Source organism: Tetrao urogallus (assembly GCF_951394365.1).
Source record: "Tetrao urogallus genome assembly, chromosome: 4".
NCBI classification, from domain to species: Eukaryota; Metazoa; Chordata; class Aves; order Galliformes; family Phasianidae; genus Tetrao; species Tetrao urogallus.
The window spans coordinates 40,059,111-40,184,014 of NC_136817.1; the positions used below are offsets into that span (position 1 = coordinate 40,059,111).

General features: G+C 43.4%; 7 protein-coding genes and 1 pseudogene across 8 annotated transcripts; 2 read left to right on the forward strand and 6 right to left on the reverse strand.

The window, feature by feature from the left end:
- Positions 1–260: 260 nt before the first annotated feature.
- Positions 261–21,979, forward strand: METAP1 (methionyl aminopeptidase 1; the record flags this gene model as incomplete). Its single annotated transcript, XM_079535049.1, has 11 exons — positions 261–374; positions 10,564–10,615; positions 12,748–12,860; positions 13,753–13,813; positions 14,983–15,074; positions 15,936–16,019; positions 16,917–17,055; positions 17,959–18,090; positions 18,700–18,843; positions 21,544–21,609; positions 21,819–21,979. 11 exons carry the CDS (start codon positions 261–263, stop codon positions 21,977–21,979), a joined length of 1,158 nt encoding a protein of 385 aa, XP_079391175.1.
- A 4,872-nt stretch (positions 21,980–26,851) lies between these two features.
- Positions 26,852–34,899, reverse strand: LOC306945390 (alcohol dehydrogenase class-3; the record flags this gene model as incomplete). Its single annotated transcript, XM_079534116.1, has 11 exons — positions 26,852–26,994; positions 27,896–28,034; positions 28,744–28,879; positions 29,578–29,838; positions 30,388–30,607; positions 31,768–31,855; positions 32,444–32,585; positions 33,179–33,280; positions 34,286–34,542; positions 34,633–34,807; positions 34,888–34,899. 11 exons carry the CDS (start codon positions 34,897–34,899, stop codon positions 26,970–26,972), a joined length of 1,557 nt encoding a protein of 518 aa, XP_079390242.1. The 3' UTR covers positions 26,852–26,969.
- Positions 34,900–41,946: 7,047 nt separating this feature from the next.
- On the reverse strand, positions 41,947–48,778 carry LOC306945391 (alcohol dehydrogenase 1-like; annotated as a pseudogene). The gene is made up of 9 exons: positions 48,761–48,778; positions 48,072–48,173; positions 46,214–46,355; positions 45,846–45,933; positions 45,514–45,732; positions 45,140–45,400; positions 44,763–44,898; positions 44,241–44,379; positions 41,947–42,076 (listed from the first exon to the last, which is right to left on the reverse strand). The product of its transcript is annotated as an alcohol dehydrogenase 1-like (transcript).
- Positions 48,779–52,409: 3,631 nt separating this feature from the next.
- Positions 52,410–57,098, reverse strand: LOC306945671 (alcohol dehydrogenase 1-like; the record flags this gene model as incomplete). The annotated part of the gene is made up of 9 exons (XM_079534440.1): positions 52,410–52,434; positions 52,560–52,698; positions 53,084–53,219; positions 53,461–53,721; positions 53,836–54,055; positions 54,169–54,256; positions 54,530–54,671; positions 56,393–56,494; positions 57,081–57,098. 9 exons carry the CDS (start codon positions 57,096–57,098, stop codon positions 52,410–52,412), a joined length of 1,131 nt encoding a protein of 376 aa, XP_079390566.1.
- Positions 57,099–60,732: 3,634 nt separating this feature from the next.
- Positions 60,733–65,737, reverse strand: LOC306945670 (alcohol dehydrogenase 1-like; the record flags this gene model as incomplete). Its single annotated transcript, XM_079534439.1, has 9 exons — positions 60,733–60,757; positions 60,883–61,021; positions 61,531–61,666; positions 61,922–62,182; positions 62,297–62,516; positions 62,630–62,717; positions 62,991–63,132; positions 65,032–65,133; positions 65,720–65,737. The coding sequence occupies 9 exons, from the start codon at positions 65,735–65,737 to the stop codon at positions 60,733–60,735; spliced, it is 1,131 nt and encodes a 376-aa protein (XP_079390565.1).
- A 3,634-nt stretch (positions 65,738–69,371) lies between these two features.
- On the reverse strand, positions 69,372–89,716 carry LOC306945392 (uncharacterized protein; the record flags this gene model as incomplete). The annotated part of the gene is made up of 18 exons (XM_079534117.1): positions 69,372–69,396; positions 69,522–69,660; positions 70,170–70,305; positions 70,561–70,821; positions 70,936–71,155; positions 71,271–71,358; positions 71,632–71,773; positions 73,674–73,775; positions 74,362–74,529; positions 79,789–79,804; positions 81,660–81,798; positions 83,494–83,629; positions 84,095–84,355; positions 85,043–85,268; positions 85,376–85,463; positions 86,661–86,799; positions 87,854–87,955; positions 89,699–89,716. 18 exons carry the CDS (start codon positions 89,714–89,716, stop codon positions 69,372–69,374), a joined length of 2,406 nt encoding a protein of 801 aa, XP_079390243.1.
- Positions 89,717–97,745: 8,029 nt separating this feature from the next.
- LOC306945951 (uncharacterized protein C4orf17 homolog) lies at positions 97,746–104,919 on the forward strand (the record flags this gene model as incomplete). Its single annotated transcript, XM_079534849.1, has 8 exons — positions 97,746–97,842; positions 100,191–100,397; positions 100,961–101,025; positions 102,509–102,670; positions 102,917–102,998; positions 103,371–103,536; positions 103,877–103,920; positions 104,735–104,919. The coding sequence occupies 8 exons, from the start codon at positions 97,746–97,748 to the stop codon at positions 104,917–104,919; spliced, it is 1,008 nt and encodes a 335-aa protein (XP_079390975.1).
- A 6,920-nt stretch (positions 104,920–111,839) lies between these two features.
- Positions 111,840–121,281, reverse strand: TRMT10A (tRNA methyltransferase 10A; the record flags this gene model as incomplete). The annotated part of the gene is made up of 7 exons (XM_079534118.1): positions 111,840–112,006; positions 115,325–115,430; positions 117,440–117,589; positions 118,397–118,471; positions 118,937–119,008; positions 120,200–120,362; positions 121,112–121,281. 7 exons carry the CDS (start codon positions 121,279–121,281, stop codon positions 111,840–111,842), a joined length of 903 nt encoding a protein of 300 aa, XP_079390244.1.
- Positions 121,282–124,904: the final 3,623 nt, after the last annotated feature.

Here is a 124,904-nt window from a genome sequence, read left to right on the forward strand (position 1 = left end):
GCGTGTTTCAGGAACTCCCAGCCAGCCGTGCCGCCGCACCGTCCCGTGCCGCCGCCCGCCGCCGCCGTTACCTCACGCGCCCCTCGCCGGTCCCGCTGCCAGTAGCCGCCACTCAGCGTCTAGCGTGGAAGGCGAGAGGGGAGGGAAGGGAAGAGCCGGGCAAAGAAGGGAAGGGAGGCACGGCGGCTCCGCCCAGCCCAGCCGGTGGCTCCTCCCCCGCCGCTCGCCGCGCCGCGCCGCGCCTGTGGCAGCCCGGCAGCATGGCGGCCGTGGAGACCCGCGTCTGCGAGACGGCGGGCTGCAGCAGCGAGGCCAAGCTGCAGTGCCCCACCTGCCTCAAGCTGGGCATCCAGGGCTCCTACTTCTGCTCTCAGGTGAGGCCCCGGCGCCGCCACCCTCGCCTCCTCGCCCCGCTTCCTCCCCGCTTCCCGCTCTCCCCGCCGGCTCCGAGGGGCGCCCACCCGGTGCCCGCTGCGGGCCGGCACTCCCTCATGGCCCCGGAGAGCTGCGAGGCGGTGGGCCGGGCTGGCGGCGGCAGCGGGTGTCGGCCGGAGCCCCTCGCCGGGCCCGCGGCCGCTTGGCTTGCGGGAGCACCTCCTGCTCCTCGGCTCCGGGCGCGGCGCGGGGGCTCGGGTAGCGCTGCCCCGCGCCGGAGGGCGCTTTGCCTCCCGCGGGGAGGAAACGTGTTGGCGGGGGGGGTGGAGGGGGGTGGGAACGCTGTGGTGAGATTTCCAGTCGGCGAATGAGACCGGTGCGCCGGTGCCGGCGGCGGGCTGCTCCCCGCCTCGCGTGCCTCACGCCGGCCTGGGCTCGGCTCCCGGCGGGCGCGGATCTGCCGCTCGGCCCCGCGGGAAGTTCCCCGGCCGGGGGAGGCGGGGCGCTTCGGCTCGGCGTGCTGCGGGGTCCGCGGCGCAGGGAAAGGCTCGTGAGGGGGTGCGCGGTTCCCCGTGAGCGGCGCCTCCCTTCCCGAGCGCGGGCTTAGTCTCCGTGCATGGGCTTAGTGAGCACAATGAGGCGTGCTTGTCAGGTTCCGGCGTGTGTGCCTCTGGATCTGCATCAGCTCCGGGAATGGAGTTGCGTGGCGTTACCAAACACAGAGGACTTGTTGCTCCGCAGGCGGTGCTGCTTCCTTTAACTAGACAAGAGCTTTGCGGAGAACGATTTGGTGCGCTGCTTCCTTTTTTTTCTTCGAAATGTCTGTGGATATTTTACTTCCAGGCTACAGAGCGACGAGGTTCAGGTTGGGCCAGTTCCAATGCAGCCACACAGTTCAGACCTCGGCTCTCCTCACATCTCACCATGGTCCTAGTGTGCTTAGGTACTTCCATTAAAAAGAAAGGACTGCCTGATGGCTGCATGGTGGGTTTGATTTGTTGTGTTTTTTAACAACTTGGAAATGCATGGCAAAACACAAGGCTGAAGACTTTGAGCCTTTAGTATGTGCCATTCCTGCTAACGTCCAGTGAGGAAATATGATTCACAGGTCAATGGTGGAGTTCACGCAAGAAAGTCATTGGAAATCTGTTGATAAACTTCATGAAAGCTTTTAACCACCTCAGCTAGATTAATGTACTAATTGAGCAACATGGTTACTTCTGAGTCAGAATATGAGCTGATAGTTATCATTTGCATAGGGCTTGAGAACTCCACATTTGAATGTAACGTGCTCACTGTACTGTGTCTGGTGCTTCCCCAGAGCCTCTGGGCCATGTGCTAGGAGTCAGTGCTGTTACGTGGACTGCGACTCAGAGTTGTGATGATTCTGTGCATTTAGCTCCAGCATGGTTCTTGAAGGTGGCTTGTAGGGTTTGTTCTGCGTTTTAGTACCCGTTTTGACATGTCTGATGTTCATCATAAATGCATCTTCAGCAAGTGCGAGTATTAGCTGATGTTGACAATACCATTTTTTAACAGACCAGGGAAGCTTGTAAGCAAAATAATATCTTTGCTTCTCTCTGTCCTGTCCCCAACTCTGTTTAGATAGGTTGCATTGATTCTTGTCTATGCATTAAGTGTAATTATTTTGAAATATCTGTTAGTGCCATAAGGCAAAATTACCGGAAATATTTATTGGCATATTAAAGTAGGCTTGTAAAACTGCCTTGTCTAGGAGATAAAGTACTGGACTGTTAATTCTGAGTGACCATGAGTGTGTTCTTTCTCCTTATTGCCTTAGTCAGTCAAGTGGGTAAGCATAGTTGTTTCCCATATGAAAGGTGCTTTGAAAGTCTGGGGTGAGTGAAGCGTGTCATAGAAAAGACAAGGGAATTAACAGCAGCCTGCTTTCGAGATATGCAAAAAACGTCATGTACTGGGAGACCTCATGTTCCTCCCTGCAGGCTGAACATCAGTCCCCCATAGTCCTCTGTGTTGTCTGAGGTGTGCCTTGGAGGAGATGGAGGTTCACGAGCATCCTGTGAGCTCCAGGTGCTGTCGAGAAGGTAGGTTAGGTGCTGCTGACAATCTGGCTGTCTGTTTGTACGGGCACTGTGAGGCTTATTGTCCCTGCTCAAAGGGATCTTCAAAGCCAGGATGTTTTCTCTGAGCTCCCAGTAAGTTTCAGCCAATAGTGCTGGAGCGGTCAGCATCTGTGTAACTTTTCCTAAGGTTTCTCCTGAGTGGTTTCCTTTCCACAGTGGCATTACATGCATAAATAACTTCTTAATAAGCTAGTAAGTGAAAGTAGGGTATTATTCCACCTTAGAGTATAGCCTGCTTTGTAGCTGTCTATTACCTAAAGGCACAGTCTGTTCCCTCCCTCTGAGGTTGCAGGTTTCAAACCCTTCCATTGAGCTGGACCCGATCCTTTGGTGAGCTGCTTCTGAGGTTTTTAGGACTTTATTTTAATGGAGGAACAGCATTTGCATCAAGTTTGCTGCTAATCAGCTTCCTGAAGCTTTGCTAGATCAGAAAGCATTCTATCTGAGAGCAGATTTATGCCCACTCTGGCCCAGCTGTGAAGTTTCTCTGTTCTTACTGAGCACTGTACCTGAGTACAGTGGTAATCGCACTCATGCAGCCTCTTGCTCTAGGCACAGTTCAGGACTGGAGTGGCAAGCCACCTAGTGTCTCTGTACAGGCACACATGCTAGATTAATCAATCTGCTTGAAGCCTGCAGAAGAGGAAAAAAAAAAACAACCCAACAAACCATCAGGATCATAATGTAGATATGACAACATACAATATTGTGTACACACACACAGCAGCCTATTGGTATTTCCTTTATATCCCTATATTACAAGCCACTGCACAGTATGAGCACTTGTTCATACTGCTGAAGCTCCAGTAAGAGCTGAAATTACATTTGCAGGAATGCATTTTTTCTGGCGCTGAGATTAAACAATAGGAAACTGAACTGCTCTGAAAGGTAACAGATCTGGAAGGATGTGTTTGGATTATAAATTGTGATGTGTGCTTTGTTACGACAAATGAACATGCATAGCATAGGGCTGAGAATCTCAGCGTGGTGAGGAAGTCATCCCGCGACTTACCGAACATCATTTTTCCATCACTGTACATAGAGAATTGAAGTGAACTTTTCAGGTAAGCTGTATTAAGACAATGATTTCCCCAGTGAATTTATGGGTTGTGTTTCTCCTTCCTTTGACAAAGGGCATTATTCTAGTGCCTGTCCCCCTTCTGCATCAAAAAAAGGACATCTCAACAACATGCCCTGAAAATGCTTACTCTGAAGTAATTTGACATCCTCGAAATTGCCTTTGAGAGAACACAGTTTCTCCTCTGGATATATGCACCTCATAAGCTGGATATGCAGCTGAAGGGTGTGCTGGTGGTGGGTCGCGAGTGGAAAGAGGCTGAGGCAGCTGTGCACCAGCTTCACCTGTGATTTTACGCAGGTAATGGAGGCAGGGCATAGGCGGCTTGAAAGTATACCAGTTGAACCCTGGCAGTACTTTTTTTTTTTTTCTTTCAGTGCAATGTATAATGAGAGGGCATATTCTGCTGAGGGATTCTGTCTGCTGTTAACCTTTTGTGTCTCATTTAGCCTAGTCAGTCAGGGTCCTGTTGCTGCTAGCTGTCTTCCACTGCCTTGCTTTCTCTTTTGTAAGACTTTCTGCAGTGTTCTGTGGATTTATTAGCATAGACTCCGTTACTCTATGTCCCCAATGTGGAAATAACAGACGCCCAGCATTGCATCTCCAGTGTGTTGTTTCTCTTAGTAAGATAAATTTGCAATTTTAAGATCTGTCTTTATAGACATGTGTCATTTCTGCGTAAATTATATGTATTGTACCTATTCAGTTGGTGTTTAAATGCACAATTTGTATTTTTATCTGCCTTCTAAAAGCTGCTGAATGATACACAGAAGCAGTAACTGCTCTTGAGATTATCAGTTACCTCTTTTATATGACCTTTCTAATTATACGTTGGTCTCTTACTAATAATTTTGCATTGCTTTGCTGAACTCTTCCTCTCTCATGTTATTCCTATCTATGTAAGTGTCCCAGGCTAGACAGAGCTGTCTGAGATGTTCTGTGGTGTGGACTGTGTACTGGTGTGGGGTCATTTCCCTGCCAAATTCGGAAGGATCTATTTCTAGGCTCATCATGGAAGCCTTCTCTTATTATCAATTCAGTGGCCTGCACTGCCTATTTATTTCTTTCTGATATTTGGAGGCCACAGATGGCTTTTCTGAACTGTATGCTGTGCAGCTCTTCTCTCACAGCGGTGGATGGGTGGGTAGTGAGTGGAAAGAGGCTGAGGCAGCTGGGCTCCAGCCTCACCTGGGGTTTCGCACAGATAACGGAGGCAAAAAACCCTCATTTGGAGGGTTTTTTTAAATCCACTGAGGAAGAGGTGCTGCTGTTTTCTTGGTGACTGTGTACTGATGCACCTTCTTTCTGGGAGGTACGTTTTCCCTGATATTTACATCTAATTTACTCCCAGATCTGGGCCCTTGATAACTTTGGGTACTCAAGGTCACAGTAATTTATTAAAAATTGGGATCTTGAAGAGAGCAGTGGTATCCCCCCGACCCTGTCACCAGCACCACACACCTTTGCTGTTTCCTTTCACCTTCAGTGTGTTGGGTGTAGGGAATGGAGACCAGAAGAAACTGTTTTTTGTCCTCTGTCATGTCACAGCATAGGACAAGTGCTGTATTTCATTCTTGGTGTGCTGTTCTTTGCTGTGCTTAAAATAGGCTACAGCCTGCTGCTTGTATCCAGATGCAACAGTTACAGTTTTCTTTTGATATAAATGGTACGCTGTGGATAACTCTCTGCTAGGTATTTCAACAGATTCCCTAGGTGAAGAAGTTGGCATTTTTAATTGCTTATAAATCCCCTGTGGTAAGTGCCTGGTTATTGTTGAGACACTGATGCAAAGTATGCGTAACTTTTTGAAAGCAAAACTTTGGGCTGCCAGGCAGGCGTCCTGAGCTGGTATTCAGTGTACTGAGGAGCTGGTCCAGGTTGCAGTTCTCATAGAAACACAGAATACTTAGAGTTGTGAGGAGCCATTAAATGTCGTCTAGTCAAACTCCCCTGCAATAAACAGGGACAGCTAGAGCTAACTAGATCAGGTTGCTCAGAGCCCCATCCTGCCCGGCCTGCAGCGTCTCCAGGGATGGGGCAACAGCCACATCTGTGGACAACCTGTTCGTTGTTGGTTGTTCTTGTATATCTCTGTAAATCTGATAGAGAGCTGCAAATCTGATAGAGTCCTTTCCTCAAAAAATGGCTCCTTCCAAGAGTCTTGGGGTGAGATGAGGCTTTAAATGAAAAAACGCAAGCTTTGTTAGCATCAAGATGTTACGTGGAGGTGCTTCCCTTGAATCTGCAAGCATGCATTCACTTCATCTGAGAAGCTGGGGGTCAGCTATGCCACACAGGTTGTTCTGTGCATTTTGCCGTGAGTTTTTTAGGCCAGCAGCTGTGTCTTCTGGGCATTTTCAGCACCTCAAAGAATATCAAGTTTGATATGGTAAAAGGAACTGTTTCATTGTAATATCAAATGTGTTAACAGACCGTATTCCTAAGTCACTTATGTTTATGGATAAAATGTAAGGTTGGTCTGTGTTGTATTAAATATACATTGCTAGTAACATAATATTTTTTTGAAGCTAAATGTCATACTTTTTTTTTGTTAGTTTTGTTTTGTTTGCATACCTTAAAGGTGGTTTGGTTAAACTCCAGTTCTCATTACATAAAATAGCACGTGATCTCAGATTAAGCCTGAGACGGTTTTACACTCCAAAGGACACTTTAAAAATCTATCTTAAAAAAGTTGCTCAGAATATTTTTAAATACAGCGTACTTCTTGGCACTGTTTCTTAGATGTTTGCCTGACTATTACATCTCAGGGCATAATTACATGCAGAGCGCCAGCCAGTCTGTCCCCGCAGTCTCAATTCCAGCTGTCTCATTTTTTGCTGTAGAACGTGTATTTTTTGGAAATTCAGTTCCATGGTTCTAAACGATGAGTGCCATGGATGGAGAGAGGTGCTTCTGTGGAAGCCAGATGCGAGCTGGAGCTCCCACCAGCTGCCCACGCCAGGCTTTGGGCAGTGTCTGCACACCTGCCAATGCATGCAGTGTTCAGGGCCAGGTTGTATGGAGCAGCTGTGCCCAAAAGGGAATGAGAGCCGCAGAAGGCTGTGACAGCCCCAGGGCTGATGGTGGAGCACACTTCAGCTGAGCTGCTGTCTTGCATGAGTTCAGAGAAGCCTGCAAATAAGTATGTCTTGAATTCTGCAGTGCCTACACAGCTTCCTGTACTTGACTAATTTATTGGAAGCTAGTTTGGGTATGTCTGTGCTATACAGAGGCTTGCAGTGTAAATATAGCCCAGTTTTGGTTCATTTAGTCCTTTTTTTTCTCTGGCATTTGGCATTTGTTGTACTTTGCTACCACTTAATCCCACTGTATTGACAGTGAGCTGCTTTCCTTCTATTACTGTAAAAATGACAGTTAAAACAGGAGAAAAATCCTTGCTATGTTGATAAGTTATTTTAAAGGAAGAACAATATTTCTTATTGTTCTTCCAATGGCTGATTTGGAAGGAAAAAGAAAAAACAAAACAAACATATTTGTTAGTGAACTCTGTGTGCATACAGAAGTGCCCTCTACTGTGAAACAGATTCTGCCAAGCTGCACGAGTCTGCAAATATTTTAACCAGCAGATGCAGGACTAAGTCCTTCAGGTGGAAGTAATTTAGAGAAATAACTTGGCTTCCGTCAGCTGTTCCAAGAGGAATCTTTCCAGCTTGTGATGGTGAGAGTGTCTTTAGTTACCTTTTGGTAAATGTACAGGTCCTGGTGAACGCTGTGTTGAACTTGTCTCTATACACAGAGTCAGCGAGATTGGTTTCAGGATTGCTCAAGACCAGAATTGTTGTTACAGGTTTATGTATATTAACGGTCTCTAGCAAAAGCAGTTGTGTTTTTTGTCCTAATAGAATAATTGTATGCAAGATTGGTCTAAACAAATTCAGGATGGCTCCTCTGCACGTTCCCTTTCATCTCTGCTTTTATTTTGTTTATGTGACAGGAGTGGGGCTCGTAATATCAGGAATACTGGTGGATTTTGTAATGTTTGAAAGAAAATTCAGGAAGTCTTCCAAGAAGCTTGAAACCAAAATTATGTTATCCCTGTGTGCTTTTCCTCTGAAGGTCGTTAATTTTGTCACACAGCTGTGCAAAGCTATGTGTTCCTTTCCATTTAATAAAATAAAAAAAAAAAATTAGGAAAGTATCTTGTTCACTTTTTCATTTTATTATTGAAATTCACCCTGGATATTGGATATTTTTTCGTGGGTTTCACTTATTTAATCATTGAAAGCTTTCTGTGCTGATCTGTATGTGACATAGGAACATAAAAGAATTGTTAGAGGCAGGAATGGCAACAGGAAGGTTGAAGTAAATGTCTCAGCAGAAGGCTGAGAGGAGGTTCAGCAGAGAAGCCTTATCAAAAAGCAGGATTTTCTCCAGCAAATTCTCTGCAAAGTGGCCCAGATGGAGAGAGAGGGAGCGGCTTTCTTCCATGGCTTCTCAGGAAGACTGCTGTACAGACGGTGAGGGTGTGTGAAGCATTCAGAGGTCTGACGGTAGTGCTTCATAGCCACAGGGATGATTCTCCAGCCTGTGAGGTAACAGCGGCTGGATTTTATCTGAAATTGCCAAAGCAGAGCTATGCAGATATGCCCAACATAGTGCTTGTGCAGTAAGTTGTTGGATGCAAATGGTTTGTACTCGATAAAGTCCAGTGCTTATGGGATGCATGTGACTGAGCCTACACCAACTAGGTGGGTTGGTGGTGGATGCACTGTGTACCCTCTGAAGCCTTCCAGAAGTGTCGGACCAGCACAGAGGTATTCTCTGATGATGCACCATTTGTGGAATGGCCTGTGCAGCACAAATGTTTTTGGACTCGCTGCGTATACTTGCTGCTGTTGATTGATGTGCACGTGCACAATATATAGGGCACGTGTCTGGGGCGCTTGGCTGTACAGCGGCAGTTGACAGAGCTGCTGTTCTTTTGGAAATAGAGGACAAGTGAAATCTGGGAAACATATTGGAGAGAACTCAGACATAGCAGCCTTATGCAGGATCCTTTTACTTTGGTTACAGCTGCAGGAAACAAAAAGCCAACATAGAGACTGTCAGGTTATGGTGCTGGCAGCATTGTGGTGCTCGTGTGGTGTTTGCTGGTTAGGAGCCAGCAAGAAGAAGAGGCCTCAGAGAAGGGAATGGGATTTGAGAATGCTTCTCAAAATTTCATGGGGAAAGAAAAATTCAGTTACAGCCAGTAATTACCACAGTGGATGGATGCGTTCGTTCCCCAGTACTCCCTTATCTCCCAAGAAGTGGATTCTAGATTTGCAGACCTGGTTCCTCATAGTCGCTGCTGTAAGTTGTGTAATCCTCCTTCCATCTTTGGCACATCAGTCTCTGTTCTGAAGTATAAGCAGATTAAAAGCATATTGGTCCTTCTAGTGTTCTTGAAATAGGGCTTTTAGCCTTTTTCTGTGCGTGTGTGTGTCTTAAAATAGACCTCAGTTAAAGCCTACTCCTGTTCCCACAGCTTTCCAGCAGAAAACAGATAATAATGCAGCACAAAGGTCTGTGTGTACAGCAGGTTATACAAGCATGACAATAAAACCTACTGCTGCTCGTTCAACAAGGTGTTCTCCCTTTCATCTACACTGGTGCTTTCAAAGCGACCTGTTATCTGGTCCACTGCATGATACTGTGGCGTGCTGAGTGCCATCTGGAGATAGTGGGAACTTCAGGTGTGGTGCAAAGCAAGACAACAAGGAACAGGCTGTGGCGATGAGGGCAGCAGGGTCTCTTTGAACACAGGCACAGTTGTACACCACTTTATCATGGGCTTTTGGATACAACTTGATAAGCACCATTTGCAGAGACAACGAGAAGAAGATGGTGCTGCAGGAGCAGACGGTTCTGATGGTGCAGTAGCAGCTGTAAAGCAGGAGCAGAATCTCACCCACAAGGCTTAGCTTGCAGCTTTGTTGTCTTGCATTTCTTTAGGGTTGTGTATGTTAGGTTGAATCTGCTGTTGGCTCCAGACGGTAGTTTTATGATGATGATTCAGCATTAGTCTTTCCTTATAAAGTAAAGCAGTTTGCTTCATGCCTTTTTCCTCAGAAATCCAGCAGCTATTGTAAATAATTGGATTTAGCTGTTTCCTACCAGTTGGTTTCATAGCTATATATTACTCAAAACAAGTTATTTTCTAATTAGCACCATAGAGGATTGCCTTTAAATGCTTTCTTGAGCACCTTTTTTTACTTCCACCTCTCCTTTTTTTTCCATGTCTTTCCCTCACCTTAATCTTTCTGTACTCTACTCCAGCAGCCAGGCATTTCCTCTGCTCCTTTGCTGATTCATTGCTCTTAGCATGAAGCTCTCCATTTGTGCTTGGGAGGAAGGGAAAAATTACAGTCTCCTTCACACACACTCTTTCCTTGCTTTCCATCTCAATTTCATCTATCGCTATGATTTGCATTTCTTATTTACATTCAGTAGCTCAGTCTTTTTCTCCACATTAATCACTTTAATTTGTTCCCTTGTGATTATGCTGGTTGACCTCTGTTGCTTCCTTACGCTGGGGAAGGAGGCTGAAGGGCTGCAGTTAGCAGGAGCCAGGGGAGGATCACCCTGCCTGCTGCAATGTCCCAGCATTAAGTATGGAGATGGTCCACTTGAACGCTTACCTCTGTGCTTCTTGGAGCAGAGCAACATTTCAGTCAGCTTAGAGTAACCATGGTGTTTAATTATTCTTGAAATGATGAGGGGATGATATTTAGTGCTAGGATTAGATCATTGTTCTTCATTTCAATGGGTGCATCCGTTTGGCTGTTTTTTGTGACTATTCTTACTCATGAGCAGTTGAAGGTTGTATTTCTAGTGCCAAGACTGGCAGTTACAGCAGCATTTACTGCAAGTGGCTACATGGGTTAACGCCTTCCACCTTTTATATTTTAAAGCACAGTTACTTCTTAGTTTTTGTGGAAATGATGCATCTGTTCAGGATGAAGCTACTTAAAAGTGTAATTTTTGTTTTCTTTGCAATTCTAGGAATGCTTTAAGGGAAGCTGGGCTACTCACAAGTTATTACACAAGAAAGCAAGTAAGTTTTTTACCCATATTAAAATTCTGTTATGAATGTGCATATGGAAATCCTTTTGGTGCATTTGCTCCCCCTTTCCCCCAGTAGTGTATCACTGTTTTGGTTAATATAGTTTAAAAGTAAAGTGTGGGAGATGGGGAATATATTGGTGATTAAGTTGTATAGTGCAGTTTGCTTTGTGTCATTCCACACGTAAGTGTGCAGCTGCACCTGGAGTATCTGACCCAGTTTTGGGCTTCCCAGTACTTGAGAGACTTGGCTACACTGGTGAGAGTCTGGCTAATGGCCGCTATGGTGATGAAGGAACTGGAGCCTCTTACTTATGACGAGAGGCTGACGGAGCCTGGAGCATACAGAAGGCTCAAATGTCATCAATGTGTATGAATACCTAGGGAGAGAGTGCAAACAGGACAGAGCCACACTCTTTTCAGTGGTGCCCAGTGCTGGGACAAGAGGCTGTGGGCACAAACCAGAACACAAGAGGTTCCATCTAAACACCACGCAGCACTTCTGTGCTTTGCAGGTGATGGAGCACTGGCACAAGTTGCCCAGAGGCTGTGGAGTTTCCTCCTTGGAGATGTGTAAAAGCCACCTCAATGTGGTCCTGGGCACCCTGCTCTGGGTGGCCCTTCTGGAGGAGGGGCTGGAGCAGGTGGACCCAGAAATGTCAACCTCAACCATTCTGTGATCCTTTGTCAAAGAATGGTATGGGTTTTTCAAAAATATCCAGCACTAGATTCCAGATAGCTGAAATGCCATTGTTCCTAGTAATGTACACGTTAGACAAATTTCAGTAAAAGTGTAAAATTTCAGACTGTGGTACACAAATCTCTTTCTGTTCCTTTCTTTTTTTTTTTTTTTTTTTCCTGAAATAATCCTTTAGCTGAGCTGCTAGGTATATGAAGTGAGAAAGAGATCTGAAATAGAGGGCGAGGAGAATAATAAATCATTGCCAGGATTGTACCATCAATGGCATTTTGATTCTTGATGTAGAAAAAAGGCAGTAAGGTGAGAACCGTTTTGGGAAGCTTTTGTGATTCAGCACTTGCTGAAATGCAAGTCAGTCAGAGTGCAGCTGTTCTGTACATTTCCCACTTTGGGGGGGGAAAAAAAAAACTGGCAAAAATGTCATTGTGCACTAATGCAGCTATTGACAGGGGGATACATTATAGATAGGATTTTGCCCAGCTTAGCTGAAGGTGATAGAGATATCTGTATGTCTTAGTTATGGCTCACAGATCTGGTACAGAAGCACTGGTAGATTCCCCTTATCTGGGGAACTAAAATATCTTAACTAGCCCCTAAAGAGAGAAAGCAGACCACAGTTCTGCACCTGCCTTCCTCAACCCAGCCATCAAGCCTAACTTAAAAGGGAGTTGAGATTATAAAATGGTATGGCAGAAAGCCAAAACCTCATTTCACTTACCTCCTCTTCTCCTAAAGTCCCAAAAAACTTTTTTTTTTTTTAATCCATGATAAGTTATAATAGCTGGAAATAGAACAGACAGTTACAAATGATTTCTCTCTTTCTGCGTTCTCAGAGTTCTCATAGTTCACACATGCATTCTATATCCTATTTGTACCTGCAGGAATAGAAAATTGCCCTTGTGGTTAGTGTAATTAATATAGATATAGAAATCCTCTGGTGTGTTCCCCTAATGCTGTTCATCTGACAGTAACTTTTTGATCATATCACTAAATCCATGATCTTGCTGGCTTCCTGGATAACTGAGTCCAGTATGAGTGGGCTTGGTTCTGGTAGCCCTCAAATCCTTGATGCCGGAAACTGCTGAAGCATCTCAAAGGAATCTGGAATATGGCTTAATTATAACTTTTTTTTTTAAGTTATTATTTCTCAGTGGTTCGTCTAAACTAATGTTACGTGGGCAGATGGCTCAGATGGCAACCATAGGGACTGAGAAACTCGTTTTAAGGTGTGCTTTAGAACTCTTGCCATTTCTTCATTCTTGTGAGATGTGAAAAGGGAAAACAAACTTAACCTACCAGGTTATGAGTTAACAACGAATGCTGCCAGATCTTTGTACGTCTGGGTTGCACTTGGGACCCCAGAGCTTTTATTCTCGTAGAAATTATCTTGCTGCTAAAATTTATTATTTATTTTGTCTTTTCAGAAGATGAAAAAGCTAAACGTGAAGTATCCTCTTGGACCCTGGAAGGTGACATCAACACAAATCCTTGGTCTGGTTATCGATATACTGGCAAACTCAGGCCGCATTATCCTCTGGTAAGTAATAAGTTCCACTGTACTCCAACACTGGTGGAAAAAGTACATATTATATTCTGTAGTAACTAATGGACCAGATGTCCTGTCCCTATCGCTTTCCATGTTTTGGCTGAAGGAGGAAAGTTTCTTTTACAATCCTAACTTTATGGCGAAGATGTGTGGCACTGTGCCATTATTGTGCGGTTTATTTTGTTTTAACTTGATGTCTTGGTATATTTAAAAGGAAGGAAAAGCCTATGAGAGAGCATGCATCAGACATAGATTTCAGTTCATGCTTTTTCTCCATATATTCTGAGATTTATTCTCAAAATGCTGCTGCTAATTAAGAATTAAGAATTAAGATGTCATCTTCTAGCTGTTTGCTGCTCTTAACAGTAATGGAGTAGTCCGCTTCAGAAAAAGTCAAGATTGATTTAGAATTTAAATAAGTAGCTTGATATAATTGTATGTAAATAGTTTGAAAAAAATTAGTGAATATACTGGTGAACAGCTCTGCTGAAGGAACAAAGGATATAGCACTAGAATGTTATATTATCCTGCAGTGGAGTAATGAATAACTGGAGTCTGTAACATCTTCAGCTGTCAAAAGTAGGCTGAGAAAACGACCTCAGTATAGCTGTGTTTTTAAGCTGGTAGAAATTTGTATGTGGAATAAGCCAAAATTTACAGAATTAATGACATTTCCTTTACAGGTGTCTTTTCTAATTGTCATGTACTAGAAATCTTTCCTCTGTGGCATCCTCTCCATAGTATCTATTACAAGAACAGATTGACAGTGCCTGAGCATGTGTGTGTTAGTCACTGGAGAAAGGATTTTGCGGTGTAGTTTCTCCTTTTGTGACTGTTAGATGTATTCTTGCAATTTAACCATCTTTGTCTATGATTTATTCAGACACCAACAAGACCTGTGCCAAGTTATATTCAGAGACCAGATTATGCTGATCACCCACTAGGTAACTCGAAACAATTCACAGTTATGGAGCACTGTATTTGCTTTTTCCTTTCTTTGATTGAGGAAACATTTAAGGCATGAATTTAAAGCATGGATGTGCTGGAAATAGGAATCTTTGTATATATTATTTTCACTTTACTTTGTCTGCCCCCCCCCCGTTTAACTTAACAATATAAAAGCATGAAACTAAAAGTAGTTACAATGTTGTATTTTATTTCGTTGTGCTTTTCAGGATCAAAGTTTGTAATGAGTTATATTTCAGAGGTGTTCAGGGAAGAAAAGGCAAAAACATGCAAATTATATTGCTCTGGTTAACTTCATAACAAGTAGCAAACATAGCAGAAGTGGCTTGACTCAGATGAACTTTAAGCCATTCTCAATGATGTGTTGGAAATGAGTTAAAACACCAACATAGAAAACTCTAGTAAGCAGCACCTGTAAGAAAACTATTAAATGACTTCTTTCTATCTTTAGATGCAGAAAGGATAGATGCAAAATTACTTGTTTATTTTCCACTTTTTTCTGTGGCTTTGGACTTCTGTTTCCCTAAAAGCTGCTTAGAAGTCTGTTGGAATTATTTCTATATTTTCAATGAGTCTTTAATTATTCTTTACAGAATGTTAAGTACTTAAACAGCACGAAATGCTGTTTGTTGGAGGTCATTCATCTATTAAAACTGAGCTTGCACATAGTCTGTTAGGAAAAACTTTGATGTATTTGTCGGTTGGTTTTTGCAGTAGTTTAATTAGAGACAGTTGCAAGTTTATATAATCCTTTAATGGCTATTTTAGATTATTATTTATTTCCAAAGTAGCTTAAAAATACTTTTATATGAATAAAATACTTCCCTTAAAATTATGATCTTAAAGCTGTGTTTTGAGAACATTTTGACTGGCTGGACAAATTGTATGCAGGAAGTAAACGGGCATTCTGAGCACGTTTGAGCGTTACAATGTTGAGGAAGGCTTACAAGTTCAAATTAATCTGGCTAATGATAATAATGCTACGACTGGTGTGTTTGTTACTTTAGCCTGTGGTGAGAAAGTGCATATTTTTATTGCTGTTGGTGAGCTAATTAACTTTCTTGATTGGTCACGTGTAGCAATAATTCCTCCATATAATGTTTTTTGTTTGTTTACCTCCTCTTTTTTTCTTTTTCATTTCCCCCAGGAATGTCTGAATCAGAGCAAGCTTTAAAAGGAACCTCTCAAATAAAAATACTGTCACCTGAGGATATAGAAGGGATGCGAGTAGTGTGTAGGGTAAGGAGGTCTTGATTTTTATTACAGAATGCTTTTATTCTTTAAAAACATACAGTAAAATAAACAGTTAGTGACAACACATTTGAGAATACAGATTTCAAACTATGTTTGAGTTCCGAAAAATAGTTTGAGAAATCTTGTGTTTTATGTCTCTTCTCATAACTCCAACTTGCAGTGAATTATTTTGTAAACAGAAAGATTACTTTTATCCATTTTCTGGCTTTGTCATTACTTGTGAGAAATACTTTGTGGCTGAAATGTTGTTACTGTTAAGAACATATTTTATAGCACAAATGTGATCGGTGTATTTTCTTCTCTTCCAGTTAGTGCCAAGTTAAAACTAAAAAGCAAAATCAAAACAACACCCCATCACTAACAGTTTATTAAAAAGAGCTGTTCATAGAATCGTTTGAGTTGGATGGGACCTGACCAATTGTGATCAATTCCTTGTGCATACAGTCAAACTTTGAAATATATGTAGGTGGTCTGGTTTCTGTTTGTGGTATTTGAGGAAATTGTGATCCAGTGCTGTCTTGACATGGCCCTGGACCACCTGCTCTCAATGGCCCTCCTCATACAGAGAGGGCCAGATGATCTCCAGAGGTCCCTTCCCACTCCAGTAGTTCTGTGAAATCTAAATTGGGTTATTTTCAAATGGAGCATTTGCAATTGGAGTGTCTTCAAAATATTCTGAGTCCCTGAGGTGACTTAGTAATACAAGCTGCAGAAACTCTGGAGTCCCAGTCTACCCGGCTTTCTTATCAGTCTCAGTGTAGCTGTCTGTAGAAAATGGGTTGGTAACTTTCCAAGGAGTAGCTCTGATCTCATTTTTAAGTCATTTTTTTGTTTACTCATTTGCAGCTTGCTAGAGAAGTTTTGGATGTTGCTGCCATGATGGTGAAAGCAGGTGTAACTACTGAAGAAATTGATCATGCTGTCCATTTAGTAAGGTTATTTTATTGTTTTTCTGGTGTTTTCAATTGCTTTGTTCTCTGTCTTTATTTTGGAATTAGTGTTGCAGAGTTTTCATTGTTGTTGCATGAATTCTTCCTATATTTTGAACTATTTCCCACTCTGAAGATAGTAAGTAGTGCAGATGTTGCAGAGTAGTGCAGAGGTATGTTATATAGCACAATGGTAGATTCAAAATAAGCCCCAGAGTAGGAAATCCTGTGACTCTAAATCAGCATCTTAGGTATTTCCAGCTTCAGACTCCCTCTGAGTTTCTTCACGTGTTTTCCTTGTTAACATCACACAGTTTTATTTCTTTTAAATCCTTTGAGCTCCACAGATACCACTATATAAAAAGTATCATATGATGATACGTATTTAGACCGTGGACTTTTGTGCTCAGTGTTGTTAGTTAAGATGTACAGAGGAGAAAGTTTATTTATTTATGTTTGAGAGTCGGAACTGGGGAGCCTGAGATAGAATTGAAAAGAAGCAGCTTAGGGTTTTAAAGGTAGGGGGGTAAAGAAGTGGTGCTAAGTCTTGTTTGGCTTTTTGAAAACTGTGAAAAATTTTAGACCTGGTACTTAAAAATAGTCATTGAAAATGGCTGTTTTTCATTCAATTAAATATTTCCATGCTTTGTTCTACACCTGAAAGTTTCAGCATTCATAGTTGAACATAAAAAAATGAATGGAAGCAAAATGAAGACGGCTTTGCTGTCTTTCTGTTTAAAAGATGCAAAGCATAGCAGAATACCACAGTGCAACAAAAAGCTTGTAGAAGCTTATTTTTAGGAGTCACGTTATTTCAAAATATTCTTACTGGAAGGCAGTTGTTTATAATTTTATTTTCTACAAAATGTGCTAATGCAAAGTGTATTTTCTCAATTAGGCTTGTATTGCAAGGAATTGCTATCCTTCTCCTCTGAATTATTATAATTTCCCTAAGTCATGTTGTACATCAGTGAATGAAGTGATCTGTCACGGAATTCCTGACAGGAGGCCATTACAGGAGGGAGATATCGTTAATGGTAAGGGCTATGAGAATTAACTTTCTATTTCTGATCTTCAACACTTTCTACTTTCCAGTTAAGCCATTCAGTGAGGTGAAGTTTATCTTGCAGACAGCACAATTGGAATAGCTTCTAAATAGAAGCTTTTGTTCTCATTTACTAGTTAACATCTCCGCATATTTAAATTAACGATGCTAGAACAATTTCAAAAGCACTTGAAGAGGTTTATAATTCTTCTGAGACTGATCTATTTGTAGCATTATTATAGTGCCTGAGTATTCCTGATACCGAATGTTTAAATTATTTTGTTCAAAAGAAAAAAGTTTTAAGCCATCTGGTATATTTTTTTCTTAGGAATGCTACTGGAAGGTTCTCATGTATTTAATGATCGCGATGAAACTTTACTTTTTTGGCTGGAAGTGATGGGTTTTGGCATTTCAATTTTTGCAAAAATGTGACTCGTTTTAAACTTGCATAGAAATAGCTGAAGTTAAAATACGACTTGGAACACGATAACGTACCTACTTAAATTTAATTTTGTCCTGTTAGTGCTGGAGTTGATTTTCAGGAAATATTTTAACCAGGTAAATCACCATGGAATTATGAGATTATCATTCGTGTTCTTATATTTTACGTAGAAAACCAATAATAAACTTTTCATGGCTGTGTTGCATAGATATTGGGTTTTATTTTTTCTTATATTGTTGACCAGAGAAATGCTATCTTATTGATTTAGTTCTGCAATAGCAAAGAATAAGTGTGAGAATTTATTCTGCTGGAATAGTTTACATCAGGAATTCTTGCCAAGTGTTCTTGTATCTTCACAATTACAATACTATATTGTATGTCGTTTTGTCCTTTTGATAATCAAGAGACAGAAATTCAGACATAACATTATTATGTGCTTGGTATTCTTTGCAGTGGATATTACTGTCTATCGTAATGGCTACCATGGAGATCTGAATGAGACATTTTATGTTGGAGAAGTTGATGAGGGTGCGAAGAGGCTTGTCCAAACGACATATGAGTGCCTAATGCAAGCCATTGATGCAGGTAAACCATCATGCTGCAGCCTGAAGTTTTACAGTTTTGGCTCTCAAACACAAGTGCTCGTATTTGACAGTACCTGGGAATGATTTCTGTTGCAGAACACAGAGGTGCTAGTGTGCATCTCTAGCAGATGACATCTATTATATAATACATTGATTATTTTTAATGATACACTTCCATATGTGGTTGTTGCAACATTTTACTTTAAATGTGGGTTTACGAGTGAAATGTAAGTGATGCTGAGGGGATCCACATATGTTGATATTTACATAGAGACAACAGTATTGGACAATTACATGAATAAAACATCCTTAATCCGAGTTGTTCTACTTCTCTAATTTATATGGCACTGTAACATGAACCAGTAATGCAAAACATTGTTTGAAGACAAGCACCACATCTCGTTGCCCCAGCAAACTTAACTGTTCGGTGTTATACCCACTTACATACTTGGTGAATTAAGTGATCATAGTGGAGGGACGAAGCTGCTTACTAGAACAGGTGAGCACATGAAACCTGAATGTTACAGAGGTGATGTTAGCCTGAATGGTGTTAGGTGATTAGTTTCAGTGAAAGAAAGCTCTGTAAAATTGTATCTTTTAAATTTTGCAGTAAAACCTGGTGTTCGGTATAGAGAACTGGGAAACATTATTCAGAAACATGCTCAAGCAAATGGATTCTCGGTTGTTCGGAGCTACTGTGGGCACGGAATCCATAAACTTTTCCATACAGCCCCTAATGTGCCACACTATGCCAGTGAGTATTCCTTTTGCACTGTGCTAAAGACAGGACATGCTTTGCAATGAATGCACTCAATTGAGTTCTTGCTCTATTTTAATAAAGCAGCGTGTTGTCTAACAGTCATTACGTTAGCATTTGTACACTTGTGAAATCATTTGTTTTTTGAACTTGGGATCATAAAACGTTTCATGAACTTAAGTGGATGTGTTACGTACTCATTCTACGCAATGACTAGGTAAGTTGTCAGCTTTTCTGTATCGTTTTCCGACAAATCCCTCAGATCAGTCCCTATCTGGCATGAGTAGGTAAGCATTTTCAGTCAGAGATCAAAGTGAAAACTTTATGCCATTTACTGATGTATATAAAAGTAGAGTGGTTTTTGTTTTGTTTTTGTTTGTTTCTTGCGTGATGTAGACAGGTGATGTGCCTAAATCTGGATCCTGTTTCAATTCCCTTTTCTCCATTTGAATGTTATGGTGTTGCTGGAAATCATGCAGGGTGCAGAGGAAGAGAGATCTACCCCCCTTCTCCCTTCCACCTCCTTGGTGTTCTCAGCTTTAGTTTTTGGAAATGGCCATGTCCCTATAACTTTGGCAGCAGGACTGAAGGGCAGCGTCCACAGAGGCAATAGAGAGAAGCTTGAAGATGAGTGGGCAACTAAGGACTGGAAAAATACCACAAAGCAGCGATAAACAATTCACACCCACTTCAGCTGCATAACTCTCCTGATGGGGTCTTCATTTCCTCGGGTCTGATGGATGCTTCTATCTCCGCTTATTCCAAAAAGCTCTAGCAGAGGATGTACTTGTATCACGGCAGTCCAATATATTGTGGCTTTCCTGGGCCACACTGAGTGAAAAGGAATTGTCTTGGGCAACGTATAAAATATATAGCCAGTGTATACAGATAACAGAACTTCTTTTTTAATAAATATATATTTTTTTAATTAAAATATTTTTAAAAGGCAACAAAAGTGTAAATCTACTGGGTTGGACACATGTTGTAGATTATAATCACTTCTGTAAAATGATTTTTCAGGGAATAGAAAAAGACAGTTAATCATCACGTAGAAGGGTATTAATTCCTAGTATTCAAATTTGGTGATGTATGATTAAGAGAATAGGCTGCCTGGAGGAGTTGTCAAGACCAAGATAGATGGGCCTTTGAGCAGCCTGGTCTGGTGGAAGGTGTTCCCTGCTTATGGAGGGTTGGATATGGGGATCTTTAAGGTCTCTTCCAACCCAAACTGTTCTCAGATTTCAAGAGAATCTGAATTCTGGACATGGAGGGACATTTTATATAAAATAAAACATAATTTGAGAAAAAGAATATTTGTCTTTCCAGGTTGATAGGGACTTTGAGCTTTTTATTTTTTTTATTTTTTTTTTACTGAGCCAGAATGTCTATTACCAAGAAATGATACTGTTTTCTTTTTTTTTTTTTTTTTTTTTTTTTTTTTTTTTTTTTTTTTTTTTTTTTCCTGTTTCCTTTTTTCTGTTTTCTTTCATTTGGTTTTGTGTTTGTTTGTTTTGTTTCTTTAAACACAGATTGGCAACAAATGCAAAGTGGAAAAGCTTGAACCCTTTGGACAAGAAAAAATGAAAGCTGCTGCTTATATCTGGCTTAATATGAACAGATTTTTTAAAAGCAAAAAGCTCATTTTATAACCTTTTGAATTATTTAACAAAAATTATGAAAATTTATAGGGGCAGAAAAAAGGATAAAACTTGTGCAGATGCAAAAGAACTAGAAACTGAAATGTAAGTGTTGAGCACAAGAAATACCAGCAGATGATAGAGGCAAGACCCTTTAAGTAAATGAAGTATTCTGTATTCTGTTATGCCTACCCAGCATCTGAAGTTTTTAAGACATCCAGGTGATGTAGACATTTGAATAGATTTTGTACAGCTAGAGAATTCTAGGGATGGTGAATCTGTATGTAGGAGCCTATGCAAATTTTGTACCACAGCAGAGTGGTTGAAATACTGGCATTTGTTCAAGCTCTCACATTCTAGGCATAATTGCATCTAAGCTGTACTGATGTTCACTTGCCCTGTTTCAACAGGGCAAAGGAGCTGAAGCCTTTCTCCAGAGTGCACTCCTACATGTATGCTATGCATCACCTCATAAACCTCCACAGAAAGACTTAGGCTTATCTAACATCAGAAAGTTCCAATGCTAGAAATTCTCTGTTTATTATTTTCTTTTAATGCTACCTAAAGAAATACCTCATTATCATCGTGATACTGCCGTGTCTCCTTTAGTATTCCAGAAGAATGAGGGGGACACTGTCTTTCAGAAATGGAATCATGGGATTACTAGACTGTTAGCTTATTTCAAAATTCATTGGAGGTTTCAGTGGAACTGAATTAAGAAGTCTTCAAGCCTTCTCTGAATATCTTAAATGCTTATTTTTACTAAAAAATTTAATTGATGTCTTTCATCATAAAAGTTTGTAGACCTTGTTTGTTTTTATAGAATTGGAGTTAGACAACAATTAATTTCAAACTCCTTGAGTAAATATTGCATGGAAGAAGGAAAGAAAGAGAGCACTAATGGAAATTTTAATGTAAGATTAAAAATGAATGGACGAGTGAATGTGCCATCTCTCAAGAACTTTTCTGACTTCCCCTTGCTATCTTCTTCTAGGACGAGGATTCATCTATTACCTAAGGTGTGATCAATTTTCTAACTTGGACGTTTATTTTATTGCAGAAAACAAGGCGGTTGGAGTCATGAAGCCAGGTCATGTATTTACAATTGAACCAATGATCTGTGAAGGTGAGTAGTTTGGCAAAAGCCAAAAATCACTACACTAAACTGATTCTGCATAATACCTGAATAGAGTTTACTCCATGTTTATTATTAAGAAGTGATGAAATAGGAAGCTGGTCCTGTTCTGTACAGTTGATAGATTTCTTTCAGTTCTTTTGGGGGAACTAATATCTGGTATTTAAATTGTGAATTTTTGGCTGGTTTTACATTTTCAGGTGGTTGGCAAGATGAAACGTGGCCTGATGGTTGGACTGCGGTAACAAGAGATGGAAAGCGATCTGCTCAGTTTGAACACACTCTTCTGGTTACTGATACAGGCTGTGAGATCCTAACCCGGCGAATGGATAGTACTCGTCCCCATTTCATGACCCAGTGATAGTCTAGACTGAGCAGGTGGATCTGAACGATACTTATTTGTCTCTGTACTATGCATTTTTTTAAAGAGTACAGAATAGAGAGGAGTTTCATCATTTGCTTTGTTCTTGCTGATTGTAGATAAGAGAGGAATTCATTGAAGAACTTGTCTGGTAAAGCAGAGAAGAATTTAAAGAATTTTCTGCTTTCCTCTTACCTACAACACTCGTGCTATATATTTTTTTTTCTTCCATTATCTCTTTTGCACCTTTCTTCCAGTTAGACCTGCGGATGCTTCTGTTGCTGCCATATTAGCTAGAAAAGTGTGGGTAACCTTTCCCACCTGGATTTGTTATTCTGGGATCCAGTTTTCTTTTCACTTCAGTGTGCCCTGTTTCTCTTGGTGTGTGAGCAGCACCTGAGATTTTATGTGTTTCTAGTTCCAAAGACCCATTCCTGCTTCTGCAGATGCTGTTCTAATGGGCTGGGCCTCATTTGTTTATCAGTTGAGAAACAGTTGAAGGGAGAAGGACGTGCATGTTGCAAGAATAGATGATCCTTACCTTTAATTCCGTTCCCATCTTTCTGCTGGTGATCTCTGTGGTAATTGTGACTGTAGGTGACACACGATATTAATGCAGGACTGACTTCTTTTGCTACAGATTTCTAGAATGGCCTTCCTACAGGGAAAACTGCTAAATTCTGTCGTAACTGCAGCTCTCTGCAACAAGCCTCCTCTCTGTGGAGCAGTGTTTGCAGGCAGTCTCCTGCTCCAATAGCTTGGTGAAAATGATGCATCAGACGTAGCTAGAGAAAAGAATAAAACAAGAACCAAAAAGATCCCACAATTCATAGGATCCCTGTGTGGGTCAGCTGTGGGACATTTGTTACAGGTACGTCCACAGTAGCTGTGGGGGACTGGATATGTGAGACTTACACAGTGAGATGAGAACATATCTCAAAAGTCCAAGTATGAGAAGATGAAACATCAATGCTGTATTACTTCTTTTTTTTAGTTCTAAAACAGCTGATTCTCCCTCATCAAACAGTTGTGTGAGTTTCATGGCTGTGTAAAGTCTTAGAGGGGCATAGGAAAACTGATCTTTTCCCTCAGACTGTACAGTGGGCTATCTTAATTTTAGTACATATGCACTTTTTTCTTGTCTGTCTGTGGATCGTGATCAGCTGGTAACCGTCACCTTAAGGAGTCCACATTGAGCCTCTGTCTTCTCTGTATCCTTTCTTTTCCCCTGCTTACTTCCTTTCCACTATCTTTGGTGTCTTTGCTGAGGGAATTTATTTTTTCTTTTCTGAATTGTAATGAAATTTTTTCCCCACTGCAGACTTAAAATCTTACATCGCTGTAATGCAAGAAACAGTTAAACCAATGCAGACATTAAATCATACAACTGTGGGCATGAAGTAGACCTTTTACAAGGTATCTAGTGAATTTGTTGTCACATTAGATCCAAGCATGAGGTACTGCATGCCCTTGGCAATGCAGAATTTAGATGGGGGAAAACGTTTGTGCTTCACAGAACTGGACTGACACAGATTCTACCAAATACCAAATTTACCAGAAACGTATTCTCTGCTCTGAGTGCCTCAGACCTCCATTGCTGTAAGAGTATCACTGCAATGTTTTCATTACCTTTATTATTATTTTTTTTTAATTATGCAGTAAAGTGACCTGAAATTATGCATTGTGTGTGTGTGTGTGTGTGTGCGTGTGCGTGTGTACAGATTTTAACAAAACAGACTGTAGTACTCTGAGTGGAATTACCTGTGTTGAATGAAATGTAACATATTGAGAGGACTATCCTGGAGGTTTGCCCACCATCTCACTCACGTGAATGGTTACAGTGGTCTTGCCTTTTCTATGTGTGTGTGCGTGTGTGATGGGGGGCCTCATTTTTGTTCTATAAAATAAAAATTGCAGCTGCTTTTAACAGAAATCACATTTTTCGTGATCCAAAACTAGAGATAGCGTTTCTAGGTTTCTCCAGGTTTGCTTGCACTAGTGCAAGCCTACTAGTAGATGCATGCAGCCAGTTAAAAATCACACTCAAACCTGTGCATGTGTAACGTGGATACCTCTTTGTTGTTGCACAAATACAACCAAATTTAGCACCGCAAGTTTACACCACAGGTAATCTATGATGCTATGCATTTCTGTCTATAAATTGAAATTGCAGCAAGAAAACTGTTTCTACTGAGTTCATACTGTTGCAGTATTTTTAAACAAGTGAAAAGTTTGGACAGCATCTACACCTGTTCTTTGAACATGGGATAGGTAACACATCAGCCTGGAGAACAGAATTATTTAATAAAAATGTTGTGAAAGACCTTTTTCACCTATCTAGCCATAGCTTTGCTTGAATGTTACATGTTGTGCTTATTGGATTTGGGAAATGATCTATTTTTTTTTCTTACAGAAGTTGCTATCCATTACAAAATACAACACAACAAAAAACCTTACATCGATTTTCTAATTGTTTTTTCTTTCCCAGAAATTCTTGCAAAAAATACAATTGTACAATCTTCTCTTAAACAATCTTATTTTCCCTTTACTATCACTTCCAATTCAAGAATCATACAAGACAGTACTGAACGTGTTCATATTGTTTTTGAAAACCCATATGGATATTTGAGAAGATGTGATAGGTAATATTCAATAAAAATAAGAGCATGAGAACATGAAACAAGTGACATTTTAGTGCTGGTGCAGCATTTTTGTACGCTGCTGTCACATATACACACTTAACGTATGGTCATTTGGTGGAAAAGTTTTATTCATTGAAGTCCTTACAGTTGGCAAGACAGTTATAGCTCTATAGTACAGTACCTCAGTCACCCAGAATGGGGTATGACAAAGAGACTGTGTGTTAATGAGCCCCTCTCACATGAGGAACTTCAAAGACAATCCCTTTACTTAATAGCTTTGCAGGACAAAGTAGTCTGTAAACTCCACGTAGGACATCAATTCTTCAGCCTGGGAGGAAGCTGGAAGTCTTAAACTCGATTCTTGTGTTGCTGAATGTCTTTCTTTGTCTTACACTGGTGTCATAAGACTGGCTTTCCATAAACACAGTAAGCTACCGATTCTTGAGAGTGATAATATAATCCAAACAACATGCTTGTGTGGTCTTAGAAACCTAGAGGAACAACTGTTATAAATGCTTTAATTTTGTTGCATCAGTTAGGAAGATGAGGCTTGCTAAGATGCTAAGTGAATGCCATATTGATATAATCCTGTTGTTTCAGAGTGCCCCATTGGAAACTATTTATTAACAGTAAGGTTTTTTGGTTTGTTTGTTTTTTTTTTTTACTAAATTATCTAATTTTCAGCTAGTATTGAAGGAGTTATCTAATTTTCAGCCAGTATTGAAGGAGCTTATAAGGTACTGGGAATCATCTTACTGCTACGTGGAAAGGCATGCTTTTCTGGTAGAAATTAAATTGTTTTTTTCCTAGTTGCTTAAAATTCAATTCTTATGACATTTAACAGGAGTTAATTTATTTGTTGTTTAGTCAGTCTTTAATAAAGTTAGAAATGCAGCTACCTCAACTGTTTTCAGAATGCTTTCAGGATCTCTTTCCAATAACAAATGGAAAAGATGTAATTGTCCCAGTTGTACAGCAGTGTATGAGGGCAAGGCAATTACTAGAAGAAAAATGCCTCTTAACCCTAAGATGATTAATATTTACAGTCTGGTTTCTGAACAGTTGTTCTGACCAGCATCCCTTGGAGAGAAGAAGAAAAAAAAAAAAAGGAACTTTTTTCTTAACAAGCATCCTTGGCTTTTAATGTACATAACCTTTTAAACTAGGTAGATTTTCTGCCTCTGCTTTGCAGTTAGTTTCACTTGTTTTTCCAGATCTGCTGCACTGCTTCCAGGTTTCAATTCTACTAAGTTGTATCCAGTCAGATTACATCAGCTATAGTTTAAGAAACCCTACAATTTCAAATTAAAGCTCTTAAAACACAGCAACTCCAACAAAATAAAGGGAAAGAACCCTGATGCCTTCATTGGACCCAGCCCTTTACTGCTCTCCTGTGATTCCCTACTTCGATAGCATGATCCCACTTCTGACTGCTTAGAAATAACAAACACAAGCTGTATCTACCACTGTTGTTGGGTTTTGGTGGGGTTTTTTTTGTTTGTTTTTGTTTTTTTTTTGTAGTACTGGCTGCAAATCTGCAAATGCTTCTTCAGTTGCTAGTAAGTTTAAGGAAATAGCAGAATTTTCTCTGTGCTACTGAAGTCTTGGAGGTAACACCATTAGGGCAAGTCAACAAAGTAGTTTTATGCTATCAACTTCACAAAAATCCTGCCTTCAGCCGCTGTAATGAGCCAGATTGAAAATAAGGCAGAATATAGACTTGACTTTCCAAGGAAATGTGAGTACACAGACATTTTTTAGGTCATTCATCCAACCAGTCTGCTGTCCTACTTGGCTTCACAGTAGAGCTTGGTAGTAGGTCCTTTGTAGTCCTTGAGCAGCCTCAAAAGCTTGCCAGTTGCTACAGTTTTTATTCATCTCTGTGCACTTGCAGCACATTGATGCTGCTTCTCACCCTGTTATTCTTAGCAAACCAATGAATTCCCCCATCATTTTCTATTTAGTTTGAAAAATGCTCATCCATATACTGTAAAACCACCTAAGGAAAACAATAAGATACAGCCATCAATGTCTTAATGATCAACAATTTCAACACTGTTTAGAAATATGCTTTTATTAGGTAAATTGAGTTAGGCACGATTACATTTGAGGAACGGATACAGAAGTTCCAAAACCAGTATTTGTTATTTATATAACACTACCCTGTGGTTACTGATTATTTTTATTTTCCCAGAAGAACAGGTCATTTAATATTTAGAACACTCCTCCTAAAATCTTCCTAAAATCCCACTGAGTTTTCAGTTGCAGGGTCCTACTCCTTGTCAGCCATCCCATTATAAAAGGACAGTTACCACATGGCTGGCCAACTGGAAGGTTCATGGCTGCTTCTAAAGCTTTAGAACTGTTCGAATGCTTAAAATGGAAAAGAAAAAAATAAGAGTTACAAATATGTCGGATTTCAAGCATGCTATGACATACTCTCATTTAACTTCTATTTTTTCTAAGAATGAAATTATACCTCTAACAAATATTTATTAAAAAAACCTGCCTAAAAGTGTTGATAATGCTCATTATCCTTGATCTTTAGTCTGTTCCCAAACAAGATACACTCGGCAGGAAAGCTTTTCAAATGATGTGTGTCAGTTTTCAGTAACTTGCCAAATTACCTATGAGGAAAACTAATGTTTACAGGCATTCCCTCTTTTGGCAACTTGGAGTATTTTAAGTAACTTACACTGCTTTTTTTTTCCCCCACCATCTGCAGCCAATTGCAGAACTCTGCAGTGTGAACAGTCCAAATTGCTGTTTATCTTACTAAAGGAAGAAGCCATTGCTTACAAGCTGTCTGACCCTATTAAGAAATACAAACTCACATTAGCATTCAACCCCAGTTTAAACCACAGAGAAAATACCTGAAGAAGTAGCCTATTAAAAGCTGACTCTTAAGTGAGTCTTTCTGCTGGTAATCTATCTTAAGTAATTGATGAAAATAACTAAATAGTAGATTTCAGCATAACTGCTAAATTAGACTCATGGTTTAATAATCGTAAAAATGTATTTGGAAAAACTGTCTTTTGATCTCTGTTTTTCTAAGAAGGAATGTTTTGGCAGTAGATTTGGAAATACAAAGCTAAGAATAGCTTATCCTCTTTACCTGTGTATTTTCCTTATACGTTGCTTGCTTTTTTCTCTGCCTCTGATTTGGCATGTGCTTAGAAACCCAGATAAAACATATTTGTCTCAGAATGAATGTGCACAGTATATGCCTGACCCCTAAAGAAACATCTACACCTTTCAGTGTTATGAACATTACCTTTTTCCTCCATGCAGCAGATCAAAAGCCTCATTAATTTTGTCAAAAGGCAGGGTGTGAGTCACAAACTCATCTACTTTGATCTTTTTGGACATGTAGTCAGTCACCAGCTTTGGTACATTGTCAACGCTCTTCCAGCCTGAAAGACAGCAAATACACATTTGTTTTTGCCCTTTCCACCCACCTCTGAACAAAGAGGGAGGAAAACATAACAATCTTTGGGTGTTAACCAATAACCAATCTGTGGGTGTTTATCTGATAAATCTGAAAAGGAACAGAGACTGCTGCTGTCTGTCCCTCCTGCTCTAGTCAGGTAGTGAATACGGAATGAAAGGAGAGTACAAACCTTTCATTAGTATTTCAAAACTCAACAGCCCTCACCTAGAAAATCTTGTACTAGGCTTCTCCATCAGCCTCTGAACAGATCTTTATAACCCAACTAAGTTTTGTATTACTTGGAAAAAGAGGTCCATAAAGAAATTCATCAAGTTTACTGGTAACTAAAATTTTGAACAGGTTTCTGTTGGTGGCGGTTATAAAAGAGCTATAAAATAAGAAGTTCCCACTTTAGCCCAAAGATCTGCCTACTGACTAAGTGACACAAACACATTTACGTGAATTCCCATCTCCACAAAGGTCATTTTACTACATCCCAACCTCTAGCTGATAAGAAAGCAGTTACACTACATCATTTCCCTTAGAACTTTATGGTTGTATGGCTATATTCTCTCTTTGAAATATGTGATATGCCATACCAATGTGTGTGCAGCCTGTTCGTAGGAGTATCAGATAAAGTATCCTCACATTTTGTAAATTAGTTTTATCCCCAAAGCAAAAGAGTTATTCACCTCCAAACGCAGTCCCTTTCCATGTGCGACCGGTTACCAGCTGGAACGGCCGCGTTGAGATCTCCTGACCAGCAGCAGCTACTCCAACTATCACGCTGACCCCCCAGCCTTTGTGGCAGGCTTCCAAGGCAGCCCTCTTCACACATGGACAGGACAAAACAGAGCATGTATAGCTAACATTTACACTGCCTAGACTGGCACAGGTTTCAATTCCTCTCCCTCAGTTAATGAACTGCCACATTAATAATTTAAGGAACAGTAAAAATACAATGAAAGTTACATTAAGTCTCCCATTTGTTCAGATTCCTTATTCTGCTCATGAGTCACTTTGCTCTTTTTTTTTTTCTTGTCTGGCTTCCAGAGAAGTCATTGTGAACTCCATCTGGGAGCTGGGATAAATAAGCAGAGACCAGGTAGACCATGCAGCTTAGCAATCTTGCTGTCATTCCTGAAAACCTAGCTTTACACTCACTGTTTCTAAAGGTTAAATTAACTAGCTGAGAAAGAAGAGAGACACTTAGCAGTCCTTGAGATTTTACTATTCGTGGTATAGTATATTTCATATTGTATTTGTTAATTAAAATGATTTCAAAGAGAAAATGTTTGCGTAGTGTAAAACACTATCTTAACCTAAGAAGTAGCATTTTCATTAGGGTTGGATATAAATTGTTCTTTTTAGTCATGGTAGTTACCATTACTGTTTAAAAATAAACTAATGAATTACCGTGGCATGTTTTCTGTAACAAGAAAGCAGCTCATTTTCCTGTTCAGCTGAACAACTAAGTGGCACCTAGCTAACCACCCCCCAAGTACTGCATTTATGCAAACACTCACCATGACTCCAACGTTACCAACACACTCAAATGAGTAGTCTACACCACCATCAGTCATTTCAACCAGCACCTCCTGTATGGGCTTCTCAAAGTCTTGAGGGCTAATGCACTCAGCAGCTCCAAACTCCTTGGCTTTGGCATAGGTATTCTTGTTTATGTCAATGCCAATGATCCGGGATGCTCCTGCTGCTTTACAGCCCATAATAGCAGCCAGCCCAACTCCTCCTAAACCAAAGACTGCGCATGTGGACCCAGGTTCCACCTAGGTGAAAAATAAAGAGCCATGAGCAACAGAGAAAATTCATCACTCTATGAGTGGCTGAAAGATCTATTACGAAGAAAAAGGAGGGATAAATACAGTAGCTACAAGATCTTAAAACTTAGATAAGGCAAACTCCACAGAAAGCTCACAAGAACTCTTCAAGTGCCAGGCTTTCTTCTTTGCCCAGACTCCACTTCCAAAACTTGCCCAAGCCTCATGCGCACTCACCTACCAGCTCTCTTTCTCACCCTGACCTTTGAAACCATCAGACAGATTTGCACTGAGATTAAGGTGACTTCGTAATTTCTGGAAAGGTTGATATAAAAAAAACGATGCAGAATCTTTTACGTGCATTTCCTCTAATTTTCTTCTAATCTGATCTGGCCTTTATTGAGATGTTAGAAATTGTTAGTTAAACCTCATCAATTAAAGAACATTAAAACCCAGAAAACTTGTACATCATGGTTCCGGTGTAGTCCCTAAAGTGTTAGTGTACTTTGGCTCAGATACAGTTGCAGAGAAAGGCCAGAAGCAACCAGAAGCCTTTACCTTAGCAGTGTTAACAGCAGCCCCATAGCCTGTAGAGACGCCACAACCCAGAAGGCACACTTTATCGAGAGGTGCTGCAGGATCTATCTTAGCTACTGAGATATCGGCCACCACCGTGTACTCTGAGAAGGTGCTAGTCCCCATGAAATGGTAAATCTGCTTTCCTTTGCAGGTGAATCTGCTGGTACCATCAGGCATGAGTCCTTTCCCTTGAGTAATTCTTAAGGCAAAGACAGGAAAGTAGTCAGAGTCTTTAGCAGTAATCAATCTCACTAGAAGGTATCCTTTCAGTCTACTTAAAGGTACAGTCACATAATTGCACCACAGATTTTTGAAACATTGCAATATACCATAAATTGACAGAAATCAGACACTAGATTCCTAACACTTTGTGCTGTTAATTCCTCCAAAGAAGCACAGAAAGAACTGCGGAGTTTTTCAGCATGCTACCAATCCTAGCTGCTTGTGCCATAAGATGGGAGTACCATACTCCCATCTTCACCACCTTCAGTCCACTTCCCTGGTATAGCACCTGTAGTTATGTCTCTCTAGCCTTTAGTTTTGCAAGACTGTTTTATTCGGAATGGAATCTACGCTGTAATCTCACTTATTTTTAAACAGGAATTTAAATAGAGTGCCCAAATAGCAGTCATGTTATTCCTGTGGCCTGCTGCTACCAGAGTGGCAGCATGCTTGGGTGAAACAAAGAATTTCCAGCTGAAATTGCAGCAGAGTAACTTTAAAGCATGAAAGGTACAGAGAGCAGCTCTTAATTTACAAAATGAGATACCATATTTCTGTGGCTGAAGATAGTGACCAAAGACAGATATTCTCCCTGATCACCAGAACTCATTGTAGTACCAATTGCTTCCACCCACTGCATCCAAGCTAGACCACCTATCAAACAATATTAATGGTGCGTCTGTCCCAGAGACAGAGAGTCCTTCCCTTCTTTGATTTACCACCTCTACTGCTTACCAGCTGGAAATTCAGCAGGAAAGCAGGTGTTCAGGAAAAACAACTTTCTCTGTAATTCTGTACCCCTCAAAACCTCTGGTGTTTGCACTAAGAGCTAAATTCTCTGAAGTATTTCCCGTAAGTATGGATTAAATATGGAATTAGAGCATTTATGTTTTCAAAGCTGTGGAAAGAAGCTAACAGCTCTCACTTTCACAAATGTGAAAACAAAAAGATTTATTCAAGATATATTAAGGAAGAACATAAAGGAATTTATAACTGACTCCCTAAAGCATATACTTCCCATGTCATAAAATGATTCACCTACAGTTCTACTTCTCAAAGAATCCCTCAATTATTTTTGAAAATTACAACAGGTATATGTTCAACAGCAACTAGGGTCAAGACAGAAAGCATACAGACCTGATCTTTTGGCACAGATTAGTTTTAGGATTCTTGCAGAACTTGCACTCACCACACTGGGGGATGTACAGAGGGATAACAGTATCCCCTAGTGAAAAGAAAAAAAAAAAAAAGGCTATTACTGAGTCAATGAAGGCTTTGGGAGAAAAGTGAAGTTACTCCATTTTTACAGCTTTTAAATAAGCAGCTGCTCATTTAAAACTGTTAGAGACTGCTTGGAGTATAGAGTAGCACTGTTTACGGAGTGCTAGCTAGAACACTTTCTCATACCTGAACAGACAGCTAATCAGAAGTTTATCTTTCCAGAACAAATAGGAACACGACTGTAAAACAAAACAACCTCAAGCTAACAGAAACATGATTCACCATTTTTAAGCTCTTTAATTAAAACAACAGGTGATAACTATCACTTGAAAAAAAAAAAAAATCTTCTCATTATGTTGATCCAACCTCAAGTAAGAAATCCAGAGTCTTCCAATCATTAAACCAAGAGCACATTGAATAATTGGCATTATCCCTCACAGACAAAAGGAATGCATGCACATACACCCTAAAATAAAACATTATATTAACTCCTGCAATATATCATGTGAGTAGCCAGATTTGACAGTTGATCTACTAAAGTGACACTTTACTACGTGGTAGTAAACATGGAAGATGCCAGGTATTTTCTTACCTGGCTTTACTTTTGTTACTCCTTCCCCAACACTTTCTACAATTCCTGCTCCTTCATGACCCAAAATCACAGGGAAACATCCCTCGGGATCAGCACCACTCAGAGTATAGGCATCAGTGTGACAGAGAGCAGTGGCAACTATCTGTAAAGAAATATATAGGCTCAGGCATCTTGAAAAATACTAACACAGGTTTCAATATTTCCCTTTGGTTAGTAATTCACAAAAACTGCCAACAGAAGCTTTCTGATCCAAGCAATGTGTGTGATACAACAAGCTAACTTTCACTCCTGGCAAGGCAGGTGGTACATCATACTCTGAAAAAAGGAAATTTATGATGATACATCTTCTCATTTCCATCAACCACATCCTGATGTTAAAACAGGCAAAACACATCATCTAGTTTCCTCAAGCTAGGAATTAGTAGTCCAAGTCTTCTCAATGCAAGTTGGGCTCCCAGATTTGAAATTACTGATCCACAAGTCTAGCTATAATTTTTAGACCAGACTGAATTAAGACCAATAGAAATTAAAAATGTTTTCCATAAACAGAAGTCTGTACTTCTACAAGAAGTATCTACAAGATCTACACCCCATAGTTTTCTTCGTTACTTCATTCTCAACTCAGCCAGCTTTACACTTTTCATTCTGTTGGTAAACATTTCCTCTGTTGGTAAACAAACAGCTTTAATACTCAACGTCCCAAAATATAATGCATACTGTTACCAATTTAATTACCTTGATGCGGACTTCATGAGCTTTTGGCGGAGCGACCTCCACCTCCTCAATAGAGAGAGGTTTACCTGTCTCCCAGGCAACAGCAGCCTTGCATTTAATAACCTAAAAGACAACAAAACAAAAAGAGGACAGAACATTGATTGTTCCATTTAAGTTTAATTTTTGTTCAGCCAAGCAAAGAAGCAAGAGAAAGGCAAGTAGGTTTTGGGAAGAATGCCAGATCTGAAATATGCGATTTCAGCACAAAGACTTAATTGCCCTACATTTCACAAAGTTAATGAGTGAACTAACATGTGGAATTTGAATGTTAGTCTCTTACTGAGCAAAAATATAATAAGGAGAAAACAGGCAGGGTATCAAATAGTCTATGTTTTGCCTTCTGTTAGATCCATCTTTCTGACAACGCAACGTACAGTAATTTCCTGCAGGATACCTGTGAGAGAGTTGTAGAATCAAACTCAGGGCCTTATCTACAAGCATACAATCTGACAAGGAATGCCATCACTGACTTGCTTGCCTTGGAAGAGGACCCTCTACAATCTAGTCCAGAACAGAAACCATATATTCTGGAATAACTTGGTTATGCCAGAACTGATCTTGCACCCATTTTCTTTCATGCCAACAAGGACTCAGCCATCGCTATAATGGCTGAAAAGATGAAGTACTGTATAGTGTGCACTACCAGTTGATATAAAAAAAATGACATTCTGGTGCATTCTATCCATGGTGCTCCTGTGGGCTTCTCCCAAGATCATCCACACAGACACCCAGCCTTACTGATGTCTCGCTGCCTAGAAGAAAACAGCAGCTCCAAGACATTCTGAGTTTGCTGCACCTGATTCATCAACTATATACAACAAAATGACGGGCACTTTATGGCTTTTTGCAGCACTTTTTGTCCTATGCTGCCAAGTAGGAGAAACAGCACAGCTGCAGGCACTTCCTTTGGCTCAAAGCATGCAGAAGTGACTGCTGCCAACCCAAAGGGGCCGAAGTTTTACAGCTCTACAAAACGGGCACCATTCCCACAACCCACGGCACCGTGACTGGACACAGCTGCCCCCCGCTCTGCTTTTTATACCCTGGGTAAATACTACAAAAGCACACCACGACCAGATGCGAGTTGCTGACTCCTAACTGCCGAACGTGCCAGATTTCAGCAGGAACTCTGAATTCGACAAACGAAGCGCAAAAGGCATCGATACTCTGCAACAGCACTGCCCGATTTCCCGTAGAAACGGGGAAGCGCTCCGTGAAAATCCCTCGGCAGCCCTCCCGCTCCTCGCGGGAAGCGGCTCTTTCTGGGGGCAGCCCCGAATACCGCACTTCGGTGAGCTCCGGCAGGCAGACAGGCGGGCGGGCGGCTGGGGGGAGAGGGCAGAAAAGTCACCCCGGAGGCTCTGCTCGGAAGTCCCTGAAGCTCACAGCGCGCATCCAGAATGGCGCTTCGAAACTCGAGGCGCGCGATGCCGGCTGCGGTAACACTGCCACCCGGCACAGCCGCGCCAGCCGCAGCGCCCCGGCCCGCCCGGCAGCCCCGCGCATGGCCCTCCGCCACTTCCGGCCTCCCGGAGCGAGGGACCCCAGAGGTGCCGAGCATACCCCCGCTCCGCCTCCCGAAAGTGCGTTCTTAGGGGACAAAAAGGGGAAAAAGCGATAAGACCGCTACGTTCATAAGAAAAAGGACTCGGATCCGCACGCCATCTCACCCCGCTGGCCATGGCGCACCGCTCCCGAACGGAGAAGAAACGCAGCGCCGCCCACTTCGCGCGCGATGCGCACGCGCGATGTGAGTGGCCGCTAGGGGGCAGCCATCGCTGTGAGGGGGGCGGTGTTTGAGCGGGAGTTGGGGTGGCGCTCCTAAGGGGCTGAGGGCGGTAAGGCGGGCTGTGGCCTGGCCTGCGGTGTGCGGGTGCTCGCTGCTAAGGTCAGGTGAAGCTTCGGCCCTTTTGTGTTAGTAGCCGAGGCTGAAACCCAAACATGGTTTGTCCCTCGTTAAATTCAGCTTTGCCGGCCCCTTCTGTGAGCTCGTTGGTCCTGGTCACCTCTGGTTTGTCAGCGCTCCCAGAAAACTAGATGGTTCTGTGTTCAGATAGCTCCATTGGTGCTTAGCTTTTACCAGCAGCCCTGTAACCATGTGCTGGAAGCTGCAGTGGCTCATTCTGGTAGACAAAAATGTAAGTACGTATATCATAAATACTTTGTAAATCGTTATGCTCATTGTCCATTTTCAGAGATAGATTAGTTTTGTTTTGTTTTATTCTTTCTTGGCTTAGAAATACAAGAAAATCTAAGGAATGAAGTCTTTTGCAAGCTTGGCAGATGCATTTTTTCTCAGCACCTGCTAAGGGATTTGTCAGGGTGCTCCTCTCTGAGCAGTCTGACAGCAGAAGGGAGAAAGTAGCTTATGCCAGTATCAGAATGGAAAGGTGACGGCACTGTGACTGCTGGCTGCTTCCTTACACGCTGGAGAATGGAGTGCCAGGTGTAGGTAGGCAGAAGGGACTGACACACAAAACTGAAATGCATTCACACGAGCATTATCTGGTTCATTTCTCCAAAAAGATTGTACCAGAAGTATTTTTTTTTTCTGCTACTAACACTGCTTGCTATACAAGACCAATATGATTTGTTTTGATACAGATATTTCGTTAGAGCAATTCCATTGATCCTGTAATAACTTGTTTCCTTATTCCACAAGTTCCTGTGTGCAAGTGGAGCACTGAAGCTTGATACATTTCAGTGTTGGTTGCTCTACTGCATCAGTATTCTTGTGGGACTTTGCTCTCAAAATTGGCCTTCTGAATTCTGACTAAGCTCTCTTAAATTCTCCCTATGAAGCATTGGAGAATACTTGTGTAGAATTCAAAAAAATTATAAACTCTTGTTGCTCTTCAAATCAACATTTTGTTTTATAAAATGTATCTGTAGCCAGTTGGAAAACAGGACTGTTTAAAGGTTGGTTGTTTTTTGTTTGGTTTTTTTTTTCTTTAATTTAAAGTGTTCAAAGCTGGCTGATAGTACTTAAGATGTGCTTTGTGAATTATAATGTTCTGGCTTTGTTAAAATTAAAATTTTCAAGAAACGGTTGAAAAGGAAAACATTGTAGAAGGGTAATTTTACTATTCAGTATAATGCTGAAGTATATCAAAGTAAAATAACTCATCAAATTAAAGGCCCACGCTAGCATAATATTTATAAAATGAATATGTGTAATGTGTGTAAAATGTTGATGACATTTTTACAATAGAGATGAGAGAAGTTGGGATAGTGAATGACTTTTCATGTTTTATTTAGGGAAATAAGTTATTTGGGGAAGTCCACAATTATTATCCTCAGGAAGTTGCTTTCACTAACAGGCCTGATTAAAGGCCTGATCTTCCATGTGTTGATTCTAGTGTGTGAATATTAAACTAATTACAAAAGAGAAATTTTAAAGACAAAAACAAGGGAAGGGTGATGGTAATACCTTATTTGTTCTTGGTAGCATCTTCTGATACATACTAATGTCTTGCAAGTCCTTTGAAGGTAATTAGTTGTTCACCTGTGAAACCGGTGAGGAATTAAGCAGGATTTGAGGAGCTTTTCAATTAGCTGCTGAAATCCAAAGTCCTGGAAAGCTTGTAGCCCTTATCAAAGGTGCAGGAGAATCTCCAGGTTGTTGGAAAGTTAATAGTAATACGTTTGCTGCCTGGGCGGCTGAAGCACTTCTTGCTAGTGAACCTCAGCAACGACAGTTACAGGGTGTTCAGTGAAGGTGGCAATTGCACACTCATCTGCTCACACACATCGCTGTGCACCTGGCAAGCCTAAGCCACCGATGTGCGCTGCAGGCAAAAGGCGGACCTGTGCAGGAATCCGAATTTTCCAGCACGGTCGGGAAAGTCCATCGAGAGCGTGCAGAGAAACCCGCCAGGTGGCACTGCGAGGGTAACAGAGCTCGGCGCACCCGGCAGCGCCTCTCACGGTTTCCGCAGGAGTTCCAATTAGCTGGTGAAGTGCAAATTGTCACTGACTGAACGCAGAATAATTTTCTTGCTGTCAAATTTTGTCTTTACAAAGTTGTTTGTTTTGTTTTGTTTTCCCCGTAAGTGGAAAATAAAGGTTTCTGTCAAATTAGCAAAACTAGGAATAATGCATGATGATGCAGGTGGAGGAACTGTTCAGTTTCTAGCATGTCTGGTGTCTTGTTTTGTTTTTTTGTTTGTTTGTTTTTAGTCTCTGTACACTTGTTTAAGTTCATTGTAGAGTTACTAGGCTAACTGATGGCTTTTTTGAGACTTCCTCCTTGTATAAAATTAAAACTGCACGTGCAAAAAAGCAGTATTACAGACATTTTGCTTATTGAAAGGAGCTTGCAGGGTTTTCTTATGTAGAGAAGTGCTAGAACTCAAAACACTTAGTGAGTTCTTTTGGTGTCCCCTCATTACCTATAACCATATTGTTTTGCACCTTAAAAAGTAATCAAGAGAAGTAAAGGTATTTTGAAAGCAGGGAAACTGGATTCTATTTGCAAACATCACTATGAACTGGCAGCAAGGTGAAATTCATTAAACTCTGGTAACTCATTTATGTATTTATGATGTGCTACATAATTGTTGGCTGTTCTGAGAAATTTATAGAAGTTCAAAGGACTGCCTGCTAAGATAAGAGTTTCTCAAAAGAGGCCAAAGGCATTAATCTTACAGCTCGAAGCAAGAGTTGGTGTTTGCTAGAATGACCTGCTCACAGTGGCAGCCCTGTTCTTTGGGGAAGATTTTGCTTACTAACTACATTCCTGTATGCATGTGTAGCTGTCGCATGATGATGAAAAATGTATGTACTGTCTTATACAGAGTGCTTTAAATTAAATGACTGGCACAATAAGCTTTTTAGGATCTTCCTTGAAACTGTCCTCGCACTGGAGAGAAACTTGGAAGTTTTCTTCCCTTGGATGGGCTCTCTTGTTCTTTGCTAAATTGTCCTTGATGCAGATGAAGTCACACTAAAAGCGAGATATCGCAGAAACATTTGTGAAGACTAAATATTTTCAGACATTTTCCAGCAAAGAGGCCTCTGTGATCTGCTGAATGATTCTCTGCACCCCATGTTTCCTGCGCTTCCTTTCATCTTATGTATTTTGTGTAAAATAAGATGAATATTTTATTGCTCCATCGTTTCCCTTTATAGTGGTTATATAGTTTGGCAATGAAACTTTTGCAGCGAGGTAGAGTTTGCTCAAAGTTGCCCCAGTCAGCTGGGGTCTAGATTTATGAAGCTGCCACTTAGGGTAGGTCCTTGAAACCTGAAGCTGTGTTGACTGTATGTCAGTTTTCCTCTTTAGGTATGAAATACTGTACCAAATAAGGTGTTCTTGGAGCATTTGAAGAAGTTTTTGTTTGGTTGCTTTTTTAATACATCCAAGCTGGTGTGCTCATAAGACTAGATAACAAAATATCCAGCTTCTAAAATATGTTTCATTTGCAATATAATGTAGATTTAATTTCTTGGTACCTTGTCCCTCTCTTGCAGTCATAAAGTCAAAAGCATCACTGGTCTATGACAACAAGGCAACCAGATCAACTTTCTTTGCCATATGATCAGACACCAGCTTTTGTACATTCTCCACACTCTTCCAACCCGCAACAAAACCCATAAAACCAAGTTTCATTAACAGTGAGCAAACTGAATTTAGTCAATAAATCATGTTTCTGAGATTACTGAAGGAGAATCAGTTTTGGAATGAAATATGTTAGGATTTTAAAATAATTTGAAGTGAATGCCAGTTATGCTGCATCCCTATACACACTGCTGACAAAATATTTAGATGAATATCAAAAGTTTTGCAGTTCATGAACTGCAAGAGCAAGCTTATCCAATTAATGAATGTATGTGTTTAGAGTTAATAAATCTAACGTAAATAATACAGTGATGTGTATTTGGACAACTTCTAGGATACTGGCAGTCAGTGAAGGAGATGTGTCTGTAATTGGTGTGATTACCGGAAATGACAAAGCTGTTCCTCAGTGCTTGACTGACTGGTGAAAGAGCGTAGCTATTCCAAGTCATTAAGAGAGACTCTGCCTCCGCCTGTACTGCATTCACAGCGCAAAAACTGACCTCCATTGAAGGTGACTTTTATATTCTGCTCCATTATCAGCTACATTGGACAAACGGGGCTCAGTTGCCCCACAGCAGCCATTCCAGCAGTCCTTTTTAGTAATAATTTGATCCGAGAAAATAAAAATCAGATAGAGTAGTTGCTGTCTTACTACAGCCCTTTCTGCAGTGTATCCTAGATTATCCGGTGGATCTATTGTGAGGTAGCAGGGAGCTTGAGTCCATGAGAAAGTTCATAGGCATGGCTGCTGCCACATCCAAGGATTCTAAAAGAGAAGTGACAGGAAAATATTCGAGGCAAGCAGTAGTCGAGGATGGCAGTAGGAGGGGTCTTAAAGGAAGCACCAGCGTTAATCTCTGGCCTTCTGACAGTGATGTGTCCAATACATCTGAAAGTGCCGCAACATTATCACAGGGAAAGTCCAGCACCAACCATGGTGGGATGTGGAGACCATAACAGTGGTGCCATGGATCAGAGAAAAATCAAATCACTGAGAAACACAGGAGGGATTGTGTGATTTATCTCTCTATCTATTTATTTATTTATATAAATTTTTTTTGGCTGTTCCCTTTTGTTTGGTTGTTTGTTTGTTTGTTTTTTTCCAAGACAGGCCACAGTGACTTCCTATGAAATTTCCACTGTGGACTCTGGGAGCAATCCAGGCTGCTCAGGTGCATGGGTCTACCTTTGAAGTGATGGTCTGCTGCGAGGTGGATGCTCTCTAACATTCATCTCTAATAGTGTGTAAACATCAGTTGAGTACAATGTTTAAAACACCAATCCTTTGTAATACGTTAGAGAGCAAATCCCTTTGTTTCCTGTTGATTTTTGCAATTTAATATCTCAAGTCTTCGGCCACATAAATGTTTAGGTATGGCAGAGAAGAAAGTAGTTTTCTGGGCTAAGGTACATTTTGCATAAATCTACTGCTGTTTTATTGGTACTTGTTTTAGAATGCTGTCTTTGCATTTGTATTCTGGAACAGATGTTGTTTTCATTATTTCAAAGAAACTGCAGAATATAGGCTGAATAATTTATTAAAATAGAATTGCAGCTGAAACAGACAATGGAAATAACTCCAAAGGCCAATGTGCCCTTCCTGTTCATATACTGGAAAAAAATGCCACCTATTACAATATTAAGTGTATATGACTGTTCTGTGTAATTTGGCAACCAGCTGGAATCACTAACCTTATTGTATCCTGAAACCTCCTGCTAAGAAGAGAGTGACAAAAGGAACAGGAAGATGGACAAAGAGGTTGATAAACTAAGACAAAGGAATATTAGCATTAGATGTGACCTGACAGACTATGCATAGAACAGATGTAATGAAAATATTGCTGAGGTTCTGTTAAACATTCATGACAGTTGATTCTGTTCACTTAGTGAAGGAGAATGGCTAAGTGGAAAAGAGCTATTATAGAATGGGAGTCTTATAACAATTGCTAATTTTGAGTCCTTTCAAATCCTTGCATTTCTTTTTGTGCAGAGAATGAATTCTATTGCTAGGAAAACAAATATGATGCTGCTAGCTAGCATAGAATTGTACTGCTGCAGTGTCAGGAGGATATTCACTGCTTAAGGGCTCCAACTACAGTACTTTAAGCATTTATGCATTACAGGATATAAATGCTCTATTTAATTTCTCTTTGCTATTCCATTCTGTAAACTTCTCTGAGGCTGGTATCAAAAAGTTGGAATTATATAAGCAGAAAAACCAACAGATGTCTTTTCAGGGGGCCAGAGTATCTATAGAAGATATTTGCTGGTAAAGCAACGCTACCAGGCACACACGTTCTGGGAGGTTCATGCAGTGCATGGAAGATAACTTTCTGATGAAAGTGATGGAGGACTCAAGGAGGAGAGACGTGCTGCTGGACCTTGTTCTTACAAACAAGGAAGGACTGGTTGGGAGTGGGAAGGCTTGGGAAGCCTTGGATGCAGCAACAATGTGAAAGTGGAGTTCAAGATGTTATGTGGAAGAAACAAAGAAATAAATAGGATTGTAGCTTCGTACATCAGGAGAGCAAACTCTGACCTCTTCAAGAACCTGCTTGGAGGTATCCTATGAGTTAGGACATTGGAATGTAAAGGGCCCTAAGAGTTGGTTGACATTCAAGCACCACTTCTTCCAATCTCAAGATTGATGTGTCCCCAGGAGTAAGAAACAAGGCAAACTTGGCAGGAGACCTGCACGGGTGAGCTCATGGAAAGACTCAAGTGGAAGAAGAATGTCTTTGGAACGTCAAAGAGGGGTCTGGTCATGTGGGAGGAATATGGAAACATTGCCAGTGCATGTAGGGGTGCAATAAGAAAGGCTATGGCCTGCTTGAAATTAAATCTGTTGATGGAGGTCAAGGAAGGACAACAAGAAAAACTTCTTTAAGTGTGTCAATAGCAAAAGCAAAGTTAGGGAAAACGTAGGCCCACTGCTGAATGAGGTGGATGAAAAGAAAGGTGCTGGGATTGCTCAGCATGGATTCAGCAAGAGGAAATAATGATTGATCAATCTGGTAGCCTTATATGATGACATGATCAGCTGGGTAAATGACAGGAAAGCAGTGGATGCTGTATACCTTGACTTCAGCAAGGCTTTGGACACTGTCTCCCAAAGCACCCTTGTAGGTAACCTTAGGAAGTATGAGATAGATGAGTGGACAGTTGAGAACTAGCTGACTGGCAGAGCTCGGAGAGCTGTGATCAGCACCACAGCATCTAATTGGAGGCCTTGGAAGGCTATCGGAATTTCCCAGGGCATGGTAATAGGGTCGGTTACGTTCAACGCCTTCATCAGTGACCTAGATGGATAGATACAATGGACCCTCAGCAGGTTTGCTGATATATGAAGCTGGGAGGAATGGTTGCCACACCAGAAGGCTACACTGCCATTCAGTGAGACCTGGACAGGCTGGAGAATTGGTTGGAGATGAATACGATGAGGTTCAGAAAGGACTAGTGTGTAGAGTCCTATATGCGGAGTGGGAAAACTGCATGCATCAGTAGAGGTTAGGGACTGACATGCTAGAAAGGAGTTTTGTCTGTCCCCTTATTTCAGTCTCCTTTACTTAGCTATTGAGCAAGCACTGTATGTCTTCCTTTGTGTACTTAGGACGACTGGAAGTGGCTATCATCTCTTTAGAAAGATAAGTGGGCATAGGCCATGTTTTCCAAGATAGAAGTGCCTCTGTCCACGCTTCCAGGTTGCAGAAAGCAGCATGATTCTGTATTTCTTTTGGCAGCTGATGGGATGCACTGGAATGGTGCAGAGGTGCACTGTGTCCAGTTTTGGGCCCCTCACTGCAAGAAAGACATTGAGGCCCTGGAGTGCATTCAAAGAAAGGCGACAACACTGATGAAGGGTTTGGAGCACAGGTCTTATGAGGAGCGGATGAAGGAGCTGGGATTGTTCGGTCTGGAGAAGAGGAGGCTCAGGAGAGACCTTATTGCTCTCTATAACTACCTGAAGGGAGGTTGTATTGAGCTGGGGGTCGGCCTCTTCTCCCATGTAACTTGTGATAAGACTAGAGGGAACACTTCAAGCTGCACCAGGGGGCATTCAGGCTGGACATTAAGAAATACTACTTCTCTGAAAGAGTGATCAGGCACGGAAATAGGCTGCCAGGGAGGTGGTTCAAGGAATGTTTGGATGTTGTGTAGAGGGACATGGTTTAGTTAGAACTATTGGTGATCAGTGGACAGTTAGACTGGGTGATCCTGTGATTCTTTTCAAACCTTGGTGATTCTATGATCCTCCCTCAATACTTAGCTCTGCTGATGCCACCTATGGAGTACCATCCTCAGTTCAAGAAAAGCAGGGAATTTCTTGAGAGACTCCATTGGAGGGCTGCAAAGAGGATGAGCGGCCTGGAGCACCTCCTTTAAGAGGAAAGCCTGAGAGACTGGGAACCATTCAGCCTGGAGAGGAGAAGACTGAGGGGACCTTATCAGTGCTTATAAATATGTGGCGGGCAGGAGCCATGTGGATGGAGCCAGGCTCTTTTCAGTGGAGCTCAGCAAGTGGCCAAGCATGAATGGCACAGAGTGAAATGCAGAAAGATGCGCAGAAGCATGAGGAAAATCTTCCTTCCTTAGAGGGTTTACTGAGCACTGGAACAAACTGCGCAGTGAGGATGTGGAGCGTCCTGCTCTGGAGATACTCAGAAGCCATCTGGACGCTTTCCTGTATAGTCTAGTCAAGGGGACCTGCTCTAGCAGGCGGGTAGGACTAGATGGTCTGCAAGGGTTCCTTCCAACCCCCAAGCCTCTGTGATTCTGTGAAGGAGAGAAAATTGAGAGAGTAAGACGCTGTGGTGCAATGAGAAGAAGCTGGTGCTGAAATGAAAGTTTGGAATGACGGGCTGTGTCAGCGAATGACGTCGTGGAATGAATGAAACACACAACATGTGATCCTGAGAGATGAAAGACTGGCAGCAGTGCGGGTGCTCTGTCCCTTGGTCTGAGTCACAGCATTCAGCCAGCTGAGATGGTGGCCGAGGTGGAAGTGCATGTGCAAAAGTGCACAAGGTGTTTGGTGTGCAAGTGTGCAAAGAATGGCAAAGTGTGCGGGTCAGAAACATCAGCACCTTTTGTTTCACAGCACTCCACGGGAAGAGTTTGTAAGAGAGCCTTTATTTATATAACTGCTTTCTCAGGAGAGGATGGGCTCAGGAGCGCTGGCAGAGCAGCACAGCTGACAGGTTCCTTGTGCTTCTGTCTTTACAGTCCATGAAGGGCGATGTGGGAGGGAAGGGCCCGCACAGGAGGGCATCTGCTGGGCTGTGTGCTGCACTCGTGCTGTCCTGATCGCATCCTTCAGAAGAGCAGCACGCTGCGAATGCTGGAGAGGGAGGAAAGGAAGGGAGGAGTTACAAGTGTTGCTACTGGCAGAGCCTGCGAGCTGACAAAAGTGCCGCTTCAGGAGCTGCTGTGCATCACTCCTGTTGGTCCGAAGCAGAATCTCACCTTTTGCCTGCACGTAGCAATTCAAATCCCTTGTTGATTTCAGCAAATGGCAGCGTGTGTGTGATCAGCAAGTCGGAGTTAAATTTCTTCTCCAAATAGCTGGCAACTAATCTGGGGATAGAGTCTCTCATTTTCCAGCCTGGAAATGGGAGAAATGGCATGCAGTGAATAACTGGAGAAATGGTGATTTGGTATAGAACCCTTGGTGGAGTTGCTTGGTGCCGGATCTTTCTAGAGGGGTCAGAAATTTGATAAAATATCTGCTGATTTATTGTTATGTTGAATGCATATATATAAGGTGAAATTTCAGTGTTCATTTTCACTTGTTGCTTTAACATTAGCAGCCTCTCAAGAGAATTTCTGGGATGTTGCCCTGGAGCTGTGTACATTGCTGAATAGTTTAACGGCATGCTCAATGGAGGGGCTAATGCATGTACTGGAGCATATTTGTTCCAGAGACATTTGGTAATTCCCGTGAAGGAGAAGGCTGAAATGTCTAAAATGTCTTTCTTGACTTCCTACCTCCAAGCATAGTCCCTTTACAGGTGCGCCCACTTAGTAGAAGGAATGGATCTATGGGAACTGTTGAACCAGCAGGTGGTACTCCAATCAAGACACAGACTCCAGTGTTCATATTGCAAGAGGCCAGGGCGGCAATCTGGTGGGACAGGAAGCACTTTAGCTGAGTTTGTCATAAATGCATTCTTTCCTTGCAGGTTTGTGCCTCCCTGGTACCTAATAATGGAGGCTGTTTTCTGCACCAGCCTTGGGAAGCTCCATTCCTCCTGTTACACTCCTAATCATTTCTCCCCAAGCAGAATGGCCTGAAGTTCAGGCATATGAGATGGAAGATGTCTGATGGGATTCTGGGAAGGAGGACGTGCTAAAATGTCACATACCAGGGTATCTGTGGTCCCAACAGCCTCAAAGGAGCAGTCCACGCCGTGACCGGTCATCTCGGTGAGCACCTGCTGGATAGGCTTCTTGAAGTCTTTAGGGTTGATGCACTCAGTGGCTCCCATCTCTTTGGCCCTGGCAAACTTGTCCTCGTTGATATCGATGGCAATGATGCGGGACGCTCCAGCTGCCTTGCAGCCCATGACAACAGAGAGGCCGACTCCTCCGAGGCCAAAGACAGCACAGGTGGAGCCTGGTTTTACCTGCATGTCATGGGGCTGGATTAGTCTCCTGGGTGAGGAGGAAGTTTCTATTGCTTTTTGAGGATGTGAAAATGGCTGTGGGATGCTTAATTTTGACACGTCTGAATACCTACCTTGGCAACGTTGATGGCAGCCCCATAGCCAGTGGAAAACCACAGGCAAGCAAGCAGACTTTGTCCAGAGGTGCAGCAGCATCTATCTTGGCCAGGGTGTAGTCGGGCACAACAGTATATTCTGCAAAGGTGCTGTTCCAGACAAAGTGATGGATCTGTTTCCCTTTGCAAGTGAATCTGCTGGTCTTGTCAGGCAGCAGGTTTTGTGGTTCAGTGAAGCTGTTGGAAGTGTGTGTGTGAGTTGCTCATCACATAAGGTACATGTGTGTGCATGTCAGAATTGCTGATGGTTTAGCCTGTTTGGGTAGAGGGGTAGGTGAAAACAAACTCACTGTGTTTTCAGGCAGTAGTTGGAGTCAGGACTCAAGCAGAAATCGCATTTTCCACACTGAGGAAGTGGAAGGAGGATGACTTTGTCTCCTGGAAGAAAGCAGATCCAGCGTCAGCTGCCTCTCACTCGGTGGCCTGTTGGCATGCCTCTGCTGAGCTTTGTGATGACGGCACCCCGGCATGAACGCTCTCCTTTCCCTGTCCGAAGAACACGTTCAGAGCCCACCTCATGCACTTTTGGTATGGATGAGGAAAGTGCGTGTGACAGCGCAGCACAACTGGTGTGCGGCCAGAGGGAGTTTCTGATCTCTGGGCAGCCTTACAGACTTTGAGAGCTGAGAGCTGGGTCCTGGCTGCATGCGTTGGTTACCTGGTTTCACAGAGGTCACTCCTTCTCCAATGCTCTCCACAATCCCAGCTCCTTCATGGCCGAGGATGACTGGAATTCTACACCAAGAAAGTTACCTTGTAGAAGCATGTTCATCTGTGTGACAGATCCCTGTGGCCGCGATCTGTTGGGGTGGAGAGAGTGCGAGAGCTGTTGAAACAACTGGCTTTCAAAAGACCAAGCTGGTGGCTGCAGTTTTTGTGGATGCCACCACAGTTGGTGCTACCACCTCGTGCTGGTGCCTCTGTGCTCAGGCCAGGCACAAGTCCTCTGTTCCTGCTGAATGCTTTGTATGGCTTTCCTCTGTGCACTGCTGCAGGGCTTTGGGATTTACTGTTGGCATGTCTCTGGCTTTCTGGCTTTTGGGAATGGGTGTTCCTGAGTGATTGTCAGTGCAGTGAAACTTAGCAGTGAGCAAAGTGCCTCGCTTTGCAGTCATTATTTGATGTTTCAGTGGAGACTGTTCTTTTCTGTTTACCTGAATATCATGGTGCCCAAAGCTGGGAAGAGGTCTGTGACATGTAGGGCACTCAATGTCTACTGGCTTGTTACAGCAGTCCACCCTCTCAGGCATAGCTGCACATAGCTGTGTGCTTCTGTCTACAAGCTGGCATGTTCTAAAAACGTTTGCATTTAATCAGAACACTAATCTGTTTCTTAACAAAACAAACCAAAAAAAGCAGCTCTCATTAGTGCTGTGCAATCTATAGTGAGGATCAAGGGACAACGTGCATTATACCATACCACTCATTGGATGTTGATGATTTTTATCATGGTGCTCCTGAGTGTCATAGCTACCATACATGGAGCCTGTTAAGAATGGGATTGGGTTGACACATTTATTTTTAATGGTTATTTGTTCTCAGGTGGCAAAACTGCAAGCTTTGATTCCTATAAATATTTTTCTCCTTCTTTTTTTTTTTTTTCCTTTTTTCTTCATGTCTTGCTTCCTCAACAATTCCATGATGCACTTTTGAAAGGAAGGCATGGAAAATAGTATGGAAAGAGACCAGCAAGATCTGGCTGAGCCATATGCTAGAACGAGCCAAAAGCCAAGCACAAACCTTAGTGATTGGAATCACAGAACTGATCAGGTTGGAAAAGACCTTCAATCTCATCAAGTTCAACCACAACCTAACCGTACTGCCTAAACTTTAACAACCTGCCTCTAAATCATGTCCCAATGAGCACCACATCCAAACATTTTTAAAAAAATTCAGGATGGTGATTCAGCCAACTTCCTTGGGAAGCCTATTCCAGTGCTTATCAACCCTTTCTATATAGAATTTTTTTCCTGATATCCAACCTAAAGCTGCCTGGATCCAACTTGAGTCTACTGCTCTTTGTCGTGTTACCTGTCACCAGTGAGAAGAGACCAACCCCGCTCTCACTGCAATCACCTTTCAGGTATTTGAAGAGACCAATGAAGTCTCCCCCCCAGCCTCCTCTTCCCAAGACCAGAAAGCCCCAGTAACTTCAGTCACTCCTCATAGGGCATATTCTCCAAGCCTCACAACCCTTGTTTCCCTTCTTTAGATCTCCTCTAGAACCTCAAGGTCTCTTTTATATTGAGCGGCAAAAACTGAACACAGTACTCGAGGTGGGGCCTCACAGTTGCCGCGTACAAGGGGAAGGTTACTTAAATAGTTCTGCTAACCACACAATTTCTGATACAAGACAGGATGCCATTAGACTTCTCAGCCATTCCAGTCTCACAGCATGTGAACATAATGTGCAAAGCTGAGTGCCAGGGAGAGGGTACGCTGACCACACCATGCCAGGAAAACAGTATGCCCACAGGAACAGCAGTTTCCAATAAAGAAGGAAAACGTGCTTTTACCTTGACTCGCACTTCGTGTGCCTTTGGAGGTGCAACCTCTATCTCCTCAACAGAGAGCGATTTGCCCGCTGCCCAGGCAACTGCAGCTCTGCATCGGACAACCTGGAAGAATGGGAGCGGTGAGGCTGTGTGAGAAGGTGCGCCTTTGAGAAAGAGTAATGGATTAAAAGCAGATCAGCTGGTGGTTTGTCGGCCTCTGTCAATAGCGCAGCTCCAAGGAAGTACTAAACGCTCATTCTGCCCTGGCCTGTGCCCTCCCGATGACCGCTTCAGCAGCCTGTTGTTTCAATGGGATCCTGCGGTCTCCTTCTTACAAGCTGTTCCCTAGGAGAGGAGAGGACGGAGGCACTTCTGGAAGGAAACTGAATCGCACACCGCATTCCTGGAGGAGTCTGGAGCAGAAGAGCAGCTGGCATTTTGGGTAGCGTTCATAGCAAAACAGCTTCTCAGTTTTCAGTGGGAGAAAGCTGTTTAAAGCCCCCTCCCTCGTGCTGGCTAAGCTACTGCCTCCCACAGAGACTGACGTGCTGCAGCTGTATGAGAGCAGAGGCTTGTGCAAGTCAAAGAGGATTGGGTGAGACAAGGGGAGTCAGAGAAAAATGGTCTGCAGCCCAAGTGTGCTGGCTGAGCCATTCCCAGGGTATCTCTGTGGGAGGGCGGAAGGAAAAAAGGCAACAAGGCATCCTTACTTTTCCAGTAGTGGCCATGTGGTCTGAGAGGAGCTGTCTCCAGCAGTGGCAGAGGATGGAGGCTTGGTGCCGTCTGCACGTCTGGACCCATGTGTTGTGTGGAACCCCTGCGTGCAGCTGGGCACCGCTGGCTGCAGGTGAAGGTACGGCAGGGGTGTGCTGGGAGTCCTGGCAGAGGGCCAGAGGAAGCTCAGAAGAGAGTGGGAGAGGTGGTTCCCTGCGTACAGGGCTGGGTGCTGAGGGCGTAGTGAGTGGGGAGGAGGTGGGTAGCAGCATGGAGGTACCGATGGTTGTTGGCAGCTATGCTCTGTGGGGAATAAGCAGAAATCCTCCAGGAAGGCTTTTATTGGTGGTTCTGCCTTTTGGGAGTATTCCCCGTGCCCTCTGAAAGGCACATCAGAGCTCAGAGAGACTTTTTCTCTCTGGCTGCTGGTGGAAGAGCTGGAGGGAGGAGACTCCCATCGCCAGCTGTGCTTCCTTAGGCACCACTTGTTGCTAAGGAGAAACCTTTGGCCTGGCAGCAGTTTGCCCCCAGATATTTGTGAAAGGATTAATAATTACAAAAAAGAAGATAACTCTAAAACATGATACGGTGAAGTCAGGGGTGGGAGCTTGTGCTTGCCCTTGGCAGTGAGACCCAAAACCAGCTTCCAAGTCACGTGAGCCCCACAAACTTCCCCAGTGCAGAGAAGCATGGTAAATGTGTCTTTCTTGTGGTTGAGCTGTCCCCTGGGGTTTGGAGGCCCTGTTGTATGCCTATGGCTTCAGCCGTGTGGAAGTACTGCTGGGCAGCCTGTTCTCCAGCCCTGCTGGTTCAGCCAACGTCTGCGCAGTGTTGATCAAATTCTGCCACGCTGCTATCAGGAGCCTGAGCTCTTGGCATTCCCAAATCTGTGGGCTCTGGGGACAGCAAAAATGGAGTTTGCGTGCTCTTGAACAGGACAGAATTGAGGAGGTTTGTTCTACTTCATTCCCTAGCTCTTTTGTTGTTGTTGTTGTTGTTTTTGATCCTCAACCCTGAAGACTGATGTTATATTCCCTAAAATTCATGCCGTGACGGGCCTTGGAAGCACCATGTGTCTGGCACATGGAGGGCAATTTTTCTGTCCCTTCTATCTCCGCTATGTGGCTTTTAGCAAACCTTTTTTGTCTTCTGTTGAGTGAGCTCCTGATTTAGCTGCGTCTTAGCTGATACAGAAGAGCAGCTTTGCCTCCACTGAAAAAGATTTATTAGAAGCCACTGTGAACTGAGACATGATTCCACTCTTGTTTCTACTGAATCTGTGTTAGCACAGACGGGATCAGTTTTGTAGAAGTGAAACCCTCCTCCCGCTCCTTTGAACGAACATGCCAGCGATCCAGTTCTTGCTGTTGGTTCTCATGCACCTGCCCTGAGAGAGATGAGATTCTTCTGCTGAGCTTCACCAACAGAGACTGCTTTTACGGTCCACAAAAAGTCTTTGGACCTGACTGCACAGACAATGCCACGTAAAGAAATCCTTGATGTTTGGGTCTTAATTGCTGTGCAAGCTGAGTTAAGTAGAGGCATATATGTTAGAGCAGCTCCTTCTGATAGGTCTAATCTCTCAGTAAACCTGTCTTCAAATCATTAACCCTGCTGGGCTGCTCAAGGACTTGTTCAGCTGACGTACACTGTATTCTTTGTCCCCCTATTTCAGTCTCCTTTACCCAGCTACTGGGCAAGCACTGTATGTCTTCCTTTGTGTACTTAGGACGACTGGAAGTGGCTATCATCTCTTTTGAAAGATAAGTGGGTGTAGGCCATATTTTCCAAGATAGAAGTGCCTCTGTCCACGCTTCCAGGTTGCAGAAAGCAGCAAGATTCCGTATATGTTTTGGCAGCTGATGGGATGCACTGGAATGGTACTGAGCTGTACTAGTGGCAGTTCAGGCTAGGTAGTAAGAAATTGTTTTTCTCCTGTGCGATCAGACGTAGGAACAGGCTTTGTAGTGAGGTGGTTGAATAGAAATAGCTCCTGTTCCAGTTTCTTGATTTCAAATTGATTACAAAAGCCGTAAGATTCTTAGTTTGATTTTTTGCAGTCTTTTACTTGTCCCCTCTTTCTCCACAGTCACTTTCAATTTACAGATAAGGGTTAGGAACACTTCTTCTTGTTTAATAGAATCTCATAAAAATGAATTTTCTAAAAGAAAAAGAAAAGAATGAAAGGAACAAAAAAAAGTAGAGTTACTGAAAGCTCAAAACCTTTAAAAGAAAGTTGCAGGAAGAAAAAACAAAAACAAAAACATTAGAGCTGTTTCACAGGAGGTTTAGAGGATTTCTAGAGGAGTTTTACAGGAGTTCTTCCCGTAACCAGTGGCTGTGAAGGTAAACTCTGAGTGGAGCAACTTGTTCTGGGCTGGTACCTCCCCACTCAGGGAAGGAGCCTTTCTACTCTGTGAGCTAAAACTGAGGAAGGGGCAGAGTGAGACACAGAAATCCGTGGCACTGTGCAGCGCTACGAACCATGGAGCCAGTAGTGTGCTTTTGTGGCCAGGAAGGCCAATGCTACTGTGGGATGCATTAAAAGGAGCAGAGCCCACAGCAGGCTGAGGGAGGTTATCCTGACTCAGTACTCTGCTCTGCTGATGCCACCTATGGAGTACCATCCCCAGTTCAAGAAAAGCAGGGAATTTCTTGAGAGACTCCATTGGAGGGCTGCAAAGAGGATGAGCGGCCTGGAGCACCTCCTTTAAGAGGAAAGCCTGAGAGACTGGGAACCATTCAGCCTGGAGAGGAGAAGACTGAGGGGACCTTATCAGTGCTTATAAATATGTGGCGGGCAGGAGCCATGTGGATGGAGCCAGGCTCTTTTCAGTGGAGCTCAGCAAGTGGCCAAGCATGAATGGCACAGAGTGAAATGCAGAAAGATGCGCAGAAGCATGAGGAAAATCTTCCTTCCTTAGAGGGTTTACTGAGCACTGGAACAAACTGCGCAGTGAGGATGTGGAGCGTCCTGCTCTGGAGATACTCAGAAGCCATCTGGACGCTTTCCTGTATAGTCTAGTCAAGGGGACCTGCTCTAGCAGGCGGGTAGGACTAGATGGTCTGCAAGGGTTCCTTCCAACCCCCAAGCCTCTGTGATTCTGTGAAGGAGAGAAAATTGAGAGAGTAAGACGCTGTGGTGCAATGAGAAGAAGCTGGTGCTGAAATGAAAGTTTGGAATGACGGGCTGTGTCAGCGAATGACGTCGTGGAATGAATGAAACACACAACATGTGATCCTGAGAGATGAAAGACTGGCAGCAGTGCGGGTGCTCTGTCCCTTGGTCTGAGTCACAGCATTCAGCCAGCTGAGATGGTGGCCGAGGTGGAAGTGCATGTGCAAAAGTGCACAAGGTGTTTGGTGTGCAAGTGTGCAAAGAATGGCAAAGTGTGCGGGTCAGAAACATCAGCACCTTTTGTTTCACAGCACTCCACGGGAAGAGTTTGTAAGAGAGCCTTTATTTATATAACTGCTTTCTCAGGAGAGGATGGGCTCAGGAGCGCTGGCAGCAGCAGCACAGCTGACAGGTTCCTTGTGCTTCTGTCTTTACAGTCCATGAAGGGCGATGTGGGAGGGAAGGGCCCGCACAGGAGGGCATCTGCTGGGCTGTGTGCTGCACTCGTGCTGTCCTGATCGCATCCTTCAGAAGAGCAGCACGCTGCGAATGCTGGAGAGGGAGGAAAGGAAGGGAGGAGTTACAAGTGTTGCTACTGGCAGAGCCTGCGAGCTGACAAAAGTGCCGCTTCAGGAGCTGCTGTGCATCACTCCTGTTGGTCCGAAGCAGAATCTCACCTTTTGCCTGCACGTAGCAATTCAAATCCCTTGTTGATTTCAGCAAATGGCAGCGTGTGTGTGATCAGCAAGTCGGAGTTAAATTTCTTCTCCAAATAGCTGGCAACTAATCTGGGGATAGAGTCTCTCATTTTCCAGCCTGGAAATGGGAGAAATGGCATGCAGTGAATAACTGGAGAAATGGTGATTTGGTATAGAACCCTTGGTGGAGTTGCTTGGTGCCGGATCTTTCTAGAGGGGTCAGAAATTTGATAAAATATCTGCTGATTTATTGTTATATTGAATGCATATATATATAAGGTGAAATTTCAGTGTTCATTTTCACTTGTTGCTTTAACATTAGCAGCCTCTCAAGAGAATTTCTGGGATGTTGCCCTGGAGCTGTGTACATTGCTGAATAGTTTAACGGCATGCTCAATGGAGGGGCTAATGCATGTACTGGAGCATATTTGTTCCAGAGACATTTGGTAATTCCCGTGAAGGAGAAGGCTGAAATGTCTAAAATGTCTTTCTTGACTTCCTACCTCCAGCCACAGTCCCTTTACAGGTGCGCCCACTTAGTAGAAGGAATGGATCTATGGGAACTGTTGAACCAGCAGGTGGTATTCCAATCAGGACACAGACTCCAGTGTTCATATTGCAAGAGGCCAGGGCGGCAATCTGGTGGGACAGGAAGCACTTTAGCTGAGTTTGTCATAAATGCATTCTTTCCTTGCAGGTTTGTGCCTCCCTGGTACCTAATAGTGGAGGCTGTTTTCTGCACCAGCCTTGGGAAGCTCCATTCCTCCTGTTACACTCCTAATCATTTCTCCCCAAGCAGAATGGCCTGAAGTTCAGGCATATGTGATGGAAGATGTCTGATGGGATTCTGGGAAGGAGGACGTGCTAAAATGTCACATACCAGGGTATCTGCGGTCCCAACAGCCTCAAAGGAGCAGTCCACGCCGTGACCGGTCATCTCGGTGAGCACCTGCTGGATAGGCTTCTTGAAGTCTTTAGGGTTGATGCACTCAGTGGCTCCCATCTCTTTGGCCCTGGCAAACTTGTCCTCGTTGATATCGATGGCAATGATGCGGGACGCTCCAGCTGCCTTGCAGCCCATGACAACAGAGAGGCCGACTCCTCCGAGGCCAAGGACAGCACAGGTGGAGCCTGGTTTTACCTGCATGTCATGGGGCTGGATTAGTCTCCTGGGTGAGGAGGAAGTTTCTATTGCTTTTTTGAGGATGTGAAAATGGCTGTGGGATGCTTATTTTTGATACGTCTGAATACCTACCTTGGCAACGTTGATGGCAGCCCCATAGCCAGTGGGAAAACCACAGGCAAGCAAGCAGACTTTGTCCAGAGGTGCAGCAGCATCTATCTTGGCCAGGGTGTAGTCGGGCACAACAGTATATTCTGCAAAGGTGCTGTTCCAGAGGAAATGATGGATCTGTTTCCCTTTGCAAGTGAATCTGCTGGTCTTGTCAGGCAGCAGGTTTTGTGGTTCAGTGAAGCTGTTGGAAGTGTGTGTGTGAGTTGCTCATCACATAAGGTACATGTGTGTGCATGTCAGAATTGCTGATGGTTTAGCCTGTTTGGGTAGAGGGGTAGGTGAAAACAAACTCACTGTGATTTCACGCAGTAGTTGGAGTCAGGATTCAAGCAGAAGCTGCATTTTCCACACTGAGGAAGTGGAAGGAGGATGACTTTGTCTCCTGGAAGAAAGCAGATCCAGCGTCAGCTGCCTCTCACTCGGTGGCCTGTTGGCATGCCTCTGCTGAGCTTTGTGATGACGGCACCCCGGCATGAACGCTCTCCTTTCCCTGTCCGAAGAACACGTTCAGAGCCCACCTCATGCACTTTTGGTATGGATGAGGAAAGTGCGTGTGACAGCGCAGCACAACTGGTGTGCGGCCAGAGGGAGTTTCTGATCTCTGGGCAGCCTTACAGACTTTGAGAGCTGGGTCCTGGCTGCATGCGTTGGTTACCTGGTTTCACAGAGGTCACTCCTTCTCCAATGCTCTCCACAATCCCAGCTCCTTCATGGCCGAGGATGACTGGGAATTCTACACCAAGAAAGTTACCTTGTAGAGCATGTTCATCTGTGTGACAGATCCCTGTGGCCGCGATCTGTTGGGGTGGAGAGAGTGCGAGAGCTGTTGAAACAACTGGCTTTCAAAAGACCAAGCTGGTGGCTGCAGTTTTTGTGGATGCCACCACAGTTGGTGCTACCACCTCGTGCTGGTGCCTCTGTGCTCAGGCCAGGCACAAGTCCTCTGTTCCTGCTGAATGCTTTGTATGGCTTTCCTCTGTGCACTGCTGCAGGGCTTTGGGATTTACTGTTGGCATGTCTCTGGCTTTCTGGCTTTTGGGAATGGGTGTTCCTGAGTGATTGTCAGTGCAGTGAAACTTAGCAGTGAGCAAAGTGCCTCGCTTTGCAGTCATTATTTGATGTTTCAGTGGAGACTGTTCTTTTCTGTTTACCTGAATATCATTGGTGCCCAAAGCTGGGAAGAGGTCTGTGACATGTAGGGCACTCAATGTCTACTGGCTTGTTACAGCAGTCCACCCTCTCAGGGCATAGCTGCACATAGCTGTGTGCTTCTGTCTACAAGCTGGCATGTTCTAAAAACGTTTGCATTTAATCAGAACACTAATCTGTTTCTTAACAAAACAAACCAAAAAAAGCAGCTCTCATTAGTGCTGTGCAATCTATAGTGAGGATCAAGGGACAACGTGCATTATACCATACCACTCATTGGATGTTGATGATTTTTATCATGGTGCTCCTGAGTGTCATAGCTACCATACATGGGAGCCTGTTAAGAATGGGATTGGGTTGACACATTTATTTTTTAATGGTTATTTGTTCTCAGGTGGCAAAACTGCAAGCTTTGATTCCTATAAATATTTTTCTCCTTCTTTTTTTTTTTTCCTTTTTTCTTCATGTCTTGCTTCCTCAACAATTCCATGATGCACTTTTGAAAGGAAGGCATGGAAAATAGTATGGAAAGAGACCAGCAAGATCTGGGCTGAGCCATATGCTAGAACGAGCCAAAAGCCAAGCACAAACCTTAGTGATTGGAATCACAGAACTGATCAGGTTGGAAAAGACCTTCAATCTCATCAAGTTCAACCACAACCTAACCGTACTGCCTAAACTTTAACAACCTGCCTCTAAATCATGTCCCAATGAGCACCACATCCAAACATTTTTAAAAAAATTCAGGGATGGTGATTCAGCCAACTTCCTTGGGAAGCCTATTCCAGTGCTTATCAACCCTTTCTATATAGAATTTTTTTCCTGATATCCAACCTAAAGCTGCCTGGATCCAACTTGAGTCTACTGCTCTTTGTCGTGTTACCTGTCACCAGTGAGAAGAGACCAACCCCGCTCTCACTGCAATCACCTTTCAGGTATTTGAAGAGACCAATGAAGTCTCCCCCCCAGCCTCCTCTTCCCAAGACCAGAAAGCCCCAGTAACTTCAGTCACTCCTCATAGGGCATATTCTCCAAGCCCTCACAACCCTTGTTTCCCTTCTTTAGATCTCCTCTAGAACCTCAAGGTCTCTTTTATATTGAGCGGCAAAAACTGAACACAGTACTCGAGGTGGGGCCTCACAGTTGCCGCGTACAAGGGGAAGGTTACTTAAATAGTTCTGCTAACCACACAATTTCTGATACAAGACAGGATGCCATTAGACTTCTCAGCCATTCCAGTCTCACAGCATGTGAACATAATGTGCAAAGCTGAGTGCCAGGGAGAGGGTACGCTGACCACACCATGCCAGGAAAACAGTATGCCCACAGGAACAGCAGTTTCCAATAAAGAAGGAAAACGTGCTTTTACCTTGACTCGCACTTCGTGTGCCTTTGGAGGTGCAACCTCTATCTCCTCAACAGAGAGCGATTTGCCCGCTGCCCAGGCAACTGCAGCTCTGCATCGGACAACCTGGAAGAATGGGAGCGGTGAGGCTGTGTGAGAAGGTGCGCCTTTGAGAAAGAGTAATGGATTAAAAGCAGATCAGCTGGTGGTTTGTCGGCCTCTGTCAATAGCGCAGCTCCAAGGAAGTACTAAACGCTCATTCTGCCCTGGCCTGTGCCCTCCCGATGACCGCTTCAGCAGCCTGTTGTTTCAATGGGATCCTGCGGTCTCCTTCTTACAAGCTGTTCCCTAGGAGAGGAGAGGACGGAGGCACTTCTGGAAGGAAACTGAATCGCACACCGCATTCCTGGAGGAGTCTGGAGCAGAAGAGCAGCTGGCATTTGGGTAGCGTTCATAGCAAAACAGCTTCTCAGTTTTCAGTGGGAGAAAGCTGTTTAAAGCCCCCTCCCTCGTGCTGGCTAAGCTACTGCCTCCCACAGAGACTGACGTGCTGCAGCTGTATGAGAGCAGAGGCTTGTGCAAGTCAAAGAGGATTGGGTGAGACAAGGGGAGTCAGAGAAAAATGGTCTGCAGCCCAAGTGTGCTGGCTGAGCCATTCCCAGGGTATCTCTGTGGGAGGGCGGAAGGAAAAAAGGCAACAAGGCATCCTTACTTTTCCAGTAGTGGCCATGTGGTCTGAGAGGAGCTGTCTCCAGCAGTGGCAGAGGATGGAGGCTTGGTGCCGTCTGCACGTCTGGACCCATGTGTTGTGTGGAACCCCTGCGTGCAGCTGGGCACCGCTGGCTGCAGGTGAAGGTACGGCAGGGGTGTGCTGGGAGTCCTGGCAGAGGGCCAGAGGAAGCTCAGAAGAGAGTGGGAGAGGTGGTTCCCTGCGTACAGGGCTGGGTGCTGAGGGCGTAGTGAGTGGGGAGGAGGTGGGTAGCAGCATGGAGGTACCGATGGTTGTTGGCAGCTATGCTCTGTGGGGAATAAGCAGAAATCCTCCAGGAAGGCTTTTATTGGTGGTTCTGCCTTTTGGGAGTATTCCCCGTGCCCTCTGAAAGGCACATCAGAGCTCAGAGAGACTTTTTCTCTCTGGCTGCTGGTGGAAGAGCTGGAGGGAGGAGACTCCCATCGCCAGCTGTGCTTCCTTAGGCACCACTTGTTGCTAAGGAGAAACCTTTGGCCTGGCAGCAGTTTGCCCCCAGATATTTGTGAAAGGATTAATAATTACAAAAAAGAAGATAACTCTAAAACATGATACGGTGAAGTCAGGGGTGGGAGCTTGTGCTTGCCCTTGGCAGTGAGACCCAAAACCCAGCTTCCAAGTCACGTGAGCCCCCACAAACTTCCCCAGTGCAGAGAAGCATGGTAAATGTGTCTTTCTTGTGGTTGAGCTGTCCCCTGGGGTTTGGAGGCCCTGTTGTATGCCTATGGCTTCAGCCGTGTGGAAGTACTGCTGGGCAGCCTGTTCTCCAGCCCTGCTGGTTCAGCCCAACGTCTGCGCAGTGTTGATCAAATTCTGCCACGCTGCTATCAGGAGCCTGAGCTCTTGGCATTCCCAAATCTGTGGGCTCTGGGGACAGCAAAAATGGAGTTTGCGTGCTCTTGAACAGGACAGAATTGAGGAGGTTTGTTCTACTTCATTCCCTAGCTCTTTTGTTGTTGTTGTTGTTGTTTTTGATCCTCAACCCTGAAGACTGATGTTATATTCCCTAAAATTCATGCCGTGACGGGCCTTGGAAGCACCATGTGTCTGGCACATGGAGGGCAATTTTTCTGTCCCTTCTATCTCCGCTATGTGGCTTTTAGCAAACCTTTTTTGTCTTCTGTTGAGTGAGCTCCTGATTTAGCTGCGTCTTAGCTGATACAGAAGAGCAGCTTTGCCTCCACTGAAAAAGATTTATTAGAAGCCACCGTGAACTGAGACATGATTCCACTCTTGTTTCTACTGAATCTGTGTTAGCACAGACGGGATCAGTTTTGTAGAAGTGAAACCCTCCTCCCGCTCCTTTGAACGAACATGCCAGCGATCCAGTTCTTGCTGTTGGTTCTCATGCACCTGCCCTGAGAGAGATGAGATTCTTCTGCTGAGCTTCACCAACAGAGACTGCTTTTACGGTCCACAAAAAGTCTTTGGACCTGACTGCACAGACAATGCCACGTAAAGAAATCCTTGATGTTTGGGTCTTAATTGCTGTGCAAGCTGAGTTAAGTAGAGGCATATATGTTAGAGCAGCTCCTTCTGATAGGTCTAATCTCTCAGTAAACCTGTCTTCAAATCATTAACCCTGCTGGGCTGCTCAAGGACTTGTTCAGCTGACGTACACTGTATTCTTTGTCCCCCTATTTCAGTCTCCTTTACCCAGCTACTGGGCAAGCACTGTATGTCTTCCTTTGTGTACTTAGGACGACTGGAAGTGGCTATCATCTCTTTTGAAAGATAAGTGGGTGTAGGCCATATTTTCCAAGATAGAAGTGCCTCTGTCCACGCTTCCAGGTTGCAGAAAGCAGCAAGATTCCGTATATGTTTTGGCAGCTGATGGGATGCACTGGAATGGTACTGAGCTGTACTAGTGGCAGTTCAGGCTAGGTAGTAAGAAATTGTTTTTCTCCTGTGCGATCAGACGTAGGAACAGGCTTTGTAGTGAGGTGGTTGAATAGAAATAGCTCCTGTTCCAGTTTCTTGATTTCAAATTGATTACAAAAGCCGTAAGATTCTTAGTTTGATTTTTTGCAGTCTTTTACTTGTCCCCTCTTTCTCCACAGTCACTTTCAATTTACAGATAAGGGTTAGGAACACTTCTTCTTGTTTAATAGAATCTCATAAAAATGAATTTTCTAAAAGAAAAAGAAAAGAATGAAAGGAACAAAAAAAAGTAGAGTTACTGAAAGCTCAAAACCTTTAAAAGAAAGTTGCAGGAAGAAAAAACAAAAACAAAAACATTAGAGCTGTTTCACAGGAGGTTTAGAGGATTTCTAGAGGAGTTTTACAGGAGTTCTTCCCGTAACCAGTGGCTGTGAAGGTAAACTCTGAGTGGAGCAACTTGTTCTGGGCTGGTACCTCCCCACTCAGGGAAGGAGCCTTTCTACTCTGTGAGCTAAAACTGAGGAAGGGGCAGAGTGAGACACAGAAATCCGTGGCACTGTGCAGCGCTACGAACCATGGAGCCAGTAGTGTGCTTTTGTGGCCAGGAAGGCCAATGCTACTGTGGGATGCATTAAAAGGAGCAGAGCCCACAGCAGGCTGAGGGAGGTTATCCTGACTCAGTACTCTGCTCTGCTGATGCCACCTATGGAGTACCATCCCCAGTTCAAGAAAAGCAGGGAATTTCTTGAGAGACTCCATTGGAGGGCTGCAAAGAGGATGAGCGGCCTGGAGCACCTCCTTTAAGAGGAAAGCCTGAGAGACTGGGAACCATTCAGCCTGGAGAGGAGAAGACTGAGGGGACCTTATCAGTGCTTATAAATATGTGGCGGGCAGGAGCCATGTGGATGGAGCCAGGCTCTTTTCAGTGGAGCTCAGCAAGTGGCCAAGCATGAATGGCACAGAGTGAAATGCAGAAAGATGCGCAGAAGCATGAGGAAAATCTTCCTTCCTTAGAGGGTTTACTGAGCACTGGAACAAACTGCGCAGTGAGGATGTGGAGCGTCCTGCTCTGGAGATACTCAGAAGCCATCTGGACGCTTTCCTGTATAGTCTAGTCAAGGGGACCTGCTCTAGCAGGCGGGTAGGACTAGATGGTCTGCAAGGGTTCCTTCCAACCCCCAAGCCTCTGTGATTCTGTGAAGGAGAGAAAATTGAGAGAGTAAGACGCTGTGGTGCAATGAGAAGAAGCTGGTGCTGAAATGAAAGTTTGGAATGACGGGCTGTGTCAGCGAATGACGTCGTGGAATGAATGAAACACACAACATGTGATCCTGAGAGATGAAAGACTGGCAGCAGTGCGGGTGCTCTGTCCCTTGGTCTGAGTCACAGCATTCAGCCAGCTGAGATGGTGGCCGAGGTGGAAGTGCATGTGCAAAAGTGCACAAGGTGTTTGGTGTGCAAGTGTGCAAAGAATGGCAAAGTGTGCGGGTCAGAAACATCAGCACCTTTTGTTTCACAGCACTCCACGGGAAGAGTTTGTAAGAGAGCCTTTATTTATATAACTGCTTTCTCAGGAGAGGATGGGCTCAGGAGCGCTGGCAGCAGCAGCACAGCTGACAGGTTCCTTGTGCTTCTGTCTTTACAGTCCATGAAGGGCGATGTGGGAGGGAAGGGCCCGCACAGGAGGGCATCTGCTGGGCTGTGTGCTGCACTCGTGCTGTCCTGATCGCATCCTTCAGAAGAGCAGCACGCTGCGAATGCTGGAGAGGGAGGAAAGGAAGGGAGGAGTTACAAGTGTTGCTACTGGCAGAGCCTGCGAGCTGACAAAAGTGCCGCTTCAGGAGCTGCTGTGCATCACTCCTGTTGGTCCGAAGCAGAATCTCACCTTTTGCCTGCACGTAGCAATTCAAATCCCTTGTTGATTTCAGCAAATGGCAGCGTGTGTGTGATCAGCAAGTCGGAGTTAAATTTCTTCTCCAAATAGCTGGCAACTAATCTGGGGATAGAGTCTCTCATTTTCCAGCCTGGAAATGGGAGAAATGGCATGCAGTGAATAACTGGAGAAATGGTGATTTGGTATAGAACCCTTGGTGGAGTTGCTTGGTGCCGGATCTTTCTAGAGGGGTCAGAAATTTGATAAAATATTTTAGATATATTGTTGTTACATGCTTGGTTAGGTGCCTTCAAACACAGTGTATTGTATGATTCGATTATTTTGTGAGGTGGAATTTCAGTGTTCATTTTCAGTTGTAGATTTAACATCAGCAGCCTCCTACAAAGAACTTCTGGGACACTGCCAAGCTTGAAGTATTGACAGTTCCTTCGAGCCTGGTGGACAACAGCTATGAGAGAGATTTCCTTTTGCTCTTGTATGGAGTACATTGCTGGACCATGTAATTTGCATTGTGAAGGAAAGCACTATGTATGTGAAAGCACTATGTATGTGCTGGAGCATATTTGTTCCAGAGACATTTGGGAATTCCCATTACGGGAGATGGCTGAAACGTCTAAAATGTCTTTTTTGGCTTCCTACCTCCAAGCACAGTCCCTTTGCAGGTGCGCCCACTTAGTAGAAGGAATGGATCAATGGGAACTGTTGAACCAGCAGGTGGTTCCCCAATCATCACACAGAGCCCGGTGTTCACATTGCAAGAGGCCAGGGCGGCAATCTGGTGGGACAGGCAAGCACATTAGCTGAATTTGTCATAAATGCATTCTTTCCTTGCCTCCCTGGTACCTAATAATGGAGGCTGTTTTCTGCATCAGCCTTGGAAAGCTCCATTCCTGCTGTTACAGGAATCATGAATCATTTCTCCCCAAGCAGAATGGCCTGAAGTGCAGGCAGCATGCAAAAAATGCAAGTGTTGTGATGGAATTTGTCTGATGGAAATCTGGGAAGGAGGACGTGCTAAAATGTCACATACCAGGGTATCTGCAGTTCCAGCAGCCTCAAAGGAGCAGTCCACGCCGTGACCGGTCATCTCGGTGAGCACCTGCTGGATAGGCTTCTTGAAGTCTTTAGGGTTGATGCACTCGGTGGCTCCCATCTCTTTGGCCCTGGCAAACTTGTCCTCGTTGATATCGATGGCAATGATGCGGGACGCTCCAGCTGCCTTGCAGCCCATGACAACAGAGAGGCCGACTCCTCCGAGGCCAAGGACAGCACAGGTGGAGCCTGGTTTTACCTGCATGTCATGGGGCTGGATTAGTCTCCTGGGTGAGGAGGAAGTTTCTATTGCTTTTTTGAGGATGTGAAAATGGCTGTGGGATGCTTAATTTTGACACGTCTGAATACCTACCTTGGCAACGTTGATGGCAGCCCCATAGCCAGTGGGAAAACCACAGGCAAGCAAGCAGACTTTGTCCAGAGGTGCAGCAGCATCTATCTTGGCCAGGGTGTAGTCGGGCACAACAGTGTATTCTGCAAAGGTGCTGTTCCAGAGGAAATGATGGATCTGTTTCCCTTTGCAAGTGAATCTGCTGGTCTTGTCAGGCAGCAGGTTTTGTGGTTCAGTGAGGCTGTTGGAAGTGTGTGTGTGAGTTGCTCATCACATAAGGTACATGTGTGTGCATGTCAGAATTGCTGATGGTTTAGCCTGTTTGGGTAGAGGGGTAGGTGAAAACAAACTCACTGTGATTTCACGCAGTAGTTGGAGTCAGGATTCAAGCAGAAGCTGCATTTTCCACACTGAGGAAGTGGAAGGAGGATGACTTTGTCTCCTGGAAGAAAGCAGATCCAGCGTCAGCTGCCTCTCACTCGGTGGCCTGTTGGCATGCCTCTGCTGAGCTTTGTGATGACGGCACCCCGGCATGAACGCTCTCCTTTCCCTGTCCGAAGAACACGTTCAGAGCCCACCTCATGCACTTTTGGTATGGATGAGGAAAGTGCGTGTGACAGCGCAGCACAACTGGTGTGCGGCCAGAGGGAGTTTCTGATCTCTGGGCAGCCTTACAGACTTTGAGAGCTGGGTCCTGGCTGCATGCGTTGGTTACCTGGTTTCACAGAGGTCACTCCTTCTCCAATGCTCTCCACAATCCCAGCTCCTTCATGGCCGAGGATGACTGGGAATTCTAGATCAGGAAATGTACCTTCAAGAACGTGGTCATCTGTGCGACAGATCCCTGTAGCCACAATCTGTTAGCAGTGAAAGTGCACAGAACATCTGGAACAATGTTGATCGGCTCTGAGACCCTCAGTCCCTTTGTTGTGGGAACTGTGAAATGTCACACAACTGTGCTTTGGTGGTTTTTTTTGCTCCACCTGAATACTTACTGATCTATGGGTCCCAGTAGTATTTGCCCCAGGGTTCTCAAAGAGATGCCTGATTTCATTGTGGGTCCAGTCTTTAATTATTTTTCACTAGTTTGGGTAATCTGGAGATGTTCCTATCTACTAGAAGGTGGTATACTTCCCAGTTGTCATGAAGAAACAGAAAGACAATCCTGGTAATTACAGGTCTGTCAGTCTCACTTCTTTGCCTGGCAGAATTGCGGAGTAGATTATTCTGGGAGATATTGTAAAATACTTGAAAGATAATTGGTCACATCCAATGGGGGTTCACATGGGGGGAAAGTCCTGTGTAATGAATTAATCTCCTTTTACAATAAGGCTAACCCCCTGCTCCACCCTCCCTCCCACTTGACCAAGGGAAGCTTTCTTGGCTTTTAGCAAATCTTTCAGTATCTTGTCTGTCTTTATCTTTCAGGACCAAATGTCCAGCATACAGCTAGACTGAAACATTATTCAGTGGATGAACAACTGGCTGATGGGTTGGGCTCAGAAGGCTATACTAAATGTGGTCATAACTACCTGGTGGTCATTAATGAGTTTTGTCAGGGCTCCATCTTGGGGCCAGTTTTCTTTAATTATTTCATCAATGATCTGGATATGGAACTTGATGGTATACTAAGTAAGTTTGCAAATAATACTACATTAGGGAGGGGCTGTTGACTCTGTAGGGGGCAGAAAGGTCTTGAAGAGAGATCTTGACAAAATGGAGAACTGGGCAATCACCAACATATGAACTAAACAAGAGCACGTGCTAACTTCTGCGGCTGGCACAGGCAACTGAAGATATATGCACAGACTGGGGGATGAGATCTTGCAGAGCAGCCCTGTGGAGAAAGGCCTGGGGGTTCTGATTGCTGGCAAGTTGAATCTAAGTTAGCAGTGTGCCCTGGCACAGCCCATGGGGTGAACCATACTGTGGGGTGCATCATGTCCAACACTGCCAGTCAGTCAAGGGAAGGGATTGTCCCACTCTGTTCTGCGCTGGGCCAGCCTCACCTCGAGCACTGTTTGCAGTTTTGGCACGACAATATAGGAAGGACATAAAACTGAAACTATTTGAGAGTGTCCAAAAGAGACTTACAAAGATGGTGAAGGCTGCGAACAAGATGTGTGAGGAGTGGCTCAAGTCCCTTGCCTTTTTAGCCCAGAGAAGGGGAGACTAAGGTCAGGTCTTCCAGCAACCTCAGTCCTTCCTCATGAGGGGAGCAAAGCGGCAGGCACTGAGCTCTGCTTGATGGTGTCAGGGTCCAAGGGTGTGCAGTGGAGCTGCATCAGGAGAAGATGAGACTGTGTGTTGAGAAAAGGTTCTTCACCAGAGGGCAGTCAGACATCAAACAGTCACCACAGGGCAGTGGTCACAGCATGAAGATGCTGGAGTTCAAGAAGCATTTAGACAACGTTCTCAGATAAAGGACTTGAATTTTGGGTGGTTCTATGTGGAGACAGGAGCTGGATTCAGTGAGCCTATTGTGGGTCCCTTCTAGCTTTGGATATTCTATGGTAATATGATTCTAGAAACATCTTGACCACCATTGATCTCCATAATGGATCCAGGAAATAGGGTGTAGTAATGTTTGTCTCCTTCCCAAACCTTGGGAAAGATTAAGCTTCAATGCACCATGATTCCCAATGGTTATATTTTAGCTAAATCCTCCAAAAAATATCCCATACTGGAAGGGGGGGGGGGGGGAAGGAAATAATAAAACAATGAAAACAAAAAAAAAAACAACAAAGTGCTTTTACCTTGACTCGCACTTCGTGTGCCTTTGGAGGTGCAACCTCTATCTCCTCAACAGAGAGCGATTTGCCCGCTGCCCAGGCAACTGCAGCTCTGCATCGGACAACCTGGAAGAATGGGAGCGGTGAGGCTGTGTGAGAAGGTGCGCCTTTGAGAAAGAGTAATGGATTAAAAGCAGATCAGCTGGTGGTTTGTCGGCCTCTGTCAATAGCGCAGCTCCAAGGAAGTACTAAACGCTCATTCTGCCCTGGCCTGTGCCCTCCCGATGACCGCTTCAGCAGCCTGTTGTTTCAATGGGATCCTGCGGTCTCCTTCTTACAAGCTGTTCCCTAGGAGAGGAGAGGACGGAGGCACTTCTGGAAGGAAACTGAATCGCACACCGCATTCCTGGAGGAGTCTGGAGCAGAAGAGCAGCTGGCATTTGGGTAGCGTTCATAGCAAAACAGCTTCTCAGTTTTCAGTGGGAGAAAGCTGTTTAAAGCCCCCTCCCTCGTGCTGGCTAAGCTACTGCCTCCCACAGAGACTGACGTGCTGCAGCTGTATGAGAGCAGAGGCTTGTGCAAGTCAAAGAGGATTGGGTGAGACAAGGGGAGTCAGAGAAAAATGGTCTGCAGCCCAAGTGTGCTGGCTGAGCCATTCCCAGGGTATCTCTGTGGGAGGGCGGAAGGAAAAAAGGCAACAAGGCATCCTTACTTTTCCAGTAGTGGCCATGTGGTCTGAGAGGAGCTGTCTCCAGCAGTGGCAGAGGATGGAGGCTTGGTGCCGTCTGCACGTCTGGACCCATGTGTTGTGTGGAACCCCTGCGTGCAGCTGGGCACCGCTGGCTGCAGGTGAAGGTACGGCAGGGGTGTGCTGGGAGTCCTGGCAGAGGGCCAGAGGAAGCTCAGAAGAGAGTGGGAGAGGTGGTTCCCTGCGTACAGGGCTGGGTGCTGAGGGCGTAGTGAGTGGGGAGGAGGTGGGTAGCAGCATGGAGGTACCGATGGTTGTTGGCAGCTATGCTCTGTGGGGAATAAGCAGAAATCCTCCAGGAAGGCTTTTATTGGTGGTTCTGCCTTTTGGGAGTATTCCCCGTGCCCTCTGAAAGGCACATCAGAGCTCAGAGAGACTTTTTCTCTCTGGCTGCTGGTGGAAGAGCTGGAGGGAGGAGACTCCCATCGCCAGCTGTGCTTCCTTAGGCACCACTTGTTGCTAAGGAGAAACCTTTGGCCTGGCAGCAGTTTGCCCCCAGATATTTGTGAAAGGATTAATAATTACAAAAAAGAAGATAACTCTAAAACATGATACGGTGAAGTCAGGGGTGGGAGCTTGTGCTTGCCCTTGGCAGTGAGACCCAAAACCCAGCTTCCAAGTCACGTGAGCCCCCACAAACTTCCCCAGTGCAGAGAAGCATGGTAAATGTGTCTTTCTTGTGGTTGAGCTGTCCCCTGGGGTTTGGAGGCCCTGTTGTATGCCTATGGCTTCAGCCGTGTGGAAGTACTGCTGGGCAGCCTGTTCTCCAGCCCTGCTGGTTCAGCCCAACGTCTGCGCAGTGTTGATCAAATTCTGCCACGCTGCTATCAGGAGCCTGAGCTCTTGGCATTCCCAAATCTGTGGGCTCTGGGGACAGCAAAAATGGAGTTTGCGTGCTCTTGAACAGGACAGAATTGAGGAGGTTTGTTCTACTTCATTCCCTAGCTCTTTTGTTGTTGTTGTTGTTGTTTTTGATCCTCAACCCTGAAGACTGATGTTATATTCCCTAAAATTCATGCCGTGACGGGCCTTGGAAGCACCATGTGTCTGGCACATGGAGGGCAATTTTTCTGTCCCTTCTATCTCCGCTATGTGGCTTTTAGCAAACCTTTTTTGTCTTCTGTTGAGTGAGCTCCTGATTTAGCTGCGTCTTAGCTGATACAGAAGAGCAGCTTTGCCTCCACTGAAAAAGATTTATTAGAAGCCACCGTGAACTGAGACATGATTCCACTCTTGTTTCTACTGAATCTGTGTTAGCACAGACGGGATCAGTTTTGTAGAAGTGAAACCCTCCTCCCGCTCCTTTGAACGAACATGCCAGCGATCCAGTTCTTGCTGTTGGTTCTCATGCACCTGCCCTGAGAGAGATGAGATTCTTCTGCTGAGCTTCACCAACAGAGACTGCTTTTACGGTCCACAAAAAGTCTTTGGACCTGACTGCACAGACAATGCCACGTAAAGAAATCCTTGATGTTTGGGTCTTAATTGCTGTGCAAGCTGAGTTAAGTAGAGGCATATATGTTAGAGCAGCTCCTTCTGATAGGTCTAATCTCTCAGTAAACCTGTCTTCAAATCATTAACCCTGCTGGGCTGCTCAAGGACTTGTTCAGCTGACGTACACTGTATTCTTTGTCCCCCTATTTCAGTCTCCTTTACCCAGCTACTGGGCAAGCACTGTATGTCTTCCTTTGTGTACTTAGGACGACTGGAAGTGGCTATCATCTCTTTTGAAAGATAAGTGGGTGTAGGCCATATTTTCCAAGATAGAAGTGCCTCTGTCCACGCTTCCAGGTTGCAGAAAGCAGCAAGATTCCGTATATGTTTTGGCAGCTGATGGGATGCACTGGAATGGTACTGAGCTGTACTAGTGGCAGTTCAGGCTAGGTAGTAAGAAATTGTTTTTCTCCTGTGCGATCAGACGTAGGAACAGGCTTTGTAGTGAGGTGGTTGAATAGAAATAGCTCCTGTTCCAGTTTCTTGATTTCAAATTGATTACAAAAGCCGTAAGATTCTTAGTTTGATTTTTTGCAGTCTTTTACTTGTCCCCTCTTTCTCCACAGTCACTTTCAATTTACAGATAAGGGTTAGGAACACTTCTTCTTGTTTAATAGAATCTCATAAAAATGAATTTTCTAAAAGAAAAAGAAAAGAATGAAAGGAACAAAAAAAAGTAGAGTTACTGAAAGCTCAAAACCTTTAAAAGAAAGTTGCAGGAAGAAAAAACAAAAACAAAAACATTAGAGCTGTTTCACAGGAGGTTTAGAGGATTTCTAGAGGAGTTTTACAGGAGTTCTTCCCGTAACCAGTGGCTGTGAAGGTAAACTCTGAGTGGAGCAACTTGTTCTGGGCTGGTACCTCCCCACTCAGGGAAGGAGCCTTTCTACTCTGTGAGCTAAAACTGAGGAAGGGGCAGAGTGAGACACAGAAATCCGTGGCACTGTGCAGCGCTACGAACCATGGAGCCAGTAGTGTGCTTTTGTGGCCAGGAAGGCCAATGCTACTGTGGGATGCATTAAAAGGAGCAGAGCCCACAGCAGGCTGAGGGAGGTTATCCTGACTCAGTACTCTGCTCTGCTGATGCCACCTATGGAGTACCATCCCCAGTTCAAGAAAAGCAGGGAATTTCTTGAGAGACTCCATTGGAGGGCTGCAAAGAGGATGAGCGGCCTGGAGCACCTCCTTTAAGAGGAAAGCCTGAGAGACTGGGAACCATTCAGCCTGGAGAGGAGAAGACTGAGGGGACCTTATCAGTGCTTATAAATATGTGGCGGGCAGGAGCCATGTGGATGGAGCCAGGCTCTTTTCAGTGGAGCTCAGCAAGTGGCCAAGCATGAATGGCACAGAGTGAAATGCAGAAAGATGCGCAGAAGCATGAGGAAAATCTTCCTTCCTTAGAGGGTTTACTGAGCACTGGAACAAACTGCGCAGTGAGGATGTGGAGCGTCCTGCTCTGGAGATACTCAGAAGCCATCTGGACGCTTTCCTGTATAGTCTAGTCAAGGGGACCTGCTCTAGCAGGCGGGTAGGACTAGATGGTCTGCAAGGGTTCCTTCCAACCCCCAAGCCTCTGTGATTCTGTGAAGGAGAGAAAATTGAGAGAGTAAGACGCTGTGGTGCAATGAGAAGAAGCTGGTGCTGAAATGAAAGTTTGGAATGACGGGCTGTGTCAGCGAATGACGTCGTGGAATGAATGAAACACACAACATGTGATCCTGAGAGATGAAAGACTGGCAGCAGTGCGGGTGCTCTGTCCCTTGGTCTGAGTCACAGCATTCAGCCAGCTGAGATGGTGGCCGAGGTGGAAGTGCATGTGCAAAAGTGCACAAGGTGTTTGGTGTGCAAGTGTGCAAAGAATGGCAAAGTGTGCGGGTCAGAAACATCAGCACCTTTTGTTTCACAGCACTCCACGGGAAGAGTTTGTAAGAGAGCCTTTATTTATATAACTGCTTTCTCAGGAGAGGATGGGCTCAGGAGCGCTGGCAGCAGCAGCACAGCTGACAGGTTCCTTGTGCTTCTGTCTTTACAGTCCATGAAGGGCGATGTGGGAGGGAAGGGCCCGCACAGGAGGGCATCTGCTGGGCTGTGTGCTGCACTCGTGCTGTCCTGATCGCATCCTTCAGAAGAGCAGCACGCTGCGAATGCTGGAGAGGGAGGAAAGGAAGGGAGGAGTTACAAGTGTTGCTACTGGCAGAGCCTGCGAGCTGACAAAAGTGCCGCTTCAGGAGCTGCTGTGCATCACTCCTGTTGGTCCGAAGCAGAATCTCACCTTTTGCCTGCACGTAGCAATTCAAATCCCTTGTTGATTTCAGCAAATGGCAGCGTGTGTGTGATCAGCAAGTCGGAGTTAAATTTCTTCTCCAAATAGCTGGCAACTAATCTGGGGATAGAGTCTCTCATTTTCCAGCCTGGAAATGGGAGAAATGGCATGCAGTGAATAACTGGAGAAATGGTGATTTGGTATAGAACCCTTGGTGGAGTTGCTTGGTGCCGGATCTTTCTAGAGGGGTCAGAAATTTGATAAAATATTTTAGATATATTGTTGTTACATGCTTGGTTAGGTGCCTTCAAACACAGTGTATTGTATGATTCGATTATTTTGTGAGGTGGAATTTCAGTGTTCATTTTCAGTTGTAGATTTAACATCAGCAGCCTCCTACAAAGAACTTCTGGGACACTGCCAAGCTTGAAGTATTGACAGTTCCTTCGAGCCTGGTGGACAACAGCTATGAGAGAGATTTCCTTTTGCTCTTGTATGGAGTACATTGCTGGACCATGTAATTTGCATTGTGAAGGAAAGCACTATGTATGTGAAAGCACTATGTATGTGCTGGAGCATATTTGTTCCAGAGACATTTGGGAATTCCCATTACGGGAGATGGCTGAAACGTCTAAAATGTCTTTTTTGGCTTCCTACCTCCAAGCACAGTCCCTTTGCAGGTGCGCCCACTTAGTAGAAGGAATGGATCAATGGGAACTGTTGAACCAGCAGGTGGTTCCCCAATCATCACACAGAGCCCGGTGTTCACATTGCAAGAGGCCAGGGCGGCAATCTGGTGGGACAGGCAAGCACATTAGCTGAATTTGTCATAAATGCATTCTTTCCTTGCCTCCCTGGTACCTAATAATGGAGGCTGTTTTCTGCATCAGCCTTGGAAAGCTCCATTCCTGCTGTTACAGGAATCATGAATCATTTCTCCCCAAGCAGAATGGCCTGAAGTGCAGGCAGCATGCAAAAAATGCAAGTGTTGTGATGGAATTTGTCTGATGGAAATCTGGGAAGGAGGACGTGCTAAAATGTCACATACCAGGGTATCTGCAGTTCCAGCAGCCTCAAAGGAGCAGTCCACGCCGTGACCGGTCATCTCGGTGAGCACCTGCTGGATAGGCTTCTTGAAGTCTTTAGGGTTGATGCACTCGGTGGCTCCCATCTCTTTGGCCCTGGCAAACTTGTCCTCGTTGATATCGATGGCAATGATGCGGGACGCTCCAGCTGCCTTGCAGCCCATGACAACAGAGAGGCCGACTCCTCCGAGGCCAAAGACAGCACAGGTGGAGCCTGGTTTTACCTGCATGTCATGGGGCTGGATTAGTCTCCTGGGTGAGGAGGAAGTTTCTATTGCTTTTTTGAGGATGTGAAAATGGCTGTGGGATGCTTAATTTTGACACGTCTGAATACCTACCTTGGCAACGTTGATGGCAGCCCCATAGCCAGTGGGAAAACCACAGGCAAGCAAGCAGACTTTGTCCAGAGGTGCAGCAGCATCTATCTTGGCCAGGGTGTAGTCGGGCACAACAGTGTATTCTGCAAAGGTGCTGTTCCAGAGGAAATGATGGATCTGTTTCCCTTTGCAAGTGAATCTGCTGGTCTTGTCAGGCAGCAGGTTTTGTGGTTCAGTGAGGCTGTTGGAAGTGTGTGTGTGTGAGTTGCTCATCACATAAGGTACATGTGTGTGCATGTCAGAATTGCTGATGGTTTAGCCTGTTTGGGTAGAGGGGTAGGTGAAAACAAACTCACTGTGATTTCACGCAGTAGTTGGAGTCAGGATTTAAGCAGAAGCTGCATTTTCCACACTGAGGAAGTGGAAGGAGGATGACTTTGTCTCCTGGAAGAAAGCAGATCCAGCGTCAGCTGCCTCTCACTCGGTGGCCTGTTGGCATGCCTCTGCTGAGCTTTGTGATGACGGCACCCCGGCATGAACGCTCTCCTTTCCCTGTCCGAAGAACACGTTCAGAGCCCACCTCATGCACTTTTGGTATGGATGAGGAAAGTGCGTGTGACAGCGCAGCACAACTGGTGTGCGGCCAGAGGGAGTTTCTGATCTCTGGGCAGCCTTACAGACTTTGAGAGCTGGGTCCTGGCTGCATGCGTTGGTTACCTGGTTTCACAGAGGTCACTCCTTCTCCAATGCTCTCCACAATCCCAGCTCCTTCATGGCCGAGGATGACTGGGAATTCTAGATCAGGAAATGTACCTTCAAGAACGTGGTCATCTGTGCGACAGATCCCTGTAGCCACAATCTGTTAGCAGTGAAAGTGCACAGAACATCTGGAACAATGTTGATCGGCTCTGAGACCCTCAGTCCCTTTGTTGTGGGAACTGTGAAATGTCACACAACTGTGCTTTGGTGGTTTTTTTTGCTCCACCTGAATACTTACTGATCTATGGGTCCCAGTAGTATTTGCCCCAGGGTTCTCAAAGAGATGCCTGATTTCATTGTGGGTCCAGTCTTTAATTATTTTTCACTAGTTTGGGTAATCTGGAGATGTTCCTATCTACTAGAAGGTGGTATACTTCCCAGTTGTCATGAAGAAACAGAAAGACAATCCTGGTAATTACAGGTCTGTCAGTCTCACTTCTTTGCCTGGCAGAATTGCGGAGTAGATTATTCTGGGAGATATTGTAAAATACTTGAAAGATAATTGGTCACATCCAATGGGGGTTCACATGGGGGGAAAGTCCTGTGTAATGAATTAATCTCCTTTTACAATAAGGCTAACCCCCTGCTCCACCCTCCCTCCCACTTGACCAAGGGAAGCTTTCTTGGCTTTTAGCAAATCTTTCAGTATCTTGTCTGTCTTTATCTTTCAGGACCAAATGTCCAGCATACAGCTAGACTGAAACATTATTCAGTGGATGAACAACTGGCTGATGGGTTGGGCTCAGAAGGCTATACTAAATGTGGTCATAACTACCTGGTGGTCATTAATGAGTTTTGTCAGGGCTCCATCTTGGGGCCAGTTTTCTTTAATTATTTCATCAATGATCTGGATATGGAACTTGATGGTATACTAAGTAAGTTTGCAAATAATACTACATTAGGGAGGGGCTGTTGACTCTGTAGGGGGCAGAAAGGTCTTGAAGAGAGATCTTGACAAAATGGAGAACTGGGCAATCACCAACATATGAACTAAACAAGAGCACGTGCTAACTTCTGCGGCTGGCACAGGCAACTGAAGATATATGCACAGACTGGGGGATGAGATCTTGCAGAGCAGCCCTGTGGAGAAAGGCCTGGGGGTTCTGATTGCTGGCAAGTTGAATCTAAGTTAGCAGTGTGCCCTGGCACAGCCCATGGGGTGAACCATACTGTGGGGTGCATCATGTCCAACACTGCCAGTCAGTCAAGGGAAGGGATTGTCCCACTCTGTTCTGCGCTGGGCCAGCCTCACCTCGAGCACTGTTTGCAGTTTTGGCACGACAATATAGGAAGGACATAAAACTGAAACTATTTGAGAGTGTCCAAAAGAGACTTACAAAGATGGTGAAGGCTGCGAACAAGATGTGTGAGGAGTGGCTCAAGTCCCTTGCCTTTTTAGCCCAGAGAAGGGGAGACTAAGGTCAGGTCTTCCAGCAACCTCAGTCCTTCCTCATGAGGGGAGCAAAGCGGCAGGCACTGAGCTCTGCTTGATGGTGTCAGGGTCCAAGGGTGTGCAGTGGAGCTGCATCAGGAGAAGATGAGACTGTGTGTTGAGAAAAGGTTCTTCACCAGAGGGCAGTCAGACATCAAACAGTCACCACAGGGCAGTGGTCACAGCATGAAGATGCTGGAGTTCAAGAAGCATTTAGACAACGTTCTCAGATAAAGGACTTGAATTTTGGGTGGTTCTATGTGGAGACAGGAGCTGGATTCAGTGAGCCTATTGTGGGTCCCTTCTAGCTTTGGATATTCTATGGTAATATGATTCTAGAAACATCTTGACCACCATTGATCTCCATAATGGATCCAGGAAATAGGGTGTAGTAATGTTTGTCTCCTTCCCAAACCTTGGGAAAGATTAAGCTTCAATGCACCATGATTCCCAATGGTTATATTTTAGCTAAATCCTCCAAAAAATATCCCATACTGGAAGGGGGGGGGGGGGGGAAGGAAATAATAAAACAATGAAAACAAAAAAAAAAACAACAAAGTGCTTTTACCTTGACTCGCACTTCGTGTGCCTTTGGAGGTGCAACCTCTATCTCCTCAACAGAGAGCGATTTGCCCGCTGCCCAGGCAACTGCAGCTCTGCATCGGACAACCTGGAAGAATGGGAGCGGTGAGGCTGTGTGAGAAGGTGCGCCTTTGAGAAAGAGTAATGGATTAAAAGCAGATCAGCTGGTGGTTTGTCGGCCTCTGTCAATAGCGCAGCTCCAAGGAAGTACTAAACGCTCATTCTGCCCTGGCCTGTGCCCTCCCGATGACCGCTTCAGCAGCCTGTTGTTTCAATGGGATCCTGCGGTCTCCTTCTTACAAGCTGTTCCCTAGGAGAGGAGAGGACGGAGGCACTTCTGGAAGGAAACTGAATCGCACACCGCATTCCTGGAGGAGTCTGGAGCAGAAGAGCAGCTGGCATTTGGGTAGCGTTCATAGCAAAACAGCTTCTCAGTTTTCAGTGGGAGAAAGCTGTTTAAAGCCCCCTCCCTCGTGCTGGCTAAGCTACTGCCTCCCACAGAGACTGACGTGCTGCAGCTGTATGAGAGCAGAGGCTTGTGCAAGTCAAAGAGGATTGGGTGAGACAAGGGGAGTCAGAGAAAAATGGTCTGCAGCCCAAGTGTGCTGGCTGAGCCATTCCCAGGGTATCTCTGTGGGAGGGCGGAAGGAAAAAAGGCAACAAGGCATCCTTACTTTTCCAGTAGTGGCCATGTGGTCTGAGAGGAGCTGTCTCCAGCAGTGGCAGAGGATGGAGGCTTGGTGCCGTCTGCACGTCTGGACCCATGTGTTGTGTGGAACCCCTGCGTGCAGCTGGGCACCGCTGGCTGCAGGTGAAGGTACGGCAGGGGTGTGCTGGGAGTCCTGGCAGAGGGCCAGAGGAAGCTCAGAAGAGAGTGGGAGAGGTGGTTCCCTGCGTACAGGGCTGGGTGCTGAGGGCGTAGTGAGTGGGGAGGAGGTGGGTAGCAGCATGGAGGTACCGATGGTTGTTGGCAGCTATGCTCTGTGGGGAATAAGCAGAAATCCTCCAGGAAGGCTTTTATTGGTGGTTCTGCCTTTTGGGAGTATTCCCCGTGCCCTCTGAAAGGCACATCAGAGCTCAGAGAGACTTTTTCTCTCTGGCTGCTGGTGGAAGAGCTGGAGGGAGGAGACTCCCATCGCCAGCTGTGCTTCCTTAGGCACCACTTGTTGCTAAGGAGAAACCTTTGGCCTGGCAGCAGTTTGCCCCAAGGTATTTGTTTAAAGGTTAATAATTACAAAAAAGAAGATAACTCTAAAACATGATACGGTGAAGTCAGGGATGGGAGCTTGTGCTTGCCCTTGGCAGTGAGGCCCAAAACCCAGCTTCCAAGTCACGTGAGCCCTCTGAAGACTTCTCCTAGTGCAGAGAGGCATGGCTAATGTGTCTTTCTTCTGGCTGAGCCTTAGAGGCCCTGTTGTATGCCTGTGGCTTCAGCCGTGTGGAAGTACTGCTGGTTCGGCTCATCATCTGCACTGTGATGATCAAGTTCTGCCATGCTGTTGGGAGGCGCCTACGCCCTTGGTGTTCCCAAACCCATGCGCACTTAGGACATCTGTTATTGACTTTACATGCTCCTGAACAGGACAGAATTGACGATGTTTGTTGTATTTTCTCCCTTATCTAGGAATTACTGCATGGTATCCCATGGGAAACTGTCCTCAGGGACATAGGAATGGAACGCTGCTGCCAGCACTCTAAGAACACCTTTCTGAGAGCACAAGAGTTCTCAATCCCTCAGCAGGGAAAAGAAGGAAATGTAAAAGCAGTGAAAGCAGGGATACTGGCCTAGAAAGAATGCAGGGATGCCATCTGAACGTGCAGAGATGGGATCAGTAATGCCAAGGCACAGATGGAACTGAGCTTGATGAGGAATGTGAAAATTAACATGAAGGGGGTGTAGAGAAACAATGGTCAGAATAGACGGACAAAAGAGAGTGTACCTCCTCCAGTAAATGAGAAGGGAGGACTAGCTTCAATAAACATACAGAAAGCTGAGGTACTCCGCAAGTTCTTAGCCTCAATATTCATTGGCAGTCAGGCTTCTTATGTCTCTTTTGTGTCACTGATCTTTTAGGCGGGTCAAGGGTGCAAAATCCCTCCCACTGAAAGAACAGAGCAAGCCAGATACTGCCTCATAAGGCTGAAATTGTACAAATCTATGGGGCCAGATAGCATGCATACCAGGGTCCTGGTGGAATGGGTTGGTGTGGCCACCAAGTCCATCTCCATCGTATTTGAAAAGTCAGGGCTGTGAGGCAAAGGCCTGGTGACTGGAAAAAGGGAAACAATCACTCCCATTTTAAGAAAGGAAGACCTGGGGAACTATGGACTGGTGAGCCTCATGTCTGTGCCTGGGAAGATCAGAGCGGATCCTCCTGGAAGCTGTGTTGAAGCACATGAGAGACATGGAGGTGATCTGAGATGGCCAACACAGAGTCTTCATCAATGACATCGAGTATGGGGTTGAGTGCACTATCAGCAAGCTTACCTATGACATCAACATGTGGGGTTGACACACCAGAAGGATGGGATGCCATGCAGAGGGACCTAGACAGGCTTGAGCAGTGGGCCAATGTGAACCTCATGAGGTTCAACAAATCCAAGTGAACGGTCTTGCACCTGAGTCAAGGCAGTCCACATTGCCAGTACAAATTGGGAAATGAAATGATTGAGAGCAGCTCTGCTGAAAAAAAAATTGGGGGGACTGGTAGATGGCAAGCTGGACATGAGCCAGCAATGTGTCCTCACAGCCCAGAAAGCCAACTGTATCCTGGGCTGCATCAAAAGTAGTGTGGCCAGCAGGTTGAGGGAGGTGATCCTCCCCCTCAACTCTGTGTTGATGAGACCTCAGCTGAGGGTTTCTGTCCAGATGTGGAGTCCTCAGTACAGAGGGACATGGATCTGCTGGATTGTGTCCAGAGAAGGACCATAAAAATGATCCATGGAATTGAACGCAGGAGTTCAATTCCAAAAAAGGATCCATGGAATTTCCTACAAGGACAGGCTGAGAGAGCTGGAGCTGTTCAACCTGAAGAAGAGAAGGCTGTGAGGTGACCTGATAGCGGCCTTTTGGTATTTAAAGGGGAGCTTCAGGAAAGAAGGGGACAGACTCTCTAGCACAGTCTGTGGCAATAGAAAAAGGGGAAATGGCTTCAAGCTCAGGGAGGTTAGATTTAGCTTAGGTGTAAGGAAAAAAATCTTTTACAGTTAGGGGGATGAGGCACTGGAACAGATTACCTGGTGGTTTGATTGATGCCCATTCCCTGGCAACTTTCAGGGTAAGGCTGGATCAGGCCCTGGGCAATCTGATCTGGCTGTGGTGTCCATGTTCATTGCAGGGGCATTGGACTGAATGGTCCTAAGATGTCCCTTCCAACTGTAAGGATTCTATGATGCACTAAGGGCGCATTGTGTCTGACCAATCTGGTGGCTTTCTGTGATAAAGTGATGGCAGTGGTTGATAAAGGAAGGGCAATCCATGTAATCTACCTGAACTTCTGCAAAGCTTTTGATACAGTCCCATACCATATCCTCATTTCTAAATTGGAGAGATATAGACTTGGAGGCTGGACTATTTGTTGTCCATGTGACTATTTGTTGAAAAAAGAATTTGTTGGATGGTCACAGCCAGAGGGTTGTGGTCAGTGGCTCTATGTCTAGATGGAGGCTGGTCATGAGTCATGTCCCTCAGGGGCCAGTCTTGGGATTGGTGCTCTTCAACATCAATGGCCTAGATTGTAAAATCAAGTGCACCCTCAGCAAATTGACTGAGGAGACTAAGCTGAGTGGTGCAGTTGGTACAACAGAAAGAAGGGACACCATCCAGAGGGACCTAGACAGACCTGAAAAGAGGGCCCATGAGAACCTGAGTGCAACAAAGTCAAGTACAGGGTGCTGCAGTGGGGTCAGGGTAATCCCAGATATGTGTACAGACTGGGAGAAGAGCCCATTGAGAGCAGCCCTGCTGAGAAGGACACAAGGGTCCTGGTGGATGAAAAGCTGGACATGAGCCAGTAGTGTGTGCCTGCAGCCCAGAAAGCCAACAGTGCCCTGGGCTGCATCAAAAGAGGGGCAGCCAGCAGGACAATGGAGGTGACCATCTCCCTCTACTCAGCTCTTGTGAGGACCCATCTGGAGTACTGCGTCCAAGCATGGTGTCCCTAGTAAAGGAGGGATGCAGAGCTGCTGGATCTCATATGAAGAAAGGGAGAGGGAGCTGGGCTTGTTTAGCTTGGAGAAGGTTCTGGGGAAACCTCACTGCAGTTTTCTAGTAGATGAAGGGTGCTTATGCGCAGGAAGAAGACTGACTTTTTACATACCCTGATAGTGATAGGACAAAGGGAAAAGAGCTTGAAACTAAAAGATGGGAGATTGAAGTTGGATGATAGATGTAAATTCCTTACTTACTGGAACAGGCTGCCCAGAGAAGCTGTGGATGCCCCATTATTGAAAGCGTTCAGGGTTTGAGTGGATGGAGCCCTGATGTAGTAGGGGGCAACCTTGGCCACAGGAGGGGATTGAAGCCAGATGATGTTTAAAGACTTCTTCAACCCAAACGTGATCTCTAGCATCCCTGGTGCGGAAGGGCAGTGCTAATGGGCCTGACATCTGGTGGAGCAGTCTCCTGAGACATGGCAGTCTTGTGCTGGGACAGTGGCTTCTACTCTGTAGAAGTACAGCTGGGCAACCCATTCCCCAGCCCTACCAGTTCAGCCAAACATCAGTGTGTTCGTGGCCAATTAATTACTTTCTGTTCCCACCAGGTAGGTTTAATCAAACTTTTTTTTACTTCTGTTGAGCTCAAAATTAAGATTTGTCTTAGCAGATACAGAAAAGCTTTGCCTCCACAGAAAATGTTTTATTAGAAGCCACTGAGAACTGAGACATTATGCCCCTCTTGTTTCTACTGAATTATTACAGACAGGGATCAGTTACATAGAATTGAAAGCCTGCTCCCCCTCTTTGTACAAATATGTCAGCGATCCAGTTCATGCTGTTGGTTCTCACACGCTACCTGCCCAGCTGGTTCAGCCCAACATCTACCTGGTGATTATCAAGTTCTGCCATGCTGCTGATGGGTGCCTGAGCCCTTGATGTTCTAAAACCCCTGGGCACTCAGGACAGCAAAAATAGACTTTGCATGCACTTTAAACTGCTTTTACTGTCCACAAAAAGTCTTTGGACCTGACTGCACAGATAATGCTGCATAAAGAAATCCTTGATGTTTGGGTCTTAATTGCTGTGCAAGCTGAGTTAAGTAGAGGCATATATGTTAGAGCAGCTCCTTCTGATAGGTCTAATCTCTCAGTAAACCTGTCTTCAAATCATTAACCCTGCTGGACTGCTCAAGGACTTGTTCAGCTGACGTACATTGTTTTCTCTGTCCCCTTATTTCAGTCTCCTTTACCCAGCTATTGGGCAAGCACTGTATGTGTACCTTTGTGTACTTAGCCACTTCCAGTAGTCCTATCATCTCCTTAAAAAGATAAGTCTGCATAGGCCATATTTTCCAAGATGGAAGTGCCTCTGTCCACGCTTCCAGGTTGCAGAAAGCAGCAAGATTCCGTATTTGTTTTGGCAGCTGATGGGATGCACTGGAATGGTACTGAGCTGTACTAGTGGCAGTTCAGGCTAGATAGTAGCTGATTTTTTTCATTTTACTGTGCAATCAGATGTAGGAAGAACAGGTTTTGTAGTAAGGTGGTTGATTAGAAATAGTTTCTGTTCCTGTTTCCAGATTACAAATGCAGAAAAAGCTGTAAGATTCTTAGTTTGATCTTTTGCAGACTGTCACTTGTCACTTGGTATTCACAGTTAAAGATCAGAAAACAAACCTTTCATAACACCTGCCCCAGCAGCACAGGCTGTAATATCATTTTTGGATATTAAGAGAAATTTGACAGCAGTAATGAAAAACAAAAGATGGGAAGAAAGATGATTATTTCCATTCTAAGTGCTTTGCTTGAAGTCTGGATGCTGAGCGTGATCCTTTTAAGGCGAAGGCGGTGGTGAAACTTTTCAGCAATGTCTGATTCATATCAGTTGTACTGGAGCAGAATGAAGTTTGTTCTGCTGCTGAGCCATCAAGAATGCTACAATACTAGGACGCTGCGAATACTGAAATATAAAATGATAAATTAGTGACTAGAGAAAGGGTAAAACTTTGCCATTTTCTCTGAAAAAAATCAGGCTATTACTGTCAGCCAGGGTAGTCCTCCCCTCCCAAACGATAAAGTAGATATACAAAGCCTGCTGCAGATGCAGAGAAGAGAGCAAAGTCCACCAAGCTAAATGCACTCAGTATCAAATGAGAAAAAAGAAGGGAGAGCAGAGCTGAAAGCCGCCATAGTGGGACCTTCAGCACTAGAATGGAAAGCATTTTCTTTCCCTTAGTTAGGAGTTCAAAACATAGACTGTTAACATAGAGACACCTGCCACAATAAATCTTAAAAACTACTACCATGCTATGAGCATTCCCATTCACTTTTTGAGGCTATTTGTTTCTCTTTTGCTGATTAGAAATGGCATGCAAGAAAATAATTAGCTCTACTCTGACTCCTTTCTCAAGCAGGTTATGTTGATTTCTGGCATAGATGATGGGGCCTGGAAATTTTAGGTCAGGTAGGTCTTGGCTCTCACCTGCTAGAGTGTAGTGGGCCTAATGTACATGGACAGTGAGCAGAGGCAGTCAGGAAAGGTGGTAATTCACTTTCTTGCAAGGGTTTAAAAGCTAGCCCCAACTTTCTAATGACTTTGGCTAAATAACCATAGGTACATTGTAGTGTGGTTCTTGCATACTCTATATGATATGTTGTCAACACTCAAGTGTTTTACCCAGTAACCGCTGAAATGTTTCACTTCATAAATGACTGGGTTAATGTCTCTGTCTTCAGATTGACTGTCAGTACTTTAGCAAAGCAATGGTATCCCCATCCTCACCACTTCCCCTGCTTGTTACACTAAAAACTAAAATCAGTGCAATTAACAGTTACAACAGATATAAGGACAGTAAAAAAAAAAAAAAAAAAAAAAATGCAGTTAAGTGCTGAATAGTTGGAACCTGAGAACAAATCTCAAAGAAAATATGAGGGGCAAAAATCTGCTACATGCTTTTTGTAATTAGAATGAGTAATGCCTAAAATGCTAGCAACTGGCAATGAAAAGGAAGTATAAATGCAGTTATCCAGACTGTAAACAACAGCTAGAACCTTCAAGAAGGGTAGCCTGAACACATATTAAAATATATAGATGTATTTCTCACTTTTGCCAATGAGAATTTTCAATTTTTGCCATGGAGAATCTCATCAAACATCTCTGGCAAACGATATTCCTGATTTCAGTATCCTATAAAAACATTGTCTGAGCTGAACTTTCAAAATATTTGAAGAATGCCAAATTGTAAGTCAGTATGCGCTAGTTCTGTATATACACAAACTACTTTCCCTTTTGAAAAGCTCCAAAGTGACTACCCAGTGAATTTAGGACTAATTGCACTGGGACTCTGTTCCCTAATTCACTGTATGAATGGTAAGTCGTTCTTCTAGTAAACATAGGTTATTCCTATATTCCTATTCCTCATCCTAAAACACTTCCTGAGATGTGATAGACCTAGCTTCCCATGTTCTTCTAGGTTGATGTTTTCAGTTTCCTTGCGTGCTCTTTTCCAATGGGCGCTGACTTGCTGTTCTGTGAGAGCTTTTCTCCCTCTGCCACAAGGATTCTTTGCTCAAATCAGACAGGAAGCAGAATCTAAAAATTCTGCTGGAAAGAAATAAAGCACCCAATACATTTCAAAATCTAAAACTTTGCTACCTTTTGTTACTACAGCAGCTGTTCGTGGACACATACTATTCTGGCCAAGAGTAATGGGCACTGTGGATTGCTTTCATCATTCTCTGTCACAAAGTCAGTCACGCTCTGTCTCACTGTGCAGTTCTTAAAGTTAAGATTGTTAAAGTTTAGCAGTGTTTACCTCTTCCCTGTCCTTAGCAGATCAAATCCTTCATTAATTTTAGCGAGAGGAAGAGTGTGGGTTATTAATGGATCCAAAACAAACTTTTTCTTCATGTAATCAGCAACCAGTTTGGGCACTGCATCTTTACTCTTCCAACCTGAAAGAAAACCACAGACAATGGATAATGAACCATTAAACGCTACTCAAAATAGATAAAACTTACAGGGGCTTAAATTCTTAGATAAACTTTCTACAGCAGAATAGCATGATGAAATACTGCAGTATAACTTGACCTTTGTAATATAGACTGCCAAGAGGAAGTGCTGTACTAAGTGTAGCTAGTCCACAGTGGAGTGGAGTGTGTATGACCAACACATACACACCAAGCAAGTAAATACTGTACTGGTACAAGTCTACGTTTCTGACATTTGAATCTTAAAAGATAAGGACACCCCCCACACTCTCCTTGTATGGGAATTGCTGAATCACAGCCTGAACCTCTGATTGACCACCTGAGGCCATGAGTCAGCCACAGGAGCACAGGTGAAGGCAATTCACCTATGCTACCGGAAGAGGTGGAGCCAGACTCCACTTCTCCTAGATCCCATTTAAGAGCTGACTGCCAGTGGGGAAGGATCTCTTCCTAGAGATTACTTCCTGTGGAGAATATTGTGAGCCTAGAACATTGGTAAGCATTTTCCATTTATTATTTTCCTGTTGTAATAATCTTACTTAGCCTAACTTTCCTGTACATTTCTTAATGATAACGTCTGTATATTCATTGATTATACATGCCTTAGTACTGTTTCATCCAGTTTATTGATGCCTCATTCCCTAAATCACCCACAAAAAACCTACAGTGCTGACATTTCTGTTGGTGACTAGAAACTTAATAGGAACAAAATAGGGCAGCAGGAGGGATTGCCTGTTTTTTCTAGGCTTTATCTGGCACTGCTTCTATCCATTATAACAGGATCCTCTCTCAGAATAACCTAATTTATCTTTTGCTCTTTTAGTCAGGTGTCTATTGAATACATCAGAGGAACAGGTTGCAAAAGGGAAAGCCCGCTCGTAATAAGCTTCCTCTGTCTTCTAGTTCTTTTAGTTTTGTTTTCACTGAGTGTGAAAATCCTTTGGAAAAGCTCAGAAAAGAGAGCAATTGTGAGTGATGGCAGCTTGCTGGGGCTTAACCTGGTAAGCAGGTTGGTCTGATCTGAATGTTCTTTGCAGTTCCCGACTCTGTCTTTGATCCCAGTTCTTCCTTTTCCTTTTTCTCTTCATTTGTCTTTTCTGCTCTTACCTCTTTCTTGCCCAGCCTTTCTTAATACCTTCCACTTTTGCTCTTTTCTGTCTTTCATTTTCTTTCCCCCCCCCACTTTCTTTTCCCCTTCTCTTCTTTTCTCCTTCCTTTCTTCATTCTTCCCATCTTTTTTCCCTCCTTTTATGTTATTTTTCTCCCTTTGTCCTTAGCCCACATCTTTCTTCTCACTCCTTTTTTCTTATCCATTTTATCTACTCCTCCTTCTACATGCACCAGTCTGTTTTCCGTCCTTCTGGGCCCTCTCCTCTCTGCCTTTTTTGTTTTTCCTTCACTCTCTCCTCTTTTTTTTTCTTTTTTCTCTTAATGTTGACATTTTTGTGCCTCTCATTCCCGCCTTTCTCTCTGTTTTTCTCTCTCTCCTCTGCTCTTCAGTAACCATTTGATAATAGTTCCTTCATGGATTCTTTGTGCTATTTTATTAGCATATTAGTTATCAGTAGTATGTCCAGCTATCAATAATCCACTCCCTTTGATTCAAGTTAACAGACAAGTTTCACAAGCCAGCCCAATCACATCTTTCCAAGTCCTCACCTCCAAAGACAGATCCTTTCCAGGTGCGACCACTGAAGAGAAGCATGGGGTCAAAACTAATCTTTTGTGCTGCAGGGGGCACTCCCACAATCACGCTGACTCCATAGTTGTTGTGGCAAGAGGCCAAGGCCTCAGTCTGCATTTAAAACAGAGGGACATGCCAGTGTCATGCAAGTCTTGCCTTCAGGGCTCAAAACCTTGATTCCTTCTCTCAGGGATCAGCTTGCATTTCCAAAACTGTTTCAGTAGCTAACACCATTTTATCCACTCATATTTTAGCTTGTTCTATTTTCCAATTTTGTCTTATTAGTGATAAGACACTGCTGGATAGACAATGTTGAGTTTAGTTACATGTGTAAAAATGAGTCACCCTGCTTGGATTCCTTTCCTATTAGAATTTACATTTAAGATCCTTTTCTTAAGTTTTTGAGTATGCTTCTGTCCCTGCATCTCACTGGCTGATAGCCAGGCTTAACAGGTTTCAAGTTAGCTTAGCACTTTACTGGCAGCTCTCTGCTCCTCACTACTGGTGCTTAGTGGGTTAGAGAAAAGTCAGCTAATGAGTTAATGCCTCTTTTGACCACATCTTTTGTTTGCATACCATGGTCTCAATACGGCCGATGACCTCAAAGGAGTAGTCCACACCCTCACCGGTCATTTCTGTCAGCACTTCATGAATGGGCTTCTTGAAGTCTTTAGGGTTGATGCACTCAGTGGCTCCCAGCTCCTTGGCCTTGGCAAACTTGTCCTTGTTGATATCGATGGCAATGATGCGGGACGCTCCAGCTGCCTTGCAGCCCATGACAACAGAGAGGCCGACTCCTCCGAGGCCGAAGACAGCACAGGTGGAGCCTGGTTCTACCTATATTAACATGGCATCCTGTTACAGTCCATGTAAAGACATTGCATTTTCTTACTTTCAGTATATTCTCACCTAATCTACTTCTTGTATATTAGATCACCTGTTGAGAAGACATTTGCTAATGCGTATGTACTAGTGCAGTAGCCAGCTACACTGATATAATCCTATATGCAACTAAGATAAATTATCCCTAGAATACATTTCTAAGACTAGATCTTCATTACTGCATTCGGCTTCAAGTTTATAGACAGATTATTTTTATGCTGCTCTATATTTCAATGGCATTAATATCCATAGTGTCACTCCACTGGAAATAGTGAAAAGTCACAGCTGTAAAAAGCCACATCTATGTACTGCTACAAATTCTTTGAATATACTATGTAAAGTCTCAGAATAGAAGAAGCCTGAAGTTACAATAACATATATTGTCTCTGTTATAAAATTTTTTGAGGACTGAGAAAGCTAGAGGTCTGAAAGAAAACTTAGCAAACTGCAATGAGTTTTTTTTATTGGATTTTCTATTGAAGACTTCTAAATACCTTAGAGGAACTGAGGAGGGCAAAGAACTAATATCATCTTTCCACCCTGAACACAGCAAAAAGAACATATGCCTGCTGGCTGCCATGCTGACACCTTGCTTACAGGCCACACAATTCTGAACAGAGCAGAAACACCTACAGTGTTTACCTGGGCAGTCTGCAGAGCAGCCCCATAACCAGTTGAAAATCCACAGCCAATCAGACAAACTTTTTCCAAAGGAGCCGCAGAATCAATTTTGGCTACAGCAGTTTCATGTACTACTGTATATTCAGTGAAGGTACTTGTACCAATAAAATGATGAATTGCTTTCCCTTTACAAGTAAACCTAGTGGTGCCATCAGCCATTCTTCCAGTAGGTGAAGAAGAAGAAAGGCTGTTTGAAAAATAACCAAACATAATGGTAAATGAGATCTATCATATATGGTCAGTCTTGTGTAAGTTAAAATCAAATAGGAGTTGCAAGGAATCTAGGAAACTCACTCATTTTTACTGCACAAATTGCCCTTGGTGCTTAAGCAAGATTTGCACTCCCCACACTGTGGAACAAAGAGTGGAATAACTGCATCTCCTAGGAAGAAAACAGTAATGATTAAACAAACAGACACAAGAAGCGTTCAGGTAAAAACACAAAACAAGTACTTTTAATTCCTTAAAAAAATGTGCAGTAGGAGAGCAGTGCTGAACTTATTTCCTTCCACTGCCTCTCTCTGACATAGTAGACATCATTAATGGACTTCTGACAACAGCTTTCGACACACAAAATCCTGGGTGTCTTTCACAGAAGTGAAACTGAGCTATGCCTTAAATCTTCAAAGCTACTGCCATTCACAAAGTATTCATTCAGCAGTTTTTCACATCTGCTACTTACTAATGCACAGGTGAGGAAACTGAGATAAAAACTGACATCTTCTAGGATAGGAGGTTGGCATGTTAAGATAAGAGAACTGTCAACTGTTTGTAGAAATAGGAAATAAGTTAAGCATTAATTTGCTCGCTCTCCTGAATCGTCATCTTATTTAAAGTAATTATCAGAGAAGCAGCAATGCATGCAAGGTAAGGCATCTCTAATTCTTTAGTACAATGATGCCAATTAACAAAGTAACCTGTGTTCTCAGTGCAATCTTTTACCATTTCCCACAGCAACGAAGTATGATAAATCCCTAAATTGATAATCTCTGCTGCAGGTCAATTTGTGATTTGACAGTTCTGGTATGTGGCTGATACTTCACATGTTCAAAATCAGTTTGATTTCCACTAAGTGGTGGAAAGTGACCTACAGAACACAGAATGCATATACATGCACAACATCCAGGCTTAGTAATCATTTTGCTAAATGAACTTTGCAGGTCTTGGAGCTTTTTCCCCCCATCCCCCTCAGAACTCAGAGGTAGGTGGGGGTGGTGTGTGTATGCACAAGCCTGTGCTGCTTGTTTCAGCTCACCTGGAAACATACATAACAGAGTGATGCATCAAGTTCTGGAACCAAAACTTATGAGAAAAAGCAGCTAGGGCTATAATTGAAATTTAAAATATACATTTTTGTTGAAGCAGAGATCTCTAATACAACTTATTATATATACTGACCTGCTTTAAATAGACTTCATACTTCTGACCAGTAAAAACAAAGACACTTGAAGTACAGAGGTGTTAAAAGTGAATTACATAGATAGTCCTCTGCAATGTAAGTATTCACACATAATAGGCTTCAACTTAAACAGGAGCCTGAAAACTCAGCACAGATTTTGTGTTCAGTTCTGTTTCATACCTGGCTTTAATGAAGTTACTTTCTCCCCAACACTTTCTACAATGCCAGCTGCCTCGTGCCCAAGGATGATTGGAAAAGGCATAGTCAGTACACCAGTCACCACATGGTCATCAGAGCGACAGATCCCCGTGGCTACAATCTGGTTTAGAAGAAGGGTGAGAATGCTTCAGCAATTCACTATGTCATGTCGTGTATGTACGTTATGTCATATGTTTGGAGCAGTCCCTTGCTTCTCTCTGTGTACATATGCACACAATAAAACTAAGGGTAAAAAGATTTAATTGCTCAACTCCTAATCTTCATTGTTTGCATGTCTCTAATTTACAAAGCAAGACTCCTCTGTGAGTGCTTGCTGTGCCAGCCCTTCCCATCGGGAGTCCCACTGATTGCTGGGCAGAACAAGAGGTGAAGAACAGAATAGAATCAATTCTTATTTTTGTATTTACACATACATATAAAATCTCGGTACTATATAAATAGAAAAGTATTGAATTAAATAACATTTCTATATAAATATTTCTCTTGTAATTTAAATCAATTTTAAAATGTTAAAATTTTTATTATGCGGTAGTACAATTACTTATTATGATATAATGATATAATATATATATTATATAATATATGATATATATATTATGATATAATGATATACATATGATATATGATCACTTATAATATTTTTATACATGTATACGTTACACATGTAAAAAAATACATAAAATTTCAGCCATACATAACATTCAATAGCACATTTTGTCTTTTCTTGCATTTAGCAGTTGTATTTGTTTTGAAAGTTTTAAATATGCCTTAACAACTTTTATTCTGACAAGTGCAGTTGTTGACCCCACGTAGGGGTTCTCCTCACACATACAACATTTAAAACTGCTCTAAAGCAACAGTATGAAGTGTAACAGATACTCAACACCCAGATCAAAAAGGAATCACCCAGTGCTTTTTCCCAGCACGTATCCAAAAGCAAGGCAGAAAAGTTCAAAACAAACAAAAAAAACCTTCTTAAAAAAAGGCATGATTAGATTTATGACTTGCAACATAATGCAGAGGAGCTCACTGAATAGCAACTATTTACCTACTGAATACTTTTCAAGACCACATCCTATGAGTCTACAGAAATAATTGGCTAAGCAACATTAAATGCAATTCATAACACTTCTATTAAAAAACACTTTAAATACCTTAATACGAACTTCATGTGCTTTCGGTGGGGCAACTTCCACTTCCTCAAGAGAAAATGGTTTATTCGCTTCCCACAATACTGCTGCCTTGCATTTAATAACCTGAAAAAAGAGCAAAGGAAAAGGGAGAGGCCCTTGCAATGAAAATGTCAACACAGTAAGATTCTTAACATCTGTACATGCAGAATTTCAGTTCATTTCTGGGGAGGAGTGAAAACTAGGAAACAAATTAAAAATACAACAGTCAGGGTTTTTTTGCCACCAAGATCATGTCTGACTTTGTTCATATCTCTGTCCCCATTATTTGTTCCTGTTCTTTTTTTGGTGGGGTCTTCTCATCACAGAACTTTGCACAGCTAAAGGCCATGGAATAAGATTTTTCCACATTTCCCTTAAGTAAGATGTACAAACTGCAAGTGCTCAGGTGCTATTATCTTAAAAGCAAAACAGAAGAGAATTAAGTCTATGACACCAGAAGTTCAGCATGTACCTAAGTATCCTGTGTGACTTGGGACCCTGCCATGCAGTGCCACACTGTGTTGCATGCTTCTGGGAAAGAGCAATAAAAAGCTTTGATATGATAAGTTAGCTAAGTAAAAACAGGCACATCTAGCAACAAGATGTGAACTGGTAATGAGGAAAGCAAGTACTAAGAATTAACAGACCTGCAATGTAAAATAGTGCACTTTCAGTAGCCAGATGTAAAGTGGGAAAGAGCAAGAGCTTTGAAAAAGAGACATGAGAGGTCTGCACTAAACCTAATGCTTCCAGTAAAAAAAAAATTACAAGTGAAGCAAGATCACATTTTAAAGGGCAACATTTTCAAGGAAACTTCCCCAAAAAGAGAAAAAGGACTTTATTGCCCATCGCTCACTAATGAATTCACAATTTGCAAACACAAAGCCTGTGCAATGTTTGTAAGAGCAAAGATAGCCAAGAACTGTGGATCACTAAGAGCAAATGAATCTCTCATACAGTTAGACATTGGTTAATTAGGCTGTGTTCTGATGGCTGACTATGAGCTTTTATTGGCTGTAACAGAATCCCCCAGATGAGCCAACAGCACACTTGATCTATATGACAAGCACTAACTGGAGTCACAGCATATTTTTTTTCTACTCGTGTTTTCTACCTTGACCTTAAAAATCATGACAGCAGAAGAAAAGCAAGCTGTAGAAACACACCCTTTTAGAGAGAAGGATTATGTAACATGGTCACATAAACTGCAAGGTAACTTGCATACTTCCTCAAAGAAAAATACACTGAAAACAAAGTGTGGTAACTCCACCACAACGCCCTATCATGCTCAGGCAAAGGCTGAACAGAGAACTGAACTTGGTGAATTTACCTCTGCTTGATGGTCTTAATATATGCATAATTACACCCTAAAATTTAACACAACGTTTTCTAAAGATGACAAACCGTTAATAAACTTACACGAAATGTAAAAAGCTAGAAAAAGTTAGAATCAGCCCGAGATCTCAGAAGGGAAAGTGATGCAGCTGATAAATACATTTATTTGTCTGAATACTTACTGCATTATATTATATATAATATATAATCGGAACTTGAAATTAGCTTTGTTCTTACTCTAACGTCATTAGCTTATGTTGCCTCAGTATTTAAATAAATTGAAATTATTGCCTTGAAGAGCCTAGCAGTGAGTACAGTTCAGTGAGTACAGTGGTCTGCAAGGAAAAGCAGCTCTACTGCACCAGCTTTCTCCTGAATTATCATTTATACCACCCCATCAGTATTTATGGTGTCCTTGCAAAGAAACTACATTTAAAATACATTTCTTAGCTGCAGCAAAGAAACTTTTCCTAAAAAAAACACTCCGCTTACTTTGCCCGCTGTGCTCATGTTGGCTGGCACGTCTGTTTTGAATCTTGCTCCCACAGGTGCTGATTCAAGCTGCTGATAGCACAGTCCTGTCCAATGCCCTAGAAGCTGGTCTTACAAAGTGCTTCTGTAAGCGCTCAGCTCTAGCATTTAGCCAAGCTGCTGAGCTCGGAGTCCCACCCCTTACATCTAATGTGCCAGCAAGAAAGCAAACCACCCATCTGCTGAGATCTTTACAGCTTATTGTTTTCACAGACCCTTTGTCACACTCATCGCACCCTTTTCATAGCCTCAGCGTCATGGAAAGAAGGCACAAGCCCTGGCTGGAAGCTCTTCCCTCCTCTCTGGGAAGCTGCCTTCCAAATCTACAGCCCTCAGGGGCACTGTGGGAGCAAGGAGAAGGGGCGAGCAGCTCCTGAACTCAAAATGGCAAGGTCATGGGAACACAAAGTCTTTGCTGAATTATATTGTTAACAGTCCTTAGAGCTCAGCTGATGTATCAAGACACATTATTTGCAAGCTGCTTAAGAAACATATGCTGTCAATCTGTGGCTCTATCTGCTCCTCTGACTCCTTAATTTTTACAATCTGGGTACTCATTGATCTGTTGGAACGGCTTTCAGTGAACAGTGACCAAAGACTACATGCTTAGTCATGCTGACTGGAAAACAAAATAAGAGAGAGGACACGTGCTTTTTCTTAGCACGTGCAACAGCCTGCTGGATTTGCAAATGATTGCCCAACCTGTTGGATCCGACAATATCAGCAAGCCCAGGCCCCACCACTCCTCACACACCCACACACTCACCCTCTCTGGATGCAGTGCCCTGGTGTGAGGGGTTGTATTGCCAACTGATCACGAGCAGAGATCACAAGTGAAGGTGCAGGTGTGGTAGGGTATGCTGAAGGTCATCGTGCTCCTCTGCAAACTCAGTGGGACAGATTAAGTTCCAGACTCCTGTAACCTCAGGTGAATCTTCAGAGACAGCAGGAAGTTCCAGCAGCCTCAGAGGTGTACCTCCAGCCTGCTAGGGATGCAAGCCCTGTTTGGTCCAGGTTAGCGGAGCAGAGATCATGAATCCCTGCTATTTAAAAGACCCATGGAGCAAAAAGAAAGGAGTGACTTCAGGCTTTCTACGGAAAGAGGCTAACAGGATCCAGAGGTGGTGACCTGACTCACCTCTGGGGCACAGCAGACATCAGGGAACTGATCCATAGTCTACTCTCCTCTTCTGAAACTAATCTCCTCCTTCTACCTCCAGGACCTTTATAGCATGATACAGCAGTGGTCGTGATTCATCGATTGATCTTGAAAATACAGAACTACAGGCAACACAGAAATTTCAGCTGCTTTCAGTAAAGATCATAGGCAATCTAATTGCATAAATATATTTTGATTTATGATAATTCTACTGATCAGCTATTACTGCCTGTAGTATAGCAGATACTACATGACATGCTGAGATGCTTTGTGAACTGTATGATCTTCGTGGCATGTCTAAGGCAGAGGACTCACAGATAAGCCCCCCATTGGTGAAGCTCATAGATGGACACTAACTGGGCCATTACATCAATGGAAGTAACAAATGCTTTCTTCTGTGTACTGCTTACAGTAATACACTGACAACTCCCTACCACGACATCCAGATTATGCAGCTAGTCTTGATGTCTGAATTTTCTGTTATGCCAAATGGGCCAGCTTAGCTTGTGCTCTCTCATTAAGTTGCTTGAATGCGGGCTTCTAACCACCTCGGTCTGAGCCCCTTTCCCCACCAGCCAGAGACCTCATGCTGCAACTTTGACACATTGGCTGGAAAAGACCTTGTATACAGATGGACAACCTCAAAAACCTAAAAGAGCTCATTTCTCACCCAGCAAGAAGAGAATCTGCTCTCCAAGTTGCTATACATCCCATACAATCATACATTTCTAAGAGTGAAGTGACAGCTAAAAAGCTCAAAGTAGACTGCTGAGAACCTCTAGGAAAATGTGATACCACTCATCTCAGATGTTGCCTTGTTCTGTCAAGTTTAGAATTTGTGAGGTGTGGTGCTATTAAAAAATTGGTAGCTTAACACAAAATGTCAACACAAAAATCACGTGTACAAAGAAGCTTCTGAATTCTGCCCTAACGCCTTCAAGGTAGAATATGTTCTGTGCGCTCTGTTTGGAAATACACCCAAAACACCACGGTATTCGTTCCTGTCATGTGCAAACTTCTTTCACAATGCCTAAGGAGGCAAGACCCAGTGACTTGTACTTCCTAGAAAAACCTAAAAATAAAAAATAAAAAAATCACAGAATGGCCTAGGTTGGAAGGTACGTCAAGGATCATGAGTCTCCAACCCCCCCACCACATGCAGGGCCACCAACCTCCACATTTAATACTAGACCACGCTGCCCAGGGCCCATCCAACCTGGCCTTGAACACCTCCAGGGATGAGGCACCCACAGCCTCTGTGGGCAGCCCATTCCAGCACCTCACCACTCTCATAGTAAAGAACTTGAATTTCTAGTCCAGTCTATTCCTTGACAGTTACAGTTTTCCTTTCTTCCCTTCTTCCAAAGTTCCCATCTATTTTTCCTTGTCTGTTTATCCACTGATCCCTTTGTTTCCTTTCCTTTTCCTTCCCTTAAAACTCTCCCTATCTTTATCTTTTGGCACATGGACTCCTTGGAAAGGTTTTTCAAGGAATGGAATGGAAGCTGTGATTTATCTCCCTTCACCAGACTGAGTGCATCCAGTCTGCAGGCAGAAATGGTCTTCAGGAAGAAGGTGGTAAGAAAAAGGACCGCATATGGAGCCAGTGAAACAAGGGCTGACATGCATAAGCATGCTGCACAAATTACTTTATCTGTGTTGTTCTGTCAGATTGCTCGAGATGCTAGGAACAGGACATAGGGTCAAAGTCCTGGCATGCAGGGAAGCTGCAGTGCCTCCTCTTTTTGGCTTACTCTCACAGGCCCTCAGGCTCAATGCTCTGTGCTTTGATACCTGACACAAAACATGCAACTGGCCCCAGATTCTATCCTGTCCCATTTTAGGGCAGTTCACTATGAAAGTATTTCTTCTTTAAGCTTATCTATCAAATCTTTTCCTTCTTAGGCAATTAAACGTAGTAAGTAATCACTTTATCAGCCTTTTATCTAATTCTGTCCATCTGAACATGTGGCACTAATACTGCCTCTCCATTGCTTCTCTGTCCAACCTAATAAGGCTCAGCAGATCCTCGTGAAGTGTAGAAACAGCTAAAGAGAAAGAAAAAACAACCATGCAAAAACTATGCTAGATTTGCTAGTGGCTATTGAGCTTGTAGACACAAGAATTCAAGGGCAGCCTCTTTTCTACTTGGGGCTTACAACAAAGCAAATGATAAAAGACTCTTTGGGGCTTCAGGATCAGAAACTAGCACCTGTATGGGCTGCTTCTTAGCTAGGTTTTGCTATCAGTTGCCTTCTTTTCTTGAAGAGATTTAAGAGCAGCATCTTAGCTGCTTAGCCTGTACATTACCCAAATATTTATTAAAATGATTAGCACAACAGTTGCACCAGGAACTCTCCTTTTTCCCTCCCAAATGTAAAAAAAACTAGCAGACAAACCTGTTTTCTTTCATCTTTTGCTTTTCTGCCTCTGAAGCTGTGACACACTCACAGAATATCCTGTGATTTAGTGTCTACATAACATAGTGTCTAACATAACAGACCAGAAAACTGTTCAAGAATTGTAAACTCAATTTAGCAGTTATCTGATTTTTGTCACTGAGACAGACAACCAGGGTAATAAACAGTAGACATTTCATGATGTGTCTTTTCCCATCTTAAATTTCCTTTCTGTTACTAGACGCAAATGCCAATCCCATGCTACATTTAAGAGCCTTACTGATCAATGCTAGAAGACTTTTTCACACTCAGTCATCCAATCAATCCAACGAACTCAAGTTTGTGACACCAATTTCATATGCTGCAAATGAACAGACCAACTAAGTAGCTTTGCACTTGTACTCCAGAAAAATTCCCGAAACTCCTGAAAAATCCCTCAAATCTCATTGGAAAGTGTGAATTTTCTTGAACAGCAAAGCCAATGTCAAGTAATTTTACAGTCCTGTAGATCACCATTTCTTCAGTGTCCACACAGAAACTTTAATTCTCTACAGAAACTAAAATTCCTCTCATGTTAAAGAAAAAGAGTGGTAAAATCAAAAAGGAGGAACTGTCAGCACACAACTATTTCTCTTGGCTAATGAGAGACAAATATGAGGCTGTGTTGCTTCCATAGTAGCGTGTGCAGTTCAGATGTGTCACAAAGAACTGGAAGGATTCCATGGTCTCCAACACTCAGCACTCCCCTGCCTGCTTGTGGGCTGCTCAACGCAACAAGCCAGGCTGCAGCCTCCTCAGCTGCAAACCCCTACCCCAGGAACGCTGCTACCTACTGAGAGAAGTTAACTTGCTGTAGCTGGATGGAAGGAAATGCCAACCTGGCATCCTGGTGAGGAGGCCCTCTGCAGCACTGCTTCTCAGGTGGTTTGATCTTTCCGTGCTTTACAACACCGCAACTTCTTCCGTGCTCTCCAGGGAAGAGTTGAGAACTGGCAATATAACAATCATCAGGTGAAATTACATTGTCTCTCACGAGCCCATTAAGGGAGTCAAATATAAGACTGCTCTAAATAACTACTGTATGCACCTTCTCAAAGGAGTGTTTTTTGAACACTGCAATGATAATTCACGTTTTGGCTATGATTTTATTATGATAACAACAGTGCTAGCTAGTAGCACTTAACTTTACTAATTTAAATATTAACAGAGTGTTGTGACAAAGTAACACATCTAAATTCTCCAGAACATATTGTACCAGCAATAACATTATGTAACACTTTGACGTTTTTAAACTTTGGCAAGATTTTAAACTTTAGTTAGACATAGTTCATCTTTATAGGTAGAAAACATAAAAACATAAGTAGTGTATGCAGAAAATCAAAAGACCCAGGAAGAGAAAGTATCTTCCACTCCTATAACTAAATTTATAGACTATTTTTAGTAAGCATTTAATCTTAGGCTTATGGACAGTACGCATTATGGTAAAAACACCATTCAAAATAATAATAATTCAAAATAAATACAAAAGGGCTTTGGAAAAGCCAGTCTCTCCATTTATTTTCCTTTAAATCAAAATTATAAATGCTTGCTAAGAAAAACAAATGCAATCAGATGTAATACAAATCAGCAGTTCTCATTATTCCAATGAGTCAGTCAATCCACTACAACCAACACCATAAATTTTGTGTATTTTACTTTTTATGTCAGGAGATAAAGGTATCTCTCATTTGTATGATGTGCTCTGCATCCCATCTACATAAAGATGTACCTAAAAATAAGAAGCACTTCTATAGGGTTACACTATCTTAAAAAAAACTTCTTATCAACTTCTCTGCTGATATATTTTGGTATTTATGTTTAGAGTAGATGAAACCTAAGCTAGACTGCAGTGCTAATACAGATATAAGAGTTTCATGGCACAGAGGCATTTTTTTTGCACCCTTTAAAGCAGCCTTTGGACAGACAGATGCCTGACAGTCAACAATCCTGATAAGATGTTTTGCTCAGCAATCATTTAAGATAGAAATTGTACCAAATGGACGGCATGTTCTTTACTGAAATCACAGCAAGACAGCAGCTCTGAAAGACAATGCCTCACATTTGAGCAGATCAGGCAAGCTTCAGCTAACCAGTGTTCACTGGCGTTGCTTGTTGCTTATAATTCATATCCTTGAAGGCAAGACAATTTCCTTTCTTGCAGGAGAAAAGTCAGAAGTCAATTTTCTTTCATCTTTCTGTGTTGGCCAGTTAAATATTGGTAAACGCAGTGGTAAAAACAAAATAAAGTTCAATATGCTATACAATTCAGAGACAAAACACTTTGGAAAAGTACATAAATCATTACATTCATTCTATTGCAGGGAATTCAACTGGAACTTTGAACCCTCTATGATGATTGATCCATTATGCTATATCTGTTCTGCAATCCATCATCTTTTATACACCAAAACTAAAATTTTTCATTTAAATACTTTTACAATAGTAGAGAATAACACAAATCCATCAAATCCTTACCCATTGCTACAGAAGACAGTGTTAACTAGCAAGAACTGCTTCAAATCTTGTTTCACTGCTGAAATGCAGCTTTCTGCTTTGAAATTAGTATTCGTGTTTATTATTTTCTCCTAAATAAAACACTGACTTCTGATTTCATTCCATACAAATTTAGAACAAGCCAGCAGAGCTCCAGTAGTAGAAAACGTGAGGTAGTGAGGTAAAAATTGACTTCAATCAATCAATTTATGAATAGTTAAGTATCAAAATGATTAGAAAAAATTAATGAGTGCATTCTGACTGGTATCAAAGAGCATGAGAAGCACTGTGTACATTTCTTACAGCCACCATGAAATCAAGTTATCTGACTGGTATTTTTGATCAGGAATAGTTTGTGCAAGGCAGTGGTCTGCAGGAATAACAGCAGGGAACTTGCAGCATACCAGCATTGCTGTATGTGATCAAAATGGCAACTAAATGGTGCTGCAAACCACATGTAACTGAGTACATAGGCTTTAATCACTTACTCCTTTCTGTCTTCTGCTTTGTTGTTTTCAGCTTTTGTTAATAAGTCATGTTATTTCCTCAAGTATTCCACGTGCCCCCAAGTACAAATAAAAAAAGACTGCCATTAGCTTTAAAAAAAAAAAAAAATCCTGTGAAATGCCAGTTCCACCCTACCACCACATGCCCTGAAATGTAATCATCACATGGGACATGACCTTTCCTCGGTTGTCTGAGAGGGCATACAACGACCTTAACCCATGAGCTTCAGCTCTGGGATTTACACTTTTTGTTTTCATATGGGGCAACCTCACGTCTCATGGCCTTCTGCACATATTGTGAAATCCCTCAGTCTACTCAATTTGTTTTTTCCTAAGTCAGATGTAGTCATGGAGTAAAAACGTAACTGTGCAAAACATAACAGTTGCTTGAAAAAATGTCTTCATCCTTTTCCAATCCTCTTTTCTCCATATATTCCTTAAAATATGAGCAGCAACGACACACTGCTTCCTTACCTTAATGGATAACTGATGAATGCTTATTCTGCTCTTGTGGCTGAGCAGCCCCTAAAGTTTTATTTTCCATTTTTTATTGATTCTGAGTCATCACAAGGTACCTTAAATACAACACCATTCTTCGGATGTTCTTAAGATGTTAAAGTAGGAGATACTCTAACCAAGGTGTCACAGAATCACAGAATTGTAGGGGTTGGAAGGGACCTCCAGAGATCATCGAGTCCAACCCCCCTGCCAAAGCAGGTTCCCTACAGCAGGTCACACAGGTAGGCATCCAGGCAGGTCTTGAACATCTCCAGAGAAGGAGACTCCACCACCTCCCTGGGCAGCCTGTTCCAGTGGAGGAGCTATACGTACTATATGGAAGGAAAAAATAAAGGTAACAGTAAAAGCAGCTAAACTTCAACTTCTAAACCCAAAATCTAGAAGCAGACACCAAGTATTTAGAGAAATAAGACTTCCTCTCTGCATACACCACCTTTAGAAATCAAGGCCTCAGCATTTCTTTCGCTGTCATTTCTTGTCCCTTCATTTCCCAAGCCAGAAAGCAATCTACTCCTTCAATATACTTCCTTACTACAAAAAGGAGTGTCACTCCGCATGTCAATGGGCAGCTGAGCTCTTGAGCAGAAACAGCAGGCAACAGAAGCAGTTGCAAAGCAACCACAGGCAGTATTAGTTGTCAGGGGTAACTACTTAGCCACAGAGCAGAAGGTAGCTTGCTTCCAGACTCCTGTGCTTATGGCTTCCCCAAAATGCACGTGGAAGAGGTAAAATAACAGCGAAATATTTAAAAGAAAAGCAATAATTGAAGCTTCCTCTACTTTTATATGTCAATTCCTGTTCTTCACTTCCAGCATTTGGTCTCATTTGGAGAGCCTAAGAGCCAACCCGCTCTACAGTAAGACACTCTGCAAGAGAATAGGAAAGCTTACACAATGAATACCTGTCAACATTGTTCTCGCTCCAGGAGCTCATGGGTAACATACTCCTCTAGGAACGTTCCCCACCCTCGGATGCTCTGCCACATACAAGGTAAGAGTTGTACAGAGATCACATGGCAACCCCAGAAGACTGCCCTAGCAAGCACAGAGAGAAACGTGAGCATAACACAACTTTGTTCCAAAAAAGCACCCAGTGCTCCTATTTCACGGATCTAAAATAAGCATTTAATCAGCATTCACAGCTCAGTAAGAAATCTCACTATTGGAAATGATGAGTCATGGCCAAAATACTCAGACCCCTTGGGGACAATATGGGTAAGCAGCATCCCTACCATGACAGCAGTGTCACCTGCATAGTAGCATAGCGTTCATTACATAGAAAGGAGTGAAGAACAGCTTACTCAGAAGTAAACATTGAAAAAATCTCTTAAAATCCTCTGCACTACAAATTTGTTGCTCATAACCTTAAAATGTGCCCTGAACACTCTCCTCTATGCACACACAAACTTATTGCCCCCACTTTATTCCACTGGTGTCTTTACCTTTTCTCAGCAATGAATAATCCCAGGCTGACAGTGTAAAAGTTAGGACTTTCTTTACACTCTACCACTAAAACTATTTCACCAAGACAGCTGAGGTTTCATTTAAGCTAGAACAACTTCTCTTTCCTTCTGTGCTTGCAAGTGTACCTCAAATGCCAAAGACTCTACTTACAGAGACATGTTCTCACTTGTTTTTTTTTTTTTTAATTACTTCACTCTCACCTATATCATTCTGATATTTTCCAGGAAAAACATATTGTGTAACACAGTATTTCATACTAATCTTTTGCTCTAATAATGCTGTGCTATTTTACTGCACACTAGATGTAGCCAATTACTGTTCTTACTGCTGAAAGGAATAGAGTCAGAAATCAGCATACCATCCACATCAGCAAAACAAATAGTTCTTCTTGGGATCGGCTTCTGTTTCTGAAGTTGAGCCTGTGCGTTTGTACAAAGACATCTTTTTGTCAGTGGCTGAAAGAAAACTGTTGATGCCTGGCCAGATTTACATTGCAGAAGGTACATAAGGGTCACAAAAGGGACACAAAAAGGGACACAAAAATCTCTACTGAGTTCCTCAAAAATTGTAAGGATAAGTAAATATTGTTAGAGAATTTATATTGGTAGTTGACGAGTTCATAATAAAACTTCTGCAGTAAGGTATAAAGGGTGATGCAGACCAAATTATTTCTGAAAAGGCTGAGTTTCTTTCAATTCAGAATGAACACCTTTGAAGGAAAAAAAAACCCACAACTTCTTTGACACTGACCACACAGCTTAAAACGCACATTTTGTACTCCTCTGTGTGCATATATGTAATCTTCATAAATTCAGAATATATAATATATTAAATATATATTTATCTTTTAAAATGTTTTAGATGTATAAAATATATAAAAATACAGAACATATTTTTATCACCTTTTCTATAACCTGACAAAAGACAAGGCAGCAAAGATGAAAGTCCTATATTGCTTAGCCAGATTCTAGTTCTTCATTAACTGCTGCTACTCTCACTGAAGACAACAAGCTTTTTAAGTTAGACATGACAATTATTGCCTGATTACCATTGCTTCACTCTATCTAACTGCTCTCCAAGATTTTATTTGGAACATCTTATCTGTTAGGCAGAGCTTGATCACACCATCCTCTGCAGCAGAATGCTTATGGCTCTCTGCCACCTATTCAAATATACCATGTTTATTCACTGTTTAAACACCTTTTGTTTGCTGTACTACCATACTCACTGCTTTGGTTAAACTGTCAGGGAAATGGATCAGAAGACTGTGTGCTAACAGTTTAGAGCCTCTATTTCAGTGTGCCCAACTCAGCCCCTGTGTGCTACCCATCTGGGGTTTTGTTCTCACGATGACTCAAGAACTCATGGACACAGAATAAGACTCATTGAATGGTCAAAAGCAAAAAGCAAAGTTTTAGAAAAACACTTGAGAAAAAGGAAAGTGCCATTTCATTTGACACATGAAGCAGTGGATAGAGCTCACCCATTTGTATTACTGGCTGTAGGGTCATTCCCAAAAGGCAGTAGGTATCCTCTTCTCGTATGTGGTACCATCCATTTGTACCGCACATCTGGTCTAGAAGCAGAATGTGAGAGGTCAGTCATGGGCCTAAAGCAATGACACTCACACTGTCTTTGCAAGTTTTGTCGCAGCTGAGTGATACTTTTTTCCTGTTAGGCTTCTCAGACTGTTGAAATTCCCTTTGACACATTCTATAAGCCCTACAATATGATATAAAACAAACTTGGATACATTTGTTTTCCGTTCATCCAGAACTGACTCTCCCTGGAGATCACTTGGTAAATTATACTTGTTTACTGTAGCAAAGACTGTAGCCATCTCTTTTGTTTGTACTGTTTGGTTCTTTTGCACAGGGTTAAACAATAGTCCGATCTGTTCTGTAAGACACAGCTGTTTCGGAGAACCCCCATATGCTGGCAAAACAGCCATCCCTGAGCAAAAAGCTGACAGAGAGTGTGTGCTAAATGGGAATGCCAGAGGCAGCTCACCTGCCAACAACTGCCTTCCAAGGCTTGAGGCTTTCATGCAGAGACGGCCTGGTTCTTCACAGCTTGCGACACGTGAGTAGGGGCACCAAACTGCTACTTTCACAGCAGCAGCAGAGGAACCTAAACTATAAAAGGTGGAACCAGGTCTCTGCCAGGGCACTGTGTTATCACAGCTCAGGTCCAGGTAATTGGAACCTAGGGTGATCCATTAAGGAGGCAAGTGTGTCTTCTCTTCCCATCTTAACAGATTTCTCCTTGCTGACTACACAGGCAACTCTGCAGGTTTTAAAAATTCTATGCTCACTAGATATCTAATGATTTCACAGTTACCAGCAATTATTGCATCTGTGAGCAACATTCTCAGTAGCAGTTACATAGTACCATAACCATACATCTATAACATACAGTTTCCACAATTTTCTTCAGCTTTGTTAGGCATCCCAGCAAACATCTACATTAACATACAGTGCTACCTGGTATAGTAAAAGCAAACGAAAAAGGAAGGAAATACAGACTTTTAAAATACGACTTGTGCATTTTTGTGATTAAAAAGGCCCCCTCAGATACAATCTAAGGTGCATCTTATGTTTTTTTATTTTTCAACCTGAGATAACACTCTGCCTACTGATTTCCAGAACATGGAGAAGGACTTGCAAATGTTCCAGAGAGGACTCAAAGTAGCCCCAAATCACCAGAAAAGGTGAGTGAAAAAAAAACAAGGTATAGTTCTTAATTTCAGCACTCTCCTGCTCTCTTCTAAATACTGTAAACCAAACTCACCATCTCAGGCTGCTAAGGAAGAAACACACCCAAAAAGAGGGATATGGGGAGAAATTGGAATGGATGCAGCATCAAGAAGAGTTAAGACTTAATCATCACCCTATCAGTTTCAGCTCTGTAATATCACTGTGCTTTGCTAGCAAGAAAAATGGTCAAATCCAATGAATACAGGAATAAATCTCACTTTGTCTCAAACTGCTGGAGAAAATAAATGATCCCATTCTTCTACAAACAAGTACAAGATAAATCCTGCCCTTTTAACACAGATTCTTTACATTTTAACTGCTAACAGTTTTAATTTTGGTAATACCATTTGGTGAAAGTAACATACTGGGGTTTAGATCCAACTTCACAGCTGTGTTTATAAACGCCATTAGAAGGCTCTCTTTGCAATAGCTCTTTAGTCTCAAGCTGCACGTTAACCAATTACTCACTTTCACAGTGATTGTACAATAGCTGGTTGCTAAGTTTTTATGCTATTACAAACACTGTCGCAAGGGTGGCAAAGAAAAAACCACCGCAAATGTTGCTATACTGATACTGAACAACAGGTGGCACTACTCAGATGTTTTGCAGAAAATGTGCTAAAAATAAGAACGAGGTTCTCTCCTAACTTTCTTTTGTTTTTTTTTTTTTATGTCTAAATGTTGCTCATTGACTCCCAATCTGGGCATAGTAATGAACCTCTCTTACTTTTCCTGTATGCATGCAGAACACAGTTCTTCAAATTGTTTACTGTTTTGGCTGTAAAATAACTTCCCAATGGCCAGATACTGCCATATGGTGACACACAGAAAACTACTGTTGCTAACCATTCGGTGCATTTTGCTTTTCCTCTGCCTTCCTCTGTGCACTTATAAACAAAACCTTCTGCTAACCACATTGCAATTCCCAGACTCTTACTAGACTGGCCAAGCCTGCACACAGAGAAATGAAGAGTTGCTGAGGAGCACCCTGCAAATCCATGATGGTAAAGCAAACAAAGCTTAGAGGTCCAGATTTAACTCCTTCCTCATCCAATTTCTCTTCGTTGTTACTCAGCATCACTTTCACTCTTGTACCAAAATCTAGATCTTTCCAGAAAACAGATTTTCAAAAAAGATGATTCAAAGCAAAGCTTAGTGTAAGGTTCTACACATTTTCTTCAGCAGTAAGGGGAAAAAAAACCAACATTATGCTGTGCATATCTGACATTATTCCTGGTGACTGTGTGTTAGAGCCTGTAATCATTAACCTGTGCATTTCCTATTTCTGGCCATTTTCAGCCAAATAACAGTTTTACATGTATTTACTGCTGATCATCCTTTCTGGGGATCCCTGTTAGACATATTTCACGTTGCCTTTAATTGCTCTGAAATGGAGTCCAGGCATTTCCTTACAGATTATTTTCTATTTTGGAAAAGCTTTTGAAAAAACAACCCCAAACCTCTGCACAACCTGCAACTGCCCAGGGAGTCCTCCAGACTCTCTCCCAGCCTTCTTCTGCGTGCCTCAAGTCGAGTCACAGTCCCCACGCCCAGCAGAACACAGATTTTGACCTAAGCTACCTGCATTGGGAAATAAAGGTAAGATGTGACTGCTGCAGCACATGGCTTCCAATGATGTGATACATTTTTATTTCTCCAGGATAGCATGAGACATTATTTGACAGACTTTATTTTTCCCACTGTGGATTCTACTGACTTAAATTTGTAGTTAGCTATCACTCTGCAAGACAGTTTGTATAGCTGTAAAATTCTGCATGCTCAGGGTACTAGAGCTAAACCAACACATGCACCAGAGCGATAGTAACTATCTCATACATCTTCCAGGTGCTTGAAAAACTGAGAAATGTTTTCCAGACAGATTCACTTACAGAGATCCAAGAATGGCTCTCAAAGGCGAGTCTAAAAGGTAACAAGCATGTGCGTTCATTTTTGAAAGGAACAAATCTCTGACATATTTGTATAAACCCAAGAAATTCTCACAGGCCTGAACTGTGTAAGATTGCTGAGTTGGAAGGACTCACTGAGGTGTGCCCAGATGTGGCCGTTCTGAACAGAAAGCAGTCACCCAGATCTCAGCAGACTCAGGTCTGCTGCGGGGTAGGAAAACCTCACACTCTCAGTAGCACTCTGGGCTGCAGGAAGGCAGAAAACAAGTGTTATTTCTCATGTCCTTAAGCCCCTCAAAAAATCCGGGTAAAGAAACTCCCAAATTCACCTCCAAACATTCAAATCAGCAAGCAATAATGTAAATAAAATCTCTGCTGTTTTCCAATTTCAGAGAAAGCCTTCATGTCCAGACTGATTTGCTCTGAACTGACTGGTAAAGGCAGGCTGAATAACCAGCCACAGGCAATGCAGGAAGGTGCAGGAGAGAGCACGAATATCCAGAGTTTGCTAAAGCCTCGGTCTCCTCAGAGAGGTCCAGAAGGAGATATAAATAACAGGTAAAATCTGTGGTGGGGCTGCTAGGATGAGGAGATAGGCTAAACCTAACTAGAAAGTGTTGTTTTCTTTGCCTCTGGATTTTGTGAAAAATGCAACTTTCTGACTGAAGTGCATCACACATCTTGAATGAGAAACACTTCTAACTATAAAACTGCTCACACACTCTGATACAACTTTAGTTATTATGGGAACAGGACAGAGCTTTCTGAGCACTTTAAAGCTCTTTAAAAAAAAAAAAAAAAAAAAAAAAAACCAGCAAAAACAAACAGAAAAGGCAAGCCTCCTGTATACTGCAGAGAACAGTTTATACTGTTTGACTTTTATCCCTCTTTCATTCAGGCCTTCAACTAACAGATCAGGAGCAAGTCAAAACATGAAGCATGGTAAGTACTGGAAATTACAAATGTTAAGATGCCGTGTGCCTAGCATGCTACAGAAAAGGGACTGTGAAGTAGAGCAGCCTTCCCTTTTGTCACCACAGAAGGGCCCAAGTTCAGTGAGAATATGAGAAATTAAACTTAAAAACGGAAGTTCCCTAAGATAGCCAAGACTCTTGAGGCCAATCAATTGGTTTCTCTTGATATAACATTCATGAAAATCTTAACCAGTGCACCTCATAAATGCAGGAAGGGATGCGTATAACAGCATCTGCGTGGTGTTGGAAAAATCATAGCAGCAGGATCTCTTCCTCCACTAAAATCTCCTTTTAGGAGTTTCACATAGGCTGAAACTCGTGCTGCTAACAAACTTTGGAATTTGCCATCATGTAATGTATCTCCCTGGCTCTTTGCAGCTAAAATCCTTTGAGATTTTTTCAGCTACCAAAGCCCCCTCTTGAGCCTCTAGCCAGCCAAGGGAAACAAAGTTACTGGAACTCCCCACAGAACCCACCAGTGCCTCTTTGTATCCCTTCTGAAACACAGAGACAACAAAAGTCAGTACCTGAATGCCTGATCATTTCAACAAAGCCATTCACAGCAGCTCCAATGCATTTACTGCTGTTACTAACCTTACTGAAGGAGTAGGGAAGCATGACCTTTTATAAGAACAAGGACAAAAGAAAAAACTTTTGAAGTATCAATTTGTCCTTCAAAGTGCTGTTGGGGATGCAGAAGAGACGTCCTTTCTCAAGTGTCTACCAAAAATTCTAAGCCTAGCCTGGTAACATACTGCTTTATTTTTCAAAATCTTTTCCAGAAATGGATAAAGACTGTATTTTGTTCTCAAGGCTGAGAAACAGAGGTCCAGCACATGCAGACACATCATCCCCAGAGAAGAGTCATGGCTGGCAATGGAAACAAAGAGACGTGCCCTTGAATGCTGCCTTGCAGCAAGCAAAACAACAGACAGCCCCCACCCAAGGGAGGCCCATATCTTCATAGCCATTAAAGCAGCTGCAAGTCATTTCACATACAGAAATGCATACTCTTAGCACTTACAGATATAAAATTAGAACAAATGTAAAGAAATCTGTTCAGATTCCCTTTTAAAATTATTTTCTGCTCATTACATTTGGCTCTCAAATCATGCTGCATAGGTACATGTGAAGTAAGCTAAACGGAAACAGGCAGAAGCGATGCTTTTCAGCATCAGATTTGTGTTTTTGCATGATCCACCTAGGCCCACACTAATAACTCTTGTTATTCTAACTCTCTCTTGTAACTCTCGACAGTCACAGGCATAATGAGACAAGGAGAGGGTCACCACTTAAAAAAAAAAAAAAAAAGACCCTGGGTTCTGGCTGCAATGACTTCAGATGTCTACCTCACAGCAAACCATTGTGTACTTCCATATCTCCCATTATCAAGAGAGCAGCATCACAGATTGATTTTAGCATCTGCAGCACATGGGGCAAACTAAACATGAAAACTACCATGCAAACCTCAAGCCACTGAAATGTAGGCCAACAACGACAGAAAAATACCTGGACCTTTCTTAGGTCAAGTGAACTGTGAAAGCAGAAGAATTAGATTTTATCTGAACACGTCCCTGTCAATTCATTCTCACAAAACCAAAGCATGCCGATAAATAAACCACAGTTCTACTGATTTATTAGGGAAAAAGAAATTCAGTGAAAGTAGGATCTTTCAAAACAACTGCCTCTTTGTTGGGAAAGGAGAGAAAGAGAGAAATTCTGTTAGCACAATGTTATGGAAAAAGGAGCTTAGCTCTGAGCAGAGCTTAGCTTACTCTTCTAACAGCCCCTGTCATCATGTCCAATCATTTCTACCATAACAGCCACCTCCTGCACTCCCACTTCTCTCTGCAGGACAGGAGCACACTGTGAGCTGGGTGACAGTCCCAGCTCTGTGAGCAGCCAGTGAAAAGCCACTTGCACAGAGCAGTCATTGCTCAGGTGCACTTGCCAGCTCAGATGCAGAAACTCAAACGATTTAAATGGTATCAGTTTCTGGGATATGTTAGGCATATGTCATTTCCCTACAGCTGTCCAACTGTATTAGCCTGTAGGGCTTGGTAAATGGAAGCAGATCTTCAAATGGGAGGAGTTGACAAGCATTATATTGTACAAGATGAACCCCTTCCCTTCTACGGCGCTTTGAAGTTTCCCTTGTGTCTCGGGTAATAACACTACAGAAGAGGTGGAAACCAAATAGCAGCAAAACTGAACAGCAGGGCTGAGAGACCATACATCGAGTGAACAGTAACAATATCTGTGCGTGTACTTCTGGGCCATATTCACATTGCCTTAATTCTATATAAATCTCTGCCCTAAGCATTTCTTATCAGCTGTCTCTCAGCATCACGCTGTGTTAGTTGAGCCTGAAAAGCTTAATTAAATCTCAGAGACCTTGGAGACTCGTTACTGAATAGAATCAGAATGAAAGGAAGGTTAGTACAGCTTCAAAAGCATAGTTACGTTCCCTCTGTGAAGCTGGCAGGCTACTGAGCAAACACGTCAGAGCCATTAGGTGAGATAGTTTGCAAGGTTAGTTTTAATCAGCTGCATCTTCAAAGTTATTTCCCTTCAAAGCCATAGGCTACTGCTTTTGCTAGATGTCCAAGACAAATCTCCCTCAAAGGTGCTTCACCCATCTAGAAAAATCATAGAATGACTTGCTTGGAAGGGATCTTGAAGATCATCTAGTTCCAACCCCCCTGCTACAGGCAGGGACACATCCCACTAGACCAGGTTGCTCAAAGCCCCATCCAGCCTGGCCTTGAACACCTCTCCAGGGAGGGGGAATCCACAACCTCACTGGGCAACCTGTTCCAACATCTCACCACCCTCACAGTACAGAATTTCTTCCTAATATCTAGTCTAAATCTACCCTCTTCCAGTTTAAAGCCATTTCTTCTCTTCCTGTCACTACATGCCCTTACGAAAAGTCCCTCCCCAGATTTCCTGTAGGCCCCCTTCAGGTACTCGAAGGTCACGATAAGCTCCCCCCAGAGCCTTCTCTTCCTCAGGCTGAAGAGCCCCAGCTCTATAAGCCTGTCCTCACAGGGCAGGTCCTCCAGCCCTCTGATCATCTTCATGGCCCTCCTCCAGACCTGCTCCACATCCTCCTCGTATTGGGGGCTCCAGAACTGGATGCAGTACTCCAGGTGAGGTCTTACAAGAGCAGAGTAGAGAGGCAGAATCACATCTCTCAACCTGCTGGCCACGTTTCTGTTGATGCAACCCAGGCTATGGTTGGCCACCTGAGCTGCAAGCGTAAAGGACAAACAAGTTTCAATGCATGAATCTTAAGCCTAGAATAAAAGTTATTTATGTTTAGAGGCTAAAGAATGGCAAAAGTCACACCAGATCAACAGGCTACAGCCTAATACAAGTGTTACCCAGTCATGCTGTGCACCTGTCCTGACTCCTTCCCTGGTCCTACCTGTTTGCTCTATTGATAATGTAGATTCTCTAACAGGAAGAGCTGAAACAGATTCTTACAAACACCAAAGCACAGCAAGGACAGAGATATTTGAAAGACTATTCTGGTGAGACAGCTGCATTTCTTTGTCCTGTAATAAAATTAGATGCCTCATCTTCAGAACTATCATTTGTTCTTCCCACCAACAGCTGGGAGCCCACAGCCTTTTGGAACCATCCTCTGTTACTGAGAAGAATTGGTATGCTAGTTTAAACAGTCATGCATCAATGTCAAACATTTCTAAATGCTTCATGAACTACTTGGGTTGCAAACCAATTTCCCCTGAAAGAATTTATTTCCATTCCTCTTCAGAGAGGTTACGCTGTCACTGCAGATTGGCCCCACTCAATGTATCTCTGCAGTGTGCGGTTCAAACAGAAAAGTTACATGCTTCACTGGAATAACTAAATATGGACAAATTTTCAGTTTTCAGGAAAAAAAAAAAAACTATGCAGTCGTTGAAAACTATTCCAATAAGCAGTTCTGAAAAAAAAAAAAAAAAAAAAAAAAAAAAAAAAAAAAAGCCTTATTATTCTAACACATTTGAGTATCTTTATTATGCAACTTACTCACTGAACAAATAAGTGACGGCACTCATCTTTCACCGCCTTCAGTTCAGATCTCATACCTGTCTTTTACTGGGGATTTACTTGGACCTGGACTAGCAGTTGCCATCTCTCATTTTTAACAGCTGGAATTGTTGCTGCTGTGAGGCAGCTTTCTCTAAGCGATACGCCCAGCCTTCCCGCGAGTAATTTTGCTGTCATGCCTGCAACACAACTGTCAAACTGTCAGTGCACCATGCCATATAGCAAGATGCAATTCAAACAGCTTGGAAGCCACGCTCAAAGTCCTACAATTTCTCACAAATCCCTTGATTTTTTTTAATCACTTGATTGTTTCCCGCCCACCACTGCAGAGCGACAAGGTACTGAGATGTACTACTCGGGAAGCCCGTGCTCTTTTTCACAGGGGCAGTCAAACATCCAGGGAAACTGGAAAATATAAGAAGGACAACGTACACATCCGAGTGAAATACAGGACAAGGCCAACGCTACTCGGAATGCTTCTCCCACGGATGTCAACAAATGGCCATCCTAGCTTTCCACACTTCCACAAAGCAAAAAGATACTAGAGAGACAGGAGGACGACAGTCCTGGTCTGTCTGTTGAGCGGATGCATCATAGCAGGAGCTACAGGTCTCCCCACTTTTGTGCTGCAATCATTTTGTTGATAATTTTGTCCAAACTCAGGAAGAAAATCTCGCCCAGTTCATTACCTCATAAGAAGTACAGGTCCTTACTGCTCCATCTACAGTTAACTAGCAGTTAACACAACCTGAGGACAGCATCTTGTAGAGACGGTGCATGACAAGATGCACAGACTTCAGCATAGTATGACCAGTGAGGTTAGCATGATCAGAGAAAAAGAAAACAACAGCAACAGAAATTACTGGCAAAGGCACTAGAAAGGACACAAAGACCAAAGTGCTTTAGACAACATGAATGAACACCCAGCAATTGGTCATAATATCACTACTATGATATTATGGAGCAACGCTCAAAGTTTTACAAAAGCAATATGCTAGACTTTTCCTAATTTGAAGTTAAATGTGTTAGAAAACAGGAACCAGGAGCCAAGAGACACTTCCAGACAGTGTTTCTTTGTTTTGTAAGACCATATAAATCCCACTGACTTAAGAACTTGCTGGCAATCATTGCCCAGGTCTCTCACAAGCTCACAACTTTCACCTGCTTTGTGTCAATCAGTCTGGCTACGTGCTTTCTTTGCTTGTCAGTACCACAGGCAACTACTGTCTGTTGAATTAAGTGGGATACTGGACCTCTAAGTTGCAGGTACTTACTCCAAATCTGTTGGAAACACTGCAGGTAGGCATCACTCAAATCTTGCAGTCATTCATACATCCTGTAGATTAAAGCTAGGACAGGAATATGGTCTGGATTTATCCACAGGTAGGAAAGCTCCAGACTCGCAACAGCTTGATTTAAAAATGTGCATTTTTCTGATTTCACTGCTGCATATGCAAGACAGGCTGTCTTTTAGGCTGTAATACAATTCCTTCATGAAACTAAAATGCTTTGTCACCAGAATAATTTCATAAAGTGCCACTGGACCTGTTCAAGTGTCTCTAAAGACCCCAGCTTATCTCCTAAATGAGGCACACATATGCAATAAGTCTTAAAAATCTATGAGCCCACAGTGTGCATGAACCAGCAGCGTGCCCTTGTGGCTCGGAAGACAAATGGTATCCTGAGCCCCATCAAAAGAGGGGTGGCCAGCAGGGATAGGGAGGTGATTGTCCCTCTCTATTCTACTCTCGTGAGACCCCCCAGTATCTGGAATACTGAGTCCAAGCGTGGAGCCCCCAGTACAAAAAGAACAGCTGTTGGAGAGAGTCCAGAGGAAAGCCACAGAGATGATCGGGGGGCTGCAGCACCTCCCCTACAAAGAGATGCTGAGAGAGCTGGGCTTGTTCAGCCTGGAGAAAAGAAGGCTGTGGAATGACCTAGTTGCAGCATTTCAGTGCCTAAAAGGAACCTACAAAGAGGAGGGGAATCAACTCTTTGAAAGGGTTGATACCCGCACAACAAGGGGAAATGGTTTTAAGTTGAGGGAGGGAAGATTTAGGTTGGATGTCAGGGGGAAACTCCTTAGTGAGTGGTGAGGTACTGGAACAAGCTGCCCAGAGAGGCTGTGGATGCCCTGTCCCTGGAGGTGTTCAAGGCCAGGTTGGATGGGGCCCTGGGCAGTCTGGCCTAGTATTAAATGGGGAGGTTGGTGGCCCTGCCTGTGGCAGGGGGGTTGGAGGTTCATGATCCTTCCTTCAGGTCCCTTCCAACCCTGGCCGTTCTGTGATTAAAAAAAAACCTTCAAGAGACTGAAGCATCTTATAGCAGGTTTGATGGGTGCTATGTACACTCACATGCAGTGCCTCAGCTGTAAAGATGTACCTCCTTGCAATTTGACTGTTTTACAAATTTTTGTCAAAACTCAGTGTAATAAATAGTGGGCATACTTACACTGCTCTTGTTACAGACACAATACCAGCAGTGCTTTTATTAAGAAGCTAATCTTGCTGGAACAAAAGAATGTTTTTATGTAATCTAACAAAACTAAACCAAGAACTACTTGAGGAAAAAAAGCTATCATTTCGAAAGAAGAAACTTTTTCTGTGGATATTTTAGAAATATAGGGAGAGGTTTAGGAACTAATGACCAGTTTGCTGCCAACCCTTTTGGGACCACAAAGACTGCAGGAATCCCACTTCCATTGTCAATTAAAAAGCAGTAACAGAGGAAAGAATACAGATACAAAGTCACATTTCCATCTTCTCTGATTCCAGGCCAGCAGAGACGAGCATCACAGTAAGGTGGGTTTTAGCTCTTCAGCAATCAGTGTGAGAGCCATACTTTTTCACATTCCAAAATGCCCCAGCAGCTACTTGGACAGCCCCTACAAAGCAAGGGAATGGGGCACATTCTCACAGATGAGAAGCAAAGCCACACCTCTGAAGTGTCCATTTCTGAACTTGGAAAAAGCACAAACTGATTGGCAGCTTCAAGACAGAAACTATGGCTTTAAAATGGAAAAAAACAAAAAAAGCAAAGCATTTGACAGACAACACAGTTAATAGAATGGGGAAAAAAAACCAACAAAACAAACAACCAAAAAAACCCAGGTATACTGCCACCTGAACTCACTGCACATGTACCAACAAACGTATCACACCCCAGCCAAGGCACATGCTTTGCATGTACACAGACACCCATTTACTCAAACTGAAGCATTAAGCAATGGCTTGACCCCACACTTGTATTTCCTCCTCTGACCACAACTAACTAAAAATCAGGGGGAAAAATGGGAGTGGCTCAGCTGATAAAGGCAGCCCAGTTGCTTGTGACTGTCTGTTGAGACGCTCAGGAAAATCAGAGTTATTTCTGTTTTTAAAATGAATGCCTTGCAACAGGCACTAGTGATACAGGTTTTGAGGTCACGGGATTATTTGTAATTCATTGCTTAGAACTGAAACAGAGATGAATGCACACATTAAAACAATGATTCAGTATTTTGGGTAATAGATCCAAGCAATTATTAAAAAAAAAAAAAAAACAAAAACCACATAAATAACATAGCTTCCTTGGTAAACAAAATAAATTCTGCATTTGCTATTCATTTATTTTTTAAAGCTATTAATATAGAAGTTTCAGGATAAAAACTGCATTTGTTTTTACCCTTTCTGTCCAAGAACAACTTTGACCCAACTCTGAAGCTACCAAGCACTGAGACAATTAAGTATCACAAGGGCAGCAGATGATCTTCAGAGCTTAACTGCTTCGTGTCTCAGTGTTATCCCACAAACTCCATGTCTCATCTTTCCCATCTTCTTATTCTGCAGGCTAATCGCTGTCTGAGTTCTTGTCTTCAATTTCTTTCTCACATAGGGCACGTTGGGATGAATCACTGGCTTCTCCCAATGGAACTGCCCCCTTCCGCTGTGGCAAGACACTGAAAAAGGCCTCCTTCCAGTCTCTCTTCTCCAGGTACGCAAGGATGATTTCAAACACTGCAACGTCAAGAAACACTATCAGCTCTTTTACAAGAAAGAAACTGAAGCACTGATAGGGACACAGCTCCAAATCCATTTTTACAGACATTTACATGCATTTGAGTAGAGCCGAGGAAGTGAAGGAAGAAGCAGAAGTGGCAATCTGATACTGTTGCAGTTTAAAGCAAAGCACTTTCAGTCTCTAGTCTCTATAGTCTCTCGGTTACTACAGCAACACTTTTCTGTAGTTGCTCCACTTCGAATGGACTTCTCTCAGGGACAAAAGAATGTCCCCCCAGTCCTTCAGGTCTCACAGGTGCCTTCTATACTGGCATTAACACTTTCCCATGTTAGAAAGGAATACTCCTGTGGATGCACTTTAACAATGATGTCGCTTCCCTCCCAAATTATAACACAAAGAGTCCCAAGTCTTCCTAAAACCTACTATAACCTCATTATCTTTCTCTTCCACTTCTAACTGATGAAATCTGAGCTTAAAGCAAAAACTCTCATTACTCCCCCTTTCAGCAACCATTAATAATACAAACTTCTTGCTGTTGCTATTATATTAACCATACTGTTACCTAACTCCTTCCTATTTCACCTCCTAAAATTTTCCCTGGTTGACAATAGCTCCAAAGTGCATTATATGCAAACTATGTAATGTAATCAGCAAATTCTTATTTAGAAAAATCCCAGGCTGCCCCTCCCAAAAAACCTCTTAACATAAATTGCAGCCCTGCAGCAGCAGGGAAGGCAGGAGGCGGCCCGATGGCTCGTAGGTTAACCAAGCATAGCTAACAAATCTGGAGTGCAGGGGTGGTTCCTCAAGCTTGAGAAGCACTACAGAAGCTCAAGCACTACAGAAATAGTGCTAACACCATTTGAGAATGGAGACTTCAAAAAAACAAAACAAACAAAAAAAAAAAAAACACAACACACTCAGTGCAAATGTTCCACATGAGAAAGGATCAGAGGAGCTATGAGGAGCTGCACAGATCTCATGCTAAGAGTCAAGATACAGAAAAGCATTACATTTACTAGAGGTTTCCTAGATCCAGGTTTCCTGGACAGCCTGCCAGGATGCCCAGATTACAGGACAGTGTGACACTGACATAGATGGCCATTTTACTGAGCAGGTTATTCACCTTGGAAGCACGGCGTAAGCATGAACTCTCAAAGGTCATAGCACTGCATTAAGACCACTTTAAGTTATTCCAGAGAACATCTGTGGCAAAAGTGGCTGCTCAAGAAAAAAAAAAGAATACAAGGAACACCCTTGCTTTGGAACTTGATACAGTAAAATTAGAACTGATGGAAAGAGAGAGGCTTCAGTGATATGCTGCAATAGCAACAAAAGCATTCAGCAAGGATGTGAGAAGACGATGGGAGCAGTTAATAGACATCACTGCAGACTGGAACGTAACATGGTACTGTAACATACAGCAAAATGAATTTGCCTTGGCATAGAAACCTGAACAGATATTTGTGTTCCTCATGCCATCATAACACGCAGACTCTGAGCCATTGTAGAAGTATACAGAGACACCATCCCAATGAAAGCTATAAATAAGCAAATAAATGAAAAGCAGGATATGGACTCCACTGTTAACAACACTAGCGATTTCTCACCACCAGAGGGCCCCGTTCAATTTAAGTGCTTCAAAGACTGACAAGGCAGTTAATAAAGAGTTTCTTTGAGATTTTTTAAATTCACCACTATTAAAAGCAGTTCCATAGGGACCAAGCAGGTCCCACAGTCTTGTCTATCCCATGCTCTGGTCTTCTAGCTTCAATCCCTGCACCGAGAGCAGGCACCCAGATGTCAACCAAAACAGAAATGGGGAGCAATCACAAAAGCAACAAGATGCGTTCTCAGGACAACAAAAAAATCTCAGCGCAAATAAGCTTCTCTCTTGCACAAAATTTATACGAAACTTGAGAGACAGCTTGATTCTGTCCATCTTCTTCATATCTAGTAGCATTTCCCTTGACAACTGTCTTTTTTAATTTAGCTTGTGTTATTAGGGTTACAATATGGACCAGGGCTATGATTACAACCACAATGTCCCTCCACTTTTGGCAGTGGTGGAATTATTCTTGCCTGAAATCCTTAAGCGAAATACTGTCATAGCAGAACCTCACTAATGGTCTGTGTGTTATGCTTTTCAGCTCTGACCTGAAAATATTTTAGGAGAGTATATTTTAGGGAATGTAATCCCACACAATACGAAATCCCAGCAACTAAACTGCAGTAAAATCAGGTGCCTAGAAGTCTAGCGCAAGAAACGTGCACAATATCATAAAACAAATAAACAAGCGCCCGAATAAGTGATCTCTTTTTCTCCCTATAAGGCAGCCTCCAAAAATGTTGACACTAGAGGTCAGTATAAGACTACTGCAGAAAAATTCTCCAATAAAACTTTACAGACAGCAGAACTTCTAATAAGTAGCACAAAGATTTGCTAGTGCCTACATAAAGAACATGTAAAGATTAAGTTTTAGAAACTATTTCCTTTATGTTTAAATATTCTTTATTATCATGCAAACGTGCATCTCATCAATCACTGGCCTCTCATGAAATTAAAGTTATCGTGCAACACATTAATAACATAACAAACTTACACAAGGCAAGACAAATAAAATAAATGAACATGAAGTGAGGCAAAATGAAAACTCAAATGCCATGTTAAAAAACTCCCACAATGGTCTGTGCAGCCCCTGTTTTCTGTGCTTTTTTTTTTTTTTAAAAAAAAAATGACACTGGAAAATAATCACAGAACAGGAGGACTAGAAGGCATCAAGACTTCATCAAGCATAATTGTATACTTCAACCAAAACCAGGAAGCTAGGTAAAAATGCAGTTATGAAAGCTCAGCAGACGGAGAACTGCTTAATCAAACTAGGTCAGCATACAGGTACCTAAGCAGTTACAGCTGAACAAAGCTGTCAGAAGACACGAAAAAACATCACATTCTTAACCTCCAGTGGAATAAAATACACAGAATGGTTTTTCAGTGTTTTGTTCACTTATCCACTAAGTCTGGAAGTAAGGCTGGGGTGGTAGCAATGCCAAAATGAATCACGGGACAAGTTAAGAGAACAGAAGGTGCAGTTCTCAGTGGATAAGGCACTTCCTTAGCTACTTTTGTATTTCCCCATACCTAAAATACTTAAAGGTTATGACTACTGCATCCCAAAGGCAATTAGATTCAAGAAATACCAGCTCACTAAAAACTGGATGCTTTCACTACAGCGCACAAACCGAAGTTTCAAACTCAGAATTTTGCAGGTACGTTCTGTAATAGCATCATCATTCAGTATTTCAGAACTCACCATGATTGACTGCTAACACTTTCCGACTGTTCATCTTCACAAAGCTTCCCAGAGGGAGCTGTGCGTGACCGATTCCTTGCTCTACAGCTTTTTTGTAAGTAATTCCCTGGAGGAAAGGCATAAAAAAGAACTGGACTGAGTACCACAATTCCATATCAGCGCATACAGATAAGACTACAAGCATCATTTTTTGTCCAGAGTCTCATCAGTACTGCCTCACTATTGCTGAGGAAGATATTTAAAAACAGAAAACTATCCAGATAAGACAGTGTCTGCTTCAAGAGTTACCTCTGGAAAACATGCCACCTCAAATACATGTCACTCTATGATGTATGGTCAGAAGGATGGCAAACAAGACCTGGTCATACAGGTCTAGAACATGCTGGGCACGGCCTGCTTCAAGGGCAAGCCTGGGGTGAAGCACAAAGTTACTCAGTTTAAGGTAACCAGGTTGTTTTGTTTTGTTTTTTTTTTTTAAGGAAGAAATACAGGGGAAAATAAAAAAAAAAAAAAAAAAAAGGAAATTCAGTACCTGAGAAGCAAACAAGTTTTGGAAAGTGTGTACACTTGCACAGTCAATAAGTATACAGAGGTTAGCCTTGGTAAGATGTAAAATCAGTAAAGCCAGCAGGGCCGATGACGCCCTCTCTTACACATCAGACTCGCAAGAGGTTAGATTTCTCACAGGACCTTTCAGCCCCAGCAATAAGGGCAACTCAGCCCAGCACTGTCATTGAAGACGAGAGTGCAAAACTAGAAATTAAAGGTTCTCAAGATGAAAGCAGTGTCCCTGCTTGTGTTTCTCTCCCTCTGATCTCAAAGAGCGCTAAGTATCACAGCGGTGCTGCAGTCAGCCCTGAAGAGGATTCAGGCTCTAGTGCAAACCAAGCTAAGTGCCCATCAGCATCAGTGGTGCTGACACAAGGGAATCACAGAGGAGATCAGCAATGCAGAGCAGTCAGACGAGTCTTCATTTAAGCCCCCTAAGGAAAGCCAGATGCCAGAAATTGCACTGTCAGATACTGGCTGTGTGACAGCCTTTCACTTGGGATTGGAGAAGGAAGCTGATATCCCGCAAGCCGTTCTAGGCTAGGCTCAGTAAAATTATCACCTTGGAAAGATAATCAAAATAAATGAAAACACTCACCAGTGTTGTAGGCTTGCAGTAAACTCCACAAGGAGCCATCCCCAGAGAGAGAGCCTTCCTCAGTGGCAGTCAGTCCTTAAATGGGGTCTAGGAGAGGTGCAGCCATGCTCCACCCCTTCCTGGTAGCACAGGTGAATTGCTTTCACCTGTGCTCTCACAGCTGACTCACTGCTCACCTCAGGTGATGAATCAGAGGTTCAGGCTGTGATCAACAGCTCCCATACAAGTGAGTAACCACTTGTATTATAATGACCATAAGGGATTCGCTTTAGTTTCCTACTAGCCTTTAAGTGTGGACTAACTGCTTTAGTATCATTGGTGATGCTAAGAAAAAAAAAAAAAAGGAATTAATCTTAAGCCTCAACACATCACCAGAAGTGATATCGGGGCTTCTTTGAACAAAAGTGGGAACAAGTGTGGGAACAAAAGCACACAAAAAGTGCTTTTATTTCCCAGCTGCATTCTCCATGACTTTCCAAGTTCACACAGCACAGTCCCATGTGCAGCTATGGAACCACATCTCTCAGGCACCTGCATTACTTCACTAAATTCTCCTGTCAAGCAAACTCATTAAAAAAAAAAAGGATATTCAAGATTCAAGCACTGCTCTTCATCTATTTTTGGGTGCATGCACATACAAGCACACACACAAGTGCATGAAAAGAAACCAAACCCTTCTGTCTGAAAATATGGCCCTCAGTAAGCTGAGCAGCGTTATGAATTCCGTTCCTATATTTAAAACTAAAAGATTAAATCCTAAAAAGCCTCAGCACGTCTGCACTCTGGAACACAAGTCACTGATACCACCACAAGCTTTACTTTCTCTTTTCTGCAACAAATTTTTAATGAAATCTTTGTTGAAGAAGTTTTCTTATTATTTATTTTTGTTAGTTTATACGTGTGCATTATTTACGCAAAACAACATGTGAATAGAAGAACTGTAAAGAAGCAGCATACCCACAGTTTACCTTGTGGTGATTATGATCCACCAGTCCTCCAATCACATAAGCCTTCCTCTCGTCAAGCTCACCAAGAACGTCTGGGGAATCTGAGGTGAGGTACACTAGGTCTTCTTTCTTTATTAGCTCACTGTAGTGCTCTGTTCTAATTTGGATATCCTAAAAGAGTTCAAAGAGTTACATTTAACTGCTGAGTTGCTGGGCAATCTTTACAGACCCAAGACTGAACCAGCAAAAACAAGAGTCGCTTTACACCCCTCATTCACGTTTCATTACGTCCCACAGTACAGACTGCATACTGCATGAATAATCCACAGACCCACCACAGCTCCCTAGAGCACTGGTGTGTAAAACAGTTGCTGAGAAACTTTCTGAAACGCCAAAAGAACTCTGCAAAACCTTAAGTTCTTGCAATTCCCTTCAAGTGTTACCTTCTGTCCCCACAGAGATTCCAATCCTTTTCAAGACCACCTTTCCAAAAGAGCAAGAACGGATGCAAGCACTAAGCGAACAGCACTTGTTAGGATGTGGGAGGAGAGGTTTACTCTGTGCCTCTGGCGATCACACAAAATCTGCTCAAAGTGGAACCACTCTTCAATCATACCAGCAGCGCTCTTCCCAATAAAAAATTAAAAATAAAAACCAAAAAGAGCACTGCCAAAACAGATGACTGTCAGAACTGCCTAAATCAAGCAGTCCATCAGAGAACAGTATCTGTTCAAGAAGAACTAGTGAAGACTGTGTGTGGAGTGTTCAAAGCAAAAATAAAATCTAGATTCAATACAAGCACTCCTTGACTTAAGTTATACTATTTTAGAGCACAAAGAGCCTCACTTCAACATGATATTGCTCTGAAGTCACAGAAAAAAAATAACCATAGATAAAGCACTGGTCCTTCACAATACATAACTTAGCTAACAATTGTAATGATTTCTTTTTCCCTTATAGAAATAGTCAAATATTCACCTTCCAGTTGACCCATCCTTTGTCATTTTCATTCATATTGCTTTTCAGCTGTCCCCCATGGCTGGTCAAGTAGAACTTTGACAAGAACAAATGAAAGATACACATCACTAAATCGTTAAAATGACAATCTGTTTCCCCACTGTACAATTTTTTTTTTTTTCCTCTTAAGCATTAGCTAAAATGCTCACTTATCATCTAGTTAAAAGTGATAGTGGTGCTAAGACCACATCATGCAGTAAGGAACATAAAGAAATACACAGTCCCTTTTTTCCACCTATGTGTCATAGACAAAACTGGCTATCAGCACTGCTTTAGGGGCACACCAGTATCTGGCACTGCACACCGACAGCCACACACTTTCTTATGTGTATTTTTATAACTTCTGGGTTGAAAATTCATTAGCTAAAATAGATGTAATTTTCTTATTAAAAAAACAAAGCTTTTTTTTTTTTTCCTTTCAATGTCCACCTGTGTTGCAACTGTCTTTTTCACACACTTTGTATGTGACAATACAGCCATACTCAGTTTGTTTCAACATACCTGCACAGGATGGAACGCTTTGCGATTTTCTGCATAACATCTCTGAATTTGCTTGTGAAGCTTCTTAACATCCTGTATACAACACAATTTGGTTTTTTTGGGGTTTTTTTTTTTTTTTTTTGGTTTTTTTTTTTTTTTTACATAGTCCTTCAGACAGACCACCACAAAATGCTTTACCATGAGCCAGAAGCTAAAGAGAGAAAAAGGAGGCTTTTAACTGGCAAAAGTGACTGCTAACAGAGAGAGGACATCAGACTCTGACAGAAGGAACAGCCTTTGTGAAGAGATTCTGCTGACACGGAAACATTTAAACACCTCTATGCACATGCTTGATTTGCATTGTTCAAGGAAACAAACAAAACAAAATCACTGAGATTTAAGCACACATTTAAACATTCAAAATTAATCTCAGGAATCAATGAAATTTGCCACACCACAACACTCAGTCAGTGCCATGCGTGCTCCGCATTACAGTCAAAAAGCAGCCAGATGGGCTTTGCAGAAGCTCAAATTCATGCAGTCTTGCAGGACAGTGAAGTCAGAGCAGTAGAAAGGCTCAGGGTAAAAGCAAGGGGAGAGGTCTGCCTTAAACACTGCGGGCTGCACTCATACATGAGGCTGCAAAGTATTGCATGTTCCTTGTAGGGGTAAAGCTGTTCTGATCTCAAAATGGCAGATCAAGTGTCTTGACCAGTGGCTGGGTACCATGGCTGATCTTTCTTATGTTCACAGGATAGGTAAATATCTCTCCCCCTTTTTTTTTTTTTAATATATAATCCACTCTAAAATTTTAGAGATTTTGTGCTGTCCTGCCCAAACCACTTCTGGTGTACCTAAGAGAAAAAGCTCAGTATCCTCATAACGCTAAGAGTTCTAATTTCCATGGAACCTCTCTAACACTGCTGGGAGCCTCACATTGATTTCAAAGAAAAAAGTAATTGGATGTGGCATTTACAACCTTTCTAGCAAAACCACTTTGAAGCAGAATTGCATACAGTTCCATAGAGAACACACTGCACAAACTGTTTCTATATTCCTGTTTCATGGAATCAAACCAACTCCCACATCTCCATGAATATGATCAGAATCTTCAGCAGGCTTACATAAAGGTACATTCTAAACCCTGAAAAAGTCTGCAACTGATGTGAGCAGTTCTAGGAGTCATTACAATCTGAAAAATACTAACTATCCACTACTGTCTGCTCTGATATGGCATCAACACTGCAACCAGAGCATTGTTTTTGAGAGGTAAATTTGATTTACCTTTAGCACCATCAAGTCATCAAAGCTGCAGTCCACAACGAGGCGAAGCGTGCTGGGAACAACTTCCCTTCGCATACGCTTTCTGTCATTCCCTTCATTACTGGTGTCTGATTTTGACTGACGTTCTAATTTTCTCTTCTGGCGTTTTTCTTTTCGTTTCTGCCTACACAAATAAACATACAGATAAGTCTTTGAAAAGAGGTTCTGCTGAGGCGCACATTATGCACATAAATGCACAGTTCTGTGACGAAGGTGGATGGCCCATAACAGTGGCAGTTTAATTTCTCTCTGTTGCTCACATCTGTGTCAACAGAACCATGAAACCGATAGCCCAACTCTGCTTGTGAAGTTCTGGATATACGCACAAAGATAGATATCTGTGATGATTCAAATGAAGACAATGGTGAGAGTTTTGCGGACTTAAAGGTATTCTGAGTCAGGTCTTCTGCCCACATATGCCTCTTCCCAGCAACAGAAGAACACAGCTCACCATTGCCCAAAAACATTTTCACAGGTAAGTCCACGTAACTAACACTACAGCATTTCATGTGTCAAAAGAGGAAAAAAAAAAAAAACAACAACAAAAAATGAACTCAGTGCTTTACAAGATCTGCCAGCAACAAGGAAAGGCACATCCCATTCCTGAGATTCATCCCTCCTGACAAGCCAGTAACACGCAGTTTTGAAGCCCTCCTCCAATCTGCTTCAAGCTGAGGAACACTTCTAGCATGGAGAAAATGCTTACCTTTACAGCTTCTTCATTCTCGGACGGAGCAGACTATGACTACTGCTTTAAACCTAGTATGGGAAAAAACTGGTTTTTTGATTTGCTAAAACTATGCACAGATTCTGCTGACACGTCACAACAAATTAGCACACACAATCCTATGAAAACCATTTTGTGAACCATACCTTCGGAGATCCTTCTGTTCTTCCCACTGTTTTTGCTTCAGTAGTTTCTTCCTTTGCCTCTTGGACATGGGCTCAAGGTGTTCTGCTTTGCCTGTGCCTTCCTCCCGTCTTTCTACTTGCCTCTCACAGGACTTCACCTCTGCTTCCAGCTCAGGCGCATCAGGGGGCATGGTGCTTTCTGTTGGCGTTCCTGATGACATGAGCTCCTGGCTGGCTTACTGACTTGTATCTCATCCGCGTGATAAATATGTCACAAAAAACAACTTTCCATCTCACCAGTTCTGTAAGATACAAGAGAGTAGTCACTAGAAAGCTATCAACAATCAGCTCAGTCAGAACGAAAGCCATTCTAACGAACATCTATCATAAAAAACGGAGTGCCTTTTGCGGTTTGCTTAAAGCCAGGTTAATAACACATAAAGCACCAGAGCCGCGCTGCACGCCGTCAGAGGCATTCAGCGACCTCGGCTAACCGACAGCGCCGCACCACCCGGGGATGCCCGGGGCACGAGGCCGAAGAGGAGCAGCGCCCAGCGGCACAGCCCCGCCCGCAGCACCCGCGCCCGGCGCTCCCCTGGCCGCTTCCTGAGGGCTCTCACGCACGCACCCGCACAGCTACACATCTGTACGCACACGCGTGTGCTCGTATCCCCCCCCCCCCCCCCCCCCCCCCCCCCCCCACACACACACACAGAAACACACGCGCATCTTTATTCGCGCCCCTCAGCCACCTCATAACTCACCCGGCTCCTCCACTCCCCCCCCCTCAGAACCTCCCCAGAGGCGACGGCGACAGCCGCGCACTGCAGGAGGCGGAGGGGCTCGCGCCGGGCCCGCCGCCAGGCGGCCATCTCCCCCTTCCTCCCCGCCCCCCAGCTCCCCGCGCGCTCCCCTCAGCGCTAACGGCCGCGGCGCGCGCAGACCCCCACGTACCCGCGCGCCGCCCCACGCGCCAGGCCTTCGGAGGAACAACCGCCTCTCGAGCGCACGCGCGCGCCCTCCCCGCCCGCCGCGACTTCAAATCCCAGCGGGCTACGGGCGGCCGTCACGTGCTGCCGGCGGTCACCGCCCCGCCGCCCCCGGCGCTGCCTGGCGGTGAATGGAAGAGCGGTAGATCCGCTTGGGTTGGAAGAGACCTCAGGAATCGCTCAGTTCCAGCCCCCCCGGCCACAGGCAGGGTTGCCGGCCGCTAGCCAAACGGCAGATCTGGCTGCTCAGAGCTCCGCCAATCCGGCCCTGAAACCCCCCAGGAACGGGGCATCCGCCTCCTCTATGGGCAGCCTGGGCACCTCACCGTACTTTCAGTACAAAACTTCCCCCCGACATCCAGTCTAAATCTTCCCTCCGTGAGTTTAAAGCCGTCCGCCCTTGACCTATGATGCCCCTGGAGGATCCGTCGGAAAAGCGCTGCTTCCCGCCCGGGGAGCTGCGTGGGCTCCGCGGAATGAAGGGAGCAAAATAGGCAGAACTTGCTCGGATGGCTGTGCTGGCACCAGCGAGTTCACACAGAGGGCAGCAGAGTCCTTCTGAGCGCTGCCATTCCTCAGGGAAGATGCGCCTTCCAGCTCCATATCTGCATATATAAAAGCCCCCACCAGCTGGCTCTTGTGCCCTTAGTGCCAAAACGCATGGACAGTGTTCCTTCCCCTCCTGATCACTTCGTGAACAACGCTGCCGGGCACAGGAGTAATGCTAGAGCCCTGGGTTATGAGAAAAACGCAGTTTGGGCAGCCTAATTCTGTATGCCGATAGCGGTTTGCCTCTGGCTAATGAGGTGCGTGCGGCAGACAGGAGGTGCGTGCTGCCATCATCTCTTCTCCGTGTGTGTCGCTGTTTGTCTCAAGTTGCACTGGTTCCAGATATACACAGCCTTACAGTTCTGCTGCTGGTTTCAGGTTTGCTATGGCTAAATTAAAGTCACAGAACTGTATGAGGCCACTACTGTAAGACGCTGACCTTTAGCTGCTGTTCATGCTGGATATTTGCTGTAATATTTGATTTCATTTGTGATTATTTCCTGCATTACTTTATAAATAACCAGGTTTGCATTTGCTTCTGCTTGCATCTATTGAAGACCTCAATTATGTTACTATTAGTATCTAGATTTCCACACCAGGTTTGGCTGTGCATCTCCCTGCCCCAGAGCAGAAAGAAGGATGTCTTGGGAGCACAGCTCACTGAACCCCTAGCACTAGCTGGAAGACAAAGATGGGCTCGGATGCTTTGGTGCACGTGGGTTGAGGTGAAAATTATGAGCGTTTGTGAAGGGAAGACAAAAATGTTTTATTGACTCCTGAAAAATGTGAAGAAATCTCATTAGTTTTATAAGGTCATATAAAGATATGAGCTTTATTGTTTGGACTCTGGAAAATGTGCAGCAACAGTAATACTTTGACCCTAATACATATGCCAGCATGGCGTGAGGTGTCCATTAAAGGGCTGATCCCACAACCTCTGCCTGTAGTGGACTTTGGTGGGTGCAGGGCCTTTTCATAGGTGTCATTTGATGTTAAGGAAGTCACTGCTGATTTAGCCCCAGCACAACTGAGGAGAGGCTCAGGCCTCCCCTTTTCCAGGTATTCTAAGACTGCACCAAGTGTGCTTTAAATGCACGTATGTAGTTTTTTAGATATAAATATACATGCATGTGGAAGTACGTAACACTGTTTCTCTGCACATACGTGATGGTTAGAGACTTAGTTGTGTAACAGGCATACAGTTGGCTGGTGTACAAACAACTACACCAATGTAAATGATCTGGCCTCTAATATTCTGGCACTAAGAGAGGCCTTTGTTCTTTTAACTTCATTTCAGGGAAGACATACATTTCCTATGTCCCAGGAGTGTAAGAGGGGGATTACTTTCCCCCAGATTTCCAACCAACATCACCTCCTCCCAGTGAGTGAAGTGTAAAGATTCATTTCCAAAGCAGAACCTATAGTTCTGTTCTTTTTCTAGCTAGAGCTGTTTTGCATACTGATTTTGTCATTTCTAATTTTTTTTTCTAAAAATGAACAGAGAGCTTGGGGAGTTTCTTGTTTACCAAATGCAGCAAAAGGATCAGCTGGAGTGCAGAAATGCATACACACAGAGGTTACCTAACTCTTACATGCAGCAAAACAGTGCTCAGAAAATAGAGCTTACAACAAAACACAAGGAAACAGCAGTATGAAAGCAGTATATCTGCCTGATAACATTTCCTTCTGCAAACTGTGAGAAGGACTTGGCTTATGGATACAGGGATATAACAGGGAAAATCAATCTCTTGGGGCATCCATAGAGACTGGAAGTGTCTCCCGGAAACCCCCACCTGGTCCGTGTGTGCTCTGGGCTCTATTTAGACATCTTCACTTGTGTATACATGAGGCTGTGCCTCCAGTCCCTTCAGTTCAGAAGCATCTTGCAGCCTGAGTTGTGGAAGCAGAGTACCTAAAAACCGGGGAGCAGCAGGAGCAAGGTTTGTTTCTATCAATCCCTCCCTGCCTCCTTCCCTCTATGCACACACACACAGTGCAGAGAACTTCCAGGGGGCTTCCACCAGGTGTGGGGATATGAAGGAGAGGACCAGTTGTGGCTCTGCTGCTTCTCACCATTGCATGACATTTGCAGCCACTGTACCAGGCTTCTCTGTCAGCACAAGGCAATGAAGGAGGCATTTATGCTATCACAGGCTGTTCTCACCTAGCAGTCCTTCACTCATACAGAAGACCTGATTACAGAAAAGGTATTACTAGCAGTTAAATACAGCCTGGGGCAGCACTGCTTTAGTTGGGATATTTGTAGCTAGCAGCCA